At 39.5% G+C, this 144179-nt stretch overlaps 4 protein-coding genes and 1 long non-coding RNA gene across 8 annotated transcripts in view; 2 read left to right on the forward strand and 3 right to left on the reverse strand.

The window, feature by feature from the left end:
• Positions 1–8859: 8859 nt before the first annotated feature.
• VRTN (vertebrae development associated) lies at positions 8860–27362 on the reverse strand (the record flags this gene model as incomplete). Its single annotated transcript, XM_081314781.1, has 2 exons — positions 27127–27362; positions 8860–10885 (listed from the first exon to the last, which is right to left on the reverse strand). The coding sequence occupies exons 1-2, from the start codon at positions 27255–27257 to the stop codon at positions 8860–8862; spliced, it is 2157 nt and encodes a 718-aa protein (XP_081170907.1). The 5' UTR covers positions 27258–27362.
• Positions 27363–52070: 24708 nt separating this feature from the next.
• On the forward strand, positions 52071–87988 carry ABCD4 (ATP binding cassette subfamily D member 4). 3 transcript variants are annotated; one of them, XR_014024563.1, is made up of 19 exons: positions 52071–52478; positions 55031–55149; positions 55279–55406; positions 58100–58239; positions 61326–61442; positions 64543–64668; positions 65158–65208; positions 66965–67059; positions 68786–68907; positions 71161–71252; positions 72132–72215; positions 74214–74416; positions 76571–76662; positions 76876–76912; positions 80875–80924; positions 81342–81394; positions 81534–81590; positions 83826–83941; positions 84029–84077. XR_014024563.1 is itself a non-coding variant. In XM_081313333.1 (19 exons), exons 1-19 carry the CDS (start codon positions 52444–52446, stop codon positions 84095–84097), a joined length of 1806 nt encoding a protein of 601 aa, XP_081169459.1. In that variant the 5' UTR covers positions 52071–52443; the 3' UTR covers positions 84098–87988. The 3 variants fall into 3 exon arrangements, 2 of the variants coding, with proteins under 2 accessions (XP_081169459.1, XP_081169460.1); XM_081313333.1 differs by having other exon boundaries at positions 81514–81590; positions 84029–87988; XM_081313334.1 differs by lacking the exons at positions 80875–80924; positions 81342–81394; positions 81534–81590; positions 83826–83941; positions 84029–84077 and adding an exon at positions 79330–79955.
• Positions 87989–87998: 10 nt separating this feature from the next.
• On the reverse strand, positions 87999–112874 carry LOC308659581 (acetyl-coenzyme A synthetase 2-like, mitochondrial). 2 transcript variants are annotated; one of them, XM_081313330.1, is made up of 14 exons: positions 112411–112873; positions 108668–108764; positions 108056–108255; positions 107104–107279; positions 105913–106065; positions 97695–97842; positions 96194–96331; positions 95297–95389; positions 94759–94871; positions 93078–93204; positions 91260–91387; positions 90263–90326; positions 89615–89736; positions 87999–88805 (listed from the first exon to the last, which is right to left on the reverse strand). In XM_081313330.1, exons 1-14 carry the CDS (start codon positions 112709–112711, stop codon positions 88629–88631), a joined length of 2037 nt encoding a protein of 678 aa, XP_081169456.1. In that variant the 5' UTR covers positions 112712–112873; the 3' UTR covers positions 87999–88628. The 2 variants fall into 2 exon arrangements, with proteins under 2 accessions (XP_081169456.1, XP_081169457.1); XM_081313331.1 differs by lacking the exons at positions 87999–88805; positions 89615–89736 and having other exon boundaries at positions 90262–90399; positions 112411–112874.
• On the forward strand, positions 90948–94393 carry LOC308659584. Its single transcript, XR_014024564.1, has 4 exons — positions 90948–91198; positions 91280–91337; positions 92795–92924; positions 93070–94393. It is a non-coding gene; the product is annotated as an uncharacterized lncRNA (long non-coding RNA).
• Positions 112875–124326: 11452 nt separating the features above from the next.
• The window catches only part of VSX2 (visual system homeobox 2), a gene marked incomplete at both ends in the record, with an annotated part of 24964 nt that continues 5111 nt past the window's right edge, over positions 124327–144179 (reverse strand). The window contains 3 exons of the mRNA XM_081314176.1: positions 124327–124721; positions 127039–127219; positions 143480–143603. Coding sequence (XP_081170302.1) covers positions 124327–124721; positions 127039–127219; positions 143480–143603 — 700 coding nt within the window. The remainder of the gene's footprint in view (positions 124722–127038; positions 127220–143479; positions 143604–144179) is intronic.

The raw sequence follows: 144179 nt of genomic DNA on the forward strand, positions 1-144179 counted from the left end.
CTTATCCCAGAAATCGTTTTTAAAAGTTGTATGTATTTCCAAAAAATCCAGCCCTCTGAGAAACTCAGTTTTTGTTCAAGCTACCAAGTCGTTCAGGCTGACGGCCTCAAACCAAGCTAGGAACTAAAGAGAAAAGTGATCAAAGGAAGAGGCCAAAGTGGGGTTTTTTTCTTTTCTCTTTTTCGTAAGAAATAGGAAAAGCCATATATTTGCTATCAACATTTCTATACCACTTGATTCCAGCTGGTTCAGAGCATAGTCAAAAATATTAAAATTCTTTAAATGTTATAGCATTTTTTGGGGAAGTCACTGAATTAAGCTGAATCTTAGGCACATTTCTTGCATGATTTGATTAGAGTGACTCTAACCCTGATGCCCTTTAAGGCATAACTGTCACAAGAGATCTGATTGTGTGTCATAGCCTGTACTGTAGCTGTTTTGTTTTTTTACTATGGCTGCCATTATGTATATTTTTATTGTTATGGTGTTTTCAATTGTTGTTAGCTGCCCTTATAACAAATGTGAGATGAACAGCCATGTACACTGAATGAATAAACACTCCCTTGATGCAGCACTCGGGCAAAGAAAACACAATAAAAAATAATGTCATAGACCTAATCATATGTCTTACAAGATTCTTTCTTTGTCTGATATAATTTCTGTGATATTTGAATTCTCTTGGACATACAAGGTTTAATGGACAGACCATGATCTGGCTCCTAAAGGATGTTATTTATTTATTTATTTATTTATTTATTTATTTATTTATTTATTTATTTATTTATTTATTTATTTATTTAACAGAATGCAGGAAAGTAGCAGCTTCCTGCACTCTATGAGCTCCAATAAAACAATAATCATGAAGAATATACTGGATTAGGGCAAGGGTGACAAATAAGAGATCCTTTCCAGAAGAACAATAACCAAGCTACTAAGAGAAACTAGCTATGTGGTTTGCACAACATAGCCTATATAGCACAACCCCCTATTCATTGTGGAAAAGCAGTAGAGATCACTGCTGATATGGAATGCGGGTGTGAGAAGTGCTAAATGCAGGATTGACAGCCACTTGGAAATCTCTAGAGAGATAAAGTTTGAGATGTCCAGTATCTTTTTCTTATGAACATTGTCTTCTGGAAATGGAAATAAGACTGGTAGGGATTGGTAAGAAAACCAAGATCATGGCATCTGGCCCTCTCAATTCCTGGCAAATAGATGGGGAAGAAATGGAGGTAGTGACAGATTTTATTTTCCTGGGCTCCAAGATCACTGCAGATGGAGACTGTAGCCAAGAAATTAAAAGACGCTTGCTCCTGGGGAGGAAAGCCATGACAAATCTAGACAGCACACTAAAAAGCAGAGACATCACCCTGTCAACAAAAGTGCGTATAGTCAAGGCTATGGTCTTCCCAGTTGCAATGTATGGCAGTGAAAGTTGGACCATAAAAAAGGCTGAGCACCAAAGAATTGAGGCCTTTGAACTATGGTGCTGGAGAAGACTCCTGCGAGTCCCTTGGACTGCCAGGCGATCAAACCGGTCAGTCCTAGAGGAGATCAACCCTGACTGCTCTTTAGAAGGCCAGATCCTGAAGCTAAAACTCAAATACTTTGGCCACCTAATGAGAAGGAAGGACTCACTGGAGAAGAGCCTAATGCTGGGAAAGGTTGAGGGCAAGAGAAGAAGGGGACGACAGAGAATGAGGTGGCTGGATGGAGTCACTGAAGCAGTAGGCGTGAGCTTAAATGGACTCGAGAAGATGGTAGAGGACAGGAAGGCCTGGAGGAACGTTGTCCATAGGGTCGCGATGGGTCGGACACAACTTCGCAGCTAACAACAGGGATTGTTGGAAACAGGAAAAAGCCAACTGCTACCATTGTTTTCTTTTTTTTATTTTTTGGCATCCTGAGTGTCAAAAATATATTTTCCTGAGTCTGCAAAGCTACTCTGTAACCTTAGGAAAAGGCACACTTTTTAAAGAAGCAGCGAGCAGGAAGAGTGAAGCTGTGCATACTTGATCTGAAGCACCTTTGCTCCCTTCAGATCCAAATATGCCATATGCTAGCACAGCCTTTCTCAACTTGGCTTTCATGACGGGTTGCTTAGAGATGTGTTCTTAATTAACACGAACTTTTTTTTTAACTTTGCCCTCTGTGCTGTGCAATGACAGCACTTGCACTAATGGGAATTCCTGTGCACCTTGACTCAGCTGCCAGCCTGCCTCTTGGTTAATATTATTATTTATTAAATTTAGACAGTATGCTGCCTGATTCATGGCAATTTGGAATGGTTTAGATTTCAAATAAATAAATATAAGGAACAATACAAAAGCAACACAAAATGAACAGAGGTGGCAGAGAAAACAAACCCAAATAAGAACAAGGAAAAGGAACGAAGGGCTGTCGTCTGTCTTTTGGGCAAAGCCCAGGGCAAAAAGCTACATCTTCAGGTCCCTTTGGAATACTAGTAGGTGGAGGCCATTCAAATCTTTGGCGTAGCCTCATTCCACAAGGCAAGAGCTGCTACAGAGAAAACATGCTTTCAGTATTTCCATAGGTGCGTTGTTTAATCAATGGAGCCTGGAGGGCACCAAACCTGCCAGACAGAATTAGCTAGGCTAATAATATGAGAGATTGGCAGTCCCTTCAGTAACCTTAGGTCAGTCACTCTCTCTCAGCCCAACTCATCTCACAGGATTGTTGTTGTGGGGTAAAAAAGAGTAAGTAGTGTTGGATATGTTTGCAGCCTTGCGTTATTTGTAAAAAATAATAAAAATGTGGGATAAAAATAAATAAGTAAAAATAAATAGAATAATCAGGCCCTATGCCATGTAGGGCTTCATAGGTAGCAACCAGCACCTTTAATTGCACCAGAAGCAAACTGACAACTAGTGCAACTTCGAAAGCTGTTACGTTGGCATACCAAGGTATGTCTGTCACTTGCCCATGCCACTGCATTCTGAACCAGCTGAACTTTCTGGATGGTGTGCAAAGGCAACCCCACATAAAGCACATTGCAGTAGACAAGCCGTGAGGTGACCAGGACATGAGTGGCTGTCTGAAATGCCCATAATCTAGGAAACATCTGCACCAGATGAAGCCAGCAAAGGCATTTCTGGTCACAGCTGTGCGAGGGATTGCCTGAGACCTAAAAATTATTTCAAGGGTAAAAATGTTGAGAAAAGTTGCTGTAACATGTCATTATACTTCATACACCTCGTTTATGGGATGTGGCTAACAATAAGTTGATAAATAAAATAATCTCTAGATTAGAGAGCCTAGCAAAATTGGCTAGAAATGCCTTTTGCTATTGGCAGGTAAAGATGAGGCATTGGTGATAGCCTAGTCTACACCTTCTCTTCATAATAAACCATTGTATGAGCCTCAGTTGATCAAACTCATAATGGCTGGAGAAATTGAATATCTATGGGGCTAGTTAATTGCCTATAGCAAACGGAACATTGCAAATTGGAATATAAATGTAGTAAACTATAATAATTAATAAACTATGGGAAAGTGCCTGAATCCAAGAAGAATGTAATAAATCTGAATGAATTTATATGATCTTGTGGAGTGAAAGTAATATATACATGCATTAAAATTAAGTGCTTTGAATCAAAGATCAAAATGTATAGAAGAAATATAAACTGACGTTTGCTGTGGCTGCCTATGAAGCTATGAATGCTCAAGTTGGTGACATTTGCAATTTATGTTCCATTGACTGGCAATAATAGGAAATATTGTGCTACATCCCCAATGAACGAGTTTCAGGAGAATAAATATTTACTTACATGTCATGTATATATAAATTGAGGGAATGAAGTGAAAGTGTCTGGGCTATTTGAAAACCCCAAAGTGAATGAGACTAATGATTGTTTACTGAACCAATTGCTTAGAAAAAGTTCTGCTAAATGCAGAAACATCTGCAATAAGAGAAAGTATGAATCATGTGGCAAAACATTAGAAGGAAATTGCTCTCCCAACAGAATGAATGGAAAAAGGATGTGAGGAAAGAGAATCTGGAAATAGCTTAGAACAAAGTGAAAACACTTATGTTACAAAGTGCCATTAAGTTACCTTAATGTGAAGTATGAAAAGTACATTTAATTAAATTATGAAAGAGATTGTAAATGAGGGAAAATGTATGTAAGACAGTGAAATGCAAAGAATGTAGACAAAGAGAACAAGGAATAGTAAAGATGAAGAGACAAAGAAAATGCAATTTTTGTAGAAATAAAAATCCTGTTTTGTAAGTGGGTGAAGAGGACTAAACAAGAAACCTCTGAATGAAATTAAAAATAAAAGTGGCAATACGCTTTTAGGAATTTGCATGAAAATGTATTTTTAATACATTTAAGATTAAAAATGTTAGAAAATGTTGACAAAAAGCAAATCATAAAAGTTATAAGAATGTTGAAAAAGAGATTACATGCATAGATGGGGTAAGCAGAGAAATATTTAAAAACTGAGTGGCTGTGTGATTTAACATATGTGTGAAGGCTATTTTCCTAATTATTGAAATAGTGCTGCTATTGTTCCCATACATTAAAGGGAAAGAAGCAGGGTTTAATGCAAAAACTATTTGACTACATCTTAGAAAATGTTTTGACAGAATTCTGATTTAAAGAGTGTAATAAAAATCAATAAACAAAATTTGATAAGTTTGGTTCATCTATAGACTAGTCAGTGTGTGCATGGACTATATTTTTACTCTTTAGGAGGTTATTGAAAAATAAAATGAGATTTAAGAAACTATGATAAAATTATTAGGCTTGAATTGTGGAATTATAGATTTTCATAAAGCATGTAGAACCCAAGTACTAAACATGTATAGCAAACCTGAGCTATCTTTATTCCAAGAAATCCATAATGGAATGTTTTGTGTGATTATGGATTTGAAGAATGGTTGCTGAATGCAAAAAAAACACCTGTATATAATGGAAGTAATGCATGTTTGGAAACAAGCAGAATGCTTAGTAAATGGTTCAATACTGAGCAGGCACTAAGACAAAGATATGTGATATCCACTTAATTCTTTAATATATTTATGGATTAATAAGCTTATGATGATGTATATCAAGGACATGAATACACAGGGGTTTTTAATCAGATGATGCCATGTTGTTTGAAAACACAAATTATTTGCAAGAAATATAAGATTGCATAATGCAACGTTAAGAGTTATGAATCTAAAAATCTAGGTATCGAACTCCAATTGGCAATTGGTCTCAACAAACAGAAATGGTGAAAAACTAGAGCTAGTAAATGAATCTATGTTCCTTGATATATTTATTAAAGATAGGAAACTGGATGGATGAATTTTAAAACATGCAAATAAAGCTAAATATAGCAAGAATGAGATACTTAAGAAGTTGTTTGGTAAACAATGTAGTAAAAGAATGGGTGCTGAGGAATTTGATCTCAATATGAGAATAAGTCTCTGTTCAGAGGTGTGGAGTTAGTCTTGAAAAAGGTTTTCAACCACCCTTAACCACCATTAAGCCCATCTTACTTCATGGTTTAGCCCTGGAAGGAGGGAAAGAGAACGAAAGTTAAGATTGATCCCTTTTCATTCTCTTAGTGTAAGAGAAGGGAGGAAAAAATTTTCTCAGACTTTCAAAATTCTGTTGTTATACCCTGCAATAATAGTTACAATAGTCCTTGTGGAGTGCCTATCTAAAGGGCTGGCAGTCTAGTACAGAAGAAATAAGCTGAGGCAGTTTATAAAGAATAAATGAGAAGTGAATTACAAAACACAATATGAATGGGTCAGGAAGAAAACTAGGAAAGTTACAGGTGGTGCAGTTGATGAAATCCTCAGAATGAGATAAGAAAAAAAAGATAGTGTATGTCTTTTGAAGAAGCAAGAATGGTAAGGACTGAAAGTTAGAGAAGTACAGTATAGTGAATGGTGAACGGTGGTGATGTAAACTGGGAATGTACAGCATTTCAGATCCAAAAGTTCTTCGTCAGAGCAGCCCCTCTTTAAAGAAGCTTCATCTTTTCTCAGGCACATACAATAGCCATGCAATCCTAGGAAAATACATGTTTTAATTAAACAACATGCCCACATCAGTTCTAAAACATGATTTTGGCTGTAGACCACATATGCAGTACAGCTTTAATGTAAATAGATTGGTGTATATCCTCCTCTACCTCATTTTTTAAAGCTATTTGGCTAACTATTTATCCCTTTCTGTGGAAATAGTTATTTGGTTTATTATTTCTTAGCATTTTATGCAGAGAATGGAAATAACAGATGGGTGGATGTATGTATATGTGCGTATATATATGTGCTACCATTTCTCAATTTCACAATACAAGATTGCCACCTGCTGAGTCTGTCAGTTTGTAAAATCACACTTTTATTCTGACTATGACAATATAGGAAATGTAATCTATCTTTCCATACTGCAAATAGGTAATCAAATATAGGTACCATATGGAAATTACATATTTCAAGAATATCTAAATGATACATAAGCTTATCAGTTATCCATTCATTCTTATCATATCTATAAATTATAAAAGTTAAGGGTAATGTAGATTTTAAGAGTCATTTTGTTAGATATGCCATCTTGAGTTTGATAAATATAAAGCAAAATTGTCTCTGAAAGTCATCACAGAAAGCCTTTTTCAGAAGAGAAATGACAGTTCAATATACTGGTTGACCTATAGTATACTGAGTTATTAACATTTGTTGAAAGAGAATCTATCTTAAAAACAAGTGAAAACCTGGAGGAAGGTTTTACCTGTCAATGGTTACATATGACCAACTGTTTGAAAAATTTAAATTGGACAAGAATAACTCCACTTTTACAGATTTTGAAAAGGATGTATGTACCAATAATGAATATCTTATTGCTAAAGTGTATAAATTGTTATCAGGAAGGTGAATATATTAAATACTGTATGATTAAATGAACAAAACATTTGGGGGTATAACATCAAACAGATTTTGGAAATGTGACCAACATGAGGGATATCTATTTAGAGTAATAAATTATGATATATATTGCTGTTATTTCATTATTAGACTTTGTGACCTACAGTCTTAGCTTGATATATATTGCTGTTATTATTTCATTATTAGGCTGTGGGGCGTAGTCTTAACTTCTAAAAAGTGCCTTTTTTGGAGCGGAAATGAATTTCTGCGTTGCCAATGTGTTCAAGAACTTTGCACAAAGATAGTGCAGGATTCCACATATACTGTATTTTTCGGACCATAAGACGCACTTTTTTCCCCAAAAGTGGGGGGGAAAACGAGGGTGCGTCTTATGGTCCGAAGGTGATCCGTATGGCGAGCCCCAACCTCCGCAAGTGGAGCACGAATCGGCACGTGCTGAGAAACGCCGATCTCACGCTCCTGCACTCTCCCTCGCTCAGCTTCAGCTTCCCTTGCTACAAGAGAAAGCAGGCTGAAACGGAGTGAGGGAGATTGCCAGGAATGCGAATCGGCTGATCTCGCGCTGCTGCAATCTGCCTCGTTTCAGCCTGCTTTCTCTTGTAGCAAGGGAAGCTGAAACCAAGCGAGGGAGTTTGCAGGAGCGCGAGATCAGCCGATTCGCATTTCTGGCAATCTCCATCACTCCGTTTCAGCTTGCTTTCTCTTGTAGCAAGGGAAGCTGAAACCGAGCGAGGGAGTTTGCAGGATCGCGAGATCGGCCAATTCGCATTTCTGGCAATCTCCCTCACTCCGTTTCAGCTTGCTTTCTGCAAGAGAAAGCGGGGCTGCAGGGCCGCCTCCGCGGGTACTGCTCTAATGCAGAGAGGGAAGGACAAAGAGGGAGGGAAGGAAGGAAGGAAGGAAGGAAGGAAGGAAGGAAGGAAGGAAGGAAGGAAGGAAGGAAGGAAGGAGACGATGGTAGAGGGAGGGAGAGAAAGAGAGAGAGAGAAAGAGAGGGAGAGAGAGAGAAGGAGAATGAATTTTTTTTCTTGTTTTCCTGCTCTAAAAACTGGGTGCGTCTTATGGTCCGGTGCGTCTTATGGTCCGAAAAATACAGTAATTTTGGAGTAGAATATGAGAACTGTCCAAGGGAAATATCTGTGTACCTCTCTTTTCAAGTTGAGCTAAGCTGGGTTAGTCTTTCTTCCATCATTTTAAACCAAGCTCAAAAAGTAGGCCAAGAGGAAAATGCTTATCTGGATGATGGTGTCCATTGAATAGTATTCCCTATAGTATACTAGATTGTATCACAGAAAGTTTTCTCAAATATCTTCTGAAAAAGACAGCAATATTTTCTGTCTCCTCTCTATCAGCTCCCTCTCAAGACTCAAAGAAAAGTTATAATCTCTCCTTCACAGTTACCAAGACCAACTTGAAGGTACCTCCACTTTCTTTCAGAAAACACTTAAGACAACTTAATTCTATTTTTCATTTGTTTTTAATGCATCTCTCTTTCTATAACATGCATTTACACAACGCATATTATATATATACTGGAAGAAGCCACAATATGTATTTTATGTACGTATCAGTTGGGTCAGTAAAACTAATAATTTGTCTTGTGAAAAGAATACATACAGTATCCAAAGAATTTCATATCAAATAAAACATAGTTCAAATTCAGTGAAAAGTTGAGCAGCAGAATACAAACTTAAGAACAGACCCAAGAATTCTTCACATATAGCTTGCCAGTCTATTCAGTTAAAAAAAAACTTTAAACAAAAAGCTGTATTTCTTTATGATACAAAAAGAATATCTCATTCCCAGTATTCTTTCTTGGGAATATATTTCTATATTTCCCTAAGCTTAGGAAAAAATGGGTGTACACCTCTGGAAACTAAAGTAACAAATCCACAAAGACCAAAATAGTCGCTTGTAGAATGTTTCATTGATGAGGTAGCATATCTTAACTATCCCTAGGCATCCACTAGAGTAAGTCCATCATGAAGTGCACGTTTCCACATGTAATAAGTGGAGCGTGCCGTTAAGGGAAAGTGGGCTCTGAACTCCTTGTATGTTGGAAAGGTCTTTGATTCAAAACGTTGCTGAAGAAACAGCTTGGCCTGGGCTTTGAACTGACCTGTGGCAATCACATCCATCACAAACATGCTACTGTTAACTTTTTCAGACATTTGATAACCTGGAATTGTAGTGCTGTAGGGTTTTGGTATCTGCTTGTCCACAAGCACTGGAGCAAACTCTTTTGGCTGAGTGGAATGGAATTTAGGTTCTGCCTTTCTATTAATCTCAGAACATGTAGAAGTCTGTTGCAAATTTTGAGATGCCATTGTTGAGGGAAGGCAATGCTTTTTGGCCTCCCTGATACTTTTTTTCCTCCAAAACCAATACGTTGTAGAAGAAACACTAGGATAACGCAAGCGAAACTTACAGAAAGGCATTTTCCATTGGCAAACACGTTTCCTGGCCAACTCACGAACTTGCTTTTGCCAACTGTATAGAGATTGCTTAATACGCATGAGAATTCGGTGTTCTGGATGTTGCCCATTGACCATTTTCATATTAGGCAATTTTCCTGACTTTAGTGACAGATACAGATTCCTGGTCGGTTTCTGGGTTACATAAAGAGGTTGTGGAGGCTTGAAATTTGGATTCCCTTTGATGGCTTTTCTTCTCCAGTTATAATACGTTGACCTGGAGATTCCAGGAAAACTACGTTTAAAGTTTCTGTATGGCACAGGACTATTCATGGAAATGCATTTTTCTAGATAAGACTTGGCTCCTTGCATGGAAGTTCCATTTTTGGAGTGATTCAAGAGATTTTTTGAGCTCTGGCCTCCTTCAGATTTTGCTGCAACGTCTGGATTAGTGTGAAGCTTGAGGATATGAGGATCCTTAGACATGGCAACATCAGAAGAGGAAGAAACCTCACGGTTGATCACACTTTGCATCTCATGCTTCCAGGCATAGTAGGTGGAGCGAGAAATTTCTGGGAACAACTGTCGGAAGTGTTGAAGAGGAACAGTGGTACCTTCTTGAAAACAGGACTGCAAGAAATGCTTGGCTGCAAATCTGGCAGCTGCTTTCAGTCTGTGCTCTCGTGACTGGCGCTTCCATCGATAGAAGGTGCTTTTGGTAATGCTGTATCTTTCACGCAGGTTAGAGTAAGTCACCTGGGGATCCTTGTTCAGCAACTCCAGTGTCTTCACAGGCTGAGCCTGAGGTTCTGGAATGGATGTTGTGGGTTCCAGCTCTTCCAGACCCATGACAGGTACAAAGTATTGAGCTTTGAAAACCTGGGAAGAAAGCTGTTGACCCGACCACATGATGTGAAGTGTGGAGGTCTGCAGGTTACACTTTCTAGGTCGGATGAGTCGGTTGAAGTATGGCCGTATCTTAAGGTTGCTCATTGGATAGATGGAATAAATGTTGCATTGTAGTACAGATGCCAGAGCGTACACATGCCACATGTTGGCATAGGTGCCAGGAAAGCAAGTGGCTTTAATGTCAGCATCAAAGATAGCCTCTAGGATAGCCAAAGGTAAATTAGTCATCTCAGGAGATTCCTCTGTACAAAGAGAATAGCGAGCAGCTTGCAGCATCACCTTAGAATCAATCATGCCATTGAAATAGTACTGCTTGTGAAGCAACATCTCCACAGCTGTGCGGACCTGTAACTCCAGATTTAAGCTAGTGTTACCCCACAACAACACACTTGCTGCCTCAAACAAGTGGTTCCCATCACCTTTACAAACTAAAGGTAACATATTACGAGGGGCATCTTCTGGGTAGAGACTTTTTGCCACACGGTCAACTTCCAGCTCTTCCTGGAACTGCCTCCCACAATAGCTGGGTAGTGAAAAAGAGGACAACGTCCTCTCAGATTCCAAAGCTGCACTAGTTAATCCCTCTAGCCCAAAGCATTCAGTTGCCTCCTGTAGCTCCTGGAGCACGGACTGCACTAGTTGGTGGCGCTGGATCATTCTGAAATATAGAAAAGTTTGAAGAATTAGAATGTCATGTTTTGCACAGATTTTCTCTTCATGGCTTTGTGAATTACTTAGAGAGGCACAGTTGTGCTGTTTTATCTTGGCAAATAACTGTACTTCTAGAGCAGGGGTAGGCAACCTCGGCTCTTTTATAAGTCATGGACTTCAACTCCCAGAATTCCTGAGTCAGCTGACTCAGGAATTCTGGAAGTTGAAGTCCATGAGTCATAAGAGAGCCGAGGTTGCCTACCCCTGCTCTAGAGCATATCAAAAACATGGATCCATATACAATTAAAGAACAAAGTCCAAGCTAAGAGCTGTTTTTGTGGAAACTGGTACACAATCCTCTGGGTTAGAATACTGAATTAGAGCTTATTCTCTAGTAAATACTCATAACACTGCACCATGGTTAATTTTGCATTGGACTGCACAATTTATAAAATCAAATTTAATGAAGTATGTAGATTATCCCAGTCCCCATTGTCTTACCCATTGTTAACGTATACTAAATTAAGATCTAGTACTATCCACCTGAACCTGCTTAGCAGATTTTGCTATTAAACAGAAGGATTAACACTTGAAAATATGATCAGTGTAACTTGCTAAAATTCACTGAAGAGCACAGCAATGCTTTCTAAATGAAGATATACTCACACTGAAGTTTACTTTTCATCATTTTAATGCTGCCCTTCAGTAACCTTTGCTATTTAAAGGACAGCTTTTTCATACGTTGTACTAATAAAGGAGAATACACTGTACTCTAGTCTATCCAACAAAATCTCTCATCCTCTATTTGTCTATTTTTTTCATTTGTCAAATATTTGCCTATGTCCTTTAAAAAAAGAATCAGGTTTTTTTTAAAAAATCTCTGTTGGACTACTGTAGTTTTTATTCCTTCCAGCCACCCAAATGCAGAGCAAGCATTGCAACTGCTGATTCAAGTGCCCATATCTAAAAGACTGAGGAAAGCTGAATTAATGCAGTAACAAGTTGTTTTGCTTTGTCATAAATAATTCAGCACAATAGTTCACTTGTGTTTACATTTTACAGATTTATTTTCCAAATGTAACAGTACCTGGACTATGAGAACTAGCTGTTGTACAATTTGGTTGGCTTTGCAAAGTCAAAAAAAAGGCACTATAATACAAAACTTAAGAGACCTCTTCTGGTGATTAGGCAACATTGCATTTCTATACTGGCATTTAGATACTTCACGAAGTAGTTTATAAAGTAAAGAATAAATAAATACACAGCAAGATGAGAACATTGTGGATATCAAAAACACCTTGCAAAATTAGGAAATAAATATTCCCTTTCACCAAGGAGGAGGGTTTCATTGAAAGCTCAGCAAACTGAAGATAGGAATATGAAGTAAAATTGTGCTTGTTTTTTTCTAGCTGAGATAGGATTAAAAAAAGAATCCACACAAGAAATTAACAGTATTTTGCAATAATCTGAAACAATAACAACATGGTTTCATTCAGAGCCACCACGGGGTCATATAACATTGCTTGCAAAATACAGCACTTGTATTTTCAGTTCTGAAAACAAATAACATTCTTCATAAACACTGCAAATTATAAGACTTTTCTCATAAAGTTTACAGAATGTAGCACTGAGTCATAAGGTATAGTATGCCTCAGACTTCCAGTTTTGCGCTGTAGCACACAGCTGTGGGATAAGCAAAGCTCCGCTCCCCGCAGCCAGTTTTGTCCTGCCAGAGAGACCCTAAATGGGTCTGAAGTTGCCCCAAAGAGGTGACCGTGAAGGAGGGAGGCACTCTGTTAATCACGAAATGATGGAGGTCATTTCGTTTGATCCGGGGAAAATCCTCCGACCCAACAGGAGAAAGGCTAGTGTGGCATCAGCATCTAGCTCAAGCTACCAGCAGCCAAAGTCCAAGAGCATGAACAAGAACATCGGTGAACAGCATGCTTGGAACTGGTGAGAGTATCGATCTTCTGTCTTCTATCTACTAATTGAATGCTTGGGAAAGACCCCCAAAGCAAGAAAACCTCCAAAAGTGAAGGCAGGGGACTGTATCCACATTCCCTCATAGATGGAAGTGGCAAATTAATACTAAGGGGGAAAGAAATAGACTGAAATTAAATTTAAAATACTACAGTCTGGACAAATCTAGAAACTAAAAAAAGACTACACCTAAAAGGGTTTTAATGAAATTATAAATATATATATAACAATATAATTTTTTGTCTGAAAAAAACTAGAAAATGAACAACTACTGATACCTAGTGGAGAATCAGAGCACAGAACACTGACAATAAAGACTCAGAAACTGGCAGGATGCCTAGAAACAAAGAATAATCTGTTCCCTGTTGGAGAGGTTTCCAAGCTGAGCCATGCTGGCTCAGGAATTCTGGCAGTTGAAGTCCTTGAGTCATAAAAGAGCCTGCACTAGAGGAGGACATTAGAATTATTTACAGGGTTACTTCTTTAGGAACTAAACTTTTAGAATATAAACAAGCTAATTCAAAAAAGCCAATAGGAAAGAACCTCACATTTTTCATCTGCTTCTGTCTTTTGGAAGGTAAAATTAGATAACAAAATAATCTATTTCCTATGTTAACATCTCTGCAATGAAATCAATAAAGGTAACAGGAAAGAAATGAGAAACATTTTTCTCAATGTATCTAATTTAGCTGATGCTAGAAAAAAATAGTATCTTTTGTACATACTCTTGAAAACTATTTTGAATCTAACCATCTATTATAACTAAACCACTTTAAATTAAACAATTCTTAAGAATGAAATATTCTTAATTTGGACTTTACTTTTACTGTTTGGACTGTTGTGTGTTTTGAAAAATAGGATTATTTAGAATCTAGTTATGTTGCACTTCAGTCTTTAAATAATTAACCTAGTATATACATAACAATATATGATGTTTTCCATGATGAGCTTAACATCAATAACAACATTTATTAAAAAGGCTAAAATCATTTCTAGTGGTATTATCTGTACATTAATATTTTGTTTAGTCACAATCTTTCACTTTTCACATTCTGGAAAAGCAGTGATCATGTATTCTAGCAAAAGATGTTACATATGTGCATGAGCATAGTCAGTAGCATATGCCTTTTTACAAATATCAAACATGCAAAGAAACAAAATAAGTCCAAAATATCTGTATTACATCCAGAAATGCCACCTTTGCAACCAATATTTCTCATCCATAACTATGGCACCCTAAGGATACCTGCATACATGCAAATGCTTCTCTGGGATCAGTAACTCAGCAGATTTTGCTTTTTCCTTCCAGTAACAGATTGCTGGGAAATACCAAACATGGCTTTAAGAATTCCAATGTTTGTTACAAATTTTTCTGGATGTGGTTGGAAAGAGGCCTAGAAATGCCAGCACAAATATATCACACTTGCTGAACGTGCACATGCAACTAATTACAATCTTCAATTATATGTGATATATCTAGGGCTTTTTTCCCCATAGAACAATCAGAACAGTGTTCCAGCACCTTTTTTTGCACAAATAAAAAAAAAAGCTGAAGGAAACTGTTCCGGAGAGCCAAATTCTTCTCATGCAGCCAGGTTGCAGAGCAGCAAAATGCATCGCAGCAACAGGCCTTCAGATGGCTCAAATCGAAGGAAATGTGTGTTCTGTACCAGCCTACTACCGGCCCTGCACATAAGGTAGGGACAACCCCTTTACAAGAAGGCAAGAGGCTGGAACTAAGCCTGCCAAATTTATGGACACAAAAGCAAACAGAGCAAAAACAAGACATGAACCATGAAACAGGAGCTATTCAAACGGTTGCCTTCAGCAAACCAGCCCTCCCACGCATTCCCCTTTTAAACAGTTCAGGGCGTGGCTTCTCTCTGCCTCCTTCCGAGGTGCCCCATTGCCTTCCTCTGTTTACTCCTGATTGACTGCCTCCTGCGTCAGGCGTCCTTGAACAGGGCCAGCTGTGGGTCATCTTCATCCACGCTGTCAGGCTCACACAGCTGGATCTGCGTCGTAACCAGGTGGGAGGGGCCTGGCTGAGGGCTCTCATCAGCAAGCTCTCCAACACCCTCAGCAACCTCTCCAACACCCCCCTCCTCCTCCTCTGAATCGTCCGACCCAACTGCCGAACCCACAGGCTGACCCTGAATAACAACACTATCCCGCACCGCAGGGCCCTTCCCCCGGGTCTGCCGATCCGGATGCGGTCGGGATGGAAATTGTTCATGAAAAGCGGTCACCAAAGCAGGGGCATGAACGGCGGTCGTGTCTTCCCACGTAAACTCCTCTGGCCCGTAGCCTTTCCATTCAATCAGGTACTGGAAACGACCTTTCAGCCAACGGGAGTCCCTGATGCTGGCGACCTCGTAATCGGGGGTGCTGTCTCCATCACGAGGTCCTGATGGGGGAGGTTCCGCTCGGTGGAGTGGACAGGCCGGTTGCTCGGGGACCAACAGAGACCGATGAAAAACTGGGTGCACGCGCAGGGAACGTGGCAGAGTTAAGCGCTAGGCAACCGGATTGATGACAGCCTCGACTGGGAACGGTCCTAAATATCGGTGATCTAACTTTCTCACCGGCCGTGTTGACGGTAGGTTCCTGGTGGACAACCAGACCCGATCTCCCACCGATAGTGGAGGCGTATCCCGCCTTGACCGGTCAGCAAACCTTTTGTAATCGGCCTTCGCCTTCTCTAACTGACGTCGCACCAATCGATGGATCGCCTGTAAGTCTGCCATGAAGTCGTTCGCTGCCAGCTCCGGTGAGTCCACGGGAGAAAGGGGGAAAAACCGGGGGTGATATCCCACATTGGCCAAGAACGGTGTCATCTGTGTGGAGGTGTGCTGCGAATTGTTAAATGCAAACTCAGGTATGGCCAGATAGTCCACCCAATTGTTTTGCTGCAGATTGACGTAGCAGCGCAGATATTGTTCCAGGATACCGATGACCTTCTCGGTTCCCCCGTCAGTTTGAGGATGATGCGCGGACAAGAGGCAAATCTTGATATCCAATGCATGCATCAACTCCTGCCAGAAGCGGGCTGTAAACTGGGGCCCCCTATCAGAAACAACTCTATCAGGGAGGCCATGCAGCCGAAACACCTGCTGAATGAACATACGACTAGTGGCGCGGGCTGATGGTAAGCTGCGACAGGGGATGAAGTGCGCCCTCTTGGTCAGCATGTCCACCACCACATACACTGTCGTAAAACCAGAGGATGGGGGTAAATCCGTCAAGAAGTCCATGGACACAGCCCCCCAGGGTCTTTTGGGTGTCGGCAAGGGCTGCAATAATCCAGGCGGGGCCCGTCGCTGACTTGGCCTGCCTGCATGGGATGCAGGAGGTGACATACGACTGGACGTCGTGTCGGACTCGGGGACACCAGAAGGTATGGGAGACCAAGTTCAGGGTCTTGAACAGGCCAAAATGCCCCGCCGCCGGGTTATCGTGACACTGGCTGAGGATGAGTCCCCTGAGTGGCCCTCCCGGAACGTAGAGACGGTCATGATAATACAAGAGTCCATCCGTGACCGTCCAAGGAGAATCTGGCCCCACCTCCGCCTTCCGCTGAGCCACCCACACCTCTTGCTGCTGTGCCTCCCGGATCCGAGCTTGTCTTCCACTCGGGAATATTCGGGCTTCCTGGACAGAGCATCTGCTCTTTGATTGTGCCCGCTAGGTATGTACCGAAATCAGAAGTCGAATCTCGCAAAGAAAAGAGACCACCGGATCTGGCGTTGGTTCAAATTCCGAGTGGTCTGCAGGCTTTCCAAATTCTTATGGTCCGTCCGGGCCTCGATTTGATGCCGCGCTCCCTCCAGATGATGCCTCCAGGCCTCGAATGCCACTTTGATGGCCAGCAGCTCCTTCTCCCAGATTGTATAATTGCGCTCCGAAGGGTAGCATTCTGCGTCTTTATAGGGTCCTCATACATCAGACGCATATGATCACAAAACCCCACAAAGTTGTCCAACAATGGGCTAGGTTGAGCCAGCAGAGGCGTGCCCCAACGAGCTGCATCACCCAAAAGAAGGGTTAACACAAACCCCACCTTATCCCGGTCAGTGGGGAAATCAGCTGCTCTCACGCTGATAAAGAGCTGGCATTGTCCCAGGAAAGCAGGAAACAGTTCTGGATTGCCAGTAAATTTATCCGGCATCGCAACTTGGCATTTTCTCCTGGGTGGGGGTGATGGTGGGGGTGCAGCATGGACCTGAGCTTGCAGTTGAGCCACCTGAGCTGCCAGCAAAGTGAGTTGCTGGGTGAGCTGGGCATTCTCAGCACGTAGCTGCTCCATAATAATAGTAAGGGGTGGGAGGCTGAAGGCAAACTGTTCTGTACCAGCCTACTACCAGCCCTACAGATAAGGCAGGGACAACCCCTTTACAAGAAGGCAAGAGGCTGGAACTAAGCCTGCCAAATTTATGGACACAAAAGCAAACAGAGCAAAAACAAGACACAAACCATGAAACAGGAGCTATTCGAACAGTTGCCTTCAGCAAACCAGCCCTCCCACGCATTCCCCTTTTAAACAGTTCAGGGTGTGGCTTCCCTCTGCCTCCTTCCGAGGTGCCCCATTGCCTTCCTCTGTTTACTCCTGATTGACTGCCTCCTGTGTCGGGCGTCCTTGAACAGGGCCAGCTGTGGGTCATCTTCATCCACACTGTCAGGCTCACACAGCTGGGTCTGCGTCATAACCAGGTGGGAGGGGCCTGGCTGAGGGCTCTCATCAGCAAGCTCTCCAACACCCTCAGCAACCTCTCCAACACCCCCCTCCTCCTCCTCTGAATCGTCCGACCCAACTGCCGAACCCACAGGCTGACCCTGAATCACAACGTGATCCGTACAGGCTAATTTAAAAGTGGGAGGGTAAGAAGGACCAAGTGTGAACAGGTTGCTTAGCAACCTGCTTAAACAGTCTCTGTAAATTTCAGCTCCTGGTGCCTTGCCTTTTTTAAGCTGGGAAGTTGAAAAAAGGCTAAAAAGAAGGCAATAGAGTGCTATCAAGGAAAATGTACAGATATAGCCAGCAGACATTTAGGGAACCTTTATTTTTCATACACTGTTCAAATTTTGTTTTAATGCCATGGTGATACACAATCAAATGTAGTCAGTCTTTTTTTTTTAATCCCAAAGCATCTGTTTGTTAAATACGGTATAACAAAGTTTTGGATGATAGAATTTTTTTTAATCTAAGGATAACTAATGATAACAGCTCTTAAATCTGTTATTTTGTTTTATTTTTGCACAAAAAATTGTATAATTTGCATTTGCATTCATTTACAAATAGAATATGTTGTTAAAATGTATTGGTGTTGAAATAATTAGTGCACACATATACCTAAAACCAGTTTATTGCATTTGGCAATTGTACTAAAAAAAAAATCATTGTCAACCACTATAATTAATTTTTAAGGACGTGGTGGCTCAGTGGGTTATGACGCTGAGCTTGTCAATCAGAAGGTCGGCAGTTTGGCGGGTAAAATCCCGAGTGCTGCGTAACAGAGTGAGCGCCTGTTACTCGTCCCAGCTTCTGCCAACCTAGCAGTTCGAAAGCACATAAAAATGCAAGTAGAAAAATAGGGACCACTACGGTGGGAAGGTAACAGCGATTCATGCGCCTTTGGCGTCTAGTCATGCCAGCCACATGACCACGGAGACGTCCTCGGACAAGCGCTGGCTCTTCGGCTTTGAAACGGAGATGAGCACCGGCCCCTACAGTCGGAAACGACTAGCATGCATGTGCGGGGGAACCTTTACCTTTTATAATTCATTTAATTTGAAATCAAGTGAAAAATTGGTTTAAATTATTTTATTAAAACAAATTAATGGCAATTCTTTTATAAGAAGTTACCTCAAACAAAATGAGTTTGAAATGCCTGCTCTAGATAGTTGAATGCTCCAAAATAAATTCTAGATCAGGCCTGTACATGCAGCCTACCAAGCACCCTTGGACAGAGCACTTAAAAAAAAGTAATAAAATCACCACCACTGCCCTGAAAGTCATGTTGCCTAGTGCCTCCATGGCTTACCATGACCACGAACTCCAACACTGTAGATGCTCCTGTTGTCACCAAATCATTGATTAGCCCACCAGCATTCCTTTGCAGACCACAAAGATTTTTAATTGACCAGTGTGGGCCTTTCCCTTCTACAAGTTGCACAGATCTCTTCTAGATTTTCCTCTTGCCTTTCCGAGCTAACTCCTTGGTCTGTCATTGAGCAAGAATTGACTTTGTAGGGAAGCATATTATCATTTGATGTATATTTAACATATGTTCTACCTTTATTTACCGATTATATAATATTTGCATGCAATCCACATGACGAGGTTTGGGGCAACTTACAATATTCTTAAAATCATAAGATTAAAACATAAAAGCAGGGCTTTTTTCTCATAGAATGCTCAGAATGGCGTTCCAGCACCCTTTTTTGCACACACACACAAAAAAAAAGCTTTTGCACAAACTATGCTACTCCCTCTATTAGGAATTGCTGCTGAGCATGCCAAAAGACCTGGCCGGCAAACGTTGCACCGGCAAGTTGTCTGCAGTGAAGGCGAGTTGGCAGGAACTTTGCATCCCCTCTCTGCTGCCCAACTACACCAATTCAACTTGGTAAGTAAGAGAGGACAAGGAGTGGGAGGTGGGTTCTGCGGAGTCCATGTGCACTCCTTCCTTGTGCTCACCTGTGTCAGCCAGGCTGGTGGCCTACCTGTTGCTGGACCTGTGCCACCGTCGCCTCGCCCTGCACGCCTAAGTGGCCGCCCTGCATCGCCTGGCCCGCACCACCTCCGCCGCCTGCCCCGCGCAGCCCCACCATATAGAGCGGGCCGCGCTGGCTCCGGCCCTGGGGGGCAGCCCACCACCAACACCCCTCGTACCCGTGACCACAGCAGTGCCGCCGCCCCAACCCCCCCGCCTCCTGCGCCCCCCAAGATGAGTGTTCCGGCACCTTTTTTTTTTTTTTTTTTAGAAAAAAAGCACTGGTTACAACAGATACAAATGTCAATAGATTTAAACTATGAGGAAATCCAGAACATCTCCAATCTAAATCTACAATCAAAAAACACCCAGAAAATGATGGTAAAAGAACAAAAAAATCAGATAACAGAACACAAATTAGAAGAACATGATCTTATTGACAAAGCTACAAATGAAAAGAATTACAATCCAACAGAAACAGGAAAAAATCTACAAGACTTTGATATAACAATAAAAATGGAATGGACTATAGAATTTCCAGGAGAATCATCTATCTTATATATTATCAACAATACTTGCAAAAACACAGGAACTGATGGGTAAGCAGAATATATCAACCTGGAAAGCAACTCAACAAAAGGCTAGAGACAGATTTAAGAGATTTGATTCACCCTACCAGATGGAGTATTACATGAGTAAACACTTGTTTGAATATGGTTAAAAGAATAGAAAACTTTGAACATAAAGGGGCCCTATAACAAGAGGGATAAGAGATTTAAGTAATATAGTATGTTTTACAATATATGAAATGTAAAAATATTGGGAATGATGTAACTATTATAAATATAAGTGAAATATAAGCTGATCAGAAAAGATGTTATACCCAGATGTTATAAGATAGATAAGAAGCACAGTATTTTTATAATACATGAAATATGAAAATATTGGGATGGTGTACCTAACTGGAAAAATTTGTATATCTAGATGACTAACACTGAGAAAATCATGGCTGATAAGAATGGATTGAATAAAAGGGGAAATTAAGCTTAAACAAAAATTACGAAAATAGGATGCGTGGTGAACTAAAGAGATGATGGTTATAAGAATAATATAAGCTGATAAAAAATGTTATACATAGATGTTATCACTATCTGCATAAATATGAAAAAATGTATATATTTAATCATTTATATATTGAAAATATTAGAATTATATTTGTTTAAGGTTGAAAAAGGAGAATACAAATGGGAGAAGGAGAGATCAAAGAAATATATTATTAATTAATATTCTAATTATGGAATTATCTAATTTAATCATTATTCACTGTTAATTATTATTGGGGGGGGTTTCTCAAATATATAAACGAAGACAACATGCTATACACCAGGCACTGGAGATTGTTATTGTTAAAAAGACAGTAAAATATATGTTTTTAAAAAGGCATAGTATGCCTCATATTCAATGTAATATATGTCCTTTACCATTCTTGTCACAGGACTTGTTTTTCTATTCACATCCCTGTAAGTGGGCAAACAGGAATAGCTTAATGTGAGGATGGAAAACAGAAACACGTTCTCTCCCTTAAATACCAATTTTAAAAGGCATAAATGGTTGCAAATCTGTCAGGGAAGCTCTTCTGAGTAGAAAAGAACCTGTCATATCTTATTCAGTTCTGTCTCCTTTCCCGTGTATGAAATTCAGCTTTCCACATCTAGTCTCCCAAAGTTCTGCCATCCTAATTATATTTATCCAAAAATGCTTGTTTGAAAGTTGTTTTACATGGTATATTTTATTACTGTACACTTTGCACATTGTACAGACCTTTTGTTTAATAGTAGTAGTATTTAGCTGAGCTTCAGCACTCGTTTTCTAATAACTTAATCCTCCAGTAGACCTTAAAAATTGCTGATCTTAAAAACTGCTGATCTGATTAGAAAAGTCAAAAAAAGGGATCTTAGTATTGACATACATTTTCCTGACTTTTCACAAAAAGTGCAAGTCTTAACCTGCTATATTTTGCCATTCCAATCATTTGTATAACAATATATGTTAAGCCTTACTGTAGAGATAAAAAATATAGAAGAACAGAAGAACACTAAGATTCCATAGCTTCTGTTTTCTTCTTCAGGAAAGTACTTTCTAAGAACTTTATTTTAGGATGTCCAAGACCATCACTAACACAGTGACAGAACCCTTCTCAAAAACGTTGGCAAATATTTAGCTCAAAGGGAAAAAATCTTGTGAAAACAAACTTGTGAGATAGACATAGACAATATGGTGTCTTCATAATTTTGGGAATATAGTTTATACAATCCATTTTGTGAGTTAATAATGGAAAAGCATCTTTGGGCTTAGTCTAAACAATGTAGGCTTTAAAGGTTGATACTAATACCAGTGTTTGCTCCAGTTGATGGGAGATGAAGTTGACTTCAGAACAAAAGGCACAGTGAAATCTAACACCATTCCTAACTTCACCATGTGGTACTGGACAACAGGGTGCTGCAAAATATTCAAAAGAGATGCTTCACAAAGCATAGAAGTGTAAATGAATCATCCTTCCCTGAAGTAGGAATGTAGCCATGTCCTATGGCAAGCTTACATGGCTGCGCTGCGTCCACATGGATGTGCATCCACAGCTATTTTGCACTCAGTCTAAGTATTATCTCTGTAGGACACACAGACAGCTTGAGGTGAGTTAAGCTTACAGGTTTATGTATATCAATGAATCCCTCAAATTTTCCATCACAGAAAAGAACAAGTTACTTGTTCAAGGTTCAGTTTGCTCACACTTTGCACTAAATCATAATGTGGTTTGTTTTGACCTGATACAATGTGTGAAACTTGCCAATTGTGGAATATTCAAAAACCTCTATTACATAAACCACCCATTCTTTTTCCAGCCAGTCAAAACTTTCGAGTCTGTTTACAATTTCTTTTTCCTTCTCAGCCATGTTAAACACCATTCCCATCGCAGAATTTAAAATTGTATTTCAATTATCGAGTCTTCTTTCCAATGAGTGTCATTTTAATTTATATAGTAGCATAATAAAATAAATAGTTGTCTTCCAGAGATAAATGTTACGTTGTGAATGTTTCATCTTTGGGAACTTAGGCAAGAGTACCTTTTAGCGAAGGCAGAAACTTTATCTAAACTATCCTTCTGTAATTAAAAGTGCTACCATATTTCTCAAAAGCACAACTATGTTTCTAGTTCCATATACTAAGATCACCAAGCTGAGGAGAATTGCTAACATTTTGAAAGATAGGCTCAAGATCCAGAAAGACCTTGCCCTTGACACTGGGCCCCAAGTATTAGGATGCAATTCAGTGGTGAAAAAAGTAAGGTCCTGCACTTAGGCACAAAAAAACTAATGCATGAGTACAGAATAGATGAACTTATGGCACTCGTGCCACAGGTGGCACTCAGAGCCCTCTCTGTGGGCACATACACTGTCGCCCCAGTCCTAGCCCTTCAGTCCCATCCATGAGCAACCTGTATCAAAATCTCCCTGGGCAAGTGGCTTTTTAAGCTGGGTTTATAAAACCTTTTTGCTTTAGGCCTCCACCGCCGTGTGCAAAACCAAAAAAGATCAATCAACCAATTCCAAATTCTCACGGGGAAAAAAAGATCTCGCAAAATTGGAATTGATTGAGCTTTATTTTTAATCCCAGTGGCGGAGAAAGTGATGCATTGGGAGCTGGAAAGGTGCCACGTGGAGGCGGGGGAGAGCGGCAGGAGCAGGGTGCTCCGTGTGGGGGTGGGGGCGGGCACAGCAACCTTATTCTGCATGGTGGCAGGAGGGTGGGGCGCATGCCCTTCCCATGCCAGGCCAGCCCCTGCAGCCCCAGGGTGGCCATGCTGGGCAGCAGTGGGCAGGGTGTTGAGGTGGGGGCTGGCAGGCCGACTAAAGCAGCAGATGGAGCACTGGAGGCTCGGGAAGGGAGGGTGCTGAAGTGGTCGTTGGCAAAAGCAATGCAGTTGAGCGGCCACTGGCAAGAGCAACGCGGTCATTGGCAAGAGCAATGCGGTTGAGCGGAAAGCAGCCTCAGAACAAGAAATCTTCACTCCCCCCCAAAATTGCCTTTCTTTTTTTACCTGACTCCCAGCCCGTGCCATTTCTCGTTTGCGATCCACCGTTCCCGCATGCAAGGAAACAAAGGAAGATTTTTTTGGGGGGGGGAAGTCAATCAATCAGTTCCAACTTCTCGTGAAAGATCGTGAAGTTGGGATTGACTGCGAATACCGGATTCCCCCCCCCTCCCCTACTCTGCCTGCTGCTGGAGGGCTGGCCCAATATTCGCAGCCGGCTGCGGAGCCCGAGTGCACTGATCGAGGGACCAGCAGGCTGTGGCTGCTGATGGACACAACTGACCCCCATGCGCTCGCTGTGTGCGGGGGCTAATGGTGTCAGGCAGCTGCCACCCCGGCCCCTGCCTCGCCTTGCCTTGCCCTGCGGCAATGGCACCCCTGCCCTGCCCCCTGCCTTGACTCACCTCACCCCGCAGGACGAGCCTCCTGCCCACCATCCCACCCACCAGAGACTCCCTGGATCTCCAACTCTGCCCAGCCCCCACAGGTGTCCCTCACCACGAGCAACATCAAGGTGGCCACACCCACGCCAGCCACATCCACCCAGTCTGCCATGACCACTGCAGCCACATCCACCCAGTGTGCCACACCCACCCAGCACCCGACGATAAATAAGTGGGGCTTGGATTGCAGATTGGGCCCTCAGTCTCTAAAAGGTTCGCCTTCACTGGAATAGATGGCACCAGGCTCAACAATATTAACTCTGAGAGAGAGATCAAGGTATCCTAGTGGAACACCACTTAAGCATGAGCCAGCAATGTGCTGCAGCTGACAAAAAAGCCAATGCACTCCTATGTTCCATCAACAGATGGCATCAAGACGAGAAGTAATGTATTGCTTTACACTGCACTGTGAGACCACACATAGAATACTGCATCCAGTTCTGATCACTTCAATTAAAAAAAGATATTGAGACCTGTAAAGTGTGCAGAGAAAAGCAATAAAGATGATAAAAGTGTCTGAAAACTAAATTATATGATGAACGATTGAGGAAGCCAGGTATGTCTACTGAAGGGAAGGATTGGGGGGACATGATAATTATCTTCCAGTTCTTGAGGGGCTGTCGTAAAGAAGAGGAGATTGACTTATTCTCTAAGGCACCAAAGGACAGAACAAGAAATAATGGATGGAAGCTTATTGAAGAAAGATCCAACCTAGAATTAAGGAGAAATTATCTGATTGTGAGAATCAATGCAACCTGAGCTTGCATTCTGGGATTATGGATGCTCCATCACTGGAGGTTTTCAAAAACAGACTGGACAATCACTTGACTGGTAAGGTGTAAGGTTCCTATCTTCAGCAGAAGGTTGGAGCCAAGGTCCCTTCCAGCCTTATGATTCTATGAAAAGGATCCATATATCTTGACTATATAGTAAAGGAAACCCCTTTGCTTGAAAAATAATGATATTATTTAAAGTATATTAACATTATTGTGGCTATTCTGAGTTTGGATTGGAACTGTGATCTATTGACCAGACATGGATACTATAGTGCAATAATAGTTAAGTATGCAATGAAGTTTCAATCAGCTCAAGTTGTTTTATTTTTTAAATAATTTCTAGTGTGATGGCAGCAATATCACTTGCTGCAAAGAAACAAAGCATCCGGAAGCATGTAAAAGTTTATCATAATAACTTTATAAGTCTTAAAGTTACAAGTAAGCTCTTCATTGCATTTGAATAGCTTTTGTTCCTTAGCCTGAAGACAAATTAGATAGTGGTATTGTGAAATAAAGACCAAGGAGAATAGTTTGAATAAAGTACATCTTAACTTGTAATAATTATCATCTTTCTAAATGTAAACCATTTAACTTATTGTCTAAGTATTAATGCTACAGATAAATGACTGTTCTAGAATACCTGACATAAGTTATATACTTGAAAACTCTATATAGGCTATTTTTTGCAGATTAATCTTATATATATTATACAAACATTCAGGCTTGTGCTAATTACTAGTGAAATGGCATCCAGCATCAGTCAATATTGAATTATGGAATAAAGCAACTTTCTATTTATATTACCTAATTTTTCAAGATACCCTAAAACATTTCTTAGAAATTCTATATTATTAATTCTATAATACTTCATTGAAATACAGGACATGGATAGTCTTTAGGAAAACTATATATCCACACCCATATCCTATGAAGCACTACCGCCATGGACAAACTATTTTATTATTTTCAATAAGAGTTTATGCATATAATACTTCGTACATGGCGGCAGTACTTTATAGGATATGGATGTGGATATATACTTTTCCTAAAATATCCATGTCTTGTATTTCAATCCTAAACTCAACACTCTAGTTTCATTATTAGTATAAAAGGACCACAGTACTGTGTAGCACCAACTTTGCTTAAAAAAAATTATAACTACAATACTGCATTCATCTGTTTTCTCAAACTTTGAAATTACTACATCAAACTTGCTTGCAGACCAATCAAGTGCAGAAAATAAAAAGTTATCTCGGAGGGGGGCGTTATCCCGGAGTCAGTCGAATTATAAGGTTTTTTTCGCGTTGCTGCGAGGCCAGGTTTGGAATTGAAAGTAAGAGAAAACATTCCGCCAACACCACAAAGCCACAAAAAACAAATCCCAGCCAAGGCCTTGGAAATGGCACTTTCTATGCCGCCCTCCTCGCAGTCCAAGAGCAACGCTTAAATGTCACGAACGACGGCCCAGGTATGAAATAAAGCCGGGTTCCCTCTGCCGGCAACGCTCCTTCGCTCCGATTTAGAGCAAGGCGGGGAAACCCGAAGCGGGATCTTTTAAAAAAAGATGGAGGGGGAGTAACAGAAACTAACCTGAGAATGAATTTGATGAGCTCCTGATCAGCCCAATCTAAAACAGAGGTGGTGGGGAGGGGAAGGGAAGGGAAGGGATCCTCCACGCTTGAAACCAGCGCCTTTTCCAAAATTACAAAACGCCCATGGAAATGAATTAATTGCTCAACGTTCTTACGAAAAGGGGCCTCGTTCAAGAGACAGCGAAGCAGGCTAACTCCATCCCACAAGAGGGCAGCCAGAAGCCCCATGAAATTGCTTTAAGACATTCTCTTGAAACAAAGACTGCTGCTGCACATGGAGGGAGAACTTAAAAAGGAAAAAAAAATGACGGCTGGACTAGAAAACCAACCCCATGGAGGCCAATTTGAAGGAAAGCTTCCTTGGTGTGGCTTTCCTTTCCAATTAATGTGGCAATGCACAATCTTTTTACTCAACTAAATCCCAAGGACTTCAAGTTACAACTCTACTACTTGCTTTACTAACGAGCATAGAGTTGCAACTTGAAACCACATAATCCCCATTTTTTCCCCATTTTCCTTGGCTTTGGCTTGAGTTTGTACTGGTCTAGTTGTAGAGTCCTCAACTCAACTCAGTTTTTATAGGGGTTTAAGCCACATTCCCTCAAGAAATTGGTTTGTAAATGTTAGAAGTTTCTTCCAACTCACCTTTACTTGTTGGGCAAACCAACCAGTTCTAAACCGCTCCCTCCTTGCCTTGGTCTCGCTGCAAGGCTGTTTCCTGGACATTTAAATTCTGAATCAGGAAGCACAGCAATCTCCACTTTCACAGCTGTGTCCCACATCCAGACTGGAACTGGTTTCAGATCTGGAGTGAACCAATTGGAGTAGCTGCTTTAGGTGTGTAAAAAGGGCTCGGCTCCACCCCCTCCCCCAAGGAAATAGTTCATTCCCAAGTACTCTTGCATCCAACATGAAAGGAACAGGGCAAATTCTGGGGTCATTTCCAAAGCTAAAGTGATCATTGCTGTTGTCTAAGACTCTCTTCTTAAAGAGACAAGCACCTTTAATGTCAAAGAATTATCATACTTTCGGAACTTGATTAAGAAAACAGTAAGGCTAGGGGGAGAAAGCCAAAATATACAGCAGGAAATTAACTCAGATAAAAATGAATTATGGCAGTTGGAGGAATCATTTAGAGGCAAATTGATGAAGACTTGATATGGTTTCTATAATTGCCTAGAAAAAGAAAAAAAAACAAATAACTAGAATCCTTCTCTATGGATTTTAGTTTAGCCCACATAGGTACTAGAAATGCTGAACAAACACAAATGCTAAAACTTTATTTTGAACTACACAAGGAAAAATTAGTGGCATTTCCCCCCCCCCCTTCAATTAATCAAAAAATTAAATCAATTAATCCTGGTTTTAAAAAGGTGCATGTTTGCAGATTTTTTACATAGAAAGAAAATGGGGAGCAAATGTAACTTGAACTGCATTCCATAACTTTGGCAGCAATGCAGGAGATATTTTTGTGCTAAAGAGGTGACCTGATTAATAGTGGGAGAAGATCACTTTTACACCACCCCCACCACCAATGTTTTGCCTTATAAAGATCAGTATCAGTAGCTTAAATTATGCCAGGTAAACAATTGGAAACTGGAGTATATCTTTCAGTACAGGCATCATAGAGTCCCTATTCCTCCTACAAGATATTAGTCTAGTGCTGTTGCTTTTTGCACTGATTGCAGTTTCTGGATAGTTTTCAGTGTTGGCCTAAATAGAGCCCATTGTAAGTATCAAGATAGGATGTAATCAGAGCTTCGATAACTACTGCCAAATCTGACTGGCTCAGAAGATTTGCAGCTGGCATAGTAGCTTTAATTGTGCAAAAGCCACTCTGTGCCACTGTAAATCCAATGAAAGCTGAGCTTCAAAGAGCACTCCTAAACTGCAGGGTGCTCTTTCAGGGGAATGCATGTGCATTTCAACCTTAACCTCCAAGTCTTGTTTTCCAATTCCCTCTACTTGTCTGGATTTGATTTGTTTGTTCTCCATAAATAAGATGAGTGTTGAAAACATTGTTGAACATTCAACATCATTCAAGAATATGATTGATTTCTTGGGGTAAGAAGGTAAGGAACAGTAGAATTGTGTATCGTGATTATTTTGATGGCAACTAATTCCAAAACTCTGGAGGATCCACTCTAGAGATTTCACATGGATGTTGAATGAGGATGTGAAAAATGTACATGTTGTAATTTTCCAATTCTGTTAAAGGAATAGGCATATAGAGGCACTTACCTAAGATACATTTAGGAAAGGACATATAATAAGATGAAGAAATAGAGAAATATATATACTGACTTAAAGGATACTTTTAGAATAGTGCACACTATTGTAGAATAACATATAGCTTATGAATTCATTTTATATAAGGCTTATTCTTTATAAAAACTGCTTAGAGTTAGTATCTTAAAGTATAACTAAGAACCAAAGTGCAGCCATGTTTAACCGAAGCATGAACTCTGTTACACACATAGCTTCTAGATACAAAGCAGGCATTCTTATAGAAAAACAAGGGAAGACATAAATCTTTTATAATTGCAATTATCCAGCTTGGGTAACAGTTCACCTTGTAGGCAAGTCTATACCCCAAGTTAGCAGGATGTTACAGAAAAGGGAGTGAAGATAAGATAAAAACAAAAGGACATTTGATCTAATAATTGGAGGGTTTGGTAATTGTAATGGTTGCTAGGCGGTCAGAAAGCATGTGACCAGTTGGGCCTATCAACTGGACTCACTTTGGAAGGATGTGGCGTGATGTACGGGACAGGGTATAAAAACCTATGCAAAAATTGCTTCAGGTGTGGACTCTGGGATTTGCCATTACAAGAGTTCCACCGCTTTTGCAAAAGCTTTAATAAAACTTGTTTTGTTTTCCAACATCCTCACAAGGACAAGGCATAACTCTTGGGAGCACAGAACTAGTTACACAACAGTACCCAAACATTGTCTTCTAGGCACAGCCAGACAGTTGCCAAAACTCTCAGGACCTAGTTCCATGAGATTGTGCAGAAAGATAGTGTGAATGGTGTCAACTGAAACCCACCAGGAACTCTAGGAAAATCATCAGCCTCCCTGTCTGTCACAGAATCCCAAAGGTGCTTTTCCAAAAAGCAACTGGGGAAAAACTGGGTTTTTTATATAAGCCAAGAAAGTCCAGTTGCCTTTTGGAAAAAGCACCACTGGGACGACCATGACCTGGATGATTGAGAATATCCATAGAGGTCCATCATCAAGATAATCAAAGCAGTCGTAGTGCTATATTCTGACCAAAAGCCTGACTGAAATTTGTTCAAATAATTCATATCCTTCATCTGTGTCTAAACCTGGAAGGACATCACATTCTCTTTTTTAAAAAAATATTTTATTGTTTTTTTACAATAACAATCTCCAGTGCCTGGTGTACAGCATGTTGTCTTGGTTTATATATTTGAAAAAAAAATAATTGTCAATAATGATTTTGATAATTCCATAATTAGTATATTAATTAATATATTTCTTTGATCTTCCCTTCTCCCAATTGTATTCTCCTTCTTCAACCTTCAACAAATATAATTCTTAATATTTTCAATGTATAAATGTAAAATATAGATATTTTTTCATATTTGTACAGATAATGATAACATCTATGTATAACTTTTTTATCAGCTTATATTACTCTTATAAAAATCATCTCATTAGTTCACCATGCATCCTATTTTTGTGGTTTTTGTTTAAGTTTATATTCTCCTTTATATTCAATCCATTCTTATCAGTCATGATTTTTCTCAATGCTAGTCATCTAAATATCCAAATTTTTCCATTTCAGTACACAATCCCAATATTTTCATATTTCATGTGTTATAAAAATACTTATCTTCTTATCTATCTTATAGCATCTGCGTATAACATTCTTTCTGATCAGCTTATTTCACTTATGTTTATAAAAGTGCATCATCAATATTTTTACATTTCATATATTGTAAAACATACTTATACTACCTAAATCTCTTATCCCTCTTGTTATAGAGCCCCTTTATGTTCAAAGTTCTCTATTCTTTTAACCATATTGCTAAGCACATTGATTTGTGCTTTAAATTGTAAGCCGCCCTGAGTCTTTGGAGAAGGGCGGGATATAAATGGGATTAAAAAAATATATATTCAAACAAGTGTTTACTCATGCAATACTCCAACTGGTAGGGTGAGTCAAGTCTCTTGAATCTGTCTCTAGCCTTCTTCTTTTGTCAAGTTGTCTTCCAAGTTAATATATTCCGCTTGCCCAGCAGTTCCTGTGTTTTTGTTGGGAATAAAGAAGATAAAATAGGTAAAATATATACTTTCTGTCTCCCAAAGTCTGATGATTCTCCTGGGAATACTATAGTCCATTCCATTTTATATCAAAGTCTTGTAGATTTTTTCCTCTTTGTATTAAATTGTAGTTCTTTTCATCTGTAGTTTTATTGTAGTTTTATTGATTTGATCATGTTCTTCTAATTGGTGTTCTGTTATCTGATTTTTTTGTTCCTTTGCCATCATTTTCTGGGTGTTTTTTGATTGTAGATTTAGGTTAGAAATGTGCTTATTTATGTCATCAAAGTTGGTTTTGATTTCCTCGTGGTTTAAACCTATTGTCATTTGTATCTGTCATAACATTGTGTACATTTCCTCTTGGAAAGTATTTGTCTTGCCTTGAAATATTGCTTCTGGAGGTCTTTGATGTTCCATGCTAAATCCTTCAGAGGTAACTATAGAATGTGGTGGTCTGTCATTTTTTGATAGGTATACGATATCAGTGTTGTCTCCCCCCTTCAAATAATCTTTCATCAATATTTTAATCTCTATAATTAGTACAGGCAATAATTTGTAAGGTTTTTTTTATTCAGGGGTCAATTATTAATAAGTCAAAGTTGCAATTCAGTACGTTAAGCCACCTTAAGTCCTTCCTGTAGATTAGCAATGAGCCAAAGTTTTTCTTTTTCTGTAAACAATTCTTAAATTTAGTTAACAGTCCAGGTATTTTTCTTTCAGACACTTTTTAATCTTATGGCTGGACCAGTTCTTTCTTTGTTCCTAGCTGTCTTCAAGGTTATTTAAAATTTAAGGGAACAGATTATTCTTTGTTTCTAGGCATCCTGCCAGTTTCTGAGTCTTTATTGTCAGTGTTCTGTGCTCTGATTCTCCACTAGGTATCAGTAGTTGTTCATTTTCTAGTTTGTTTCAGACAAAAAATTATATTGTTATATATTTTTTATAATTTCATTTAAACCCTTTTAGGTGTAGTCTTTTTTTAGTTTCTAGATTTGTCCAGACTGTAGTATTTTAAATTTAATTTCAGTCTATTTCTTTCCCCCTTAGTATTAATTTGCCACTTCCATCTATGAGGGAATGTGGATACAGTCCCCTCCCTTCACTTTTGGAGGTTTTCTTGCTTTGGGGGTCTTTCCCAAGGATTCAATTAGTAGATAGAAGACAGAAGATCGATACTCTCACCAGTTCCAAGCATGCTGTTCACCGATGTTCTTGTTCGTGCTCTTGGACTTCGGCTGCTGGTAACTTGAGCTAGATGCTGATGCCACACTAGCCTTTCTCCTGTTGGATCAGAGGGTTTCCCCCGGATTGAACGAAAAGACCTCCGTCGTTTCGTGATTAACAGAGTGCCCCCCTCCTTCACGGTCACCTCTTTGGGGCAACTTCAGACCCATTTAGGGTCTCTCTGGCAGGACAAAACTGGCCGCAGGGTGCGGAGCTTTGCTATCCTGCGGTCATGCACTATGGCGCAAAACCAGAAGTCTAGGACATCACATTCTCAATTACCTTTATTGAAGAAGAAACATTTGAAATTGGCCTATAATTGTACATATTTTCAATAAAAATTTTACTATAGCCTTCTTGGGGGAGGGGTCACTTCTCACTATAAGAAAACTCTGATCTGTTCCCTTAACAATGAAGTAAATCCACAGGGGTTTATTTGCTATCATGTCTTTATACATTTATAGGATGAAACCCTAGCAGGAGAGAACAGCTAAGCTATACTGGGTACTGATATTCAGGTTCAATTCTTTGGAAATGAGATTTAGGCTTCTGACAGGGCACTGATAAAGGAAGCATCTGTTGTGATTCAGGGTCAGCCTGTGGGTTCGGCAGTTGGGTCGGATGACTCAGAGGAGGAGAAGGGGGGTGTTGAAGACCTTGCTGAGGGGGTTGAAGATCTTGCTGATGAGAGCCCTCAGCCAGGCCCCTCCCACTTGGTCACCACGGAGACCCAGCTGTGTGAGCCTGACAGCGTGGATGAAGATGACCCACAGCTGGCCCTGTTCAAGGACGCCCGATGCAGGAGGCAGTCAATTAGGAGTAAACAGAGGAAGGCAATGGGGCTTCTCGGAAGGAGGCAGAGAGAAGCCACGCCCTGAACTCTATATAAGGGGAATGTGTGGGGAGGTCTGGTTTGCTGAAGGCAACCGCTTGTATAGTTCGTGTTTCTTAAAGCTCCTGTTTCTTGGTTCGTGTCTTGTTTGTTTTTGTAGCTATAAATTTGGCAGGCGTAATTCCAGCCTCTTGCCATTTGTAAAGGGGTTGACCCTGCCTTTTCTGCAGGGCCGGTAGCAGGCTGGTACAGAACAGCATCAACTCAATGTCCAATTACAATAGAAAGCAGCAAAAAAGGGAAAATTTTAAAAAAGAATCATATAATATTCCTCCTTTCCTGTGTTGGATACTTACTTTTTCAGATCTTTACCCTTGAGTATCAAGAAATGCATCTTTGTCTTAGAAAATGTTTGAATTCACAAATTTAAACACAAGCAATGAAGTATTGTGTATTATTCTCAGCGAATGTCGATGTACCTGTCTGGCAGCAGTAATAACTTAAATAATTTTGTCATGCATGTACTTTTTAGTACAGCAGCTGGGAAGGTCCAACAATATATGTTGAAAACATCCACAGATGAAAGGTATCACTGACTTAATCTCTTCTATGTAGCCATTGAGACCAAGCTGATCTACATCTGCTTAGGCATAGTCTCATAACAGGAGACCTTCTTGATTTCCCTACGCTGTTGCCAGCATCTCTGGCCACTCTTGAAATGATTGAGATCAGGTATATAAATGAAACAATTGCTGAAGTGCAAGGTCTGACCAAGAGAATCCCTGAAAGTATTTTCTGAACAGACAGATCTTTTCTAATCAGACTACATATATTTAATAACAACTTCAGATAAAAAAAATCATTGCAGTAATATCAAACATGATTTGGGAAATCAAAGTGTACTTTAATAAACTATTGCTTATTGCTGTGTTTCTCAACCTTGTGAACTGTAAGATGTATGGACTTCAAGTCATGTTCATTCATTTAGCATATCTGGCTGGGGAATTCTGTGAGTTGAGATCCACACATCTTAAAGTTCACAAGGTTGAAAAATACTGGTTTATTGGATAGAAGGTAGTTCCTAGCTGAACTTGGTTGATTCTGAAAGTCAGGTGAGCAGGTCATATCTGACAGCACTTGGTTGGGAATCCACTGATTAATTGAACTGGATTTTTAAAAAATGGGAAAAGGCAACAGCAAGGCTCTTTGTGTTTTTGCCCAGAAGAATGTAATCATCACTATCATATATATGAAATATGATACTTTTTATTTGTTATTTTAGATTTTTCATCCTGTCTTTATTATTTGTATAAAAAACTCAAAGCGATAAACATACCTCTTTTCTCCTCTTATTTTCCCACAACAACCCAGTGAGATGAACTGGGCTGAGAGACAATGATTGGTCCAAAGTATCCCAGGCAGCTTTCATGCCTAAACCAGAACTAGAACTCACAGTCTCCTGATTTCTAACCAGATGCCTTAACCATTAGACCAAATAGAATATATTACAACTGAAATGTTTGTACACAAAAACTCAAAGCCTGCATTAGTGAGCTTTTGAAAGTAAGATCGCTTGACAGCTATTTTTGTATGAAATGTTAATTTGTAAAGTTCAGCTAATGAATGTTAATACATTGTAGTATTACTCCAGTTCAAATCTCACACCCAACTACATGCAGTTCTTTAAGGATTACATTATGGCTGTTTAGATTCAAGATTTTGTACTCAAGTTCTGCATTAATTGCAAAGGCCAGTTTCTGGTCATCCAATATTATGGCTGTTTCAGGTCCATATAACACAGTAAGCTAAAAACATGGGTGTTAGGGGAACATACAAAACAGTTTTTAATTTTTACAGCCTCAGGTGCCATGAAAAACACCACCAATCTCATATATGTTTCTCAGTAGTAAAGTCTCATGATGCTCAGTTAAGTTCATTCCCACATCAATAGTATAAAAGCACTTCCTGATACTACTTTATATATGTTTTCATGTATTTATGGACAATCTCCATAAATTCAAATAATAAACTTATTTTCCAGCACAGTCTTTGGAGAAAGAAATCCATTTCAGTGAAACTATAATTTTCTTTCAGTGTCAGATAGATTATGGGTTAGTCAATATCCATACAGCAGATCAAGCCTTAAATAGAATTAATGCTCCAGTTTAAGCAACCTTGTTTTCTTATGTCTGGACAATTAAATCAGTCAATTATTTACTTTGATATGATAGAAACAAGTAGATTACCAGGACAGTCAGTTTTTCAGTTTATGAAGCAGAAGGTTGCTGATAGATAAACTATAAACTATACATTCTATTCCTAACAGATCACTGATAAACCATCTGCTGAGAGCATCTTCATATATTTTAGGCTTTTGCAACTGAAAATAACTTTCAGCCTATGGGCAGATTATCTGCATCTTGTATGAAAACATACAAAGAACAGATTCTTCAGAAAAGTGCAATTTAATTTCGTTGTTCTTGAGCTATTTTAAGTAGAAGTTGTAGAATGATTAGTGGGTCCTGAATATCATCAAGTTGTTGATAGTAATGCATCTACATTTCATAACTATTTGTAGTTTAGGATCTATTTTGGACCTATGGTATCTTTGGATCCCTCACTGAGCATAAACATTTTTCAGTTGTGAAGTGTATAGAGAAGTAGGCACACCAAATGGATACTTGCAAATTGAAGCATCAGTGTTGTGTCAATAATTAAACCGAAGCACTAGAAAGAGGAGTAAATATAGTACACCAACTCCTCATAGTATAGTATTGCATTGCAATAGGAAGAGCCCTGGAATCCAGAAACTTATAAAGTTGGTCAGATTTTTTTATAAGTATTATTGATGTTATTTGTTGTCTTATATCAACTGCATTGCCAATTGATGACATTTATGCGGTAATGAGTAAAATGAGTGGAATGTAGGAATAAAGTACTATTAGATTTTCAGGGTAAAATGCAAAATAGCATAGCAGACTAAAGATCATGATAACCTATTTTTCACAAAATGTTATATCAACTCTTTATTTTCATCTTCACTTAGCTCATTAAAGGATCAATTATTCCCTATAATATATGGATCCTGCTCAATAACTTGCCAAATTGAGCATGCAAATTTCTGCCAGGCTATAGAATTTTTCTTTTGTTTACTATATGGAGGAAAAAATGGATTGAGAAATGGGGGAGGAAGTAACATGTTGTATCATATGTATTTTATGGACTTAAACATGTGTCATTGCAGTGGCCCTTGGTTAAAGAAAAACAAAGCAGCTTTTCTAAGAGTAGGGAAGTGCTATTTATTCCAATCTATTGTTACCTAAGGAGATATGGACAAGTTGGAGAGGTCAAAGTCTGGCTTAAACTGCTCCAGCTATGTATGGCTAAAGATTAAATTAGTGTATCCAGCTTATCTGTCCTTAAATGATGACTAAAAAAGAAGAATAAACTGATTTCTGGAAGGGGTAAATCTTGGAAAGTATGTATATCTTATGAAATATAATAAAGAAGTAAAAATATAACTGAATTTCAGTAAACTTTTCCTGACCGCAAAGTTAATTTGAGTTTTGGAAAGATTGATTATTCCAAGAGAAGCAGGGGGTTAGCAGCAGAACTCTACTGTGTTTATAGTGAAACAATACATTTGCACAGACACTCCACACACCAGATTATTTCTGAATTGAAAGTTAACTCATATGGGAATCCTGGGGATTCCATAGTCCATTCTTAAAATTCTAGTTCTCATATTGCAAAGAAATATTTGAAAGTGGAATGGTGAAAGCTGTGAAGCATGTAAACTAAAAGGTAAAGGTAATGATTGGCTTGATTTAATAGTCCTTGACTTACAACTGTGAACTGAGCCCAGAATTGCTGTTGCTAAATGTTTATTTGTTAAGTGAATTTTGCCCCATTTTGCCACCTTTCTTGCCACCGTTGTTAAGTGAATCACTGCAGTTGTTAATCACACATTTGTAAAGTGAACTTGACTTCCTCATTGACTTTGCTTGTCAGAATGTCCCAAAAGGTGATCACATGACCCCGGGACACTGCAACCATCATAAGTATGAACCAGTTACCAAGCGTCTGAATGTTGATCAAGTGACCATGGGGATGCTGCAATGGTCGTAAATGTGAACTATGGTTATAAGTCACTTTTTTCAGTGCCATTGTAACTTTGAATGGTCACTAAACGAACTGTTATAAGTCAAGAACTACCTGTAAATCTGTGTATCAGAATTTTCTAGAGAGTTAAATCTCTAATGATAGCTAGGAGGACAAAATATGGGAATGAAAATGCACAGAATTATAACTGAATATATAAATAAAATGATTATTTCTAAATATTATTTCCAACCTGCCCCCTGATTAAAATAAATGCTTCTGCATTTCAGCCATCTCCATTATTGATGGCCATATTGTGTTTCTTATGAATAGAAACATTTGGTATAGAACACAGAGCTGCTGGCTTAAGCCAGAAACCTCTGATAAGGTCATATACTGCACTAAGCTATATCTTCCTTAAATATGGTTGATTGAATAAGCCCTAATTGGATTGCTTTATAGAATATACTAATTACATAAGCAATAAGCCAACATCAAAGGATTTACAATGTAGTTAGTGCTACGAATGAACTCGCCATGTATTACATCCGCTTTCTATTTTCCAGAACATAGAAGCACACCATTTCATGTTTGACTCAGCTTCATCATGTTGTCAATCCATGATTGATTATGGTACAGCACTATGTCTAAATTAACAAATCATGACTAATCAAATTCAGACGTTCATAATTGATGGACCATAGTTCTAGCTCTTGCTCTGCCTCCAGATCGTTGAATATGATTAATGACTGAATCAGACAATTAATTCTAAACCACAATTTGCCTCCACATTTGGGTTTTAAACTATGGTTACAGATATTCTATATTTTGAGGACATCAACAGATGGTATTTAAAGTATCATAATAAATAAATCTAGTGTATCCATTCACATCCCAATGTGATGTTTTTTGCTTAATAACTTGTATGAATACAGTGCTGAAGCATAATTTATAGTTTATACAATGTGCTGTTCAATTAAAATTTATTCAACCAATAATCATTAAACAAATTATGGATAATAGTGCTTCCTATAAGTCCAACCTCTATGGTAAATATTCCCATACTGTTCAGATATAGTTCCAGTGTCATGCTGTGTATTTTGCTCTGTATCATGACATTTTGCAAAATAATATGCTAAAAATATTGCCATACAATACATTCACATCCCCATTTCTTCCTCCATATCTATTGTACACAAAAAACTAATAAGTATTTCCTTCCAGAGAATTAAATGTCTAAATGTTAAGACAAATCATTGTTACAATTAGTTTGGTCCGAGTATCTCCAGTGGATATCAGTGCAGATCAAGCTATTGCAGAGCAATTAATCTACAATGCTGAAAATAAACTTGCATGTTTTTACTTTCAACAACAATGTGGTTACTTTAATTTTGGCCTATTGCAATATATGAACCTCACCAGTTTGGTCCATAAATCATTATGATTTAAAACAGTATGTGGGCAAGACCGCAAAGTATATTAAGTTGACACACTGAAGTACAAACTAATGAACATACTTTACCCTAATATGCTGTGTGAATTCAATCTTGGTTAATTACTTGGTTTATGTACTGAGCGACCACAAAAAATAATTTAGCCAACCATTATTAGGTTAACCATGGGCAAAAAGGCTATTTAAATACATAATTAAAATACCATATTGCTTAATAAGAGAGTTACAAAGCCAAATACAGAAGGTAGAGGTGAAGCAATGCATGTTGTTTTGAGAATATCAACATAAAGTTGTTGAGTCAGGCAGCTTAGGCTGTAATTAAATTTGAAAAATAAAAGATTATGCAAAAAACACACCCCACAAGTGTACAGTAGAAGAAAGTGTTTTCCAAACTGTTAGCTGATTGTATGCTAATACAACAGAACGTACATGATTACAATATGCAGCTCGCTTTGAACTTAGCAGCAATAGCAAAATGGTAGGATCAGTTCTGCCTTTGCCCACCTGAAATCTTATCCTAGCAGTTTTTCTTTCACTGCAGGCAAAGTCCTATGAGCATATTGGAAACACAAGCAATTGGTGAGTTCACAGTCAAGATCAAAGTGCTTTCCTTCTGAATGGTCCTGCTGCTTTGCCCTCCCACTTGCCTATAAAAGTTGACAATGCTCAGCAGGTTCCTAGCTCTGGAATAATCTGGATGCTCATTTTCCTCCTTTGCCTTTCCTGTGTTATCAACAACTCTGTTCAAAGGTGCTTCAGAAGTCTGGGAACATTCTTTCCTCACAGCTCTTACTTGAGAAAACATGGATTTATCAGATAGGTATCAAAATGATAGAAGAGATTCTTTTACTGGACTCAGAGTATCATCAAAACATCTGTTGAATATAGGAGTTTGCCTAGTAAACCTTATCATTATAAAGTAATTATGTTTTTTTATTTCTTTTATTATATTGTTTGGAGACTGTCTTTCTCTGCAGAAAGGTTGATAACCTGTAGCAATCCATGTATGACTAAACTAAAGCTACCCATGATGTGTAAAGAATATAGCCAGTGAAGTCTATGGAGATTCTCAGTCGTCCAGATCATGGTTGTCCCAAAGGTGCTTTTTCAAGAGGCAACTGGACTTTCTTGTTTTTCTTTGAAGAAGCTTCTTCAGCTCTGAAGGAGAAAGTCCAGTTGCCAGTTGCACCTTTGGGATAGCCAGTGAAGGAGTTGCAGTTCATCAACACGTGGAGTAAACAGAGCTTCCAACTAGAAACTCAAGATAACATACATGTGGAAATTTGTCCTTATTTACTGTCACATAAAATAATCTTGTGAAATAGATTGGGCTGACAAATAGTATCTAGCCCAAGTTATGCATAGAGCTTTGTTGTTGGGCTCCTTATCCTCCTATGACTCCTATGTGTGCGGCTTCTTTATCTCCAATAACAACAGTACTTCATTGCCAGAGAGATCTTAGATACCATACTTGGAAGTCACAATTACTTGTACATATTGCCAAACTGAAAAACCTAAGCACAATGTTTCTGTCTCAGACCCTGCCCTTTTTCACTGAGTTTTAATATTTTGGATTTTTAGTATTTAGGGAAAACTCTTTCAAGACAATTGTACTTTCTTTTTACCTTTCCTAACATCAGGTAGCATTGTCTAGCAGGAGAGGGCGAAAGATAAATATACCTTCTAACAAATGGTTGCATGCAGTGAATCAATAATAATCCCTCATAACTGTATAACAATACCAATAATAAAACCTTTCTCCCCATAATTATAATGGTGAAATAAAAGAAGTTCAGATCAGTTTTGGAAATCAAAGTAAATTCCTGGATGGTAAATCTACATAACTGTTAGTCTGCATCTGAAACCAGGAATAAATGTCAACCAACTTCCATTGACGGAGCTTAAACTTATAATAAAAATAAATACACACATACACACTCATCTGAAACCTCCTTATCCTGGTGATATAGTAAAATATCTTAGAATAGGACTATTTACTCTCAAGCCTCTCTATAGCAGAGGTCTCCAACCTTTCTTGGTTGGTGGACCAGAAGGAAAGGGAGGGGGAAGAACACAAACGGGGCCACGAGCACGCATGATGCAAACAGGGTGATGCTAGTGCCTGTGTGATACTTGCTAGCACCGTCCCATTTTTGCCATGCAGGTGCTAGCACTGCCCTGTTTTTGCCACATGGTGCTGCATTTTCACCACACAGTGTCCCGTTTTCAATACATGGTGCCCCGTTTGTGTAACAGTGGCACTAGCGCAAGTGTGGGTGAGTGTGTGCACGTGTGCGCACACTGGCCATCCTGTTCTGCGGCCCAGTGGCCAGCAGGCCATGGCCCAGTAGTGGGCTGCAGCCCACAGGTTGGGGACCCCGCTCTATAGCATTATTGTAAGGGGATACATATATACTGCGGGGAGTGAGGGGAAGATGAATTAAAACAAATAAATTCAAGGATTTGTTTGTTTGTTTGTTTAAGAATTTAAAAAGGAAATAATTCTGTATAGCCGAAAAGAAGTCCAGTTCAAGATCATTATTTTTAATACAAAACAATCAGGTTTTAATCCAATGATAAGGAGTTCAAATGTCTTTAAAAAACATAGCTTTTCACCATATATAATCAGAGACAGCAATGTACTTCTACCATTTGAAATGCAGTACTCATGTTTTGGTTGGTTATGAGCTTCCTCAGAATACTAATATATGTTCCTGTTTTCTGCAGTCTTTTCTGCAATTTTCTGCTATTCCTGTTAAATAGGAAAGCATGTACTTTTTTTGTCTCAATAGAAGAGAATATTTGTAGTTCAGGGTTGATCTGTGAAGTCGTTGGTGCTCTTTTAGTTTTGTTATTTTCTTCCAGTCTGAGCTACAAATATTCTTTTCTATTGAAACAAAAGATTAATACATGCTTTCCTATTAAACAGGAATCTACCATTTGACATATATTTATGTATAAACCATTTTTTTATTCTTCCAGTGGGATATGGAAGATATTTTTCCTCACAATATGGTTAATTACAATCTAGTATTTATAAAACAAAATGGATATATCAAAGCCAACAGCAGACTAAGCTGTTTCACAAAGAAATTATTGCTATAGGAAGGAAGCTGAGAAACATTAAAATGGCAGAGTCTGAAGGAGGAAATCTGTTAATGTTTAAGTCATGGTAGGAAAGCCAGCTGTGTTGCACTATGATGAAGTCTCTGATAGCTGTAAATTATGGGATATTATGTCCCACCATCTGTAGTGTACAACATTGGGACTATATTATGGGCTTGAATGGATGGTGTTTCAATAAACAGATTCATTTGTGGTCAGTGCAAAGGTTATCAGATTGCATCAAGACATTTTGGATCAAAAAAGAAAGAAAAGAAAAACACAATAGTAGTCTCTATTTGAAAATAAAAATACCATACATTTATTTCTACCATTATGTTTAAGTTACTTTTGCAAAATGGTTAAGATTTAAACATGCTGTTATATAATTATATAATTATCTGAATCCCTCTCTAAATGAATAAAATGCATTTAAAGTAATATTTATCTATTAAATGTTTATGCCACTCATTTCCCCTACCTGGTTACTCTGGGCAGCTTACAAATTATAAAACAAATTAAAAAATAGTTAAAAGATTAAAATATTAAAATGTTTATACATTGAGGCTGTTACATGATTGTAATACACAGCAATGTATAAATATGAATAACTGCTCTGATATGGGACCAAAGCAACAGACCAAATCACTCAGAGATGGAAAGTTTTTTCATTATTGCCTCTGTAGCAGCTGTCCTACAAAGGACACTTTCATTACTGATAGTGAAGTGTGAGGTGGGTGGGAATATTTCTGTTGTAAAATATGCAAATGTTTTGGTAATGTGTTTGGCTCCAAAGGGCTACCTACACCAACTCTTGGAGGAGGGGAAAAGCTGATAGAGAGGCCCAGAAAATGCTCACTTTCTTTGTTCTTGGATCTGGATGCGTCAAAAGGGGCCATGGAAATTTTTTGGAACTTACACACTAAATGGAGCTCACAGCAGGTGTTTTATCTGGCACCAAAAAGACAAAAAGGCTGGTGGGGAAGTGTTTGGAATGGACAATTGTAGCTCAGCATGTACTGTGTGTGACAAACTCCTCCATTCCAAGGAGTTGATGCCTCTTCCAAGTGGTTCAGTTTTTTCACATCTAGGCTGTGCATATCAAAGGAACCTGGTTTCCTAAAGAAATGAAGGACACAAAAGAACTGGAGTAGACTTGGAAGCTTAAGCAGAAGTCAGTGCAATCAAGGGAATTTAATGACAAGAAATAACAGAAATTCTGCCATCGGCTAATGCCAGAGCCATCAACAGAATGCAACTCACAGAACTGCCTCAATATTGTTATTCTACAGTATGCATTCATAATATACAGTACCTTCTGCAATAAGTCAAGAAGTTGGTTGAATTGTGCATATCATAGGAAATCTTACAAGGTTTCAAATCTTTCCTGGTTTCAGATTGCCACTTTAATACGAATGTGGTGATTGAATACAAATCAATTGGTACGTGATTGTTTTGGATATGGACTCCTGGCTGAAGAAAGCAAATTTATATAATTATGTTTCATATAAAAGCAAGGGTTTTGTAAGCGTATTTACTTTCTATTCTAGTTCATTTTTACTTAATATCTTCCAAATTATAAGTCCATTTTTCTAGTTTTGCAAACCTTTCTTCAGCTGGTGAGCAAGACAAAGCTTGTTTAAGTAACCAAATAAAGTGTTTGGAGCACTAAAGAACATTGGGAAGTGAGTTAATAATATTACCCCATATTGGATTTTTAAACAGTGAATTATCTAAGGATGTTTCCTCATTACTGAGATAGCTGTCCCCCCATTCTTCAGTTAACAGAAAATTATACTAATCTAAAATTAGATACAGGTAGTCCTAAATGTATGACCACAACTGAGCCCAAAATTTCTGTTGCTAAGTGAAGCATTTGTTAAGTGAGTTTTGCCCCATTTTATGACTTTTCTTGCCACTGTTGTTAGGTGAATCATTGCAGCAGTTAAGTTAGTTGTTAGTTGTTAAGTGAATATGGCTTTCCCATTGACTTTGCTTGTCAGAAGATTGCAAAAGCAGATCACATGACCCCAGGACACTGCAGCCGTCATAAATGTGAGTCAGTTGCCAACCATCTGAATTGTGATCATGGGGATGCTGCAATGGTTGTAAGTGTGAAAAACGGTCATAAGTCACTTTTTTCAGTGTCATTGTAACTTTGAACAGTCACCAAATGAACTGCTGTAAGTCAAGGACTACCTGTATTTTCCTGAGTGATCTCTATCTTGCCTCTATGGCCTTCATTCAGACTCATTGCTGGATGATCCTGTCCTGATAATGCATGTATAGTGCATGATAGGCAAAGCTATTAGTTGAGTTCTCCATCTCTCTTAGTAGGTCACCAGCCAGTGGGAAAAAGATGCACTAATCACAGCAGCAGAATAGTAGAGGTCTGGCTGAAGGATTCGGCCCCTCAACTGTCAGCTCTTTCTCATGTGCTTTTTCCTATATCCCACTCTATCATAATCCAGACTGAATAAAACCAAACAACATACACAGAGACAGAGATCAAAAACACAAAGCAGCACATTTATTAGGATTTATCTTTCCTTCCTTTCTTTTCAGGATATAGACAACAAATGCCAACTTCCCACTTCCTTGGTGCTCTCTTCTAGAGAGAGTACCCAGTGGGGAGGGATGGACATTCTTGGTCCCATAATTCCAGTTACAGTACGATTTCAAGTTTGAGCTTTCCGAGTAAATTAAAGTGATTACAGTATGCCAGCTGAGTTGTTGTTGTTGTTAGCTGCGAAGTCGTGTCCGACCCATCGCGACCCTATGGACAATGTTCCTCCAGGCCTTCCTGTCCTCTACCATCTTCTGGAGTCCATTTAAGCTCACGCCTACTGCTTCAGTGACTCCATTCAGCCACCTCATTCTCTGTCGTCCCCTTCTTCTATTGCCCTCAATCTTTCCCAGCATTAGGCTCTTCTCCAGTGAGTCCTTCCTTCTCATTAGGTGGCCAAAGTATTTGAGTTTTAGCTTCAGGATCTGGCCTTCTAAAGAGCAGTCAGGGTTGATCTCCTCTAGGACTGACCGGTTTGATCGCCTTGCAGTCCAAGGGACTCGCAGGAGTCTTCTCCAGCACCATAGTTCAAAGGCTTCAATTCTTTGGCGCTCAGCCTTTCTTATGGTTTAGCTTTCACTGCCATACATTGCAACTGGGAAGACCATAGCCTTGACTATACGCACTTTTGTTGACAGGGTGATGTCTCTGCTTTTTAGTGTGCTGTCTAGATTTGCCATTGCTTTCCTCCCCAGGAGCAAGCGTCTTTTAATTTCTTGGCTACAGTCCCCATCTGCAGTGATCTTGGAGCCCAGGAAAATAAAATCTGTCACTACCTCCATTTCTTCCCCATCTATTTGCCACGAATTGAGAGGGCCAGATGCCATGATCTTGGTTTTCTTAATGTTTAGTTTCAACCCAACTTTTGCACTCTCCTTCTTCACTCGCAACAAGAGGCTCTTTAGTTCCTTTTCACTTTCTGCCATTAGAGTGGTATCATCTGCATATCTTAGGTGGTTGATGTTTCTTCCGGCAATCTTAATTCCAACTTTTGATTCATCTAGCCCTGCCTTTCTCATGATGTGCTCTGCCAGCTGAGTAGTCTAGCACTATTCTTCAATTCCTCCCCCTTCCAGTGGGGAGGGATGGACATTCTTGGTCCCATAATTCCCATACAGTACGATTTCAAGTTTGAGCTCTCCAAGTAAATTAAAGTGATTACAGTATGCGAGCTGAGTAGTCTAGCACTATTCTTCAATTCTGATAGACCACTATTTAAATTTATTGGCCACTATCCATCAGCAGAGGGTTGTAAAATGGTTCCCATCCTTTTATCCTACTGTTATACAGGTAGACATGGACTTGTGACAGGAAACCATTCTGTTCTTTAAATGAAACACAAATGCAAGAGACCTCTGGCACTGGGTCCAGCTCTTTAGCAAGATCATAGCAGAGTGGTGGCAGACAAGACTATCCAGGGACCAAGAAGACAGAAGGCATGCTCCCATCAGCCTGAAAAGCCCATAATTGCTCTTTGGTTTTACCTTCTAAGGGTCACTTAGCTTTATTACCAAGATAATGGGCAGCAAAAGATAATAGTTGTCTTTGGATGCTCTCACAAATTATTACATCAATATTACTTGCCTCAGTACTTGCCTAATTAAAAGTCATATTACTGGAAATAGTCCAAAGCCAAAGTGGATGTTCATTCATTTGTTCCTTAAATGATGACATGTAGAGTAACAGCATATGGAAGGAGCAAGGTCAGAAGAGAGATCAGATGTGATGAAATGGCTATGCATGTGAGAAAAAAAGATTTACTGCCTGCACAGGTAAAGAGCAGCAGAAGCAAAGGAAATGTTATCTATGTGAAAAGTCTAATGTCTAGTTTATGTGATTCCTATAAATTCTTGCTTTCTATTATCCACAAGGAGAGGACTTCATATTGTGTTTTGTTCCCAGCACACAGAATTCCAGCCAGCTAGTTATGTTGGGATTTTATTTTTATTCCCATCTTTACTATTTTTATATGTAACTCAAGGCAGTAATCATACCTCATACTCCTTCCTCCTCCTATTTTTTCCCCACAAATCTACAAAGTGAGTTGGGCTGAGAGAAACTGATTGGCCCAGTGTCACCCAACTGGCTTTCATGTCCAAAGTGGAATTAGAACTCATAGTCTCCTGGTTTTTAGCTTGATGCCTTAATCCAGGGGTGTCAAACTCAATTTCATTGAGAGCCACATCAGCATTGCGGTTGCCCTCAAGGGGCTGGGTGGGTATGGCCAGGGTGGGCATGGCCTACTGGGTGGGCGTGGCTAGAGTGCATATGGCCTACTGGGTGGGCATGGCCAGCTCTACATTGTTCGCATCAAGGGCTAAAAGCCCTAATAAGCAGGCATATACATAGAATGAAGGCTATTGCTAAGCACATTGTGCTTTAGATTGTAAGCCGCCCTGAGTCTTCGGAGAAGGGCGGGATATAAATGGGATTTTTAAAAAAGGGTACCTATGGGGGCCTGGGCAGGAGTGGGACAGATCTGAGAGTCTCTGGCAGAAGGAGGGTCTCTGGGCCATGGCCAAGGCAGTGGGGGCCGTTCCCTCACTGTTTCCAGGATGGCTTCGCGGGCCACATGAAACCACTTCGCGGGCCGGATCTGGCCCCCGGGCCTTGTGTTTGACATGTCTGCCTTAATCACTATACCAAACTGGTTCTTTGCAGATGGTTCAAGTAGCTGTCCTAGGAAAATTAGTTACTGTTACTGTATGGAAGACAATTGTTCTCCTTTAAAATATTTCACGTTTCAAAATTAGTAACTGCCTTGCACTCATTCTTCTCTAACTATGATTTCTTTTCAGAGTGAAGAAAGAAAAACATAACCCATCACTGGCCTTTCTGTGGGAGAAACGGCAATGTCACGCTTGGGTGCAACTGTGAAGGGCAGGAGAAAATGTGATGGTGAAGCATTGCAGTCCACTGCTATGTGGCAGGAGAGATAGGATCCGGGAGGAGGCAGGTGTTCCAAGAATAGGAGACATCCTGCCCGTTGCTTCAAAAGAGACACAACAAAGGTGAATGTGGCATTTCTTCTGGAGCAGAAACAGAAGCCAAGCTCAGCATCCCAAAATTCACAACATCTTGGGATCTTAGGGGACTGTCCCAGTGTAGGAGGGGCCCTACCCAGCATTGAGTTTTTTCTTAAGATACGAGTGAAGAAAATAAATGATTCTTAATGTTTTTGTGGGTGGCATGAAATGTTATAAATAAATAAATGTGTTAATTATATAAATCCATTTTAGGAAAATTGTTGAAGAATAATTAAGCACTAATCTTTTGATGATAGTCTCATCTCTCACAACTTAAAATAGGGAACCGCAGCTAAAAAAAACATAAGCAAATTTGAAGTAAAATTTAACGACTAGAGGAATTGTGTAGAGCTACAATGGTTAGGTTTTTGGTCTAGCCTCACTGTTTTAGAATTATTTGCAATTCAGATCAAGACAAATAAGTCTAGTTTGTTAAAAGTGTGCTAAGTATTATTTACTAGAACAGGCATGAGCAACTTACATTTCTTTGGGTGTGCTGAAGGTTTTTTTTGTTATTTTGACAGGCATACTTTAAAAGTGTCTGAGACAGAACTCAGTTTTAGACAGTTTCAGGAATTTTAAGAAGCTCAATTGCCTCCAGAACTCAAAACAAAATTTAAAACAAGCCAAAAACAAACAAAAAATGTTTCACTCTGGTTATCATACAAATGATGCTGGTAGGCTGCACTTTTTGTAATTCTGAAGTACAACTTTTCACACCTCTTGTTCCAGATGTGCTAATGCAGCTTCAGAGCCTAAATACATGGACAGTATTTAACAATTTTGTTCTTAGATTGTTTGCTGGAATAAATAGATATGTCAGCTTCCCCCAGCAGGAAAAGTCCTTCATTGTTTGTGTGATCCAATACAGCATGTAGCCCAAAGTATGCAGCTCTGCATTAGAAAAGAACAGAAGTGTTCATTGGCATAGTTGTGTCAAAAGAAGTATGGACAGGGTGAGAGCAGCAGAGCCTCAGGGAGGAAAACGTGCCAAGAGGTGAGGAAATCACTCAATCCTGCATATTGCTGGGAATTTACTTTCAACTGAATACTTTTAGTAGGTGTTTATCAGTATGCCATGGACTCATAATGTGCTAATAACTATTAAATACAAAACCCAATTCTCAGAGAATATAAGAGACCGTGTTTTTGTTTTGACAAAACACTAGTGCTGTTACACTGGAGCCACTTGGAGAATTTACTTCTAAACACTAGAAGAGGTAGTGGGGCAGAGAAGGCTGGAGGGCCTAGACACTAAAGTAAAATGATACGTAAGTAGTGGTTTGTTATAATCCTTTTCTCTTCAAAATACTCCACATGTTATATAGAGAAAATAAAGCAGACATCAACTATGCACATTTTTCTTTAATGGTACTATTATTCTCCTTGTGAAATGATCCTTATCTAATATGAGCAAGGATAAACTATTTCAGGCTGTATTGTGGTCTTGATGGCTAGAGTACTACCTCTAGAGCAGGGGTGTCAAACTGCTGGCCAGCTGGCCGGATGCATCACATGGAAGCCGCATTCACCCCAGCTCCGGCAAGAGGAAAAAAGTCATGATATGTCGCAACACGTCATGTGATGCGGCGAGTTTGACACCCCTGCTCTAGAGTTACTGATTTAAATAACGTAAACAGCAGCTGATATTGTTGGCCAGAAAGCTGGCTAAGTACAGGAACCCAGTCTGAGGAAGCCAATGTCTATGCAGGATCAATGAAAGACAAAACCTTTATTTCTGTACAGAAGAGGATGCCTCTGGCTTTCATATCACAGTAGAGCACTGAAATCAGACACCGTCATTTTTATACAATTTATTACAGGAAAGAAGAGAATTGCTGATTAATTACAAAGTTACACAATTGTTACACATGCACACAAAGCAAAGCCATCCATAATACTTCATTATTTAATATTGCTTCATCATATAAATTGATTAGCTCTATGTTAATGATAAACTTTGCTTACCTCTAAGACCCTTGTCCAGACACCCCTAACTACTGCTTAAGCTAAATATCATGTCACCTTCCTTGGCAGTTCAAGATATCCTAGCCAAGCATCAAAGCCACAACCTGTTAGCTAGGCTATATAAGAAATGTTTGTGGTCTGCCTGTGGAGTGTTTGTAGTCAAGCATTCTAGCTTTTTTTTTTAATCCCATTTATATCCCGCCCTTCTCCGAAGACTCAGGGCAGCTTACAATCTAAGAAGCACAAATCAATGTGCTTAGCAATGTGCCCTCCCCCTCTCCCCTCCTTAAAGAAGTATCACTTCCATCAGGTAAAGGCACAACTTATTGTTGTTGTTAGTTGCGAAGTTGTATCCAACCCATTGTGATCCCATGGACAATGTTCCTCCAGGCCTTCCTGTCCTCTATCATGTTCTGGAGTCCATTTAAGCTCACACCTACTGCGTCAATGACTCCATCCAGCCACCTCATTCTCTGTCGTCCCCTTCTTCTATTGCCCTCAATCTTTCCTAGCATTAGGCTCTTCTCCAGTGAGTCCTTCCTTCTCATTAGGTGGCCAAAGTATTTGAGTTTCAACTTCAGGATCTGGCCTTCTAAAGAGCAGTCAGGGTTGATCTCCTCTAGGACTGACCAGTTTGATCACCTTGCAGTCCAAGGGACTCGCAGGAGTCTTCTCCAGCACCAAAGTTCAAAGGCCTCAATTCTTTGGCGCTCAGCTTTTCATATGGTCCAGCTTTCACAGCCATACATTGCAACTGGGAAAACCACAGCCTTGACTATACACACTTTTGTTGCTATTTGCCATAGCTTTCCTCCCCAGGAGCAAGCGTCTTTTAATTTCTTGGCTGCAGTCCCCATCTGCGGTGATCTTGGAGCCCAGGAAAATAAAATCTGTCACTACCTCCATTTCTTCCCCATCTATTTGCCAGGAATTGAGAGGGCCAGATGCCATGATCTTTTGCCTTTTGGCACTGTCCATGGGGTTTTCATGGCAAAGATACTGGAGTGGGTTGCCATTTCCTTCTCCAGTGGATCACATTTTATCAGAACTCTCTGCTATGACCTGTCCGTCTTGGGTGGCCCTGCACGGCATAGCTCATAACTTTGGCTAAAGTTAATTCATAAATTACAAAAGCTTCTAATTACTTATTAATAAGTTAATAAGCCACCAGACCCTCAAACTGGAGGGTTCACATAGGTATAAGTTAAAGCTAGGCTAATTTCCACTCATCTGAATCTATTGTGTTATTATATCCAGGGCTTTTTTTGTTATAGAACGCTCAGAATGGAGTTCCGGCACCTTTTTTGGATGGAACCTTGTAGCGTAGGCAAGGCAGGTTGTATGACATGTGTGAGTTCCAGCACCTTTTTCTTTTACAAAAAAAGCACTGATTATATCTATGGAAGTAGTTAGCATTGCCCTCCTGTCCAAGAATCTGTTGTTGTTAGTTGCGAAGTCGTGTCCGACCCATCGCGACCCTATGGACAATGTTCCTCCAGGCTTTCCTGTCCTCTACCATCTTCTGGAGTCCATTTAAGCTCACGCCTACTGCTTCAGTGACTCCATCCAGCCACCTCATTCTCTGTCGTCCCTTTCTTCTATTGCCCTCAATCTTTCCCAGCATTAGGCTCTTCTCCAGTGAGTCCTTCCTCCTCATTAGGTGGCCAAAGTATTTGAGTTTTAGCTTCAGGATCTGGCCTTCTAAAGAGCAGTCAGGGTTGATCTCCTCTAGGACTGACCAGTTTGATCGCATTGCAGTCCAAGGGACTCGCAGGAGTCTTCTCCAGCACCAGAGTTCAAAGGCCTCAATTCTTTTGCGCTCAGCCTTTCTTATGGTCCAACTTTCACTGCCATACATTGCAACTGGGAAGACCATAGCCTTGACTATACGCACTTTTGTTGACAGGGTGATGTCTCTGCTTTTTAGTGTGCTGTCTAGATTTGCCATGGCTTTCCTCCCCAGGAGCAAGCGTCTTTTAATTTCTTGACTACAGTCCCCATCTGCAGTGATCTTGGAGCCCAGGAAAATAAAATCTGTCACTACCTCCATTTCTTCCCCATCTATTTGCCAGGAATTGAATCCAAGAATCTAGCTGGCCACTAAGAGCCATAGAACAGGGGTTTAATCTTATTCAACAGGGTTATTAAGTTCTTATGTAAGAAAACATGACACCATTAAACGTCTACAAAATAAATGAAAAAGGTTGGATCTTGGATTTTGTATTTTACACTGTCCTTACACAATTAGTCCGGTAGAAGGAGCTCTATCTTCCTTCCCTCTCAAAACAGACCTATGTATGTATGACTTGCAGGAGTCTAATTTCCGGTTCCCTTTAGGATGAAAAACATCTTCCATATGAGGGGCAAGAGAGGCACAAATACATGAGACCATGGACTTCAACTCCCAGAATTCCTGAGCCAGCTTGGCTGGCTCAGGAATTCTGGGAGTTGAAGTCCATGAGTCATAAAAGAGCCGAGGTTGCCTACCCCTGGACTAGGTGAAAGAACACTAAAAGTTTGCTATTTATATCTTTTCTAACTGTATAATTTCTAACTTATGTAAAAAAAAATCAATAGTAGTTTGGCCTTTATCAAACAACAACAAACAAAAAGACACCGCTGCAAAAAATCTGCTTCTTCGTTGATTTCGGTTAGTGGGATTAAGGATGATCTGGGAACATTTGGTCATAATCGTGCGGAAAAGGAGAAGAAAATCACGAAATTAAAGCAACGATGGTTTGTTTCTTTCTTTGTTCATTAATGAACATTTATTTTGAAAACTCGGTTCTAGTTTTTCCTGACGCGAATTTTCGGAGGAAGTAACTGTACTAATCTGTTGCAGTAAAGAAAAGAAAAAGAGAAATATTTGTGTTTACATAGGTTTTTGTGGACTACACTTCACTCAAGCACTGTGTTTCTCCATTCAAGCACTGCTAACTGAAGCATTTCCGCCACTCCAACTCTCGGAGAACTCGCAACTGTAATCCGGGACCGGAAGTATATATTAAATCCATGAAGACGGTCGTAAATTGTTGCTTTTAGCGATACAGATAGAAAATGAGAGTTGCATCGGTAGAATGCTGTAGTTTCTCTGGTTATTCCCACTAAAATGACGCGGATTCGGATACTTGGCCATCGCCGCCGTCTTTTTCTGTAGCTGTTAGTAGCCGCGTGCTCACAACTCATTTTCTCAATGATGGACCCTCTATAGTCGCTATTTCTGACTCGCTAATGAATACTCTAAAGAAATAATGAATATTCATCAAAATCCCTGTTTGGGGTGGGACTAGAATCAAGAGCCTTGAAGGGACGGAAGACTTGCAAGTCTTCCACTAGCGCGATCCCGAGTGGACTCTGGGAAGCTTTTTTTTTTCTTTTTCTTTTTTCAAGGAAGGGCAGTTCATTCATGGCTCCAGGGAAAACAACTAGGAAAACTATCCGGTAAGTGCTTTAAATAGTCCGCAATCGAGTACGGAAAAGGGAGCCAGTGTGTAGGAACTCCTTATGAACGGAGACGGCTATTGTCAGGGTTCCAGGGCCGAGCAAGGTGGGTAAGAAGCAATGCTGGATTTCAATACTAGGCACTACGGTTCAGAAAAAGCAAAGAAAATAGTAGGGTTAGGGTTAGCCTTAAGAAACACTGTACTCTTTTTTCTGAGTTTCATATAACACTACATACTTCAAAATTGAATGTCGTGATAGGTATATATAAGTTGTTACAAGCTGCCTATTCATATAATTCAGTGTTTTTCAAACTTGGCAACTTTTAAGTTGCCTTCTTTGATAAAGTGACTAAATTGGTGGATCAGGGAAGTGCTATTGATATAGTTTACTTGGACTAAACCAAGGCATTTGAAAAAGTAGATCACAGCCTACTTCTTGGTAAGATAAAACAATGTGGGATAGACAGCATTACCATCAGATGAATTCACAGTTGGTATGACCGCTTGCACTCAGCATGCAGTTCTCAACAGAACTGCATCTACATGGAGGGAAAGTAAGCAGTGGGATACCTCAAAGTTTTGTCTTGGGTCAGTTCTCTTCAACATCTTCATAAATGATCTAGATGAGGAGATAGAAGGTGAACCTATCAAATTTGCAAATCAGCACTTTGGAACACAGACTCAAGATTCAGAAGGATCTTGAAAGACTCGAGCATTGGGTCCTATCTAACAAGATGCAGTTCTGTGGTGAGAAAAACCAGGTCCTGCACCTAGGCAGGAAAAACCAAATGTGCAGATATAGGATAGGCAGTATATGGCTTAACTGTAGTAACTGTGAGAGGAATCTTAGTGTCATGGTGGGCTATCACTTAAGTAGGAGCCAACAGTGTGCTGCAGCTGTCACAGAGCGTTCTCTGTGGGCGCACCAGACCTTTGGAACCGCTTACCGGTTGAGCTCAGGATGGCCCCCGACCTTTGCTCCTTCCGGCGCGATCTCAAAACCTTCTTTTTTGAACAAACTGGCCTGGTCTGATGGAATGGGGTTGGGTTTTTTATAATTAGTTTTAATTTTAATATGTATTAATTATTACGGGCATAATGGTTTAATTACTTTTTAATTTTTGTATTTTGCTTTTTATTATATATCGCCCTGTTCACCGCCCTGAGTCCTTCGGGAGAAGGGCGGTATACAAATTAAATAATAATAATAATAATAATAATAATAATAATAATAATAATAATTATTATTATTATTATTATTATTATTATTATTATTATTATTATTATTATTATTATTATTATTATTATTATTATTATTATTATTATTATTATTAAAAGAGCCAATGCAGTCCTAGGCTGCATCAACAGAAGAATAGCATCAAGATCATGAAAAGTAATAATACAGCTCTATAATGTATTAGTGAGGCCACACTTGGAATAATGTATCCAGTTCTGGTTGCCATGTACAAAAAACACCTTGAGACTCTCAAAAGAGTGCAGAGAAGAGCAACAAAGATAATGAGGGGTCTAGAGGCAGGGGGTTGGACTAGGAGACCTCCAAGGTCCCTTCTAGCCCTGTGATTCTAAGATGTGCAGACTTCCAACTCCCAGAATTCCCCAGCCAGCATGCTAAGTGGGGAATTCTGAAAATTGAATCTTAGAAGTTGCCAAGTTTGAAAATCATTGATATAGGTGATCTATAATTAATATAATACAGATTAGGAACATCGTCTCATGCCTGGACAACCAGCCTTCATTCATGAGCTGTTGTTCCAGAAAGATTATAGGAAAGGGTCAGCCTGACCTGCAGAGAGGCAGGCTATTGCAGAAGCCAAGAGCTGTGACTGAGAATGCCTGTTTCCAGTTTCCACTTCATATTCCAAAATTAAGTAATGGAGGTGGAGAGATCCACAGAGTGCCCCGTTCTGTCCAAAACGAATTGCAAAAGGAGATTCTGCCTGGAGCAGAAAGTCTCAAACACAACAAGGGGCCAAGCCATCAAGACCTTCATAAGTAATAATCAACATGAAGTGGATTTGGAAGTCCACTGCCAGGTGGAAATTGGTGTTATTCTTCTACAAGCAGTTGTTGGTGGTGTTCTTTTTCAGGCTGCAGGGAAAAAAAATCACCAATCCTTTATAATCAACAGGCAAAACTTACAACTTATAACCACAACTGAGCACACAATTTTCATTGCTAAGCAAGGCAGTTAAGTCACTTTTTCCCAGGATGGCCAATGTTTGGTCTTTGTGACAGCTGTTTGGTTTGCAGATAGTGTTCTGTATAATGTTCATCTGAAACAAAAGTGCAGCTATTCTACATATCCTGTGCCCAGTGTTGAAATAAACTTTAGACACTAGTCCCATTGGCCTCATAGCTGCCAAAATATCTGGGACCCTTCTGTTGTTGTTCTAGTGAGACTTTTTTTTTCCAAATTTCAGTCAGCTTAATCATAAGCTGAGTGGAATGGAGGGCTTAGCAGTGTGGCAGTGACATTTCCATGCTAGCAGTTCAGCTTTATCTTTTCTTGTCTTTTTATCTTTCTCATAGGCCCCAGCTGGATCGTCAATTTCTCCACAGATTCCTAAAGATCCAAACAATTTTATTTCCTGCCTTCACCTCGAAGAATGTGCTGATGTTTCTAACCTTACTTGTAGTTGCTTTGTTGAGTAAGCAAACAATTTTCTAAGACAAATCATTTTGTATGTTTCTTTTTGCCATAATGCAGGATTATTCTCTTTTTATTGATAAACCTTTGGAGCTTATGCTTTTAAAAATGTTTCTCCTATCTCTCCTAGCTCAACTGATCATTTACCAGGTGGGACTGATTCCCAGTCAATATTTCTCAGTTCTGGGAAAGAAAGATCTTTATGAGTTCAATAAGGTGACAGCAGTTGCTCTGATTCTCATAGTACTCAACTCTTTGGTAAGATAATTTTTTTATAAGGGTAGGGAAAGATTGGGAAGTCTTATTTTAGATGTTAAAAAATGGTTTCAAGAGATGAGTGCTTTGTCAGTCTTTGAAATGTCTATACAGTATATTGCAAGAATGAGAAAATGGAATATTTATGCTTTTATGTAATTAAATTCAATGACAAGTTAAAAAATTCAGTTTGGTATATATTAATATTTTTCATTGGAACATTACATGGATCTTCCGTTTCTTTGGCAGTTTACTACTTTTTATTATCGTTGCTATAGGAGTGGGGGGGGTCTGTTAATTTCATCTATAAAATAATAAAATTTACTAAAAAAAGAAACGAACACACATAAGGCCTAACACATCCATAGGCTACAGAAAGCCAGATGACCACTAGATAGCAGCAGAGAAACAGAGGCTTTATGTATCCTTACTGCCCAGATTTTTGCAGCTCAGATATGTTGGTCCTTTGCATCTTCCTTCTCATATAGGCTTATTCTCCAAATGTTCATCCTAAATCTCAAACAGCATAACACAGTTGATTATTTCAATATGTGGATAGATGAAAGGTCACTACAAAATATATCATTTTTCCATATTAATATCTACTTAATCTAGACCACTAGCGATAATGGAAATTGCTCTGCTGTACAAGCAACGTACGTATTGCAAATCAGTTGCCTTGTGCATAACTCAGAACTCCTCCCATGACAGTCAGGCTCTCTTGTTGTGATCTGTCATATAGCGCACTTATATTTTGTACTGTTGGATCACTTGAATGATGTGTGAAAGGTACATATCTATGGTCAGAGTAACATGAATTGTTAGTATAGAGTCTAGTGAGTAGGTGGCATGCAAACTGGTATAAATATTTTTTTAAAAAAAATCGCAGCCCTGCACTCTAATAAGTTATATTGCAGTGGCCAACCTACCAAAAGGGGAAGAGAATGAGAATAGTGTGCCTGAACAGGAGCAGACATAGATATGTACAGATCCAAACTGTTATCAGTTTCTCCTGGGTTGTGTTGTTTTCAGCTTTATATAACTCCTTACATACATTAACCTGAAAGTGAGACTATATGAAAAAGTTCCTTGGCTGCATTTGTTCTGTAATATGCAGCAGATTGAATCTGACATGTTGCGAGTTGACCAGAAAAACCAGTTGCTTCTCCATTAAGAAATTAAAAAATATTCCTTATGTTATTTGTCCTTTGTCCAGGAAAAAAAAGATGGATCAACAACAATGTTCAAATCGATTTTAGATTTTACCAGTTTCTCCCTGTATCCCAAATTTGCTCCTGTCTATTCATTTTTAGAAGTGTGCTAATCAACAGACAGCTCAAATGAATGAACCTTTATTGTCAAAGTACAACCATGTATACGTTGAGATTGGCTGAGCCTCCCTTCGTGCCCCCACCACCACAACTCACAGTGACAACAAACCCACCATCTTGTAACACCATGTGAGCTAATTGCACAACACACCAGCCTCACAAGTCAGTCATACATAAAATTATAAAATTATTTCCCTTTCAAGAGCCTAGCAGCCCATGGATAAAAGCTGTTCTTCAGCCTGTTGGTACGACTGGCTATACTGCTATATCTCCTACCCAATGGTAGGAGAGTAAAGAGATACCAACCAGGGTGTGAGTCGTCGCTGAGAATTTTCCTCACTCTTCCAAGGTAGCAAGCCCTGGCGATGTCATCCAGTAGTGTCAAGGGACAGCCCACAATGTCTTGTGCTGTGCTCACCACCCTCTGTAATACTTTCCTATCCGCGGCTGTCAGGCCAACATACCAAACCACAATACAGTGCGAGAGGACGCTGTCTATAGTAGACCGGTAAAAGAGGGTCATTAGCCGTTTTTCTACCCTGTTCTTCCTCAAGACCCTGAGGAAGTGGAGTCTCTGTTGGGCCTTTCTGGCCACCTGGGTTGTATTGACTTTCCAGGTAAGATCTTCACAGAGGTAGACTCCCAGGAATTTAAAGGAGGAAACTCTCTCCACACAGCCCCCCCCCCCGATGTAAAGTGGGGCAGGTTCCTCTCTTTTTTCCTCTGGAAGTCTAGCACCATCTCTTTCGTCTTGCTGATGTTCAGGTGCAAGTTGTTCTTGGAACACCATATGGATAGTTTTTGTACCTCCCCCCTGTATGCTGTTTCACCTCCACCTGTAATAAGATCCACTACGGTGGTATCATCTGCGAACTTAATTATCACAGTAGATGGGTAGGACGATACACAGTCATATGTGTACAATGAGTACAGGTGGGGGCTAAGCATGCAGCCCTGTGGCAAGCCAGTTCAAAGCTTCAGGGGGGTGGGATAAAACAGACCCAACCCTCACTGTTTGTAGCCGGTCCCTGAGAAAGTCTTTAATCCAATCGCAGATGGAGGGGAAAAATTCAAGTCAGTCAGCTTTTCAATGAGAGTGCTTGGCAAAATGGTGTTGAAAGCTGAGGTGTAATCAGTGAAAAGCATCCTGTCGACCTGTTCCCAACTCCTTTACATAATCCCAACTCCTTTACATAATTTCTTTCCAACGGTCCATTGGATTGGAAATAACAAAAATAATCTTGAGTCTGCTTCAAAAAATGTGGCTATTTGCTCACCAAACGTCTGAAATGTTCCTTTTGAATGTTGTATCTCCCCATGTTTGATTTTCAGCGCTCTCTTTCTCTCTGTCTGTCTCTCTGTTAGCTGAAGAGTTTAGACCAGTTTATCTGCAATCTAATGTATGTCAGCTGGAGAAAGACTCTCACTGAATACCTCCATGGCTACTACTTTCAGGGCCAGGAGTATTATACTCTGAATGTTCTACATGAGGAAATTGATAATCCGTAAGTGGCTGATCATTTTCAGTGTGGTTCTATCTATTGTTGTAGCATGTTTGTACATCTAGTCTTTATTTCAGGTCATCTCAGTGTCCATAGACACTTATTCATAGTGACAGGGAGTTTGTTTAATTTTAATTCACCCACTAGGGGTTGCTGTATACTAGTACTACAGTACATTTCAATCTGAAATGCACCAGTCAAATTGCCGTTTTGCTCAAATGAAAATTTTATTAATGGGAGTCATATTGCACATTTTGGAAGTTTTGCCTTCAGACAGTAATTTCTATGTACTTCCTTGATAGAATGTTTGAGCTATTATATAATAACTATATTAACACTGAGGTAATTGCATTCAGAATTAAAGCATTCTGCGTTAAGCTAGGTTTCTGATTTTAAAAATATATGATATTAAATAAAACAAAAAGTTCTATGGACCTTAAATATTAACTCAGAGTAGCATATGTGTTAAAATTTTGTGGACTATAGTCTAGTTTACCAGCTAAAGGGAATACACCCTTGGAGAGAAATTGTGTGGGTATAGTCTCCAGCCTGATGCCCAGAAGTACCAGTACCAGCACACCCATTACCAGTAGGGTCTCTGCAGATCTTCTTTTTTCCTTTTTAAATTTTCTTTTAACTCAAACAAAATGGGAAGTTAGAATACTATAAAGCAACACTTATTAGCATATTTTATTTCCAAGACCGCCTCTCCACTCCTTGATAAATACAGGTTCTCAACTTACAACCACAGTTAATTGGAATTTTGATGATAAGTTGTTGCGGTCATAAAGCAAGACTGCAGAATAGATTTAGTTTCTGGCATTTATTTATTTACCGTATTTATTAACTGTTCCCTTACTTTGAACTGGGTGGTGTAGAACAAAGAAAAGCCTGAGAAAAAATAATATAACAGCAACAAAAAATACAGTATTACATGTCACAAAATATAAAAACAACTGTACAGATAGACATCCATAACCAATCAACTAGAGCTGAAAGCCTGATGGAATAGGAAGTTCTTGATCTTCTAGAATGGAAGGAAGGAACTGCTTGAATCTCCATGGAATCTGGTCCCATCAGGAAAAGGGATTTTCAACAGGTCCCCACAGGATGAAAAGACCAGCCGAGTGGAGTCAGTTTGGGAAGCAGTGCCACATGGAATGGTGCAGGAGCATGAGTGATCACTACCACTTTGAACTGGACGCAGAAACTAAGAGAATAATATATATATGTTGATATATAACTTAAAAAGAGTAACTTTGGGTGTACATTTCTATTTTAATCTAAAACATGTCTGTTCAGAAGTATGTTTCATCACAGATAAATGGGCATAAATCTAGCTGAATACATACTTTGTGAACAAGACTTGACTACAATATTGGAATTGGATAGCACAGAGCAACTAAACATGTAGTTAGGTAATTTTGTGAATGACATCTAAGACATCTTTAATGGTAAGGTCTCAAAGGGGATACTACAACTATACCAGGGCTTTATCTGAAATAGCTAAACCAGATTTATCAAACAAATCAAATTTCTCTTAATTAAAGGAATATTAGAAGAGAATATAGCTCAAGACTCAGCAAAAATAGTTTAAAACATTGTTTTTTTTATAAAATAAGAATAGAAAATAGTTTATAATAGGAAAAAATGGGAAGCTGTTGAAAAGTCTTACAAGAATAACATAAGATAATTTTTTTAATTATGCTTGTGTACTATTCATATAAATGTTCCGTTAGTTAATTGCTGTTTTTTTTTAAAAAAAACTGATATTTATAACTGCAATTATGTAAGAAGAGTTTGTTGTGAAAATCCATTACCAATTTATCATGCCAAATCTAATTTTGCTGTGGATGCATTTCTAAAACAGTACAAATGAAACGATGAATACCCAGATTTTTGTTTCACTTCCTAGAAATAATACTGACTGCAATAAACTGGTTAGAATTTAGGACATTTTTTTAACCTTCTTAAAACTTCTTATATATGTTTCTGTATTCAAAACCCTTTCCATTATACATGATTTGGAGCTTCATCAGTTCATTTTTGATATACGTTATCTGAACAGTTGATCAGAAGTTAAAAGGATAAACACTAAAACAATAGAAATAGGGGGGGAAAACCTATTTTCTTTATAACTGGCTTCTGCCAAGGAAGATTGCTTTCTGCCCCAAATCCTGCTCATGAAGCTATAAAAATAATTTATTGGAAGACTACGCAATATCTGAGAAAAGAGAATTTTCTAAAAGGTATCATTTGCTGAAGTGGTGCTCTTGCCATGAGATAGTTATGACCCTCCGAGTCACTATTTCCAGCCATTCAAAGCCATGGTTTGTAGAATCAGCTTTAGTGGCTGGGTTTTCACAGCACAATAAGCCATAAACCAAAGATTGCAAACTACGAAGTTGAATTCTTATAGAACAAACCAAATCAGAAAAAAAAACCTTGGTTTTTTTGCAATAGTTGATCCTACCACATAAACATCTATGATGGGGCAGTTGATGCCATTCCAGCTTTTAACAGACACCAGCATGTTCCTACTCAACAAGATAGTCCTCAACTTACGACCACAACCGAGTCCAAAATTTCCATTGCTAAATCAAGACAGTTGTTAAGTGAATTTTGCCCCATTTTTTTACCCTTTTTCCATTAAGCAAATCACCACAGTGTTAAGTAAATCATGAGGGCGTTAAGAGAATCTGGCTTCCCCCATTGACTGTACTTGTCAGAAGCTGGCTGTGAAGGTTACAAATGGTGATCACACGTGATCCTGGGACACTGCAATTGTCATAAATACATGCCTGTTGCCAAGTGCCCGAATTATGATCATCTAACCATGGGATGCTGCGATAGTCGTATATGTGAAAACTGATCTTAAGTCACTTTTATCAGTGCCACTTTAATGGTCACTAATCAAATGGTTGTAAATCAAGGACTACCTGTACTGGTTTGCCTGGTGCAAATATTTAAAGCACCTGGAATAGTGAATGAACCATTTTGTTCATAAGACATTAACTTTTCTTCTTTGCTGTTCTTATCATGGTGGTACTTATCAAGGTAATATCTCTCTGTATTGCACAATTTTTTAGAGACCAGAGAATCAGTCAAGATGTAGAAAGATTCTGCAAACAGCTGAGCTCCATGGCCAGTAAGCTGATCATCTCGCCCTTCACCCTTGCTTATTACACCTATCAATGTTTTTACAGGTAGGAAAGTGATTCCTGTAATGAAGAGTGTGCTTGTAGTGAGTCCTGTCATGCTGGGATTTCTCCCCCCCCCCCCACTAGACACCCCATGATAGTTGCAGGATCCTGACTGCAGTCCAGGATTGACTCATTGCAAGCAGCAAAGTGAGCAAACAAGTTCATCTACAATCTTGTGGCTGTTCTGCAATCTCAGATAACTATCTTTTCTCCCCTTTTACCATGTGTCTCCTTGATTGAAACATGCATTCTAGTATGTTTTTCCTCTGGTTCATTACAGATATATGGGCCTTGCATATCAGCTCACAGTTCACAGTCGTTCAACAGTGATAGATTGCACCTGAAAGTCATTGCAATCTTCATTTGGTCAAGATAAAGCAGAGAAAAGCAAGGCTATGATTACAGTGGCTTGGGAATGGCTTGTAAATCAAACTGGTCATGTTCAACTAGCTTATAATATTGTCCACTCACCTAGTGATAGTAGCATGGAGGGGATGAAAATGCTCTAAAACTAAATAATCCCTCCCAGCTTGCATGTCCTTGAAATAAAGGGATTTAAACTCTGATAAAGGGACTATGCTGATTGGAAATTTTGGGGTCACACATCTGGACAGTACCCAGAATGGGGAACCCTGGGATCTCAGGAAAAAACAGCAATAGCACTTAGACTTGTATAATGCTTCACAGTGCTTTACAGCCCTCTATAAATGGTTTACAGTGTCAGCATATTGCCCCCAACAATCTGAGTCCTCATTTTACCGACCCCGGAAGGATGGAAGACTGAGTCAACCCTGAGCCAGTAAGGATTGAACTCCCGACAGTCGGCAGAATTAGCCCGCAATACTGCATTCTAACCACTGCACCACCACAGCTCTTACCTTAAACTCCTAATGTACCAGACCAACCTTTTCCAGTAGAGTTTTGATAGTCTCCAACTCTATCTTGTAACCATCAGGGTTACAAGGAAAGGGAAAACAGAGAAGATGGCTACAAGATAGAGCTTGTAAAACTCTACTGGAAAAGGTTAGTCTGGTAGATAAGGAGTTTAAGGTACAAATATAAATTATGTGGGAAGGATAGATTTAAAGACAGTTATTTATACATGGGAAACGAGATTGCGTGGGAGGAAAGGAGAAGGACTGGAAAGAGCAAGTAGTGTATGTTTCTTGTCAATTTAAAAGACTTACGTTGTTTCCAGGACTGTTGTGTTTATGATATTCTGCCTGGTTCTCTGCTTAATTCCAACAACTTTTCAAAATGCTATTTTTGCCTACAGCATGTCTTCAGATAGGATATGTTTACAACTCAGTGAATAACAAATTGCAGGATTAGAAGGGAATGAGAAAGAGTGGAATGGAAGCTCTCATTTGGTGCTTCTAGCTTAGGGACAAAGTGAGCATCAAAAAATGAATTGGCAATTGTACAAAATGCCTTGCAAAGAGCATTTGTCAACATCCGCTAACCCAGAGAGCCACTCATCTTGGATAGTTGAAACTACATTGCAGTAATGCTCAAGTGTTGCAGTGTTTCCAAATACAGGACCATCTGCTGCCGGGAACAAATTCCCATCGCCCAGTACGCTCACACAGAGAAGGCCTCCTCAGGGTACCGTCGGGTAGACAATGTCGGCTTGCGACCCCCAGGGGAAGAGCCTTCTCTGTGGGAGCACCAGCCCTGTGGAACCAGCTCCCCCCTGAGCTTCGGATGGCCCAAGATCTCCAGTCCTTTCGCCGCGGCCTCAAAACACTCCTTTTCCACCTGGCTGACCTAGACTGACAAGGATTTTAATTATATTTACAATTCTAACTTTATTCTTTAATTTATTTTAATTTATTTCAAATTTTATTTTTTAATTTACTGTACAGAGACCTTTAAGTTTTGATGTTGTTAGCCGCCCTGAGTCCCTCGGGAGATAGGGCGGGATATAAATCCTATTAATAAATAAATAAAATAAATACAGTTGAAAGGGATGAATTTGGGTAAGCATCCCACAGGTTCAGGTGATATTAGAGTTTTTCACACAATAGATTTATATGATGCTATGAAAAGTCAGCAAAGTGCTATTTTATTTAATATTATTGTATTTTTAATGCCATGGAGGGAGATGACTTTAATTAATTTTCAGCACCGGATACTAAAATATTCTGACCACCATTTGCTTCTTTTGGACAAATGGGATGAGAAAAGAATAGAAAGTTTTCAAAATAATACAATTGTATACTCTTGGTTTGGTAGAACTCCATAAAGTAATATTTCAACTTTACTTAATGCCATTTAATCTATTTAATATTGCCAGCTCAAGATCAATCTTCTACTTTTGAAAGGAGAATTACCACTAGCAAACCTCAATTAGGTCTTAAGGCAGGGAGTGTAGCAAGTAATTAACTATGCTTCAAATTGGCACAGATTCCATGAATTCATTAGGAATTATCCTAATTTAAAATGCGGGGGGGGGAGCATTTGCTATGCCATATATTGATGTTTGGAAGACTGTTGTTGCTGAACATCCAGTTTCTCTTCAGTGACCACGTTAGCCATGAATCGTAATTCATTTGGACAGCCACTACCCTACCATACAGTATTTATAATGCTCTTTGGGACCAGAATTTTCATTGCTGAGCCATGTAGTCATAAATTTTGATGTCACATGATTGCACTGCTTAGCAACAGCTGTTCTGGTGATTCCTGTTTATCATTAAGCAAATCACTGAAATCATTAATTGAGGACTTGGTGCGATTGCCACTTCTAACTTCCTGCATTCTTTCCCATGGACTTTGTTGAGGAAACTGACAGGGAATGTTGCAAATTGCAGTTACATGACTACAGGACACTGATGATTGGAAATCTGAACTGGTTACCAAGCACTAGGATCGTGATCATGGGACCACGGCTGCTTTAATGGCCCAATCTTTGAGGATCAGTTACAACCACCACATGTTCAGGACTGTTGCAAGTTTGAACAGTCAATGAACAAGTAATCATTAACTGAAGACCACCTGTAAATGGTTAATGTAACAACTGTGACACTAACAACTGCTGCCCATTTAAAAATAACCCTCCTACCAATAGATTTGCTAACCTCTCTGCCTTTTTCTCTTTTAGCACTGGTTGGCTGGGTCCTCTAAGCATCTTTGGCTATTTTATCATTGGGACAATTGTTAACAAGTTCCTAATGAGTCCCATTATTTCAAAACTGGTGCACCAGGAAAAGCTTGAAGGTGATTTCAGGTGAATATATTGAGCAGATCTTATTAATTGGTTCACATCTAAAATGACCTGTGATGTTGTTTGCATATATATTAATATGTTGAACAGTTCTTGAAATAAGACTGTTTGATGGTGAGGTACCAATTCAAGTGGCTAAGAAATAGAAGAGAGGTCAGAGATTTTATTAATATTTTCATGCCTCTTGCTAAGATGCTGCACAATCCTTATACACCTATCCCTATCCTCCTGACAGCATCTGTAAAATTATGTTGTAGGATAATTATGAAGGGGGCTTTTCTGAAATTCTGATTGCTTCATCTAAGCCAGGGGTCTTCAAACTTGGCCCTTTTATGACTTGTGGACTTCAACTCCCAGAATTCCTCAGCCAGCATGCCTGGCTGAGGAATTCTGGGAGTTGAAGTCCACAAGTCATAAAAGGGCCAAGTTTGAAGACCCCTGATCTAAGCAATTGCCACCCAGAGAAGAAAATGTTTTCCTTCTTTCCAACAGGTTTAAGCATATGCAACTGCGGGTGAATGCTGAATCTGTTGCTTTCTACAGGTAAGATATCTTTCCCTTTTTTTAAGTATCTCCTTTCAGTCTTCAAAAGCATGTATATTTCATTTTTATGGATAATACATACTCCATAGACAGTAAATGGAATTTCATGTACTTGTCATTTTCCCCCAAATTATTTTCTTCATGTCTCTTCATGCTGTTGACTTATTTTCTCCCACTTTTTTAAAATTTAAGCTCCTTTTTCTTAAGTTTTTTTTAAATTCCATTTATATCCCGCCCTTCTCCGAAGACTCAGGGCGGCTTACAAGCTTAGCAGTAGCCTTCATTCTATGTATATGCCTGCTTGTTAGGGCTTTCACACACACCCCAAGCGGCATTATTACAAAGTCAGCTTAATTGCCCCCAACAATCTGGGTCCTCATTTTACCTACCTCGGAAGGATGGAAGGCTGAGTCAACCTTGAGCCTGGTGGGACTCGAACCTGCACTAATTGCAGGCAGCTGGTGTTACTTAAGGAGGCATTAGCCCAGTTATACATGCATGCGTAGATAACCATCAATGTATTCTTTTTTGGGTGAGCAGTATTGTACCAAATGCAGTTATACATGCATGCGTAGATAACCATCAATGTATTCTTTTTTGGGTGAGCAGTATTGTACCAAATGCAGGAAAAGGATAAAAAAAATAGTAAACCAAGGTAATTAAAGCCACGTGATAAGGAAAGGAAAAATATGTCTAACATTAGTTTATACCAATTCCATATCTTTTTATATCTTTCTGTCCTTGCTTCCACCATATATGAATTCATGTATTACTTCTACTTCTTAAATGTGTCATCTCTTTCTTTTTGAGGATCATATCAATTTTATCCAACCGTGACGGACAGGTTATTTGTCAATCAATAACTTTCAGACAAATCTTAACAAAAACTGTTGAATTTCCTTTTCCTCCATTTGGTAGTCATCAGCTCCCTGTCTTGACTTAATTAGGGTTTCTAATTATGGGCAGTTTTCTAAATATATTCAGTCCAACTATTATCCTTTCAAAACTCAGTGACAAAAGATCTACAGGGAACTAGTCAGGCTGAGACTTTGTGAATGAGACTTGCTTATGTGCTTCCTGTAGCATGTACACAGAGGCTGAAAACGCGTAGTGCTTCCTGTCATTTGTTTTGAATTTTTTCCTCAAAAGAACAGAAGCAAATGTTATATGTCTCCTCTTGCATCACAGCAAATTAATTCAAGACACAATGGAGAATCAAGGTTTTTCCACGTTCAATTTCGGTTACTCAATTCATAGGGCGGGTTGAAGTTTTTAAAGCAAAAAGTGCTTCTGCATAAGAAGTATGTGTAAATTACACTAAAGGGACATTTGGGTGGAAGGACAAGGAAAAGGACTGCAGATCAAAACAGGCATGGCCCATCTGGCTTTCTGCTTTTTGCCACATGAGGTCACTAGTGGCAGTGTTTCAATACGGTTTGGGTATAAAGGCTCCTTGGGGATGATGGAAGCTGAAACTGAAATAGTTTAGTGATACCCTAAATTACAGCAGCAAACAGGACTCTTTTTTATGGCATTGCCTGCATGCTGGCTGGCTGGGGAATTCTGAGTCCACATATATTAAAATTTCCATGCTGCCGTTAACAGCTTTGTGAACTCAGTTCATGAAAATATATGGAGAGTTGCCCTGTGTTTTTTCTAATGCTACATTTGGTTTCCTGGCCCACAAAACTCTTGAGTTTGCAGAAAGGATCACTATACCTGACTGATCGGGTCCTTTTGTTCTGTTGTTTTGTAGAGCTGGGGAAGTTGAACACGTGCGAACCAACTACAAGCTTCAAAATCTTTTAAAGACGCAAAGGGAACTGATGGGAAAGGAACTGTGGCTATACAGTAAGGAGAAGCATTTTATCGTCTTAACTTGTACATTGATTAAGGTAGCTTCCCTAGGGAGAAACTTTAAATCTTGCATGTGGGAAATATTTTGAGGACAAAATATTTCAAACAGTAAAGTACGGTAGTCAAGCATCAGCTAACTCTGAAACAGAAGATGAATTCCATGGCTGTCCAGATGCAAATGGAAACATTTGGATTCTGTACTTCTGTTCCTGAAAGGTGACAGACTTTAGGATACAGCTTTAACATTTTTGAAGAAAGTAATCTTCACTTGGGTTTTTATGGGATTTTCTGTCTCTATTAAAAGGACTTTCCCAGTGTTTTGCTATTCAGAATAATGGACAGATGTTTCTGTACTGTTGACATGTATTTTCCTAATTATCAAAATCTAGTTTGGATCAGGGATATTTCTTCCAGGTAAACAAGCACAATGTCTCACACATACACACACACACATATACATATACATACATACATACATACATACATACATACATACATACATACATATATATATACATATATATATATATATATATATATATATATATATATATATATATAAAATGCTTAACTATTTAGATTACCTTGCTAGGCCCCAAACATGGGACAAATCTTTATTTCCTGTTTCAGCCTAACCGAAAGCCATCGACAGGCAGTAGTCACAACAGTGACAGCTCATATTTGTGTAATTTTTTTTTAAGATTGCTAACAAAGAATTAAAGGGAGACTGATATGCATATATTGTTGTTGTTAGCTGCAAAGTCGTGTCCGACCCATCGCGACCCTATGGACATCGTTCCTCCAGGCCTTCCTGTCCTCTACCATCTTCTGGGGTCCATTTAAGCTCACGCCTACTGCTTCAGTGACTCCATCCAGCCACCTCATTCTCTGTCGTCCCCTTCTTCTCTTGCCCTCAATCTTTCCCAGCATTAGGCTCTTCTTCAGTGAGTCCTTCCTTCTCATTAGGTGGCCAAAGTATTTGAGTTTTAGCTTCAGGATCTGGCCTTCTAAAGAGCACTCAGGGTTGATCTCCTCTAGGACTGACCGGTTTGATCACCTTGCAGTCCAGGGGACTCGCAGGAGTCTTCTCCAGCACCACATTTCAAAGGCCTCAATTCTTTGGCGCTCAGCCTTTTTTATGGTCCAACTTTCACTGCCATACATTGCAACTGGGAAGACCATAGCCTTGACTATATGCACTTTTGTTGACAGGGTGATGTCTCTGCTTTTTAGTGTGCTGTCTAGATTTGCCATGGCTTTCCTCCCCAGGAGCAAGCGTCTTTTAATTTCTTGGCTACAGTCTCCATCTGCAGTGATCTTGGAGCCCAGGAAAATAAAATCTGTCACTACCTCCATTTCTTCCCCATCTATTTGCCAGGAATTGAGAGGGCCGGATGCCATTATCTTGGTTTTCTTAATGTACATACGTACATATATATATATATATATATATATAGCCTTTGACTATACACCCCCCCTGAGTCATTCTATTTCTTCAACAACTGCAAATACGCTGCATGATTTGTGCAACATGTAACGTGCTATTTTAAAAAAGACAGTAAGGACTAGACCCTTGCTCTACAATAAAGTTTGTGCCCATGTGAAGGAAAAAAATTGTATCTTTCTGCACTTGAGCCTAGTATGGCAAGATCTGGATCCTATTACCTGTTCAAAAGCTCCCTTCTACTGACGATATCATGTTGATATGTTTTTGTTCCAGTTGGGATCAATACCTTTGACTATTTGGGCAGCATCCTGAGCTACGTGATGATTGCCATTCCTATATTTAGTGGAGTATACGATGATCTGAATCCCACAGAATTGAGCTCCTTAGTTAGCAAGGTGAGTTTTTGCAATTTTTATAGGGTGAAAGATCCTGCATTTTTATTAATTAAAGGTTTGCTCTCAGTTTATATTCTATGGCTTGCCCTGGGGTGGTCTTAGAAATTCTTTGGTTGGGCTGTTTACTGTTGTCTTATTTGGCAATTCCTTGATTGGGGTATTGTTTACTTGATTGTTGATCTGATATTAATCTTGGAGTTAATCTATGCTCATCTGGGTGCTGATTGCTGGTGGGGAGGTGTTCACCATAATAAAAAGGGACCAATTAGAGAACACCAACAACAGGACCAACAACAACATATTCAAGAAATCCAGCTTACCAGAGAAAAAGAAAACAACTCACTACCTTATTTTGGACCTAATGCAAAGACCCTGCTCCTTTGAGAAGTTCATAATGTTAAAAAAATGGAAGAAAGAAGAGGACAACTTGGCAGCAAAGTGGATGAAATTGATAGCAGCAGCAATGGGTGCACCATTGGAAGACCTGGCAGAGGACAGATCATCCTGAAGAAAGTCTATGTGATTACTAAGAGTTGACATCAATTTGATGACACATAATCAGTGTCATAATCAGTAGTGACCGATTTTATTTTCCTGGGCTCCAAGATCACCGCAGATGGGGACTGCAGCCATGAAATTAAAAGATGCTTGCTTCTGGGGAGGAAAGCCATGGCAAATCTAGACAGTAATAATAATAAACCTTTATTGTCAAAGTACAATATGAGATTAGCTGAGCCTCCCCCCCCCCCGTGCTCTCTCCCCCCAACACACAGTGACAACAAACCCTCCATCCCACCACACTATGTGAACCAGCTACACCACACACCGGCCTCCCAAGTCAATTCTGCATAAGATTATGTCCCATTTAAAAGCCTAACAGCCCACGGATAAAAGCTATTTTTCAGCCTGTTGGTACGGCTGGCTATATTCCTATATCTCCTACCGGATGGTAGGAGAGTAAAGAGATACCGTCCAGGGTGTGAGTCATCCCTGAGAATCTTCCTCACTCTTCCAAGGCAACGAGCCCTGGCGATGTCATCCAGTGGTGTCAGGGAACAGCCCACAATGTCTTGTGCTGTGCTCACTACCCTCTGTAATACTTTCCTATCCGCGGCTGTCAGACCAGCATACCAAACCACAATACCATACGAGAGGACGCTCTCGTACAGAAATGAATACAAGTATTAGATGGAAGAATCCAGTAGTCCTGTGTTAGGGATGTTATTGCCTATTAATCAAGGAGAAGCCTAGAATGTACTCATAAGAACCCCAAGTCTTTCCTGCCATTGGATACTTGTTTCTACATGCTGCTGACTGTTAGGATCTAACAGCATTCATGTAGGCATATTTATTGCTTCACCTGTCATGGGATGAATGCCCTCTTTCTGAAAAGGAGGGATTACGGAAATCACTCTTTCAAGGCAAGTTGCCAGAACTAAATTCCTGCTTGATACAAATCAATCTAAAAATAATTGGGCTTATATTCCTTACTATATAATGAAACATTTTTGGAAGAGGAAGGAGCAGCCTGCTAATGAGAGGAAAGGTTTGTTAATATGACCTGATCAGCTGGGGGGGGGGGGGGAAGGGGGTACAGATATGTTGGTATGTCAGCCTTTTTTTCTTTCACCAATTTTAATTATCTTTTCATCTTATTCCTAATTGTTCTTAGTTATTTCTGCTTTTTGGAATCAGATTAGTGCAGGGCTGAGTATTTTAAGGGACAGAAGCCAGGAAACATCATGGTTCAAAGTAACTTTGTACTTGGCAGAGATTCCTGGATAATTGATGTCCCAGTGTTGCATTTTTTTAATGTTCCAGCAAGTAGAGCATTATCTTTAATGTGTTGGTCTAAGGAAGTACCAAAAAGTAATTTTCTCAATTATCAGATGTGGTAATAAAAGACTTGATAAAATTTCACTGTAGTATGGAAACACTTGGGCTGATGTCTTTGTTTGCTTGATGGAGCTTTTAGAAGCAAAGAGAGGTTTTTGGTAGATAGTCTGAGGAGCTCTTAGTTCATACAACCCTAGTTTCACAAGATTTTCAAGGCAACCCAGATATGGCAAAATGCATTTCTATTTTTCTCTCTCGAGATGTAATGTATGACAAATTCTGTGAGCAGCAGAAGAGTCGGAAATTATCCAGGTACAATTTCTTAGCATCAGGGTAATGTAATTAGAGTTGCCTTTCTCTTGTGGAGCATTTCCCCATCTTGACCTAGCTCTATTCTCATGTGATTTTGCTTTGCAGAATGCCTTTGTCTCCATTTACTTGATTCACTGTTTCAGTCTCCTAATTGATCTCTCTACCACATTGTCCGACGTAGCTGGCTACACGCACAGGTATGTTGTTCTCTGGGTTTGGGAAGCCATCAGATAGCATGGAAACTTCTGGATCTCTCAAGCTCTGGAGGACAAAGGAATCCACCACTGTTTGTTCCAGAAGTCTGTGATTTTTATCAGTTCAAGGGCTACACCAGGGTTTGAGGACCTCATTTCAAAGATGGACAGGACCAGATCTCCTTTTGGAATGAGAGTTTAATAGTTTGAAGAGATGAAATGGGTGTCTTAGATATCTGCAAGGCTGATTTTGCCACATAGGCTTTGCTATAAAAAGTGGGGGAGGGCAGAATTTTCACTCTTGTCACTTTGAGGCCACAAAAGTGGGCCTGTCATAGAATCTCTTCTAAGATGCATTTTTAAAGAGGAAAAAATATAAGATAACCTCTTTCTTTTCTCTTCAGACCTAAGATGCTGGCCATCCAATTCAGTGGTACCCAATCTTTTGGGCACCAGGGACCGGTTCTGTGAAGAGAGGTTTTTCCACAGACCGGAGGGGATGTGGTTTTGTGTGCATCCCATGGATGGGGCTTCGCTTGTTTGTGCAGCCCAGTTTCTGACATGCCGCAGCCCATTGCCGGTCCATGGACTAGGGGCTGGGGAGCCCTGATCTAATTAGAAGTGGTAGAGATACAGCAGAGTAAAGAAACTTAATAACTTCTAAAGTGGTTAATTTCAACTTGTCACCTCTTAGGCAACAGGGCATTCATATTTGAAGAGCATTTAAGGTGGACCCTGAAACTCTACAAACATTAACCACTCTGGTATATCTAAACATATATAACCTCTTCCTCTTTTCAGTAAATATTTTCTTAACCTTTGGGAAAATTGTATAATGTAAGCATTTTTTTCATCTCCGTCCCTAATCACTGGCTTTTGTAGAATTGGGGAGTTGCAGGAAGTATTGCTGAACCTTTCCAAGAAGCAAAGTCATAGTGAATCACAAGACAAGTGGGACTTTGACAGGTATGTAGCTACAGGATGTGGGATGGGAATTTGGTGTTTGTGCCATGGTGCTCCTTGGTTGTTTGGGTTATCATACAAATTATAGCTAAATATCTTGGGCATATCTGTGGAAGGATATTCCAGTTTATCCTTCTGTGATTGTTTGTCAGGGAAATAATTCTGGAAAATTCTAAGGATGATATAGGAAGTCAGGGTTGTAGGAAGCTGCAGTATACCAGATCAGACTGTAAGAACTTAGTATCAAGCTGAGGCCTTCTTTCACCTGCTGTAGCAGTGCATTTCAACCAATGGTACGGGTACCACCTGTGGTACATTGGCACCTGGCAGGTGGTACGCGACCATCCTAGAAAAGTGGTAGTGGGGGAGGGGAATGACCTGAACCGGTGGCAGCACCACACAAGCCTGAGCAAGAGATGGCTGGAGCTGCAGGGCTGTCAGGGCTCAGTGAAAGCGGCACGATCAGCACCAGGCTCCAGCTGGAGCTTGGCACTGATCCTGGTGCTTCTGCTGAGCCCAGAAGAAGCCCCGATCAGCTGGAATGTTGCAGCATCTCCAGGGTCTTGTGATTTACATTCAGATGCTTGGCAACTGATTCATATTTATGACGGTCACAGTGTCCCAGGGTCATGTGAAGTGACCCAAACCTGCTGCAACCACCCAGCAGACGGGGGGGGGAATAAAAACCAAATACCCCCCACCCCATCCCTGCTGCCAATCCTCAACAGAAATGCTCACAACAATGAAAACCTCGGACAGGAGGAAGAACGCCGCCAGGCAGGCAGGCGTCTTGCTCGGCTGTGGCTTGGGGGGCACTTTTTTCAGGGCCATTGTAACTTCGAACAGTCATTAAGCAAACTGTTGTAAGTCGAGGATTACCTGTAATTCATCACTTTTTTCCTTTTTTGGGGGGGGTCATCAGGTTTTGACACCTTGCTAGGCGACTGGTGGTACTCGTGTGTTGCCATATCCTAAAAATGGTACAATGGGTGAAAAGGTTGAAAAGCCCTGTGCTATAGAGTTCTTTTTATGAATTTGAGATGACAAGAGATACCTACTTCATGCCAGATGCCTAAAAATGCTTGTTGGCTCCCAATCATGTTTCTGGGTCAAAAATAAACTTGGGGGGAGGGGGGTTTGGATAATTAGTGGTAAAGGAGACAGGGAAGTCTTTTTTCTATCCCCCTTTCTTTTAAATGTAGGAATGCTTGTAAGAATAGAAAGAGGGGATATGGCATCCCATTTGTCGAATTTCTCCCCTAAGAGACTTGATTGGTATCCATACTGGCATTATTTCAGCACCAGGTGAAATCCATTCTATATTTCTAGACTTTTAGACTGGCAATTAATTTTATTTTAATTCATATTGGGGTTGGTTTGTTTTTTGAATGACCTAATTTACTGCTTATGAAGTTTTTGTTTGACCTTTTATACATTAACTATCTTTATTCAAACTGTAGTTCTTTTAGTGTTTTATCATAAACCATCAGAGACCTGAGCTATTGGGCAGTTTAAACATTTAAAATAATAAATAAATCAGGGCACACACAAACATGCCAAGTGGAACCTGATTGCTGTAGCAGTTGGTGCTGACTAGGATTGGGACAAGAATTATAGGGACTGAAAAAGAGATGGGATAGCATACTTTGACCTTTATAAAGAGGCTGCCAGGCCCTGATCTAATTCCCAAAGGTTTCTTAGGCCTCTCAGTGGGTTGGGGGAACATATGGGCACTTGAAGACTTTTATGAATTCCTATACCAAGAAGTTTTAAAAGCTCTGCAGATTTTAGCAGCAACAGCAGACACCCAAAATGTTGAGAAGAGTCTCTATAATAAAATATTTGGAGTGGGGCTGTCCTTGTTTCTTTGATGCTACACAAGATTGTACCATTAAAGTACTAAAAGATACATAGACTGCACTCTATTTCTATGAACCATGCTCATACTATCTGTTCTAAACTCATTTTTCCTCTCTTTTTATGGGGGCTTGATGTCTTCAGCATTTCTAAAGAGAAGAGGACCTCAAAAGACACTGCTTTTGTTCTGGAGCACGTTTCCCTTGCTGCTCCTTCAAGGAACCTGCTTGTCAAGGACCTAAATCTGAGAGTCACACAAGGGAACAATCTCCTGATTACTGGGAATACAGGCACAGGAAAGACATCTTTGTTGCGTATACTCGGAGGCCTGTGGAAGTGCGAGCAGGGTGAGTGCCCCAATGTCCCAGAAATGGTGCACTGGTACATTAAGGCCTTTCATCAAGTTGGTCCTTCACAACCTGGCTTATGGAATAAAAGTTGAATTTATTAGTCCCAACCTTCCTCAACTTAAGGGTGCCAAGGTTGTTTATAGGGAGTGCAGATTTCACTGAATCAGGAAGACCATTCAGATCTTGCCCACGTCATGGAGTCCTTGATGCTCTCTGATCTTGGTTGTTTGCTTACAGACCTTTCCTTACCCATTTCTTTATCATTAGTGCTAGTGAGTGTGGGGTTTGCTCCCTGTGTACGTACAGTCAGTGGCGTAGCGTGGGGGGTGCAAGGGGGGCCGGCCGCACCGGGCGCAACATCTGGGGGGGCGCGCTCGCACTCGGGAGGGATGGAAGACGCGCCGAAGCGCCCTTCGCGTGGCTGGAGTCCCGCGGGGGGGATCCAGGGCTGAGGCGCACTCGGGGAAGCAGCAACTCACAACCAGCTACTCTTGGGGGACGGAGGCACAAAGCCGGCCAGACAGGGCTCGGAGCCATCCCAGACCACAGCTGCACTTCCACCTTTCCCAGGGCGGCCCCCGCAGACGGAGCGCAGTGCAGGGCACCAGCATGCCCCACTGCCAGAGAAGCGCCCCCGGTGCGGCCCCGACTCCCTCACCCCGCGGCAGGTGGCGGCGGCATAGCGGGGCTTGCGAACAGCGGGGCGGTCGGCGGCGGCTGCTCCCGGCGCCGGGCAAGGGCAAGCAGGGCAAGGTCGCTCCTGCTCAAAAGCCAGAGTTCAGCGGCTGGCGAGGCGCTCGCGCGGGGCTCTCCCGGGGCTGGCGGGCCGAACGGGGACCGGCCTCCCCCTCTCCGCGCTAGAGCGGCCCCCGCGGTGGCGGCCCGGCGCACATGGCTGAGGGGGCGGTGGCGGGAGGGGGGTCAGAGGAGCGAGCCGAGCTCTCCCGGGGCAGCAGGTGCGGGCTGGTGCGGCTCCAGGCTCAGCCGCAGCTCCGGCCAAGGGCTGCCAAGCTCACAGGGCGTCGTGCCGGCCCCCTCCCTCGCTCCCCGCGCCCGGATGCGCCCCCGGCAGAAGCCCCGGCCAGCCGCGGTGCATGCCTGAGCGAGACGGGCAGCTGCGCTGGCGGGTCCCGCTCTCTTCCAGGCATCAGAGGTAAGAAAGGGACGGCGGCGCCCCCAGCCGCCCCCCCCGCCGCCCCCCCCGCCGGCTCCGAAGCGGAGGCTCCGCTGCGCCGCCCGCCTCCTGGCACGGCCTCGGTCCTGGCGCTTCTGCCGCACGTGAGGGAGGGGATGCCGGACCTTCCCCCTTTTCCCGGGGGAGGCGTGGGTGGGGGGTGCGGCGGACGCCCAGGATGCGGGGCTCCCTGCGGCAGACTCGAGTGCTAAAATCCACGGGTTAGGGGGCGCAAATTACTTGCCTTGCCCCGGGTGCTGACAACCCACGCTACGCCACTGCGTACAGTAGCTTTTCCTTCCAGTGTTGGTGAGGGTGTCGTTTTCTCCTTTATAGCTCCTTGATTAGGGTGTTGTTTTCTGCTTGTTATCTGCTTATCTGAGTGTAGGCTACTGGAAAAGACATATTCTAGTGTTTCCCCATTAGCTTTTTTATTGCTTTTTTATTAGTGTGTAAATGTGATTTATATCTGTCTGTTATTAATATTGTTTTGTGTGTGTGTGTTAAAAGAGTGTTTTGATTTATTGCATTTATAAAATTTGCTTATTTTTCATTATGAATGCAATAATCTCAAAAGAGGAGAAACTGAACAGGCTTGAAGGCACAGGTCTCCCACATCTTAAAACCAAAAATAGAACAAAGCAACAAAAAACACAACAGTACACATTTTGTTAAAATCCTGAGTGAACCAATATATTTCCAGTTGACACTGAAAGTTTACAATGCTTTATGTCAGCTGGAGCAGAAGTATTGCACATCCAGAGATCCTATATCAAAAATTCCCTTCCTAAAATTGCCACGATGAAGCCCTGGCAAATGTGACAAAATAAAGTTCCATTTGCTGCAGTTGCTTAAAAAACAGTCAAATACATAAGATGTAGGGTAGGTCTTTTGATTAAATGATTTTGATTATTGACAGTTGGAAGTGTGGGCTCATAGCTTTGCATTTTTTTACTTTTTCTGCTGGATTTGTGCAGGGGAAGTCCACATGCTGACTTCCTTTGGTCCTCATGGAGTGGTGATCATACCTCAGCGTCCTTTTTTCACAGATGGAACACTGCGGGAACAGGTGAGTCATGTTAGTATCAGATTGTCAGAGTGGTTAGATTTCCTGCATGCTCCAGAATTACTTTATAGTTTATACTCAATGCATAGTTTTAGGAACCCTGCTTGGTTTACTTACTAAAGGTTCCTTAAGGGAGGGGAATTGCTGCTTATCTCTGGTTCCTTTATGTTTGTGAAGTGTCTCATTTGGAATTTGTGTCTGCTCTATTTGATTTAGATTATATACCCTCTAAAGGAAATCTGTCCAGATTCTGGTGAGTGGGAATTGCATTGGAGACTACCACCACGTATAACTTTTCTTAATTATATATGCCTTCATTGCATGAATTAGCAGTATATATAGGTAGACTAATTCTTTGTAGCTTTACTACTTCTTTTGCAAAACATAATTGACTAGGATGTTCATTGAAAGGTATTTAATATGTTTAGGGCTAAGAGGTGTCTCTTCATATGCATGTTTGGCCTTGTGTTGTATAGCCAAAGGAAACTTTCAATGGATTATATGTGAATTGTGGTCAGATCTTGATCAAACAAGTCAGCACAAATTTATTCCATGGATATGCAGCTTGATGCCCTTCAAAATGTTCTGAATGATTATGTGTTGAAAACCCTTCTTGCTGTTTATAGTGGTTAGAGTTGATGGAAGTCTCATTCCAAATCATCTGCAGGGCTAGTATTTGTTACACATGTAGGTATCTGTTGTAGATATTCTGAACATACCATTCTAATTTAATTTTTAAAAATTTAATATTTTTTAAATGTGTGAAGGGAACCGTCTAAACTTTATAGTCTAAAATAAACTATAGAGGAGATAATTGAATTTGGGCAGAAAGAGCAAAATTGATAAAAGTACATATAAACTTCTAAACTGAGCTGCAGTTGGAAAGAAAGATCGAGAGGTAAAATGAAAGGCCTTCTTAATAGAACAGAATAGAATTCTTTATTGGTCAAGTGTGATTGGACACACAAGGAATTTGACTCCAGTGTATAGCTCTCATGTATATACAAGCTATAAGTGATATATCTTGGTCATAGTCATCATAAAAATACATTCATCATAAATCATAAGATACAACACTTAGTGATAGTCATAGGTTACTAAAATAAGCAATCAACATAAATCATACTAGGATACTAAAGAAAATAATATAAATTGTAAGATACAAGCAAATGAGTTATAGTCATAAGTAAATTAAGAGATAAGTATTAGGAAAGATGAGAAGAAGAATAGTAATATAGCCTTGCTATATAGTTTGACAGTGTTGTGGGAATTAGTTGTTTAGCAGAGTGATGGCATGGGGGAAAAACTGTCCTTGTGTCTAGTTGTTTTGGCATGCAATGCCCTATAGTGTTGTTTTGAGGGTAGAAGTTGAAACAGTTTATGTCCAGGATGTGAGGGGTCTGTAGTTATTTTCACAGCCCTCTTTCTGGCTCATGTAGTATACAGGTCCTCAGTGGAAGGCAGGCTGCTTGCAATTATTTTTTCTGCAGTCCTAACTATCCATTGCAGTCTGAATCCATCTTGTTTGGTTGCAGTGCCAAACCAGAGAGTTGTAGAAGTACACAAAACAGACTCAATAATTCCTCTGTAGAACTCTATTAGGAGAAATAAATTTAATTTGTGTGTGTGGTGCACGTGTTCGTCATAAAGCCAGAAAAGAAGTTTTTATTTGAAGTTTGGATAAAGAGGATGGTGATGGTAGAGGCCTCTTACCAAAATAATATATTGTGAGTCTTAACGAATGGCCTCTGGGCAATTTAACTCCCCCTAAGTCACTTATTCACCCTTTCCTGCTCCTCCCTCATTTTATTGGGTACCTCTGATATGTTTTTGGTAACGTGTGTAACCGCATGGTTTTATTTGGCAACTAAATGTGGGATGTGATCTCACTGAAAACCCTTCCACCCTGAGGTAATACGAGGTGATGTGAAAGTTCTGTTGGTGGCCAACCATCTCACATTATTCACTGTTTTATGCAGGATATCATTGTCGAGTACGATTATAAATCCAAAGGGTAGAGTAGCATGTTTATAAAAGCCATGAGAATAATCAAACAGTTCTGATTTTATGATGATAGATAACAACTTCTGGGTTCTCAGCAAATTAAGTTGGATTTATCAGTGAAAAGGGTTATTTAAAATCAATCTCTAAAGTCCTTGGTGAAAGGTCATCTAAATAAAAATGATGCTTGATTAATAAACAGCTGTACTTTACTTTCAGATAGTTTGGAAAGTCCTCTTAATGTAAATCTAATAAAAACTGGAGGTTACTTAATGGGACTGGAAGTTATTTTGCTTGGCTTCTGTCTCAGTAACGACTAGCTCTCATGTCTATTTTGAGTGGTTCCTTAAATACTGGGATCTCTCTGATGCGGGGAAGTGCATTTTTTTCTGGGCTGGAGCCAAACATAGAATGTCAGGATCTACATTTTAAAAAGTAATAGCTGGAACCAGGACAGGAAAATAGAATTCGTTTACATTTAAATTTGATTGAAAATAAATATAGTAAATTTGATTATTTTTATGTTATGCATTTAATCATTTTCTTCATTAATAACTTTTGGGAGTTCTCAGGAGGCTGCTCCCAAGCATTTGAGAGCTTCAGACTTGTACACCTTGGCCTTAATTCATAATGGAGTAATCAGATTTTTCTCAATCTTGCATTCACCAGATGTGTTGGGGTTGCAAATTCTACAATTCCCAGGTTGTATGTTCTTATTTAATTATAGGACAGCCAGTGCTGGAAACTGATATGCTAGAATATAAGAGAAATAAAAAAGGAATTTGTAGTCCAATAATATGATGCCAGTTCATAGGATTATATCTATTCCAGCTCCAAAGACCTCTGTGTTCTCAGAATCGCTCAAGCAATACTTGTTCAGTGTCAGAAATCATGATATCACTCTACTTATCCTAAGCATCTTTCCTATGGATGAAAGAATCAGTCCATTCAATTCTGAGCAACATTTCTAAATTTTAAATTATTTCCAAACGGAGTTGGCTTCTGGTTCAGAAGATAACTACAGGAAATTAAAATCCATAATAATTAACAGCTCGTAGAATCATTCTGTTGTCACCAGATACCAGAACAGATATTCACATCATGCCCTTTCTATTGTATTGTTACTTTTTCAGATCTTCTAAAAATATACTCACTCTGTTTTCTCAAACTTTGGGTCACGATCTCCAGGACAAGATGAACAAATTTAAGGGGGCTGCACATTTTTTAGCCATGTTCATTCAGGCACTCTTACAAGCAGAGTAGGCATATACTTTAATAGGTTTCCAGCTACACCTGATCCACTGGAGTTTCCACCGGTAACTGCAAATACATAGGAGGCTTGGCAGATTGCCCGTCTTTTGCTAAACTGGCTGAATTGTGAAAGAAAAATAGGAGTAGGGAATCTCGGGCAATTAAAATAATCAACAGCTGTTGGCAGTAGGCGCTTATATGATATGTAAGAGCCTCCTCAATCGCTATGCTCAATCTTTTCAGTCCACTCCACATCTTCCCCAACTCCAGATAAGCATGTAGATCCCCTGGGCCTTGTTTGCAGCTTTTCCCCGCCAAGAAAGTTTTTAGGTTATCTTTGAAAAGTGTATCATGTTGACAGGGATCATAAGCACAAAGTCAGGCAAGTGCCCACACCCCACTTGGTTGTTGGGTATTCCCACGTGGTAGATATGAGTCTTATAGGGATCCTTCTCCATGTTGAAGAAGAGCTGGGAGGAGGTAAAAAGGATAATAATCTTTGGTTCCTGCCTTCAGAGGGGCATGAATAGAAATTAGAGGGCAGATGGACTATGCTACAACAACCCAGGCTGAGGTTCACATCAGAGGACTGGTGATGGAGCAATCCTGTGCTTATTTCACTTTTGCAACCAGTTGCAAAGACTTTGAAATGTGGCCAGAGGCAGGGGAGAAATAAAGGTATCTTTCTTGGGAACAGAACCTTCCTATTGAAAAATGTCTCTCCACTTAGCTACAGACAGACTGGGGTTCCTGGGAGTTGCAATTCAGCCACCTCTGGAAGATCACAAATTATAGATTAAACGTTATTAAAAAGTGGGGTGTATTTTTCCTTTTCTACCCTAATTTCAGTAAGTCATTAGGTTTATTATGTGAATGTCACACAAATTCCTGTCTTATTTTGGGAGCCACAGCACTGCAAAGTTTGTTTAGCGTGCTTCTGCCATTAATTTCTTGTACCCACAGGGTCTATAGATGATGACAGGATACTCAGGTTCCTGGAGCTGGCTGGACTGGTGAGTTACCTAGGACATAAAAGATATAAATTGCTTCATACCCCAGTTTTTGGAAGACAATGGATGAAAAGGTTCACCATGTTTAAGCCAATAATTAACCCTTAAAGAAAAGAGCTATTAATTTCAGCATGCTGGGTTTATTTGGAGAATACCAAGCATCAGCAGTTAGATTTATGACCAGTATCAAAGCTGAACCTTGGCTCACTTAATAAACCATACCAGTATAATAAATTCTAGCAACAACCTTCATGCCTTACAGACAAGGCATGATGCCAGAGAGCAGAGAGGAGTTTGCCGTGGGCTTATACTAAGAAAACAAGGTGATTCTGTGACGATAGGCCTGAGAAAGCATTTGGATGATAAGGAGGGACCACGATTTGGGTTTTAACCTGTTGCTGTTTTCTGTGCTTGATTCAGTCAGACTTGTTAGGGAGAACAGGAGGTTTGGACCAGCCTGTAGACTGGAACTGGTAAGGCTGCTTTCTGTTTACAGTGAAATGATGTTCATGGTGTGAGTAGATCCAAAGCTGCTAAAGGCTGTAATAGTGGTGCTTATTGCAGATTGTCCTGCTTCTTATCTTTGATGCAGGTATGACATTCTTTCACCAGGTGAGATGCAAAGGCTGTCTTTTGCTCGCTTGTTCTACTTACAGCCCCAGTACGCAGGTAAGAAAAGGAATACAGAATGGAAGGTAACAGGGTTAATGCTCTTGTTTAAGGATATGGGAAGGCATTGGGAGAAAGCGGTTTGCGACCCCCTTAGAAACTTAAGAAATTATGATTACATTGTTTTTGTGGATCACAATCCACCATTTAGTTCCTCTCGCTATAACAACAATTTTCTCATAGGACCACGTGGCTGGTGACATGGTCTGTAATCACAAAAGTTTAGACAATAATAGATACATCAGTCTTTGAGATATCACAAGGTTCTTCATTGCTTTTACTACAAAAAGCTAATAGGACCACCTGTTGGAAAGCTGGATAGTTATTCTCCTTAATATTTTCTATAAATCTCTTGGTTTCAGTATCTTCAGAAAGGCAGAGCTGAGGAAATAGGACCTTGATAAAATGTACTAGATCAAGAATATGCAGTCAGCCAAGGGACAGAGGATGCTTCAAGAGATCTAGGAAAGGAGGATTGGAACAGGGATCACTCTAGCACATTGAAGAGCCGAGCATGAAGGGGAAAGTAGACTAGAAAACAAATCTGGACAGAGAACAAAGTTGCTTCATGACCAAAACTGCAGTAGTAAAGACATTTGAAAATCATTATTTCAGCCTTAGCAAGTGACATGGTTGATTGTGATAATGAGAGTTTTATCGCAACAAGCTTGGAGAATGAATGCCAGGTTGGGAAAAGTTGAACTAGCTTAGAGGCTGCAAAAATCCAAAATGGCCACAGATGACAGCAAACCTCAGAGTGCTATTTAATGGGCATTGCAGATTTTTTACAACTCCGTTCTGGTAGCACTAAACCAGCTACATTGCTGGATATGAGCCTAGACATTCTATTTTGGCTGATGTACTGTACATTTCACTATGTGTTATCTTTAATTTGGAATGCTGTTAGAAAAACACTTGGAGATGTTTCAACATTAGCCCGTGATGACAACTTCATTATTGTTGAGGGTTATAGAATGAGTCTGGCATACTGTGCCTCTCCCAATGTTTTACTACAAATATCAATAACTCTAATTATAAGCCATGCTGTCTAGGATTGAGGAGAATTGGAACTGAATATTATTTACTTACCTAATTTCAAGGCTTCCCAATCCATGACAATATAAAGCAGATAAAAAGAACAAAAAAAACCCCACACAAACAAAACAGCCATAATAAATGTAACTAAACTAGGCTTTACAACCATCCTGTTCTGAGATCTCCGAGAACAACTTGGTTTTTAGTAGCTTCCTGAATATCATAAGGATGGGAGCTACATGAGTCTCTGGGGGAGCTCCTTCCAGAAGCCAGGTACCACAACAGAGTAGGTGTGTTTCCTAAGTCTTGTAAGATAACACTATTGCATACCTGAAACGTATCTGCCCTGCTTGATTGTACTAGATAGAAAATGGCCCCATAGAATACTTATTGTCCTGTGCATATGATCTACTTACCTTAATATGCATTTTTATCAATCTTAAGTTGAGAACTCTCCATAGTCCCATTCAATGTATAAATAAATGTTTAGGTAAATGGTATGTATGTATTTTAGTGTATTTATAAGCTACCCCAATCATCTAGGATTCTATGCATTGAACCATCCATCTGGTACATACAGCTAAAATCGTATTATAAAGTCCAAACAACTAAAAATTAAATATGTAAGAGGCAGTAGAACAAACTAGGGGCTGAATGCTGACTTCAGTGATGAGTTCTAGCTTCTTAAACACTGCATGGGAGGGGGCATTCTCACTTCCAGGGACAAGGCCTTCCAAAGATAGAGGCTACCATTATTGTCTGTCTCATGCCTCGTGGTCCTTGCAGAGTGAGGTGACTCAACAGGCTCTCTTTAGGTGTTTGTACTATCTTGGCTGGGCATTGTCTGATATAACCCAGTGCAGCAGTAGGCGGGCTTTAAAAGAGATGATTAGCATTCTCTGTTGCGCCTAAAAGGCAGCCAGTTGGCAATGCAATGAATCAGGATAGCTTGTGTAATGCTGTTCTGGTGGTGGTGTCCCATTTGCTCCCATATTTTGAACCAGCTGTAGTTCTCTAGTTGTCTCCAAAGACAGCCCCACATAAAGCACATTACAAATACTTGAGTGGTGATCAGGGCGTGCTAAAATTAGAGAAGTAACCAGGTTACATTTGCCAGGTTTTACTCAGCAATACAAGGAAAAGAAAAACGTTGGAATTTATAGTAGTGCCATATTAAAGGGCTCCCATTTAAACTTGCAGTGCTAGACGAAGCTACAAGTGCATTGACAGAAGATGTAGAGAATGAGATGTATAGAATCTGCATCCAACTGGGAATGACTCTGGTCAGTGTGGGACATCGTAAAAGTCTGGAAAAGGTAAGTGTGATGAGTACAAGGAAATAAGGGGAAAATATATTTTTTTAAAGTCATAGTTCTCAGATTGTGTTTACCATTTAATTTCAGTTCCATAGCTGGATTTTGAAACTATATGGCGAAGGAAAATGGGAGCTAACAAGAATTGAGAAACCCTGAACTATTCCCAAACCAATCCCAGAAAACATTGGAGTTAAAGCCTCAAGTTAAAGTGCCTTGGAACCAGCATGCTTTCATGGAGAAAGTATGGCTTGAAATTTCAAAATTACAAGTGCCAAGAAGTTTCCAATTAAGAAAAAAACATGGGGAGGAAAGTTTTTAACCTTTTCTTATCTTACACATTTGCTTCCAATCCATTGTTTTGTTTGCTGTACAACCTTCCATCCAGAAAGGAAAGAATAATTTTGCTTCACCTATGGAACTCATTTTTAAGTGTGACTGGCATTAAAGTTCTGCATAACTGGAATTATGCTGGCCTATCTACGTAAGGACAGTGAATGTAGCACAGCCTCTTTGACTGTAAAATAACCATGAGTTTTGTAAAATGTCAGCGCCACTTGGTTAAAAAAAAATAATAACCACTCTTGACAAGTTGTGAAGTACAAGATATAGCTTTGCAGCGGGTCGGGATGGGAGAGAGTTTTTTTCCAGTGGTTCTACTGCTTCCTCAGCGGATCATTCCAGTCTGTGAAAGTGGCCTCTGATGTGTGAAATGCCACAAGGGTTACTCCTCTCTTTCCTGCTCATGGCCTATATGAAGCTTCTAGGAAAAGCCACCTGACTTTGGGGAGGGGGCAGGGGCGTGTTTCAGTATTAACAGTATGCTAATAATAGTCAATTGTATCCCATTACTAGCCAGGCTTTGGGGGGGGGGGTTGCTATCAATGTCCTTTCCCAAAACCTGGATGGCAGAGAAAAGACTGAAAATGAAACTTAGTAAGTGGGAGTGCTGAATACTCAAAGTTCTCTGTTGCCACAAGACCCAGATTGTTGGGGGCAATAAGCTGACTTTGTAATAATGCTGCTTGGGGGGGGGGGGTGAAAGCCCTAATAAGCAGGCATATACATAGAATGAAGGCTACTGCTAAGCTTGTAAGCCACCCTGAGTCTTGGGAGAAGGGCGGGATATAAATGGAATTAAAATAAAAATAAATAATAAATATCAGAGTGGTTTCTGATGAGCATATACCCAGTTATCTGCAGGACCACATCCTCCAATCAGTCCTGGTCTGCCCAATCAGAGCAAGCACGAAGTATCACTCACCCTACATTTTCAAGAGGCTGAAGGGCCTGAAGCAAGAAGACCCTGGTTTTTCAGGGGCAGCACCAAGGCTGCAGGACAGCTTGCTGGTAGAGATCAGGCCCAGCCCCCTCCTTGTTGATGTTTCAGAAGCTACTAAAGATGACATTATTTTGGAAAGACTTCCCCTAATTTTACTCTGCCGCCTTTAGTTTGTTTTATTGTTTGTACTATTATATTTGAGGAGTGGCTTTTTTTTTACTGTTTTTTGTACTGCAGAAGTGGAACTGATGACTGTCACATGTAGGCCATTTTATCTGCCTAGAGAAATTACTGTGGTAATTATTGTAGCTGTTTATATTCCACCTGATGCCAAGGTCAGCACGGCGCTTTCCAAGCTGTATGACGTCGTCTCCAGGCAGCAGCAAACTCACCCAGCAGGCCTTCTTGTCATGGCTGGGGACTTCAATCAAGCTTGTCTAAAGACACTTCTCCCCAAGTTTGTACAGTATGTGCAATTTTCCACCAGAGGGAAGAACACTCTAGACCGTGTATACTCTGAAACAGGCATACAGAGCATTCCCCCTCCCCCCACCTGGGTACATCTGACCATCTCTCACTCCTCTTGTGCCCGAAGTATGTCCCTCTCAGGAAAAGAACTCAGGCAGTCATGAAAATGGTTAAAATCTGGCCAGAGGGTGCTCTCAGTCAGCTGCAGGACTGCTTTGAAACCATGGACTGGAATGTATTTGAACATCAAAACCTGAATGTATACACGGATGCTGTACGGTCTTATATCAAAGCATGCGCCGATAGTGTGACAACGGAAAAGTGCATTAGAGTTTACGTGAATTGCAAACCCTGGATGACTGCAGAGGTACGAATACTCCTGAGAGCCCGGGATTCTGCTTTTAAGGCAGGGAATAGGGAAACATATAGAGGGGGCAGGGCAAATCTCAGAAGAGGCATTAGGATGGCGAAACAACAATATAAACATAAGGTGAAGAACCACCTAGCAGACAACAACCCGAAGCAAGTGTGGCAGGGACTGCAGCACCTAACCAACCATAAAGGCAACACGAGGAACATGGTTAATACCGATGCCTCATTGGCAGAGGAGCTGAATATCTTCTTCACTCGCTAAGACCAGACCCCGTAGCCTCGGCTGGCCTTCTGATTCTCAGCTACTCACTCTGTATGAACATCAAGTGAAAGCTGTATTGAAGGCTGTGAATCCCAGCAAAGCTGCAGGCCCAGATGGGGTGCTGGGGATAGTGGTTAAGAATTGTGCCGATCAATTAGCAGGGATCCTGTCAAGGATCTTTAACAGCTCCTTGCAAACAGCCTCTGTACCATCATGCTTGAAAGCTGCCACCATTGTCCCAGTCCTGAAGAAAACAGCAATCGAGTACCTAAATGACTACAGACCTATTGTATTAACGTCTGTAGTGATGAAATGCTTCGAAAGACTGGTTCTCCAGCATTTTAGGACATGCCTCCCACTGGATTTCGACAAACATCAGTTTGCCTACAGGTGGAATAGGTCGACAGACGATGCCATAGCTACTGCCTTACATTCTGTAGCAAGCCATCTGGAGAAACCGGGAAGTTATGTCAGGATGCTTTTCATAGACTCAGCTTTCAACACTATTCTGCCGAGCATCCTTATTGAAAAGCTGACTGACTTGAATTTTGCCCCCTCCATCTGTGATTGGATTAAAGACTTTCTGAGGCACCAACTACAAACAGTGAGGGTCGGGTCTGTTTCATCCACCCCCCTGAAGCTTTGCACGGGCTCACCTCAGGGCTGCGTGCTTAGCCCCTACCTGTACTCACTGCATACATACGATTGTGTATCGTCCAACCCACCGCGATCATTAAGTTCGCAGATGATACCACCGTAGTGGGTCTTATTACAGGTGGAGATGAAACAGCATACAGGGGGGAGGTACAAAACTATCCTTATGGTGTTTAGAGAACAACTTGCACCTGAACATCAGCAAGACAAAGGAGATGGTGCTAGACTTTCAGAAGAAAAGAGAGGAACCTGCCCCACTTTACATCGGGTGGGGGCTGTGTGGAGAGTGTCTCCTTTAAATTCCTGGGAGTCTACCTCTGTGAAGATCTGACCTAGAAAGTTAATACAACCCAGGTGGCCAGAAAGGCCCAACAGAGACTCCACTTCCTCAGGGTCTTGCGGAAGAACAGGGTAGAACAACAGCTAATGACCTTCTTTTACCGGTCTACTATAGAGAGCGTCCTCTCGCACTGTATTGTGGTTTGGTATGCTGGCCTGACAGCCGCGGATAGGAAGATATGGAGGGTGGTGAGCACAGCATAAAACATTGTGGGCTGTCCCCTGAGACCACTGGATGACATCACCAGGGCCCACTGCCTTGGAAGAGTGAGGAAAATTCTCAGGGACAACTCACACCCTGGTCGGTACCTCTTTACTCTCCTTCATCAGGTAGCAGGTACAGAAGTATAGCCAGCCGTACCAACAGGCTGAAGAACAGGTTCTATTCATGGGCTGTCAGGCTCCTGAACAGGAAATAACTCTCTGTATGATTGACTTATGAGGCTGGTGTTTTGTGCAATTAGCTCACATGGTGTAACAAGATGGTGGGTTTGTTGTCACTGTGAGTTGGGGGTGCATGAGGGAGGCTCAGCCAATCTCACTGTACACATGTTGTACTTTGATAAAGGTTCACTCATTTTACTTGGTTTTTAAGGCCTATGTAAACCAGCAAGCATCTTTGGCTTGTGGCAAGATAGAAATGTGAAAAATAAATAAATACCTCTATCCATCTATTAAACTGTGGCAATGTTTTTCAACTACATGTTTAGCTTACAAGGAGGGGCAGAATTACAGCCTTCAGAACTGTTAAAAAATGCAAAATAATCAAGGTTGCTATAAGTATGGAAAGCATCCCTCCGTTCATTCCTGCAGACAGCTCTTACCAAAATGACCAAAGGTGGCTTTTCAAGACAGATGGATACACATTCCCGCTAGGAGGTCCTCCTTTTTCTTTTGAAAAACTCCCCAAAATCTTCTAATGAAATCCAAATCATTCTTTTATTCTCTAAAGTTTGATATTATGTAAAGATCCTCTATAAATGTATTTAAACATAGAAATTTTTCCTTAAAGTTTGAGGTTTTCCTCCCAGCAGACTTTAGTTGAGTCTTAATTTTCTGATAAATAAACCTTGGAGCAAATGGTGAATCATCCAGGAGTGGTTTGGATAAGTAGTGAATGTGGTGTAGAATATTAAACAGCATATTCTTCAGCTATTATTTAAGAGTTATATTCTTCCCATTTGTTAAGATAAGTTTTTGTCAGTAATGAATAAGCTTCCCTTTTGGTTCTGCAAGGGATTTTAGGAGTACAAAGACTGCTGTTGGCACAGTACTCTTCTCATTGTTGCTTCTTGAGAGCCAAGATATTTGGGCTACTGGACCTGGTCTTTCTGCAGAAGTTTCTTGTGTCCCTCAATTATCTCTTTCACTGTGTCATGATCATCCAGAGTTGTCAGATCTCCAAGTTCATCTGCTTTGTTTTCTACAATCTTCTTCAGAACCCTCCGCATAATTTTTCCCGAACGAGTCTTGGGCAGGTGTCGAGCTACCTGAACCAAAAAAAAATGAAAGATTACAGCACCATCAGGAAATTCATCCCATAAATATTAATTTGAGAAAAGATATACTTAAATCTTACGAAATCTCACTTCTGTACCTATTTTCTTTCCCTTGGAAGTAGATAGTTGAGCATGTCTTTTTCATTGCATGTGCAAATGTAGGAGGCTCTGTTCAATTCCCTTCCTTACCAACTTAACCGGCATACAATGGTAACAAAGATAAAGCTGTTTTGAGGCTATGCTGCTCTTTCTTTGGTGTCTTTTAGCACTTCATAATTGGTTGCCAAAAAAGGTAAAATCGGTATCTCAATTACATTGATGACTTGCTCAGTAAACTTTCCAATAAAAGGAAGACCAAACATGGATTTGTGTAAGGATCTCCTCTGACATAGTAATCTTCAGTGGGAAGCTTTGTGGAACGAGCAAACTAAACACAAGGAATTGGGGAAACTCAGGGGCTTGAGATGACGTAAAAGTTAAGATCTGGAGAAAATTTTAGTTAAAGCTTATAAAAAAGGGAAGTTCTATAGATTGATAGAAAGAATTATTCCCACAAGGGATTTCCTTGTAGTTACATTCTAAACCATAGTTTGCCTAATCATAGGTCGTTGAATGAGCCATAATTGGTTGGAAAAACACTACACATTAAGCCATAAACTCTGACTAGGTTCACACAGTACATAAACCACAACCAAAGCAACTAAAGAATGGATTGGCATTCTACCTTCTGTCAGACTACAAATATTTGTTAGGCAGAATGAAGATGTGTGTTAGGGAAAAAAAAGTTTGCCTGGTGTTACCTGAATATGGTCTGGTGCTGCATATTTTGCTATCTCTTTTGAAACAAGGCTCCCAAGTTCAGAGGTCAGGTTTTCTTGGGACAGTTTAAAACCTTTTTTCAGCACAATGAATGCATAGGCACCTGTTTAAAAAAAAGAGAAGAGCAAAATAAACCATCATCAAAACTAGACTTTCATACCAAAATAGTCCTTTTAGCTTGTAAGAAGCTGAATCCCCCTATCTATTGGCTCAGATTGAGTAGGAAGTAAGAGCTTTTATTAATTTTACTTTTGAGTTGCTGATTAACTCTTGAAACAATGCCCCACTCAAACAAATTCTAGAATAAGTCTATTGTAGGATTTATTGTTATTGGCCTGTGAGGTAAGACTCAGGGTATGCAACTTCATGCTTTTGCATTCTTCTTCCCTTTCTTACTATAAATTTTACTGCAGTTGAATTCTGTATCTCCTCTCAGCCAAGACTTGAGAAATTGATCTTCACTTCAGTCATTAAATTAACACATGAAGGCTCTGAATAGAGCCTATCGCAAGCGTGCAATAAATATGCATCATGTGAACAAATTCTGTGGGATATTCATTCCATATGCTAGTGAAGGCAGAGCCTATTACAGGAATAGCGGTCATTAGCAGCCAAATTGACTCACCCACCTTCGCCTTTGATTTTATGAGGATATCCAATCACAGCTGACTCTGCCACTGCCTCATGTTTATTCTGGAACATAAACAGGTCTATAATTTACTGCAAGGATCCTGACAGGCTGGTGGAAACATGTGGTTCACTAAGCCTGGTGTGGTCAAAACAAAAGGAATAGAATAGCAAGGCAAGGCTCTGAGGTAACAGGCCTTCTTCCCAGTGCAGGTTAAGTGATTATGTGATAGAATACCTCCCTTGCATGAAGAAATACCTCTAATGGGACTTTGAGCTGTAGAACAAGATAGAGTAAGCGTCCACTTCAAAGGCAATATGAGTCAGAAAGAGTAGTCTGCAGGAGATGCTTTAAAGCAGTAAATATCTCCAGTGCACAATGTATCACACAATGTAATGTTATTGGCAAATTAATGTCAGGAGGATTGGAGAAAGCATTGGTGTGTATTACTTGATTAACTTTTGTGGTGGCTTTTTTGAATAAGTAACTCAGGAATTTTATGTACGTATACAGATATGTACACCTCTACTTTTCATTGTAGTAGGCTACTGAAGATTCACTGAGAAAATTTCACTACATTTTTAAATTCCGGTATCCCCTTAAATACATTGTTTTCTGTATCATTCATTATTCTTATCATTTTTAAAGCCCTGTGTATTTTGGATAACAATATTAATTATGAAAATTACAATGCTGAGAGTAGAAACCACACACATGCAGCTATGATCTTCAGTTTTGGTTTCCAAAAGGAAAATGAGGAAGGCATCTGTTTATATTTTTCTGGCAATCAAATTTGTTTTTCATATTTTGTTGTTTCCCACGAATCCCATGTCGGTGTGGAAGGAGCTATAAAAGATGCAGAAGTCTAGAAAGCCGCAAGCAATTCAGCTAGAGGGCCAGCTCAAACAGCAGCAGCTGCCCATATCATTATATCCTGGTATGTTCTTAGGTGACTACTAAGATGTTGTAATAACTGCTAGTTTCTCCTTGTCTCTTACCACAACATCTTCTATTTCAGCAGTGCCTAGCCTGTGCCCACTGATGTTGATGACATCATCCAGGCGGCCTGTCAATTGGTAATATCCTTGACTTGTCCGGTAGGCCCCATCTCCAGTGAAGAAATATCCTAGGATGAAAAATAGGGCAAAAAATATAAGGCAGTTATTTTCCTTTCAAAAGTCCAAAATGTTCCCACACAGGATGAACATAGGAAAAGATTATTTCTTCTTCATAGCACATCTTCTTTTAAAATAAGCAATGCGGTTTGCTTATAAAATTTATTGACTGCCCATCTTAACCACAGGGTTTGCAATCATAAAAATCTATTTATATATATTAAAATATAAATAAGTCAAAATCAATCATTAAAATCCAATTACAAGTAGGGAGGATGGGGGTAGGGTGGGGATGAGACCTTTTGTTAATCCACCATCTCCACTGTGTCGTTCCCCCGTTGGGGGCCCAAGCCAACTGGCAGAGCCAGTTCTTTAGGCCCTTATGAAAGATAGGACGGTTAGGGCCAATCTCACATTGGGGGGGACAATATCTTCCAGAGGGCAGGTGCAATGGCAAAGGAGGTCCCTCTCCTGAAACCCACTATCTAGAATAATCAGGCCGAGAGGACCCACACCATGCCTCCTCTGCTGGCACGGGCAGGACGGACCAATCGCAGTGGGATGAGATGTCCCTCAGGTAGCCTGAACCCCTGCCACAAAGGGCTTTAAAGATGATCACCAACACCTTGAATTGCACCTGGAAGCAAACTGGCAGACAATGCAGCTCATGGAGCAGTGGTGTTGCATGGACCATTCTTGGGGCCCCAAGAACTGCCCATGCCGCCACACTTCGAACCACTCCGAATCAGCTGAATACAAAACTTTAGGCACCCCAAATAGCTTACTTGTTTCAATGAATCTCTTAATCTCTACATTCACTGAAACACACAATCTGATTGGGATGCCTAAACATTTGCACAGAACTGTATCTGTTGTATGTGTTCCATCAAAGGCCTGGGACGTCTCCCAGCCATTTTTCACAAACAGCTAAGCTGATAAACCTTTTCCTCTACTGTACCACTTCAAGGTATACAACCCAATATTTCTGTCCTCCAATTTAAAAAAAAACATATTGAAAGGTAGGGTTGTATTTTCCCTCCCTAACCTCGAATTCTTGTTATTTCAGGGTTCTGGACTTTAAAAAAATGCTTCAGCCCATTTTTTTCTAGATAATGGTTTCTGCATATCTTAGTCAAGGTCATTTTCCTTACTATATCACCAGATTATTTGAATTAGAAGGAAAGCATTCACCTTTACAATGCAAACAATAAGTGCAGAGGCCCAGTTTGCATTTGTTAATTTGTTAAAGTCTTTGTGGCCTTCTAAGAGCTGAATCCAAATCATAATCTTTGCTCCTACTACTTACATTTATAGGAAATATGCATATAATTGTCATAAATTGTAAATATATGAGTAAGGAGTCCTTGGTGCTCTCTGAATTTGGTTATTTGCTTACAGATATTTCATTACTCAACTAGGTAACATCGGTGCACGAGTTGGATCATGAAACACCTGCAAACAAACAGCAATGTTCAGATGGCACCGAGGATTCCATAGTTCAGCCCTGACCCACATTTTTGTTTTCTGTTGAACTATATGGATGGCATTGTGAGTTTGGCTCTGATAGTAACTTAAGAAGTCTTTTTCTGGTTCTACGTGCCATTGTACACAAGGATTCAGAAGAGGGAATTATAATTTCTAAACACTGTTGAGAACTGTATATTACTCTTATTGTCCCTTTCCATCTCCACAGATCTATACCTGGGTAAGGCATTAGGTAGGTTTCCAGAAAACGCTGGTGATCGTTGTAAATAGATCTTGCCATGCCTGGCCAAGCCTGAGAAATACAGAGGGCCCCAGAGACATCATTCTGTGTTAAGACATTTCCCTGGAGAGAGAGAAAAAAATAGTATAAACTTACTTAACTTCGGAAGTGGTCTGCATATTTATTCCTATTATTACTGAGGCTTAAAAAAGAATGCAGCTGAAGGCACGTACATCATTGTCAGTTAACTCATTTTACAAAATCATGCATTTCCTATCTTTGTTTAAAATTTCTTCTGCTAGATGTTCTGTATAAACTAGCAATAAATCCTTCACATTTTTTTATGTTCCATTGCCTTTGTGCTATTGTTGTTCAGAACTCTTATATGAATGCTGAAAAGCTGGCTTTTCTTTACTAAATAATCTAACCTTTGTAATGTTAGTTAACATTATAATCTTCATCTTTATATTTGTGCCTTTTAATCAATATCCTATAGAAAGACATTTCATTTATGTAGCCTATATATTTACCCAGTTCAGTTTCCCTACTATTTTAAAACTGTTGTTGTTTTTCATTGTCTAATTGGATTGGATCAAGATTGAGTTTGAGTTTCAAGTGGTTTATAGATCAAGCATTATGACTTAGTGATATATGTAAACCAGGTTCCTAGGACTTCTTCAACAAATCATTATTTTAAAAGTATAGTTTATTGTATAGGAATATACCACCCAGAGTTGTTTCAACAGTGCGATGAGTGGCATATAAATTTAATAAATAATAAAATATATGAATCCAGAAAAATTTACCCAGAACTAAAAATAAAACAAAGACTTCAGCTCTCACATTATGCTGACCTTACCAGGAAATCTTTATGCAAAGCCTTGTTTGAACATATTATACTGGTTAACTAATACATAACGTAATATTCAAAAAACACCACCCCTCTACATAATGCTTTACAAAGCACAGGTATACTAGATACCAATCCAGGACACTTGCAATCTCAAATAGACACTGAGTATAACTGGAAAGAGAATGGAATGGAAATGGGGGAAATATATAGGATGATTTCAATTATACATTGATTTAATGATAAAATGCAATACTGCCAGGAGACATAATCTAAACCCTTTTATTAAACAAGACTTTTGGGAAGAGATTTAAAGGCGTGAGGTAGGTAATCATGCTATTTCCGATCAAAGAATGTCGATTGGTGGCCCCCAGGGGGAGGGCGTTCTCTGTGGGCGCGCCAGACCTGTGGAACCGCTTGCCGGTTGAGCTCCGGATGGCCCCCGACCATCGCTCCTTCCGGCGCGATCTAAAAACTTATTTATTTGAGCAATCTGACCTGGTCTGATGGGTTAGGGTTGGGGTTTTAATATGTTTTAATTAATTACTGTTTTAAACTTGGGCACAATATTTAATCGTTTTTTAACTTTTGTATTTTGTTTTTATATTTATTGCCCTGTACACCGCCCTGAGTCCTTCGGGAGAAGGGCGGTATAAAAATATAATAAATAAATAAATATTTCAAGAAAGAACCAATTCAGGAAAGTAAAGGGAAAACACATAGTATACAATTGTTGCTTTGATACTTATTTCTTTTTTAAGAACTTGTGTGCATTGAAAAATGGACGATCCATTCTCCGATATACTTGATATGATTAAAAAATATACTTTATCATCTAGAAGAGAAGGTCTGATGCCAAAGAATGGCCTCATGGCCATAGCTGGAACAATCTCGTCTTCAGGGTTGGAAGGTCGAGGAGCAATACAGATGCCTCCTGTTTCTGAAATGAAGGAAAAGTAATGAGGGAATGCGAATAAGAAAATCTTTCTCATCTTTAATGATCACCACTTTGTAAATGAAAATTCCTTGTATTTGTTCATCATACAAGTTATGCTTCTGATCTTATAGTTCGTAGAAAAATAAAAGACACCTGGTTGTGTCCCTAGAACAGTTTTGCAAATATTCCTATGTATAGGACTCTATTCCCATACACTGTAATCTTAATGAATGCAGTCCAGCTGTTACCATCAAGTATCTTTAATTTGTTTTTGTTTTTTTCAAATCAAGTTTTGGGTCAGCATATTTAAATCCTTCATTTCTGTCTTGCTTGGCATATAAGACATGATGCATACTAATCTTTGCAAATAAATGCTTAACCAAGTGACAATTACTTCTCCAAAAATAGTGAATTTATATTCTTCCTACCAGTTTGCCACCATGTATCAACTACAGGACACTTTCTATCTCCAACCACATTGAAGTACCACTCCCAGGCTTCTGAATTGATAGGTTCTCCCACTGCAAGAAGAGGAAAAACAAAATAACTTGTAAAAAAAAAACAATGGTTTGGGTGCATTTTGTTAAACCATAACATATTTTGGCTTTAGCTTAGCATAATATGTGAATCCATCCATTATAGCTTAGTGTTATGTGCATACCATTCTCAATGGCATTTTAACAAATGATGATTAAAAAATACTGGAATAGCAAAATATGTGAATCCTACAAATATGACAAATTTAATACCTGACCTGCTAACCTAACTATCATACAAATTCCAATAAAAGAGAATAACTCAGGGTTGAACTGTGTAGTCCTTAAGATTCTCTGATTTTTGTTGTGTGCATGCAGAAGAGTGGGGAAATGAAACATCTGCAAGCAAACAACCAAGCTCAGAGAGCACAAGAACTATATACACCAGGGGTGTCAAATTCAATTTCATTGAGGGCCGCATCAGCATTGCAGTTGCCCTCAGGGGGCCAGGTGGGTGTGGCCTGAGTGGGTGTGGCCTACTGGGTGGGCGTGGCTAGAGTGCATATGGCCTACTGGGTGGGCGTGGCCAGCTCTACATCTTTCGCATCAAGGGTGCCTATGGGGGCCTGGGCAGGAGTGGGACAAATCTGAGGGTCTCTGGCAGGAGGAGGGTCTCTGGGCCAGGGCCAAGGCAGTGGGGGCCGTTCCCTCACTGTTTCCAGGATGGCTTCGTGGGCTGCATGAAACCACTTTGCGGGCCGGATCTGGTCCCCGGGCCTTGTGTTTGACATGTCTGATATACACATTCTTTGCTAGGATGAAAATGATATTGGTTGGCTTACAACTCACCTGATCCAAGAATTTTGAGGGAAGACCTGTCATATTTCTTTACCCAGTTATCTCCGTATTTAAGAAGAAGGCGAATTGCTGTTGGGGCTCCATAAAACTGATTTATCTTTAACCTCTCTACAGTTTCCCAATAACGCCCTGAAATGACAAACAAACTCTTTACCTGGTTCACATTTACAAATGTGTGCTTTTCAAATATATAAAGTCAAAATGCAAAGCTGAAGTAGGTCACATCCCATATTTTAATTCTGCATGAAGTACATGTAATAGTTATTAAATGTACATGCTGTATACATATACATTTATATGTAATCCTTATATAATATTTATATAAAACTTTTATGTTTTATATTTTACTTGTATACCACCCAGAATGACTCTGTGAGAGAGATGGGCAGTTTCTAAATTTCATATATAATTAAATGTATTAAAAAGTTCCATACAAAAAAGATAAAAATGTACTATATGTATGAACTTGTAAAGGAAATGCATATAAAGTCTTTAAAGAAGGAATATCGTTTTCATTGCCAATACTGACCTAGTGGTTAAGGCACCAGGCTAGAAAGCAGCAGACTATGAGTTCAAGTGCTGCCTAAGCCATGAAAGCCAGTTGGGAGACCTTGGGCCAGTCACTCTCTCTCAGCCCAACTTGCCTCACAGAGTTGTTCTTGTAGGGAAAATAGGAGGAGGAAGGTGTGTGGGATATATTCACTGCTTCAGTTAATAAATAATAAAGGTGAAATAAAATAAATAAATAAATAAATGATATTGTGTTAAAGAAGGCCTAAAGGTGAGAGAATGAATGAATGAATGAATGAATGAATGAATGAATGAATGAATGAATGAATGAATGAATGTTATTGTGGTGTTAATGAAGGCCTAATGCAATGAATGAATCCACCAGTGATTTCAGGACACTATGCCTTTAGAAAGCATAGTAATTATGTGTTTAGCTGCAGGCATTGCCACACCATTATCACTGTGTAGAAAGCTATTATTCAAAATGGGTCTACCCATAAAACACAGTTTCTGTTATGCTCCCATTTAATATCCCATATATTAAAAAATCCCATAGCTCCCATCACTCTTAACCTGCATGTTTGTGTAAGCTAACAGATATGAGGAGGCAATGGAAAAGAAGGGAAAAAGTTTTATCTTCTATTAATCCTAACTAATTAGTATACCACCTCCAGCGAATATATTATTTTGGAGAACAACCTTAACATATGTAGAGGAAGCCAATTAATGGAATATAGGAAAAGGAATGATAATGACCACAAGAGAAGAAAAGCAAAAGTATGTAATGAGGTAACAAATTCAATTATTGATGTTATCTTGAAGCCTTTGAAAATGGGCTGCATAAAAATAAAGTAAAATAAAAGATATATGAGCCACAATTTGGTCTACTGAATATACCTAAACGCTATAATGTTGTGCCTTTTTTTGTCTTGCACCAACACCCCATTCCCTAATCTCTTAAATATTTTATTTTGTTTTTTACCTGGATTAGGATATACTGGAGTACTCTCAAAAAGGACTGTAGTTCCTCCATTACATAAAGGTCCATATACCACATAACTGTGACCTGTGATCCAACCAATATCTGCAACACAGCTAAAAATATCTCCATCGTGGTAGTCAAACACATACTAAAGAAAAAGAGGCAACATGAGATAGAGGCAACTTTCTTCTGTCCCAATATGCTTATATAATTTTCTCCAATCAGGCGGCCTCCAGGTGTGGAGTTTTAATGTATAGCCCCCAGTTCCTTCAATAATTATGGTACTATCTATGGTCAGATACCTATTTAATTTTATTTATTTTTGCATAACCTCCCAGCTCAAACCAGTGACTCTGGTTGGTGAGCAATCGTATGTTCATTGACAAAAAAGAGCAGTGAAGAAACTATCACTTATGTTTGAGAATTAATGTGAGATTCTCTTATTATTAGCAATATTTTCATGATGCAGCCACCTATTTAAAAAAGGAACTGATTAGCCTATGAGTAAATTTTAGATTGTTATTATTATTAATAGTTTATTATAGTGGAATTTTTATTAGTTTTAAGTATATGGTATTATTACTATTTTTAGTATTAGTATGGTTTAATAATTTGGATATTGTATTGTTTAATAATTTGGATTTTAATTTATGTTTTTTATTATTATTATTATGTATACTTTTATTTTGCTTGTATTTATGTTAAAGGGGAGTTAAAGCGCATTGTGAACTTGGTTATTTATATAGTTGGTTAATGTTAGTTAGATTATGATTATTATATTTGTAACCCTGTACTCAGCTCTGGGAAGTGGGGGAGGGGGTGAGTTTGGGGTGGGTTGGTTTTGGGGAGTTTTTGTAATTTTTATAAAACTTTTCAATAAAAAAAAGAAAGGAATTGAGGCTTGCCTTCCTTTGCTCTTCCTATCAAATGACTTGCCATGAATACCAGCTTCCATCACACCATCTTCAGGATTCACCTGAACAAGGTGCGAGTGGACTTTTCCTAACCTTTGGTAACTTGACCTGATACTGCCAATATATTCAATGTTTCTTGAACTTTCATGAAAAATTAAATGTATAGATAGAATATCCTTAAATATCATATTGTACTTTAATATGATGTAAAGAATAGGACGCGGTGGCTCAGTGGGTTAGGATGCTGAGCCTGTAGATCAGAAGGTCGGCAGTTTGGCGGGTCGAATCCCAAGTGCCGCGTAACAGAATGAGCGCCTGTTACTCATCCCAGCTTCTGCCAACCTAGCAGTTCGAAAGCACGTAAAAATGCAAGTAGAAAAATAGGGACCACCACGGTGGGAAGGTAACAGCGTTCTGTGCGCCTTTGGCATCTAGTCATGCCGGCCACATGACCACGGAGACATCCTTGGACAAGCGCTGGCTCTTCGGCTTTGAAACGGAGATGAGCACCGGCCCCTAGAGTCAGAAACGACTAGCACACATGTGCAGGGGAACCTTTACCTTTACCTTTATGATGTAAAGAGGGAGATAAAAAAAGCATGAACATGCCTTATAATGAATGAAAGAAGTAGCAATTAAAAAAAACAAATGTGAAGGAGAAGGGCATATATAATCTTTGGAGTCAGGTGTTGTTTTCAAGGTAATTTTTAATCTCAATGATAATAAATGTCACATGGCCATCTGGACATGCATAAGAGAGTTAAATCAAAGAGAGTTAAATCAAACTCTTCCATTCCCTGCATTGCCTCTAACTACAATTAATCATTTCACAGACATTCTTCAAAAATCACATCACTGATTCTTCTGCTGAACTGGTTCTTTTTTTTTTTTTTTGCAGTCCCCCAAAACTTTCCAATCCAAATTTGCCTTAAAGATTAAAGATTAAGAAATCACTAAAAGTGACAGAAGGGAACTTGAAGTTTTCCATCAACAATTAGCAACACCTAGACAGCAAATGGCACTGTCAAAGAATGTTCAAACTATCGCACCATTGCAATCATTTCACATGCTAGTAAAGTTATGCTTAAAATCCTACAAGCTAGACTCCAGCAGTATGTGGATCGAGAACTACCAGAAGTACAGGCAGGATTTCGAAGTGGCAGAGGAACTAGAGATCAAGTTGCCAACATGCGCTGGATCATGGAGAAAGCTAGGGAGTTCCAGAAAAACATCTACTTCTGCTTCATTGACTATGCTAAAGCCTTTGATTGTGTGGATCACAACAAACTGTGGCAAGTTCTTAAAGAGATGGGAGTACCAGACCATCTTATTTGTCTCTTGAGAAATCTATATGTGGGTCAAGAAGCAACAGTGAGAACTGGAACAGAACCACTGATTGGTTCAAAATTGGGAAAGGAGTCCAGCAAGGCTGTATACTGTCACCCTGCCTATTTAACTTATATGCAGAGCACATCATGAGAAAGGCAGGGCTAGATGAATCAAAAGTTGGAATTAAGATTGCCGGAAGAAATATCAACAACCTAAGATATGCAGATGATACCACTCTAATGGCAGAAAGTGAAGAAGAACTAAAGAGCCTTTTGTTGCGGGTGAAGAAGGAGAGTGCAAAAGTTGGGTTGAAACTTAACATTAAGAAAACCAAGATCATGGCATCCGGCCCTCTCAATTCCTGGCAAATAGATGAGGAAGAAATGGAGGTAGTGACAGATTTTATTTTCCTGGGCTCCAAGATCACCGCAGATGGGGACTGTAGCCAAGAAATTAAAAGACACTTGCTCCAGGGGAGGAAAGCCATGGCATACCTAGACAGCACACTAAAAAGCAGAGACATCACCCTGTCAACAAAAGTGCATATAGTCAAGGCTATAGTCTTCCCCCCCCTTCATGGATTACTGCCTTGTCGTGGCGAAGGGGCTTGCGTAATTCAATGAAGCTATGAGCTATGCCGTGCAGGGCCACCCAAGACGGACAGGTCATAGCAGAGAGTTCTGACAAAATGTGATCCACTGGAGAAGGAAATGGCAACCCACTCCAGTATCTTTGCCATGAAAACCCTATGGACAGTACCAAAAGGCAAAACGATATGACGCTGGAAGATGAGCCCCTCAGGTCGGAAGGCGTCCAATATGCTACTGGGGAAGAGCAGAGGGCTAGTACTAGTAGCGCCAGAAAGAATGAAGCGACTGGGCCAAAGCCGAAAGGACGCTCAGCTGTGGATGTGTCTGGTGGTGAAAGGAAAGTCCGATGCTGTAAAGATTCTTTCTCCATAGGAACCTGGAATGTAAGATCCATGAATCAAGGCAAGCTGGACGTGGTCAAACAAGAGATGACAAGACTGAACATCGACATCTTAGGTATCAGCGAACTAAAATGGACAGGAATGGGTGAATTTAATTCAGATGACCATCAGGTATACTACTGCGGGCAAGAATCCCTCAGAAGAAATGGAGTAACCTTCATAGTCAATAAAAGAGTAGGAAAAGCAATACTGGGATACAATCCTCAAAATGACAGAATGATCTCAGTTCGAATCCAAGGCAAACCATTCAATATCACAGTAGTCCAAGTCTATGCCCCAACCACCGGTGCTGAAGAGGATGAAATTGACCGGTTCTATGAAGCCCTACAGCACCTTATAGAACTAACACCCAAAAATGATGTCCTTATCATCATGGGGGATTGGAATGCTAAAGTAGGAAGCCAAAAGATAACTGGAATAACAGGCAAGTTTGGCCTTGGAGTACAAAATGAAGCAGGGCACAGGCTGATAGAATTTTGTCAAGAGAATACGATGGTCATAGCAAACACCCTTTTCCAACAACCCAAGAGACGGCTCTACACATGGACATCACCAGACGGTCAACACAGAAATCAGATTGACTATGTACTCTGCAGCCAAAGATGGAGAAGCTCTATACAGTCGGTAAAAACAAGACCAGGAGCTGACTGTGGCTCAGACCATGAGCTTCTTGTTGCAAAGTTTAAGCTTAAACTGAAGAAAGTAGGGAAAAGCACTAGGCCAGTCAGGTATGAATTAAATCATATCCCTGTTGAATATACAGTAGAGGTGACAAATAGATTTAAGGAATTAGATCTGATAGACAGGGTGCCTGACGAACTATGGACAGAGGTTCGCAACATTGTACAAGAGGTAGCAACCAAAACCATCCCAAAGAAAAAGAAATGCAAGAAAGCAAAATGGCTGTCTGAGGAAGCTGTGCAAATAGCTGAGGAAAGGAGGGAAGCAAAAGGCAAGGGAGAAAAAGAAAGATACGCCCAATGGAATGCAGAATTCCAGAGAATAGCTAGAAGAGATAAGAATGACTTCTTAAATGAACAGTGCAAAGAAATTGAAGAAAACAATAGAATAGGGAGGACCAGAGATCTTTTCAAGAAAATTGGAGAGATGAAGGGAACGTTCAATGCAAAAATGGGCATGATAAAGGACCAAAATGGCAGGGACCTAACAGAGGCAGAAGAGATTAAGAAGAGATGGCAAAATTACACAGAAGAACTATACAAGAATGAGCTTAACGTCCCTGATAATCACAATGAGGTGGTCACTGACCTCGAGCCAGACATCCTAGAATGTGAAGTGAAGTGGGCCTTAGAAAAGCTGAGCAACAACAAAGCTAGTGGAGGTGACAGTATTCCAGCTGAGCTATTCAAAATCTTAAAAGACGATGCAGTAAAAGTGCTACACTCAATTTGCCAGCAAATTTGGAAAACTCAACAGTGGCCACAGGATTGGAAAAGATCAGTTTACATTCCAATTCCAAAGAAAGGCAGTGCCAAAGAATGTTCAAACTATCGCACCATTGCACTCATTTCTCATGCTAGTAAAGTCATGCTTAAAATCCTACAAGCTAGACTCCAGCAGTATGTGGATCGAGAACTACCAGAAGTACAGGCAGGATTTCGAAGAGGCAGAGGAACTAGAGATCAAATTGCCAACATACGCTGGATCATGGAAAAAGCTAGAGAGTTCCAGAAAAACATCTACTTCTGCTTCATTGACTATGCTAAAGCCTTTGATTGTGTGGATCATAACAAACTGTGGCAAGTTCTTAAAGAGATGGGAGTACCAGAACATCTTATTTGTCTCTTGAGAAACCTATATGCGGGCCAAGAAGCAACAGTGAGAACTGGACACGGATCCACTGATTGGTTCAAAATTGGGAAAGGAGTCCGGCAAGGCTGTATACTGTCGCCTTGCCTATTTAACTTATATGCAGAGCACATCATGAGAAAGGCAGGGCTAGATGAATCAAAAGTTGGAATTAAGATTGCTGGAAGAAATATCAACAACCTAAGATATGCAGATGACACCACTCTAATGGCAGAAAGTGAAGAGGAACTGAAGAGTCTCTTGTTGCGAGTGAAGAAGGAGAGTGCAAAAGTTGGGTTGAAACTAAACATTAAGAAAACTAAAATCATGGCATCCGGCCCTCTTAATTCCTGGCAAATAGATGGGGAAGAAATGGAGGTAGTGACAGATTTTATTTTCCTGGGCTCCAAGATCACTGCAGATGGGGACTGTAGTCAAGAAATTAAAAGACGCTTGCTCCTAGGGAGGAAAGCCATGGCAAATCTAGACAGCACACTAAAAAGCAGAGACATCACCCTGTCAACAAAAGTGCGTATAGTCAAGGCTATGGTCTTCCCAGTTGCAATGTATGGCAGTGAAAGTTGGACCATAAGAAAGGCTGAGCGCAAAAGAATTGAGGCCTTTGAACTCTGGTGCTGGAGAAGACTCCTGCGAGTCCCTTGGACTGCAAGGCGATCAAACCGGTCAGTCCTAGAGGAGATCAACCCCGACTGCTCTTTAGAAGGCCAAATCCTGAAGCTAAAACTCAAATACTTTGGCCACCTAATGAGGAGGAAGGACTCACTGGAGAAGAGCCTAATGCTGGGAAAGATTGAGGGCAATAGAAGAAGGGGACGACAGAGAATGAGGTGGCTGGATGGAGTCACTGAATCAGTAGGCGTGAGCTTAACTGGACTCCAGAAGATGGTAGAGGACAGGAAGGCCTGGAGGAACATTGTCCATAGGGTCGCGATGGGTCGGACACGACTTCGCAACTAACAACATAGTCTTCCCAGTTGCAATGTATGGCAGTGAAAGCTGGACCATAAAAAAGGCTGAGCGCCAAAGAATTGAGGCCTTTGAACTCTGGTGCTGGAGAAGACTCCTGCGAGTCCCTTGGACTGCAAGGCGATCAAACCGGTCAGTCCTAGAGGAGATAAACCCTGACTGCTCTTTAGAAGGCCAAATCCTGAAGCTGAAACTCAAATACTTTGGCCACCTAACGAGAAGGAAGGACTCACTGGAGAAGAGCCTAATGCTGGGAAAGATTGAGGGCAAGAGAAGAAGGGGACGACAGAGAATGAGGTGGCTGGATGGAGTCTCTGAAGCAGTAGGCGTGAGCTTAAATGGACTCCAGAAGATGGTAGAGGACAGGAAGGCCTGGAGAAACATTGTCCATGGGGTCGTGATGGGTCGGACATGACTTCGCAGCTAACAACAACAAGAAGAAGACAGCAAATGAAATAGCCTTGGTGGAGCAGTGGGCTAATGCCTCCTTAAGTAACACCAGCTGCCTGCAATTAGTGCAGGTTCGCATCCCACCAGGCTCAAGGTTGACTCAGCCTTCCATCCTTCCGAGGTAGGTAAAATGAGGACCCAGATTGTTGGGGGCAATAAGCTGACTTTGTAATAATGCCGCTTGGGGTGTGTGTGAAAGCCCTAACAAGCAGGCATATACATAGAATGAAGGCTACTGCTAAGCTTGTAAGCCGCCCTGAGTCTTCGGAGAAGGGCGGGATATAAATGTAATAAAAATAAAAAATAAAAATAAAATGTTCACTGTATCACAGGCTTCCCAACTATGATGAAACACACATTTCTAGATTTCTATCTTAATATATAAATCAACATTTGCAAATTGGAACCCTCTGTTGTCTTTTTCCTAGTATCAGTATGTGACTCTCCTCTAATTAACAATTACAGGCTCTGTGAGTACTGTTGTAGCAACTAGTTCTGTGAAACCTCTCGTTCAGCCTCCTCTTTCCAGAATGTAGTTGCTGGAATGTTAATATAGCTTTGGGGAAAAAATGGATTAGGTAACTTTGTCAACATCTACCTTGCAAAACTGACCCAAGAACTGTTTTTCGGCGGCCTGACACTGTATTATTTCACTTCCTGACTTCTTGCACAGCAGAACATTCTGTAATGCACTATCTTTAGTTTCTTGGCTGTTATTACTGCAGCTATTATTGAAAACAATGCTGCTCCACTCCCACCCCTCTCTTTGCTCCCCTTTCTTTCCAAATCCATTGTAACAGATGAGGATTCCAGAGAGGGATTGTGGGTGGAAGATCATTCTGTTTGCAATGGAAACTTGATATTCTCTGGGTTGGTTTTGGGATTTTTTTTTCAGTAGGAAGGCCCCACGGTGAGTGCTGTTTCCAGCTGAGAGAGAAGAATAAGAATTTGTTTCAGAGTTGTCTTGTGGTTCCCAATGGCACTTGAACTAAGGGCTGAACCACACATTAAAGTATTGTGACCAATATCCCAGGCTTTTTGTCCTTTGCTTTTACAAAAATACAAGTTTCAAACTGTGTTATTTGTGGTAACACAATTAACTCTATTTAATTAAATTCACAGCAATTTTTTTTCTTGCAAATAAACATATGAACCCTTACGTGCTGGAAAGGTAGAGATATCAAACTTCATCCCGTGGTGAAAGAAAATTTGTCTTATGCCAGTGTATCTTCTCCAAAGTACAATGGTGCTACATTCCACATTAATACAGGACCAATCTGCCAGACAAAGACTTCTAGCTACAAAGGCTATCATTTGGGAATAAGCCCCACAGAGCTTGATTTGGATATTCATGAACAGAGTATAGACATTTCATTGTGATTTTGTATATACTCCTTGGAAATAAATTCTGCTTCATATAATGGAGCTTCCGAATAAACATGTTAAGTATGAGAATAGTAATCTCCTAATGTTCATAAGGAATTTGCTTTCTAATTAATTTCATGGAGAATAAAAACATTTTACAATAAAAAGTGGTCATGTGAAAAAAACACTTTATAATAGCCTGCTGGATGCTTACTGCCTGGTTTGCTATCTGCACAGGATTGGCTTACTTTCAGTGCTTTGTGCGACCACCCAATCTATCCATGACAAATTACAGTCAACAGGTTAGCCAACAGATAAAATGCCACAGAATGTAATCGTACTTGTGGAATTGCAAGATACCACCATGTTGTACCTTATGTGTGAGGGCAGCATATAGCAAGTAGCCTGCCTGGGAATGGATCAGGCCTTTGGGTTTTCCAGTACTTCCTGAAGTGTAAAGGAGGAACAGTAAATCTTCGCTCTCCAAGGTAGCAGGTTGACAGGTTACATCCTCTTTCATCATTTCCTGTCACAGGAAGCAGATAATCTTTCAGAAATCTCTCCTCAAAGCTTCTGTGATCTTCTCTAGTTTCCTCTGTACCAATGACCAAACTAATAATGAAATTTAGCATGGAATACAGTCTCCATATGCTCACTTTTATGAAACAAACTTCTATTTTTCAAGAGTGTGCAAAGAATTTTGACCCCCTTATGGGCTATTTTTGATATACCTAGCATTGCTTATACTAACCCTTCTTCCTTCTTTCCTTGTGTCTCTAATGAAGGTTGTTTTCCTTCATAGTAACATGCACCTAGCTTCCAGGACAATACAATAACCATTATTTCATCATGAGGGACTCAAATCATGGAAGGAAACCAAGTTCAGATCTATTCTGCTTTCCTCTTCCCTGTGCAAGAGCAGTGCTTTCCAAACAGGGATAAATTACTCCCAAATTGAATAAAAGTGTTTTTTTTCTTTGGATAACAACACATGAAGATACTATCCAGTCATAGCAGCAACATTTAGGAGTTTCTCATAAGCAGTTTTGGGTGATGAAAGAAAAGTTTGAGAGGCACCGGCTTAAAGAAATAAAGTTCTTGGGCATTTGCTCTAAAGGCACCGAAACTTTCTTTAAGATTAAGAAGCAAAAAAGGATGACTGAACCAGTACCTAGTACAGAGGGAATGTAGAAAAAGAGTTAAAATTCATGGAGGAGAAGAGGTAAGGGAAAAGAAAGGAGACGAAAGGAGAAGGAAATGAGTCTCAGAGGCATCTTACTTAGTGCCTTCTCAGTCCTGGCATATCATTGCAAGCTGATTTGTTAACTGATATTACAATGTTAACACACAACTCTCTAGTTCATTTTCCATCTAAGAGGAAACTCTAGGTTAATAGAAACTAGGATCTTAAGACCAAGCATGATCTGAAGGAAGAGAAAACAAGGACTATAGTACTCATCCTCCATGAATTCAGAAACCATGGAAACAGGGGAGACCCAAATTTGTGTTGTGGTTTGGGTCTCTTCTTCAGTCAGTAAAAAAGAGTAAGAAGAGTATTACTCACCTGCTCTAGTGGTATGTCTAAATCAGACATGAGAACGTTCTCATCTGTTCTTTTTGAAACAAAAACTCGCTTCACTGTTGGACAAGACTTCACAGCCTGGTCTACTGTCTGCTTTAGTTCAACAATCTTGCCTCCTCTTAAACCTTGATTGACTGTGATCACTGTTTCAGACTGAGCTGAAAAAAGGCAATACACCCCCGCCCCGTGCAAAAAAAGTTAGTATGAAAAATGTATGTTTTTCATACTTTGTCCTGCTTTGTATTCTAAGGGAGAATTCATGTAGTAAATTCTTCCCTGATACACTACAGAGTATATTTTAACAAGTGCATTATTTGTTATAGGTTAGAAATAATCTCAGGATTATTTGGGAAACTCTTCTAGCTTGTCTCCTTAAGCGTTATTTCCAAAACAAATAATAGCAGCAATTGGAGTGGGAAGTAATCTGAACTCTCCTCTTCCCATTCCATGGTCCCAATCCAGTCCTTCACCCAGATCTAATTATTGCTATTTACCATCCCTATATACACATACAACAAACACACACTATTACATTAATGTCATTGTAAGTATCTTTATGTTGTAGCCTTGGCCACCATTCAAAAGCATATATGGAGGAGGGGAATAATCTGTTGGAGTCTGAAAATTTGAGAGCAAGAGATGGAGAAAGAAAGACCATTAGCTTTAAAAGACCATCTTCCCATGTTTAAAAGTCAAATTACAAAATAAAAATTCTTGGGTCTTCAATTTCTACTGCTTTACCAAGGTCAGAAGTCTTTTTAAGCTAAGATATATACTTCTCTTTCTGCCACCCCTGGAGGAATGAGGATCTCGATATGTTAAGAATATTGTTTGTGGTTAAAACCAAGTCATGCATATTCATACTTTTGGACATCATACTGGTCACTAAAAAGAAAAGTAAAATAAAACAGAGAAAGAAATGCAGCATTCTTACCATCTTGGATCCTGTCAGCTAATGCAACAGAACTGAATCCAGCAAATACTACTGTGTGTATTGCTCCAATCCTGGCACAAGCCAACATAGCCACCACAGCCATTGGACAAGAAGGCATGTAGATAGTGACTCTATCACCTTTCTTCACTCCCTGTCTCTTTAAGGTGTTCCCAAGTCGACATGTTAATTCTAGCAATTCTCTGCCCAAAGAAAATAAGTAGTTTTGATATACCCTGTTTTATTATTCCATTAGGCATCTCCAAATCTAGGTAACAGAGAACAATAACAGTGGAGAACTGTTTTTATGACCAATTACAAACTTTGGTCTTCATTACAGTACTGTATATCTCCTATTCAGATTAGGACAAACAGAAAGGTCTCTATTTCAGAAAACAAGCATGGTCTGTCTCTACTGTACTGGGTTCTATGAATCACTGGTCTGACTTTTAATAAAGTAATATTGACATTTCAGTTCAAATCTTTTCCATTCTCTAGAAACCTAGGACTTGATGTCCTTACACTGAGATCAAAAAAGCAAGCGTTAACCATTAAGAAGATTCACACCTCTTAGAAGACTAAAATAGATGGATAGAGAAAATGATAAGTCAGGACCTGTATGTAATTTGGTCTTCTTGCCCAGGCTCATCTTTCTCCCAGATTAACGCTACTTTATTTGGATTTTTGTGGACATGTCGATCCAGACAGTTAACTGAAAGAAAATACACCTCTCATTATTACACATTCAGCCATCTGCAGCTGCTGTTACTGTGCCCATCATAAAATTAATGTTGATGACTAAGCCATGTTTCCTCAATCAATTGTACTATGCTAAGAATCAAGAATTAACACCCTCTCTCGCTATATCTATATATCTATACCTATATACATATTGTGTATATGCATATATCAAAGGGACGCGGTGGCTCAGTGGGTTAGGACGCTGAGCTTGTCGATCAGAAGGTCGGCAGTTTGGCGGGTCGAATCCCGAGCGCCGCGTAGCAGAGTGAGCGCCTGTTACTCGTCCCAGCTTCTGCCAACCTAGCAGTTCGAAAGCACGTAAAAACGCAAGTAGAAAAATAGGGACCACTCCGGTGGGAAGGTAACAGCATTCCGTGCGCCTTTGGCGTCTAGTCATGCCGGCCACATGACCACGGAGACGTCCTCGGACAAGCGCTGGCTCTTCGGCTTTGAAACGGAGATGAGCACCGGCCCCTAGAGTCGGAAAACGACTAGCGCGCATGCGCGGGGGAACCTTTACCTTTACCTATATGCATATATACATGAACATAAACACACATACGTATATATGCTTGATTCAACATAAATATGTGTGTGTGAATATATATATATATATATATGAACAGACTTGTCATTATTTGCTTACAAGGTTCAGGTGCAAAATTAACAATTGATAAATGAATTGTACAACCTAAAGTCAAATTGTGCACGTTGCCCTGCTCAAGGTCATCTACGTAGCTCATGTCAATTATAAAATGTACTATTGATTTTCACAACTGAAGAGTTCTAGATTCTAAAGTTAATCATTTGCAATCTCAAACAAATGTTAGTAGATTAACTGCATAGCCCATAATACATTTCAGAATTTAAACCACGGATTCTTCCTTTTCTTGAAATAACAGCTTCTTGATTAACTGTGTTTTTAAATCTTGTTCATGTAACCCGTTCAGAACATAGTAATTATTGGTAGAATTAAGAAACATTCTAAATAGATAATTTGTTACATAGATACTTTCCACTTCTAAGCCATGAACATTTTCAGGGCTTCCAATCCTTAAGGTGGATTCATTGCAGAAAAAAGTACAATGTTTCTATAACACAAGTTTTAGAAAGTGTTGCTATAAATCTACTTTTTACATACAAGGTGTCATGTGAGTGAAGGACATCAAATTCTTCACCATGTTTACTTGGATTTTGCATCCCAATGCTTCACACGGGTTTTGATGTTTTTTTCCCTCTCAGGAAGACTCATTTCCACTACTGGAGCCAGACTGGGAGAAAAAAGCCAGCTTAACTGTTAATTCACACAGTGCTGTATCCTATCTCACTTGCTTACAGGCTTTCCATCTAAATCAGGGGTCATCAAACTTGGCCCTTTTATGACTTGTGGACTTCAACTCCCAGAATTCCACAAGTCATAAAAGGACCACGTTTGAAGACCCCTGATCTAAATGAAGCAAGTCAAAATGGCCACCTGTGTCAAATTTATTTTAATCTTTACAATAAATGTACGTTTTATTGCAGTACTTATTTTTCCTCCATTAATTGCACCTTTATTTATCCATTCATTGCATTATCGACAAAACTATAAGCCTTTCTTTCCACTCTACAATTTCCATCATCTGGGAGCACCTGACTTATATCAATCACATGTTATGTTTATTCAATAGACTATAGTTAAGGAAACCATAACCTATTGCAATGTGTAAAGTCAGGCACTGACCCAAAGCTCGGTCACACTGTGGTTTAGTGTGTTATGTGAACCCAGCTATTAAATTATAGGAGTGAGGTAGATAAAACACACAGGATTTTTTTAAAAAAATTGTAGATCTAGAAGGAATGGTAGAATCATAGTTGATTGCATTGGATATAGCAAATCCACTGCTGATGCCTCACTGCTGGGAGGTGGATGCCGGAACTCCTGGAGAACAAGTACTTGACAGCTGGAAGACAGCAGCAAATGTTCTTAATCTTCAGAAAGAAGGGAAAAGAGGATCCGGATAATTACCAATGGCAAGTCTCATATTGATACAGCTATCTCCTGTGGGTGATTTAATTTGGACAAGGTTGCTAAACAGTTTCTTCCGCTCTACAATTTTAAGAAAACTAATGTAGGTAGTGGAGGTAGAAATGGAGGTAGTGACAGATTTTATTTTCCTGGGCTCCAACTTCACCACAGACGGGGACTGCAGCCAAGAAATTAAAAGACGTTTAATGAGATGGCTGGATGGAGTCACTGAAGCAGTAGGTGTGAGCTTAAATGGACTCCAGAAGATGGTAGTGGACAGGAAGGCCTGGAGAAACATTGTCCAGGGGGTCGCGATGGGTCGGACATGACTTTGCAACTAACAACAACAATGTAGGTTAGCAGGTTTTTATATGTAAGAGTGATATTTAGCACAGGTGTGTGTTCTGGTTTGTTTTTCTAGTGTTAGGATTATGTCACATACATTATATTAAGATGTTATATTTTAAGAATATGTGCAGAAACACCAATTACTATGTTGATAGGAGAAAGGCCATAGTAGCTCATGTAAACGTCACTATGTTTTGTTCAGTTCAGTTGAAATGTGGCTTCTCAATGTCCATGGTTTACTTACTAATATTTCTATGTCATTTCTATGAATATGAGCAGGGTACAATCATCAAAAAAGAGATTAAAACTACCCCAAATCCAGTGGTGGGATTCAGCCAGTTTGCACCAGTTCAGCAGAACCGGTAGCTAATTTTTTGTTGCCCAGGCTCAGAATGGACTTCCGGAAGCAGCATCCACACAGAGAACCGGTTGTTCACATATCTGAATCCCACCACTGCCCAAATCTATCTGATAGGCTGGATAAAAAAAAAACATACACAGCATATACAACAGATGAGTGAAATGACATGAGCTATAACTCATGCTGAATAAATGATACTTTTTCACATTCACAGTTTGCATTCTGTGATCTGCACTTTTTTTCCCATTGTATTATCAACTATTTGATTCTATTGCCGATATTTTAGTTATTTTAAATCTGCCCAGACATAAACACTTTGTAAAGTATAAAAACTTGAGCTGATTTTTTTAAAACCAGTAAGATGCTTCTAAACAATAAGGTACTTCAGAAAGACATTTTGCAGAGAACATTTGTTCCAAAGTCAACTAGATCAATGTCTTCCTGAATCCAGTGCAAGAATGAACAACATATTACAGCTTATTCTGCTTTTCTGTATTTTGTGTTCCTTGTTTTGTGACCTTTTTCCAAAGATAGAAAAACAGGGATAATTCACATCACTGTAATCCTTCCAGTAAGTAGCTACAGAAGTCTGAAAAACAGAGAGCTTCATACTGTAGATAGGAAGAGCTTTAGATCCACACTACATATTTATGCAACGCTTATTCTCTCCCATCCTTTCTGATATTTTGCTACTTTTTAAAGCTACATTCAAAGTGTGTTTTAAAAGGATCAAGTACATTAATTCTCGTGGTATTCAAAAAGAAGGGGAAATGATCGGAATGTTGACTTTGGTAAAATTTAAAACAGGATTTTAAAAGACCCTGTACCAAAAGATCCTGGGCTGCAATATTTTTCTTTCACAGGTAGAAAGAGACAAAGAACAGTTGAATTTCTACTTACCTGCTACGTTGAGCTGTCCTCCTAGGAACCAGGACACCTTGCCCTGCTGAAAGTTACAGTCACTAACAGAATGAAAAGGATTGCTCCACATCAGCCGGCTTCTTGCTAGCGCTCCCCAGAACACATCTGCTTGCTCCACTGAGAGCTGGTATAGTTCTTGGTGATTCCTTGGTCCAGGAAAAGCTGTGGCTTCTGGCATGTATGCAGTCAAGGGACCTCTGCTCCATGCTCTGCTTTGATAAGAAAATTTCTTTCCAAAGGCAATTTTGGGGAAGCAAGTTCTAACCAGGAGCCAGGCCATAATTCTAGAGTATAAGAGTGTCCTTTATTTTTTTTCCCCAGATAAAATCTTCAAGGATAAAATGTTACTAGCAAAAGTTAAAAAAAATTGCTTCTGGCACTAAGAAATGTGGTCCCGTTAGGTTTTCCAGAATCAGATGGTAAATCTGTATTTAAACTGAGATTTCAAGAATGTCATATTCTCTTCCTGAAACATACAGTACACGTATACTACTCTACTTCTAGAGAAACATAAGCAAAGGAAATCCAATCCCCTTTAAGGGAGGAGTAGGGGGTGGGATTTAGTACTGCCTAACTGGGATAACCTTCAGGCTGATCTGAATATGCTCCTGTATTAAATCCAGCTTTGGCTGGTACTCACACACACAGTCACATTTTAGTCAAACTAGACCATGCTGGCTCAGAATCTTCCTGTAGAATCCTGTTTACATAGAAGGGCAGTATTTACGTCTGCTGCCTGCAAGCAAAAGAGCTACCAGGCATGTGAAAAACTAATCTAATCATAAAGAATGACATGCACTGGTGCATAGAATGTGTAAATCATAATAGGCCAATTTATGATAAAGAGAAAACTTTGATTAGCGTATCTTCATTACATTCAAACATCTCATTTTCCACAACAATTGACTCAGTCATTATACACCGAGTTTGCCAGGAGTTATAGTTCCTTGTTTCAAAGTGGGAAATTTTAGAGTTACTTAGAAGAAAGACATCTTTAAAATAATGGGATTGGTGAAAGCAACCAGGTTTTCCTGAAAGAAAATTGCCTTTTATCACTGAAAATGGTCAGCCATGTGTCAGGTGGCTGACCACAAAGGGGGGGGAATGTCAGAACTTTGAAATGTGGTCATGGTCATAGCTTTGGGGGGGAGAGGTCTGTCAAAGCTTTGAACAGTCACTAAGCAACCAATAGTAAATTGAAAACTACTTGTATACTTTTACTTCTCTCTGCTATTTCTGTGTCATAAGCTGAATATTTTATGGTGTTCTATCTATGCCCTTTAATTTTGAACAGCGGTGTCTGAAATGGTATAGGGCAGTGATGGCAAACCTTTTACAGACCGAGTGCCCAAACCGCAACCCAAAACCCACTTATTTATCGCAAAGTGCCAGGGCTGCATCAGCATTGTGGTGCCCTGGGAGGCGGGCAGGGAGGCACCTCTGAGTGCCGCCTCTGGCATGCAAAAACTAGGGGCGCAAAAATGGCCTACCATGCTGCAAGATGCAAAAACGGCCGCCGCCACACTGTGGGGTGCAGATACAAGGCACTGCACCACGCAAGAATGGGGCAGGGCTAGTGAGTATCAGGCAGACACTCACCCTGCCCCATTTGCAGCGCATGCGTGCTCGTGGTCCCGTGCTTCCCCCTCCCTTTTCTTCCAATGGTTGGTGACCTCTGCTCTACCACCTCTACTCGAGCTTGCTAGTTGGCTGCTTCATCTCTTTTGTGCTGGGCGGGGCTCCTGCTCCAGGCGGCGGTGGCGGCCTGATGGACCTGCTGCTGCTGGCGGGTTGCGTTTGTGCCAACAGAGAGGGCTCTGAGTGCCGCCTCTGGCACGCGCGCCATAGGTTCGCCACCACTGGTATAGGGTTTCCTGCCTGAGCAGGGGGTTGGACTAGAAGACCTCCGAGGTCCCTTCCATCATCATCATCATCATCATCATTAGTCAAATTGTGAAAGAATGAGGAAATAAATATTTTTTAAAAGTTTGACACAAGGACTCATGACACTTCTTTACAGATCTCACTTCTCAACATGGCATTGTGACTCTGCGGTCCTATGTAACAGTCTCTGTTGGACAGCTGAGCTCACTTATTTGCAAGGTACAGTTCAATAAGAAACAAACTCTGTATTAGAGTATAAATGGTGGATTTTTGTGAATTTTAGGGATAGGCTGGAATTAATTTTCCTCTTGGTGAGATTTGTTGGTTGGTTGGTTTGTCTAATGTATATAGCTGCTTATCTCACAGAACAAGCCACTCTAATAATCTGTCAGATTCTATAACACTGAATGACTTTCTAACATAGCTAATTTTAACTGACCAAGAAGAGATTAGTTGGTTCAGCAATCCTCTTTCATAGCACATGTGAATGCTTCATACATACAAAGATTTTTGTCTTTCAGATAAGTAACATGATGCATGGTGCAGAAATAGAACAAGAGGGAGTAAGCAAAGGAACAAAAAAAAGATAAACATAGCTATAATTAGTTTGTACCAGCACCATTTATCCTGTGCATTCGTTTCTGTTCTTACAAACCATTCTCAATGTCCATACAATAATTCATGCATTTGTTATTTAAACTTCTCACCTTTTTAGGATCTCATCAGTGCCATCCAGCCATCAATTTTTCAGTCTTCCATTTTCTCTGTTTCTGAGCCAGGGATACTATTGTGTGCGAGTGGTTTTTGGGATTCTATGGTTGGGCCGTTTACTGTTAGCTTGTTTGGGAATTCCTTGATTGTGATATTGTTTTCTTCTTGATTGTTGGTCTAATGTTAATCTTAATGTCAATCCAATCCTTTATTTGCTTACACAGTCAGTTTTGGCACATTTTGCCAGAAACCACTTTTATCCCAAAATGTCCATCCTGCTTCTACCCAAGCTAGAAACTATTTATTAAATCTATATGTCACCCATCTCACTGTCAAGCAACTGGATGACTTGCAACATCATAAAGCAACAATATAAATTAGCACATTACAAACATTTACATGTTAAATCTTAAAAATTAAAACATAAAAAAGTAAGGAAAAACTGGATAAGAAAAGAAGCAATACATAAATGGTATGGACGTGGGATCTTAGTCTATTAACCACCTCCAGAGTGAAATGCTCCTGGCAAAACCCCAAGCCAATTGGCAGAGCCAAGTTTTCAGGCCCTTTCGGAAGGCCAAAAAGGTATGGCAGATCTCACCTCAAGGGGTAGGAGGTTCCAAAGGATGGGAGCCACTGCAAAAAAAGATCTTCTCCTAGTCCCAGTCAGCCGAAATTCCCATTGTCCAATGGGATTTGCAGCATGCCCTTTCTGTCAGAGCAGCAGGGGTGAGCCAATCCCATTGGTTAGAAGCAGTTCCTAAGGCAGCCTGGACCCATGCCATAAAAGAGCTTGAACTGGACACAGAAGCAAACTGGCCACAAGTGCAGTTACGGTATATCCAACGAATATCCAAAAATGTAAGACAAATATGCCTAGACAGTGTACTGGCATATAGCCTGGATATTTTATCATATTCTGATATTGTTTCTCTGTAAGATTTATGCACCAAATTTAACTCATGCACATTTCTTTATGGCTGGGATAAGGCCCCTATTACACTTATAATAGTGTATAAGTGGTCCTATAAAACTGATTTTTTTTAAAAAAAATCACAGATTTTAAAACCAATCACATTAAAAGTAGTTAATTAATATAACAGGGTCCAATTAAATGTTTGTCCTCACTGTACTGCTTCTTCATCCTGGCCCTGTCCATTTTGGGAAAACAATCTTCACAACACCACATTAAGGACAGCCAGTTCTTTAGCACCAGAGACACTGAGCATCCTGCGTTGAGAACAACGCCTTTAGCATCCATAGACTACAGAGTGGCAGTTGTTCTGCCTCTCTCACAGACACCTGATCCTAGCATTTTCAGAGAAAGAGAATAAATTCTTTGCTCACCTTCTCCATGCCAATCATGTCTATCTTTAGTCATCCTTTTTCTCATGTAAAATGTCCCAAATGTTCCAATTTTTCTCATAAGAAATGTGTTCAACCTGATCATTAGTTCCCTCCTCTGCATGTTTTCCAGGTTTTATATTCCTTTTCAGTTGTGTTCAGAACTGCATACAGTTGTCTAGGTATGGCTAACTTGCTAGCTAAAGATAAATTGTTGATACGCAATGACAAATTAATCTTGGGTTATTTCAGTATCAGCAGTTTCAGTCCCTTTTCTAATGACCCCTAACATGGAATCTGTTTAACAGCTACCACACCTTGCTTTGATACCTTCACTGAGTTGTCTAATATAACCCAAAATCCTTCTCATGATTTGTTTAAAGACAATGCAAGACTATATCAGAAATCTAATTATGTCAAAAGAGCCATCTTCATTCACATGCCTGTTGACAATGTAAAAAAACCTTCAGCAGCAATAAATATATTTAAGGAAAATAAAAATAATTAAACCAATCTAAATAATTTTAATGTGTTTATGCATATAAATGTATTCTGTGTTTGTATATGCATGGTGTGTGTGTGTGTGAGTGTGTATTTTTCTTTCTCCATCTATAACAATAGCTGATGAATAAAACTTGGCAACCCTTACAAAGATTTCTGGATATAATCCTCACCTTACTTACCAATGCAATTGAACAAGGAACATTATTAAATTTGTGCATATAGAATGGGCAACACTGTAACACATGCATAGCTTCTCATTTTTTCCCTCTGGCCATGGGCATAAATATTCATGCCTTTTTTATGTCACATCTACCTTCCATTAACATGAGTGGCTAAAAATTAATCTGGCCCAAGAGAAGATTCTCAGTGAATGAAATACAATATATTATCAGAAGTGAAAGATCTTACAGTGGCTGAGGGTTGTATTCAGTTCTTTCTGATGATTACTGTCAAACACACATTGCCTTGACTTCCTTTGCTTTCTTAAAGTCCATAGTACCTTAACATCAAATTCAATCCCTTTCTTCCAAGAAATAAAAAACCACTCCAAAATCTCAAAGAATAAAGGGATAAATCAATAGAAATCAATTTTAGCCAAAATCTTAGTTGACAAAGCTGAGCCTCTAAAGAAGTTACTCCAGATTCCTTGTACAATAATGGGATGGACATGTTCCAAGAAACCTGCCATACAGCTCTTAGACATTTAGACCACATTGCTTTTAGAAGCCTTAGGTCCGTGGTGGCGAACCTGTGGTACGTGTGCCACAGGTGGCACACAGAGCCCTCTCTGTGGGCACGTGCACCGTCGCCCCAGTTCTAGGCCTTCAGCTGGGTTTTATAAAACCTTTTCGCTTTAGGCCTCCGCCGTGTGCAAAAAAAAAGGTTCAATCAATCAATTTCAACTTCTCGCGGTAAAAAAAAATCTCACAAAGTTGGAATTGATTGATTGAACTTTTTAGTCCCACCCAGTCTGCCGTTACCACCGCAGCCACACCCACCCAATCGGCCACGCCCACCCAGCACCCGATGATACATAAGTGGGTTTTGGTTGCAGTTTGGGCACTCGGTCTCTAAAAGGTTCGCCATCACTGCCTTAGGTCTTTATAATTGCAAATCAGCAAGCGAAACAGCATGTGACTAATCAATCAGCTTAACTTTAAAAAAAGCTGCAGTGATGTAATTATTGTTTTTGGTACTAGCAAAAAATAAGGAATAGCATGAACATTGATATGCCCTGCTATAAAAGCTCTTACTTGTCCTGTGCAAACAGCAAGATTGAAAAGTAACTCACAAATATTAAATGTCTTAATTTACTCCATTCAGATGTCATTATTATTCCAACAATGTTTATGACTTAAAACCTCTTAGTAAAGATTATGCACCATCCTTGATGTAGCATAACCAACTGTGAGTCTTTTTTCCCCACAATTTAACAGAAGGGTTAAAGGGTTTCTCCCGAAATCTGTGGTAGGATGACTGCACCATCAGTGTGTGGAAGAATGGAAAGAGATTTGTCAGCTCTGGGGAAATGTTTTTTTTTTGTCAAATTTGACATAAAAAGGGAATTTTGAAACTGTGGGTCATGAAATCCCCAGGGAATTGTCTGCAGAGTAGAGGGAAGGTTGCAAAAAAATTATTAAAGTCCTATCAGGCTTGCATAGGCAGAGCAGAAGCTTTGCCACAAATTGTCCTTGTTTTTTGTGGGCAATCCTACAACAGGCCTATGCAAGTAGCCCAGAGCAAGTTCTGAGAGGTGGCTAAACGGTGGGTTTAACCATCTAGTCACATGTTTTATTATTAATTTATTTGGTTTTATAAATTATTTATTAATTTATTCATGAGGAATGGTCATACAAATTTAATTTATAATTTTAGGAGACCTTGATATTGCAAATTTTCAGAACTTTGGCCCTATTGTAAAGATTTTAAGTTGAACTTTACAGGTTAGCTTATGTGGCTATCGTCCAAGTACCCTGCTCTCCTTTTTTTGAGATCAGACAAGGTTAAGTAGATGCTGCCATCTTTGGTGACTTCTGCCTTAAGACTGTATGGGATTTAGGGTTAGAGATGATTGGACTGAGTTGAGTTATCAGATCTGAAGTGAATAAAAAAATAAACGATGCAGGCTACTCAAAGAAAACCGTAAGCCCAGAGAAAACATGTAACTCTACTGAAAAGGAAAAGAGCAAAACAGGGGTAAGTACTGTAATATATTTCTTTTGTGGCAGGAAAACCTTAATGTTATTTGAATTCTTAATTGTGGCATAAATGATGTACCATAGCTGACAAAAAGTATATTTTCTAAATTGAAGGAATATGATGTTCAAATGTCTGATTTCTTGTTTCTTATCATTAAGATAATCAGTGAAGTTTGCTCAATATTAATCGAAACAGTCCTGGCATAATGGCTGCAGAAAGCCTGGAGCACAGTCTGACAGGGCTCCAGCTTTGCGACCAAACCTAATGTAATTTATGTGCACTCAGCATCATATTGGTACTTTGACTGTCCCAGGCCAGCAGCTACACCAACAAAGACATATTAATATTGGGCCTTTTTTTGCAAGCTGAAGCCATTTCAGCACATGTAATTTATAGTGTCTTATAGCATCTCCTAGTCGTTGCATGGAAGAAATAAAGTCTATTTTCACTCTTGATTTAGAGGCACAAGGGTGGCTAAATGATGCTAGGAAAAATTAGTGAGGAAATGATCTTATTCATTTCAGGAAAGGCTCAGGTAAGCGTTTTAAAATGTCCCATTTAATGCAAGATATTTTTTTTCTAGCAAACCCAGTGAGATTTCCAGTTCTACCCGTCTTCAAAGATAAATATGAGGTCTGCTTGGATGATACCTTTTAAGATTAGCAAGGAAGCCTAAAAGCCCTCTGTCCACAGAAATACTCTCCCTCTAATGCAGGGGTATGTGCAATGCAACAAGGAATGGGCATGGGAGACCCAAACCTTGGCCAAGGTTTCCAGGCCCTTCAAACATAACCAGAGGCAGGGGCAGGGGCAGCACAGTGTCCTTCTAGCTGGCAAGTCAGGTATCTTTTCTATCTGGGAAGCTGCCCTAATGGATTTTACACAGAAAGATGGGGATGATGTTCTTTTCCTGCAGGGCCATAGACCCAGGGCCTCAAGGAAGAAGCAGCAGCAAGCCAATCAGACCTCCAACGCTGATGTTATCATCCAGCAGCAGCTCTTTTTACAATTCAGAGAACTTATGGTAGACGTGCCTGCAACCTGTTCCGTTCCACTTTCCTTTACCTCACAGGTGTCCACATCCAGGGTGAAGCAGTAATAAGAGTGCAGCCAGCATTGCTTCCCTCTGGACTGGCTTCTGCCACTTTCACCCTAACATAACACCAAGAGAGCAGCAGGCAAGTATCCCACATCTCCCCACCAAGCTCCATCTAGGCAGCTTTCCATCTACTGAGAGCAGTCCATCCTAGCTATGCTTCCAGTGAAAACATGCAAGTCTGGAGGAGCCCTGTCAGACTGTGTGTACTTACTAGAGGCTCTGCTATGGCAAGGGCTGTTTTCACCAGGGCTGCTTTTGCTAGGCCTAGGTCCAGCTATGTTGGCTCAGGAATTCTGGGAGTTGAAGTCCATGAGTCATAAAAGAGCCAAGGTTGCCTACCCCTGGCCTAGGTGGCCATTTGTAACTCCTCCGGCATCTATGGATCACCAGTGGGTGTACACCCTGCAAAGCTAACTGGACAAGAGGGAGGTTTCAATTGGGTCTGCAACCTCATGACCCTCCTCTCCCAGATTTGCTCCACAGTTTGGGAACCCCCACATTAAGGTCAAAAGCATACAATAGGAGAACCAGACAATAATTTTAACAATATTCTTTTTTAGCTGAGTACTACCATGAGAGGAGCAGAGCCAGAAAAAAGGCAGAATGAAGGTATTTTAAGGTTTGAGCCCAGGTTATGGAAGGGCGAGGTCATCATTTTATCTCCCTATTTCATGTATCAAAATACTGTTAAACTTCTGACAGCTGAATACTGAGATTTAATGTTTCTTGTTTTAAAAATGCCTTATTTATGTAGCAGCAACACACTTATAAATAAAAAAGGCAAAATCATTTTGTTCTTTAGCATCTGCACATCTATTTCTAAACAATCCTAATCTAAGGTAGTTAAATAACGGTGTTCATATAACATATGGCCTTCTTTTAATTTTCAATAACTCCAGTGATTTAACCTAACAGAGCAAATATATAGAATAATTGATCCAGAGAAATGCTCAAATTCTTTTATACATACTTACATATATTTCTTTATGTATTTTGCATAACCAACTTGAACAAAAATCCAAAAAGGTTAATTAAAAAAGCAAACTATGTGCATTAAAAATGTGAAACAATGGAACTTATATGGAATATGTAGCATTTTGTGGAATATAAATTTGTAACTTTTTAATGCACTTGTAAATTCTTAATATCAACAAGGAAAGTATTCATGGATGGTTCTGGAATATGTAATGCTTCAACATGTTAACAAATCTAGATGGCATTAGTAACTAGTAGGAACTCAATATTTATAATAATAAATAAATATTCAAAACTCATGTATAAAGCTTTTGAGCAGAAAAAATATTCATTATGTAATGCAAACATAGACACAGAAAATATCAAAACACAATAAGGAACAAATAATCAGTGACTCCGTATCTATCCTCTCATCCATTAGCAAGAAAGATGGAGGGAGTAACATTAGAATTCCGTAGTCCATTTTCAAAACATTAGCAGATTATTATCGGTCCTCCTTCAATCAGATTTTCCTTTAAATCTAAGTGATGAAGAGGCTATTGGAGAAAGAGGCAGCTTGCAATATGATGGCAAAATATTAAAAGTCAGCCGTTCTCTGGCATCTTTATATTTAATCTTATTTCTGGTACTGAAGTAATGGTGACTGATGAATTTGTCTCCAATGGCTTTCTCTCCCAATATTAATAAGGATAGTAAAGTTTAACAAATTCATAGGCTGTTTTGAGAAATAATGTTGGGTTTTTGTTTTGGGGGTTTTCCCCCCTGCCTGATATAATTATAAGAATCCAGAATGGACACAACAGGACACAATGTGTCATGGCATTTTGATTCAAGTGTTGGAAACAATGCAGTCTTCCTCAGTGCTCAAAGAGAGGCATTGGAGGCGATATATGTCATTTAGCATTAAGTCAGAGAAGATAAGAGTGGATTCATCTAAACTGGTGGTTTCTCTTAAAAGCGTCAGTGTTTTAAGCTTTTTTTTTTACGCACAGGCGGCCAGAAAAATAGCAATAATAATCAGATACCTTGATGAAGGTTTCTACAGCTACTAATATGCTGTTTCTAAATGTCCCTTTTGTATCAGTAGTTTTCATCTCACGCTGAGATACAGCCCTCTGTGGCCGAAAGGCCATAAAAAGGATTTTATTTGATTCAGATACTGCCTATGTCGCAATATCTAAACAGCACTTATTAGTTATACTGCAGCATCCTTCTTGTTCATCTTCAGTTTGGATTTATTCTGATTTATATCTTTACAGAAAAATGGCACAAAATCACAAGTTTCAAAGACTAGTTGTTACAACTTTTATCTTAAACACCTCAAATACCAACTTTTTCTTACCATATATACAATATTTACATACCATGGGTTATTATCTAAAACACCAGATAACTGGAGGACATAGAAAGGGATTATATCAGCAAGGAAAATCAATCATAAATTAAACAGCTCTTGTTAAAAATAAAGCCAGGGGAAAAAATGGGAACTTGCTATCCTGGGCCTTCACTGGAAAAGAAAAGAGCCGTGTTTTTATGAAACGGAGTTTCTTGGGCAATAATGTGTACATGACTTTGATATATTATGATTACTTAAATGACCATAAACTGACTATATGTATTTGCTAATACAGTGATTCTATCTTTGCCATTTGCTGACTGCAACACCAAGCAAAGATAGTTAATGATCACTAATGGTGAAACACTTCTGATAGAATTATCATATTAATGTAAACACAATGCAGTAGTAATAGGTTTCTAAAACTCAAGTGAAGATTTCTTTCTGAAGAAACATCACTACTAGAGGTAAGTCTTACTCTCCACTTCTTGACTTGAATTTGTGAACCATAAGGAAGCCATCCAGGCTCAAGAGCAGATGAAATCAGACTCTTGCTTAATTAAGTCATTGTTCACAGTCCCTTAAGGATGTTGAATATCAAGTATAATAACTGGAATTTATCTCTTAGATGCATTTCTCACATCATCAACTACCATATCTAAAGCTAAACATACAAGATTGGGGAAAGTGGCTGGAATCTGAGTTACACAAAATGGCATCCAGATAGTCTTGGTACCCTGAGTGCTCCATTCCCAACCATAGCAATTCACGATTACTTTACAATATATGGAATATAATCTTCACTGGAATTAACTCTGTGTTGTACAAGTATATTTTATTTTATTGATATGATTTCTCCTGAAATGCTCTAAGGAAAAAATGGCATTACCTATTTCAAGATGGTAAGCAAAGGCAAACTGTGACAAGCTACATCTGGATACCTTAAACAGTCCAAAATTAGGTATTATTAGGCAAAGTTCACATTGTGTTAGCAGAGTAGGGCAGCTGAACCTCTTAAATCAATGATGCTGATACTGTAATCAGGAACACTCTCAGCATGAGGTAGGGTTGCCACCTGATCATTGTTTAATTTTGGGTTGATTTTTGGAAAATAATGGTTCCTATATAGCCTTAATGCCAGGCAACGGACAGGTTTGAATGAAAATATAAATATGCATAATTAAGCCTTTTAATTCTCTTCTGAGAAAGGTAACAACCTGATCAAGTCAAGCAGAATGATACTTATTTTGATCACTGAATACAATGATTGAGCACAGACAGCATGGTAAGCCATTGTATCATTTGTTTGCTTTGGCTTAGTATGTTGTCTGTACCAAACATTGTGATTTGTAAACTAAGGTATATGGATTAAATGTGACAGCAAAACTAAACATTGAAGCTTACTCAAAAAAAAACCATGGTTAAAATAAAGCACGGCTTGTCACAAATGTGTGGATCTAGATAATGAGATGACTATTTTTGAAGATGAAGTGATAATGGAATAATGGAGGCTGTGGGGGAGGGCAATAATGATTTAATAAATTGTGAAAGTATTCAATGCCCACATCCCTCTCCCTGCTTGAAATGGAGGGAGGCAGAGCCCAAAGGCTCCTGAGCACAAAGATTGCAGGGGCAATATGCTCCTGAAGGGAACCAGTCTCTGAACACACCCAACACAACATGGCCTTAGCCTGTGATTTCCTGAAATGTATAGAGACCAAGTGGATCCACCCTCCAGGTGAGTAGGGACTACAGGGAGGACCCCATTAGTCTGAGAGGAGGCTGAAGCTACTAGATGAGTCAGTCTTCAAGAAGATGGCTGATTTCCCATCATCCCTTCCTTCTAAACCAGTTTTTCATCCTCTTGTAATAAATCTGATTTTTCCATTTGCCGATCATCCTCTGCCGTGGCTGCCTCTTCCTCTTTTTCTGGCTTCCTGACTGGGGTAGGAGGATCTCCAGGGATGGTCCCCAGGACTTTGGTGCTATGCTCCTGAGCTTTGGCCCTGAGGGCAGCAATGCTGTTCTCTCTGAGTTCCTCCTGGGAAATGGTAGTTTTGGAATCTGGCCCCCTTTCTTCCTTGTCACTCTTGTCAAGCTTGGGCAGGGCCTGGCGTTCCATCTCCGGCTTCCTTCCTGCCTCAGCCGCTGCCTCCAGAGACTTTTTGTGCATCCCTAAAAAGAATTGTTGGTATTCGGGTTTAGAAAAGCGCCTGGGCATGGGAAAGCCATCTTGAACTGAAAACAGTAAAGATAAAGAAAGGCCAGAATTAAGGAAAAGCAGAAAGCCTTGCTTCAAACAGCAGTCACACAGAGAGCCCAATGAAGGGGCCCTGCATGAGGAAGATCTCCAGCCAATTCTCTGATAAGAAGAGCCAGGCTTGAGGAGAAACTTATACCAGTGTTCCACCTACATGTATTTATCTTTCTGTCTGAACCCTGATGTCAAATCTGCATATTTTAGATTGGAGGAGGAAGAAACATCCTGTGTGGGGATGAATTGTCCTAAGCAGAGTTACAAAAGAAATCTATGTTTATAAAGAAACACAAAGATTTCTAAGGCAGCAAAATGACAAAACCTGTTATCCCTGCAGTTTAGTGGACTAGGGCAGAGGTCCCCAACCTTTTGGGCACCAGAGACCAGTTCCGTGGAGAAAGGTTTTTCCTTGGACCGAAGCATGCATGGTTTTGTGTGCTGCCTGCATCCCGTGGATGAGGCTTTGCTTATTTGTGCGGACCGGTTGCTGGCATGCCACAGCCTGTTACTGGTCCATGGACCGGGGTTTGGGGACCCCTGGACTAGGGCAGAGGACCTTAAAGACACAGCACTCCCTAATTCCATTAGGCTGCAGAATTACACCAAATACAGAAGTGAATCTGTATGTGAAACAAAGCCTTGATGAGGAAAATGCTAAACCCCTACACGCTGCTTTTCCCCCCTAACATATACCATCCATCCACGTCCTTTCAATTTTCATTTTCTAGTAGACTGAAGTATGAAGCAGTACATTTGTAAGAAGCCAGGTGTTAAATTTAAAGAATTAGTCTGGAAAAGCAGAAAAGAAAAGCTAAGGAAGAAGCAGAAGTGCATGAGAAAATTGGCTACTATATTTAAATAGCTTTAAACTATCAGGCAAATTTGTTATAGTTAAATTATTTGTACATAGGATTTGTTTACTGCTAAGCCTTCACAGTGCTTGGCACATGGAAGGGGAGAAGGGAAAAATTTATGCACAATCAACATTGTGAGAATGGACTTTTCATCTGATTACCATTCTAACCGATCAAATTGTACTCCAGCCACTAATCTGCCATGCCAGGGTGCTCCTGAAAGGAATGCCTAAGAGTAGAGATGAATAAAAGTTTGTTCTCTGGTCTTTTAAATAATACCAAGGCTGGCCAAGAATTTTGGAATTTTTAGAAGGCAATTGTTTTCAAGATTTGTTTGCAAACTACCAAAGACATCAAAAAGAATGCTGGACTAGGAAGACTCTTGGTCTGATCTAGCAGAGGTCTTCTTACACTGGTAGTTCTCAACTTATGACTGGAACCATTGCTAAACAAGGCAGTTGTTAGGTGAGTCACACCAATTTTACAAGCTTTTTTGCCAAAGTTGATAAGCAAATCACTGTTGTTAAGTGAATCCCACACTTGTTAAGCAAATCTAGCTTCCCCCATTGACTTTGTTTGTTGGAAGCCACTAGAAAGATTGGAAATGGCAATTGCATGAACCCAGGATGCTGCAACCGTCGTAAATACATGCTGGTTGTGACACACCCAAATTTTGATCATTTGACTGTGGGAACATCTGATAGTCATAAGTGTGAGGACCAGTCTTTTTTCAGTGCTGTGGTAACTTTGAATAGTCGCTAAACAAATGGTTGTAAGTCAAGATCACCTTTTATGTATAAATCTACCCAAACCCTTAAACATATTTATTATGCCATGATCTGTGATTACTGTTTCCTGAATTAAAAGCCTCTAAAAACTTTTAAAGGATTTCCAAATTTTTTGTCGAAAGTTATCAAAAGTTTATGTTCTCAGCCAGCATCAACATCTGGCAAGGGATTCTCACCATAACAGTTTTCCATGTGGTAAACTGCTGAGAAAATATGAAGAATGTTTTTGGCAAAAACCTTGTGGGAGCATAATATAAAACACAGACTATTAGCATTAGACATAAAGGTTTTATATTCCATAAGGTTTAATAAAACCTTCCATTAAAAAGCACTACTGGTAGCCATACTTGCTGATCTGTGCAACCTCTAGATTCAGTAGAGGGGCCATAGTCGAGTTTTATGCCTATAACTAATCCATATTCAGATATTCCTTTCCTATCCTACCTATTTTACACGATACAAGCTTTCTGAACAGGTGAAAGGGGTCTTTCAGGTGTGTTAGCCTAAAGACCCATTATCTACCTTCCAGCATGGCTAGTAACCCAAATCACATAACGGGCACATAGGAAATGCTGCTTTAATTCCCTTCCACTCTGTCAGAACCCTGGCACTGGCTATAACAAAATGTAGATCTGTTCTCAAGACTGAGCGCTTACCCAACAACCAAGGAGCACAAGATTCCATTATGCCATCCTTGGCTGATTTCAGAATGGATTCTGGCAGTGGGATGGAGTGACGCACCATTGCACCATATAGGCCGTATTCCGCCATTACACTGCTTCTTCCCCAGCATTTTTCTCTCTTTCGCCATTTGGCCCGTCGATTCTGAAACCAAACCTGCAATAAAGAAGATTGTTTAATAAAAAAAGTATATTTTTTATTTGCCATGTGATTGCTGCACCCTAATGAGTCCAATTTAAATAAATGAATAGGTAAAACAGAATAAAAGGCACTGACTAGTCCAGTGAAGGGTTGTTTGTATTTTAAAACTAGTATGCCTAAAGATGATTTAAAGCTATTTCATTCTTTGACTGGGAATGAGATGAAACTAATGTTTGTAGGGCCAAGGGGGAAGATTGGTGTTGTTTGAACCTGACTCTGTCATGGTGAAGTACAAGTGAGAATAGTCTTTAATGCTAATAAATCATTACTTGTCCACATTAACTAAAACAGAATTTAATTAACTTTCCCCACTGTCAAGTATTATTTTGAACGTTTACCCCTTTATATGCCAATTATATCATTCACTAGAACAGTGATGGCAAACCTTTTAGAGACCGAGTGCCCTAACTGCAACCCAAAACCCACTTATGTATCATCAGGTGCCGGATGGGCGTGGCCCATTGGGTGGATGTGGCCCATTGGGTGGGCGTGGCTGCAGTGGTAACGGCAGACTGGGTAGGACTAAAAAGTTCAATCAATCAATTCCAACTTTGCAAGATTTTTTTTTCCTGCGAGAAGTTGAAATTGATTGATTGAACCTTTTTTTGCACACGGAGGTGGAGGCCTAAAGCAAAAAGATTTTATAAAACCCAGCTGAAGGCCTAGGACTGGGGCGACGGCGCACGTGCCCACAGAGAGGGCTCTGCGTGCCACCACGGCACTAGAACATTAATTTGGTAGGTGTGAAAGGAGAAGATCCAGATAAACTGAACAGCTGTTTAAAGGGGGGAAACTAAGTAGTCCTTCAAAAAGTAATTTTATATGCAAACCATTTAAGTATGATTGATAATTATAATTATTGAAATGTTTTAAAATGTTTAATATTGTTGGTGTTTTAATGGTAGTAAAGATTTGAATTTTAATTAGGTAAAAATAATGTATGTAAGATGATAGTACTATGCATACATATATACATACAATCCTCTCTCAAAAAACATTAAAATGTAACTAACTACTACATAGGCTATATAGAGAACATTTAAAATTGTCTTAAAATTGCATCTACTTAAAGAGGGGTGCACAACTTTTTAATGAATCAGAGCCACATTTAATATTTTTTTAGGGTTGATGACCACATGGTGCAGGACAATTATTAGGACTATACAGGACAAAGACTTTCTAAGAGCTTGTGGAAGAGTCTCAAGCATTTTTCTCTCTTTTTTCAAGCAGTCTTAAGCCCAATTTAGGACATGTACCACATTTTTAGGTTTTCTGTTCTACGTGGTAAGAAAGGGTGCCACTGAATTTCAGCAATTGCAATCAGAGGAACTCTGTGGGCTGCATGTGGCAAGTTATCTACTCTGAGGTAGAAAAAATCTGTTTTATGACAACTGCAAGATGTATTCATTCTCCTTAAAATACTGCAGCTGGAATTTTGTGGAAAAAATAGAAGACATAGTGAAGGCAGGAATAGATACATTCCCTCACAGAAACAGATAATACAAAAGTGAATGAACAAACTCTGGTATCTCATACTAAAAAAACAAGTGCAAGTAATCTGAGCATACTTGTGCTACCCAAAAATCAGGTTGAGCGTAACATTATAATGTGCTAATAAATGGTGTAGTGAATGTTGCCCTGACCATACTATTCAACTTTATCTTACCATGCCTGTCCACCTGACATTTATATATACAGTACAGTAGGTAGGATAAAAAGGCAAACCTAAAATGACTTATTATAGAACTTCTTTCCACTTTGCATCAAGGGCATACAAAGGATGGCTGCTTTTCATGTACTGTCTGATCATATTCATATACTGTCTGAGCTTCGTGTATTGTGAGTTTTCTTCCACTTGGCTTGATTGAGAATGGAGCCAATACACAAAACTGTTTCTTTTTCTGAGCCTGAACCCTTTCCCTCCCTCCGTTCACTTCCCAGTTATGGCACAATTTTTCACTCTTCCTGCCATCACCAAATACAGCTAGATATAGCTTTTATTTTCATTACATTTATATGAAAACCAACTTGCCATAATCTCAGTTTTCACTGAACAGGGTAAAAGCTGCATATGGGGGCATGGTATTTTGATGGGAAGTTAGACACAATTAACCGAAGCATGGTTTGCTCAACTCAATTTGCAGAATACTTTGGATGAGAAAGTAAAATGTAACAGCTGAGTTCACATAATAGTCTAATATAAAATTAAAAAAAGGTAAAGGTAAAGGTTCCCCCGCACATGCGTGCTAGTCGTTTTCAACTCTAGGGGCCGGTGCTCATCTCCGTTTCAAAGCCGAAGAGCCAGCGCTTGTCCAAGGACGTCTCCGTGGTCATGTGGCTGGCATGACTAGACGCCAAAGGCACACAGAATGCTGTTACCTTCCCACCGTAGTGGTCCCTATTTTTCTACTTGCATTTTTACGTGCTTTCGAACTGCTAGGTTGGCAGAAGCTGGGATGAGTAACAGGCGCTCACTCTGCTACGCGGCACTCGGGATTCGACCCGCCAAACTGCCGATCTTCTGATCGACAAGCTCAGCGTCCTAACCCACTGAGCCACCGCGTCCCTTAGGGTAATATAAAATAAAGGTAAAGGTAAAGGTTCCCCCGCACATGCGTGCTAGTCGTTTCCGACTCTAGGGGCCGGTGCTCATCTCCGTTTCAAAGCCGAAGAGCCAGCGCTTGTCCGAGGACATCTCCGTGGTCATGTGGCTGGCATGACTAGACGCCAAAGGCGCACGGAACGCTGTTACCTTCCCACCGTAGTGGTCCCTATTTTTCTACTTGCATTTTTACGTGCTTTCGAACTGCTAGGTTGGCAGAAGCTGGGACGAGTAACAGGCGCTCACTCTGTTACGCGGCACTCGGGATTCGATCCGCCAAACTGCCGACCTTCCGATCGACAAGCTCAGCGTCCTAACCCACTGAGCCACCGCGTCCCTTTAAAATACAGATGGTTAATTCAGGATCAAGCAAGCATAATTTCACTGTTCTCCCTGACTCTGACTTATTGCCATTCACATACCCTCCCCAACTAGCAAAGCATCGTAGTTTGTTGCAGGTTGCCAAAATCTGATTTTTTTCGCAAAATTAGGTAAAAGAATGCCATTGGACAAATAACTTCCCCTAATATCACTTTGTTCTTTTCCAAAGGATAATGCCAAGATTATAACACCGCACAATATGAATCCTCTGTCCTGGTTCATACTGAATTGTTTTATGTTTAAATAATCACTTCATACGACAGCCCCACGATGGAACTGAATATGATTTGCAAATTCCAATGGACCCTTAGTACAATCCGTCTTCACTTCACACAAGGTCTAAGTAAAATTGTGCATACTTTTCCATCTGAACAGTATAATAATCAGAGTCTGATGGCTCACTGCAGGACTGTAATTAATTCTCATTATACCTTTTGTGCAAGTGGCCTGGATTTTGCCTCTATTTAACGGAGGTCAGAAAGAGAGAAAGGAAAAGCGAGGAATGTTCGACTATATAGGGAATGCAAGAAAAACTTCTAGAGAACACCAGGTGATGGAGAGAGAGACGGGGGTACTATGTCGGCTGCTTTTTAACCCTCTTGGGTGGTGCAGTCATGTCCCGTTGGTGGCACCAGCTTCCACCATTCAGGCCGCGAGCCTACCGCTAGCAGAAATCTATTATCGCCCCGGGGGCGCGCGCACTTTCTCTCTCCTCGCCTTTTTCCCGCCTCAGAGAGAAGCATCAGCTTTGAGATGAAAAATTGCTCGCGATCTATTCAGGAGGAGGTAAAGGAAGAGTCAGCTCCAGGGGCAGCCCAGGCCTGATTGAAAAATAAGTTAATTTCAGTTTGAATCGATGGGCCTCAGGCACTGAAATACCACGGGAAATTAAAGCGGCTGCTCCCTGGGGATCGGCGCCATTGACCCGCGCTAATTAATGCCGTGGCGGTGGTGAAGTTCTCGCTCGCTTCTCCACGAGACAGCCGCCCCTCCCTTCAGTGGTAAGCATAGCCCCACACTGCAGCCACCAGCTTTTTCTCATTTAACTAATTAAGCTAGAAAATTGGGTGTTAATTTGTTTAGGGTTTGGTTTTTTTTTAAGGCCCCCCCTCCTGTTCTTTCCCTCCCTTTCCTTCCTCTCCTTTCCAGGGAAGGCACGCGCCGTCCCCGGTGGAATGAAAATGAATGGTGGGGACTCGCTGGCAGATGGATGCTCGGGGGGTCATTCGGCAATCTTCTCCGACTTGATTGCTTGATTAGGTCGTTAGCACATTAAAAAAATGCTCTCCGTCTGCCGCTGTCCTGATGAGTGGGCTGAGGCGGGAATCGCCTGGGTAATTTATCTTTTTATACAGCAAAGAATTTGATTTCAATCTGCAGATATATCGAAGCGCCTTTGACACCTGTTTAACATTGCAGCGCTGACAGCTTAACCCTGCGATGACTCCGTTGGGCGGCAGCGGAATCGGGCAGGGTGGAGCAGGACGAGTCCCCGAAAGGGGAGGTTGTAGCTGGAGGAGACTTCAAAGGGGATTCTCGTAAGAGAGATTTTGAGTAGAACCACCTACAGAGGAACACCCTCCCCATTGAAAGCCTCCTGAGATTAACAGAATACATAACTATACACATACATTATTGGATTGCACTGCCGATTGGATATTAAAATAAGGTTGCAAACCTAATTGTACTTACATGAAAGTTACAGATAACACAGATCAAAAACCCTTTATGACTTTTTTCTTTGGGGTCTTTTTTTATCACCCGTGCCTCACATGCTGATATTTAAACACGTGTTTCCTTTCTTACAGCAATGAGCACAGGAAAAATGTATACACTTGGGTTAAATAACGATAGGAAGGATATTTGCAACACTAATCGTATAATCAATTTGATATTAATTTGATGAGACCTATTCCTAAATAAGCATTCTGATAAATCCAATATTAAAAAGTAGTGAATTGCATAAATAATCTATGTCCAATTAGAACAGAAATATTTTAGAATTGTCAATAAAATAGCAAAGGACTGAGTGAATTGTAGGAATTAATGTTACTTGTCTTGGATCATGACAGTGATCTAACTAGGGTAAGATATCTGAGGCAGAATATCCTTACTAATAAATTATTTTACAGTTTTTGCTGCCTTTTAATGAAGTCCCAAAAATGTACTATTGGAAATGAGCTATATCACACCTTTTCCTATTGTGGAGAGCGAGATCAGTTATTAAAATATTTTATGGGGGATATTGCCTTGATTGAGAACTCATGTTTGCAATTAATTATTGCTGTTATACTATAGTTCTCGATTTAAGTATTGTGAGCAATCTTGAACTCATGTAAAAAAGGTAACAAACTTTAAGGTAAAGCTGATTAGGCTTTCTTAATAGGTAGATAGACATCACAGGTAGTAATAACAATTTCCAAGAGAGCTTGGGTAGGGTAACATCTAGTTAAAATGAGGCTTGGAGACAACCCAAAAACCTACCCGCCTCACTCATATATACAGCAAAAATAGGAACAATCAGTGAGCAAGTGGTAATTTACTACTATTGTTTATGTGTAATCATACTGTGATAAGACATTTGTGAACTAAGTAGGGAGGAACTGTCTGTTATGCACCTCTGCATTTAACAAGAAATCTTATGGATACAATTTACCATGTGGCTTAACAAACTATTACAAATGAACAGTTTGAAGAAATTAAATGCAACTGTAGTAAGTTTCATTTGATATATATTTTTAATGCGTATCAAGTACAGTGAAATAAATATGAGTATATAAGCAGGCTTATATGCACATTGTATCTACATTGTTCCATATAATGTGTGTATTTAAATGGATTTATTTTTAATATAACTGAAAATGCCAATCTAGATGTATTTGTTGCATGGACCTATATTGAATGTTTCTGTGTTCTCATCAGAGTGTAGGGTGATAAAAAATAAATATGTTATAAGAGCATTACAAAACAGTTCATATAAAAATGCTTTCTCATCTAGATATATCCACACAGAAATCTTCACTCAGTCCTTCCTGATCAGATTCACATATGGAATATTTCTCCTTGTCTTTGTCTTGTCCGCTAGATGGCTCCATGCAATGAGGTTTTACATTATGCAGTACTACCAGTATATGTTTTCTTTCCTGTCTCATCGGTGTACAAATTCAAATGTGAGAAGTTCTCTGTATTAAGGGACAAATTGATGGAATGAATCAGGTACACTTTCCTGCTGATTTCAGAACAAAAGGTGATTGATTCCAAAGCTTGTCAGGATGATGAAATGTTTCCCCCAATTCCAAGCATTTGTCATATCCTTTACAAATATTTAGAAGAGCTCCTACTGATAGCTATTGTTTTTAAATCTAGCCTCATTTTTATGACCCCAGAACTTGAATGTCTATAATGTTAACGGTAAGTCTTATTTATGAACTGAGATTCAGTGGTCATGATTACACATCAGTAGGCTATGTTGCATATTTAGGGTTATGTGGTAATGTTCTAAAGTATAGAAAATACCACTGCATTCCTGGGAATAGGAATTATTCTAGAGTACTGCCTTGCTTAGTACAGGAAGCCAACTTTTATGTATACATACGGATTTCATAACTTGCATGACCAATCTGTTGTCACAGATTGCAGTGTATGAAAAGGAAATTAAAAATTTAATACTAAAGTCAGCATATACAGATAAACATACATATAGCATGCAGATAGACACCCATTCAAAAACTATTTAAAGTAATATGAATATAACTGGTATGATGTCTGGTTTAAAATCAGTATGCAGCGGAAACTAAATAATTAACATTATTTAGCATTAACCTTGTGAATTCTCAAGCTTCCTCCTTCCATTATATATTCAAGATGGACAGTATTTAATATTCATTTGTTATGTATATGTAGGGGTGTGGGTCTATACATATGTTGTATATAGTATGTTTAGGTGTGGGTCATGTATGTGTTTCACTTTGAGAGCGGGCAACTAAATTTCATTTTTGATGTGTGCCGTTGTGCCCACAGTTAAAAAAAATGACAGTAAAGGTTATCTTATCTTACCTTAATTATATTGCTTTTTTTAAAAAAAAATCCAGCAAGTAAGCAAGTCTATAGGTTAGAAGGATAAATGTCTGTTGCAAGATGTTCTGTTGAATTGGGGTTAATTAATACTTGTATACTGTTTAAAAAGTGACACCTTTTTGCCATTTTGACAAGCTTAAGTCTATCTTGGATAAAATTAGTCTTGAAAATGACAATTTCTTTTTAAAAAAAATACCCACTGCACTATTTTGTGGTACCACTTGTCAATGTAAACAATGTCCAAAATATAAATATGTGTGGTTAATATCTCCTTCCAAAATTAGGCCGACCCAATCTACCAAACTCTCCTCCAAAAGGGAAGTCCTAGTAAGACATCTTAGGAAATAGATCTAATCTAGAGAAAATGCTATATGGAGTTTCTGCATTATTTACAAATCCTTTGTTACCGCAAACTATATCAGACGTTCATTCATCACAGCAATCCAGTTTATCACTGCTATAATCAAAAATACAAGATATCTCTTGTAAGAAAAAGATATTACACATACATTAATCCTCGTTTTGCTTACTCCTGAAATTTAAATAGGCATTTCATTCTATAAAGACAAATGGAGGCTATTCCCGGATGAAGTGAAGACTGCTAGTACCATTTTTCTAATTATATTTATTTAATATATAGTTGGAGGTATAGGATCTTATATTTTTTTCAGGTTATAATACTAGTTGCTTTTTATGTGTTCTGCCCATAAAGGAATCTTACTCCCGGGTTAATATATATTCTGTACTGCAGCTTCCAGCTTCTGCTTTTTACTAACTCAGAGGCTTGCCTTTATTCCTGTGATTTCTGTATTTTGGAATGATTTCTCCTCTGCAATACTGTACGCCAGCTTCTAATGTGATGTGTTTTGTGTGTTCTTTTAATAAATTTTACATTTACTGTCTCCTGATATAATTTTATTTTTGTTCTATGTTTAATATTTGTTATACTGTTTCATATTATAGCCTTGGTGGAGCAGTGGGCTAATGCCTCCTTAAGTAACACCAGCTGCCTGCAATTAGTGCAGGTTCGAGTCCCACCAGGCTCAAGGTTGACTCAGCCTTCCATCCTTCCGAGGTAGGTAAAATGAGGACCCAGATTGTTGGGGGCAATAAGCTGACTTTGTAATAATGCCGCTTTGGGGGGGGGGGAAAGCCCTAATAAGCAGGCATTTGCATAGAATGAAGGCTACTGCTAAGTTTGTAAGCCGCCCTGAGTCTTCAGAGAAGGGTGGGATATAAATGGAATTAAAATAAAAAAATAAATAAAAAAATATTGTTTCTAGCTTGCTTATTTTAGATTAGTTTTACAGTGTTTATAAACAGATTTAAGATGTCTTTAATGCATCAGTGGTCCAATTTTTAAAAAGAATTCATTAATTAACTGCAGCTTTCTTGGCTTATAAGTAGAAGAGTACATTCAGTGTCCTTGGAACATTTAAGCAGAAGAATTAATAGGACTTTGACATGTGTTTACTTAATTTGTCCACCAGAGGACCAAATTGATAGCCAGTGATCTCAGATCCACCACCAGGGATTCTCAGGTTGTTCTTTAACATATAATAAAATCCATAGATTTCGGGAGTTTGAATATTCAGTTAATGCATAATTTTTCCTTCATTACACAGTATATACTTTTCCTTTGCGTGTATAAATTAGGAAAGTCCATGTGCTTCCTAGTAGTTCCCTCAATAAGCTTTGAAGATCAGTAGTAGACAGCAACAGCTTAAGAAAATTAAACGCTGTGTTATGTAATATCAGACTAATTATCCATTTGGCTCATATTCTTTTCTTAAGGATGGAATAGGAAAACTTTTTCCTTGAGCTTCTGACATGTTCTAATCTCTTTACATTTATTTTTGAAACTTACCTCTTCCTTTCCTGCATTGAAATCTATGCAATATCTCTTATTCGAACAAGTTCCTATAAGCCTTATCCTGTAAATAACAGAGAATAAAAGAGTTGGAAGGGACCTTGGAGGCCTTCTAGTCCAACCCCCTGCTCAAGCAGAAAAAGCCCTATAGCATTTCAGACAAATGGTTGTCCAGCCTCTTCTTAAATATATAAAGCCTTGGTGGAGCAGTGGGCTAATGCCTCCTTAAGTAACACCAGCTGCCTGCAATTAGTGCAGGTTCGCATCCCACCAGGCTCAAGGTTGACTCAGCCTTCCATCCTTCCGAGGTAGGTAAAATGAGGACCCAGATTGTTGGGGGCAATTAAGCCGACTTTATAATAATGCCGCTTGGGGGTGTGTGTGAAAGCCCTAATAAGCAGGCATATACATAGAATGAAGGCTACTGCTAAGCTTGTAAGCCGCCCTGAGTCTTCGGAGAAGGGTGGGATATAAATGGAATTAAAATAAAAAAAATAAAAAATAAAAGCCACTGTCCTTCACTGGTCTGAACACCTTTACATCCTTTTGTACATGTAGTCTTCAACTTAATGACCACAATGGAGCCTGGAATTTCAGCCATAAGTTATTGCAGTCACAAGTCAAGGGACCACATGCCCAAATTCAATTTTATTATTGTTTTTACAACTAACATAAAAAGTCACCATGATTTTTAAATGAATGACATGGTTGTTTACTGAATCATATGGTCATTACGTGAATCCAGCATTTTCAATGGGCAGAGTTTTTTTGCCATCTATCATAAAAAATTGTGGTCAGGATGCTGCAACCAATCATAAAGGCGAGCCAATTGCCAAGTGCCCAAAATGTGATCACGTGACTGCGGGCTGTGTGTGTGTGTGTATCAGTTGTAACTTACAGGACAGTTCATAAGGAGCTTTTTTGAAATCTGATCTAACCTGAAACTATTGTTAAGTAACTGGTCATTAAACAAGGACTAACTAATAAATATGTCAGATCTTTTCCTTGCTTTACAAGAACGACTGTATTTTTGCTTTAATTGTTTGTTTACTTGCATCTGCTAGAACCAGAAGAGTTTCTCATGACATCCATCTACAGAAGATGAATGGATTAAAGGAGGTCATAAAAGGCAAATGCTGTGCAAATACTCCACTGCCAAATCACATAAAGCTTTAAATATCAAAAAGATAAATTTTCAACAGGCTGGTGGAGACAAGCCTCAGAGCACTGGTGAAATGTACTTGTGTTGATGAGGACCCTCAAACAACTGCTGAATCCAGCTAAAGCTTCCTGGTGGACTTCACAGGTGTTCTCACATACTGATTATTGTGTAGCTTAAATGAGAGGTGATGAAGGTATGAGCTATCCCAGCAAGGCCCTCATGCTTCAGGTAAGGCCACAACTAGTGCACCCGCTGAAGCAGGACAAAGACATCCTTGATGACAGCCAGGAGGACTATCCAAGTCATGGAAACTATTCCTTCAGGGGCAATCAAAAGGCAAGGAACCTTGAATGGGCAAACAGCACTTTCATCTTTTTTTGCTTCAGCCATTTTATTGCAAGACTTTGCCCTTCTCGCCAGAACAGAGTCCATTAGCAGCAAAGATTCTCAAATCTGAACAATGTTATGGGCAAAATACCACGTGAAACAGTCACAGTACCCAGGCAGGAGTTTTAAAAGGGTGTTGGACACTCTCAGACAAAGTCACCTAAGCAATAAAGGAGTAAAAATAGAAACACTTCTATTACTGTATGGGACTGAGCTTGAGTTTGTAACTGCTCAGCCAAGTTTGCTTTTCTTTTCCACCAGCACTCAAGGCATCTCTTCTATCATTTCAATTCCTGGGGATTCTTGGTTAATAAAGGAGCCAATCAAAATCAGTGAAAGAGGAGCTTATGCTCATCCTGGAGTCCATAAATCCTCTGCTTAAAACCATCTTCCCATATAGAAATTGAAGAAATTCAGCAGCTCCAAGGTTACACTGGCGGAAAACCTGCCAAGCAACAGGGTAACTGATACATAAGATGGATTTCCAGCTTAACCCTTTGGCTCAGTACCTTCATATTCTGATTCTTCAGAAACAAAGTCCTTTTATAATTTCCTCTTATAGCTGTTGTAGTACATAGTTTAAAACTCTTCTCATAATTAGCCAGCTGGCCTTTCTCTTATGATTTGATCTTTTTATCTTCAGTTTATGGTGTGACTGTATATGTGTATACAAATATGTAGATTTTTTTAGACTGAAACATTTTGGGCCAGATTTCATTTGTTTCTTTCTGGAAATTGTAATGCAATGATAATGATATTCAAATCTTAATTCAATAGGTCTAGTTTTGCCTAATCTGTTGTCAAATACACATAAACACACACATTGCAGAGACTATGCTTTTTAAAAGTAACATCTCAGCACTTTGGGAGAGTTTCGACAAGTTATTATTGGATTTCCACAGAAGCAACCTACTTATTCAGAATTATCTTGCTCAGTAAAAGGTATCCAGTTATTTTCATTTCTCATTTAAGAAAACACATCAGTTTAAATGAGACATTTTTCAGATGTGTGGTTTCCAAACCTTCCCATCTGCTCAGATTTAGATTTGTTTAGAAAATATGCAGTTTGAGGTGTTATTTCAGAGATCTGAAAAAAGTGTAATAAACCAGGAAATACATTGTGTCTCCCTATTCATATGCTGCATCAAGGTTATTTACAATATTTACTGTGCTATCATTTTCTATGGCCCTTTAAAAAGATATGAAGTTAAATGAGTATAGGAAAAGAGGCACATTGGTCTGCGTGGCTGATCACAAAGCAGATAGCTGCTCTCATTCCTGGTGCTTTGCAGAAACACAGGGAAGTTAGTATTAGTACAGCTTTATGCACTATGGTTTAAACCTTTCCTGCCAGTTATGCCTCTGGGTATAAACCCAGAAAGTATCATTTAATTTAAACTGGTATATCCAAAATTCACTTGTTGCAATTCTAGTTAGCATTTGACATCAGAACAGTAATTTACACAGATTCATTTATTACAAATGATATCACCGAAATATTAGATAAATTGTAACATAATTCTTGATTTTTTTGAGGTGGATTGGTAATATTGGTACCTTGCTTTGATAATGAAAGAAACCTGGGTGAGAAATACCAAAGTTTGATATCAGGCCTAGAATAATGGAAGAAATTACCTAATGAAGAAAAAAGTGAGTTTGGGTGTAAAACCTTAAAATATGATTCACTTACTAACATGAAGATGGATTTATTATTAAGCAAATCAGATGAATACAAGTAGTATCCTGAAGAATAATAGATGAAAGAAAACACATATTTGAAGAAAACAAGAGGTTATAGTAGGTGGGGGGGGGAAAGTAACAGTGACGAACAAAAACATCCAGTTGTAAAAGTCCAAGTACTGTATTTTTCCTAAAGTTAAATATGTATTTCTTCTTGATATGGTGTTGCAATGAAATCAGAATATTTGGATTAGTGGATAAAGAGATCCATCATTGCCCAAAGCCAATCAGGTCATTTTAGCAAAAGTAGAAAATTCTCCAAATATTATGTTTTACCTTAGCCTTAAAATAAAATATGAATAATTTAAAAACTAATAATTTGCACTCCTGCCTAACAATCTAACATTCGTGTCTGAGTTCTAAAGATTAGATTATATTTGCTCCTCAGGCAGTCAAACATACATGAACTGTATCAAGGGGGAAATGCTAACAAATCAATTCAGGGAATTACTTGTAAAGATGCCATCTTTTCTGCCAATTATTACTCACCCCAGTCTTTCTGAATCAGTAATGAGAATCAGGTATGAGAATTAGTAAAACCTGATTTACAAGTAATTCCCTGAATTGATTTTCAGTCTAAAGAAATTTATTTGGGGCTAATCTATGATTCACACATAGACATGCCCATGACTATAATCCAAGAGGTACCTTTTTGCTTGTTCTAATTTCTGAAGTAATATTCCATCCATAATATTGACTATCAACCATAGTACTGCAAAATTAAAAAATACAGTATGAAATTAAATATCATTGTCAATTAAAATATCTCAGAAAGAATAAAACAAATGTATCATACATAGAGTCTAGCATCCACATTGTCCATATTTCATTGGACTCATTAAAAATAATCTCACCTGACAACAGAGTTCAGATAGGTCTTCCTTGAGAGGTAGATCCTAGAAAAATCACCAATAGGGAGGCCTAATTATGTATCCTATGTATCTTGTGATACAAGACTGTTTGCTCAGCACCAAGATTGTTAAATTAGTGTCTACAAGGAAGGACCTTACAGTTACCTAAAGCATATTGGGGCTAAAAATACTGCAAAGCTAGCTCAGATAAAATGTATTTTTCTCCAACACTGCAACTTAACAATTGAGTATTGGGTAAAAGTAATTTCCTCCCAGTAATTTACAACGTTATCACGAAATAAAGCATTAACTTGAAAGCCTCTCAGAAGCCAATACAAAAGTTCTGGGATTACTGCTTATCTTCTGGATCACAGTCCCCATAGCTGTAAATCTACAATCTTCACTGAGGTGACAAAAACGTGACCATTGCAGACCTATGCCCTGCTCCATGTCCCATGATTGGGCAAGCAACCTCGCTATGCCCTAGAGGCACAGCAACCCACACTAGTCTCTCAAGATTCCAAATATGCCCATTGGCCAAAAACGTTAAAGAGTCCTATCATGAATCATCAGAAATAACCAAAAACAGCAAGTGTTAATGCTGTGTAAAGAGCATAAACCAAAATCTAATTTCTGATATTAGAATGTGAACTGATGTAAGCCAATAATAGTATCAATAATATCAATGGCCTTCAATGATAGAGTTCTTCCCTCCCCTTCCATTTTCCATTCTTGTTATGTTGCATTGCACACTTGATGTCTTGTTACCAGGTAGATTGACAAACGGAAGGAAGTTCAGTAAAGAGCAATCAAATGATTATAAAGAGCTGGAGAAGGGATGATTTATCTTGCATAATTTAAGTAAATAGTTTTATAGCTTGGTTACACATTGAATTGGGGGATGCTATAGGAAAATGAGATCCCAAAACATAATGGGCAGAAGGGTGGCAGAATATATGCAAATAGATGAAGAATGGAATTGTAAAGAACAGGAAATTGTTGTAGTCTTCACATAGTTATTCTAATAAAAAGGCCAACGCTATACCAATACTTAATGGGGGAAACCCTCATGAAATAATGTCTAGAAGATGTCTAGAACATAACTTTTAGTCTTGCTTAGCCAGTTATGGTTCAGACCATAAGGTATAGTTGTCCAACTTTTTGGCTTGCCTGGGCCACAATGGATGAAGAGGAATCGTCTTGGGCTGCATATAAAATATATAATTTTGTTAACGTACTGTATATAAATAACAAATTTCCTTTATTTTTTTATTAAAAAATCTGTGGGGCTGTCCAGGGCCATGTTATTCATTTTTTAAATAATTTCTTGATGAAGTAATTCCTTTGCAAAGAACAAGGTAGAAGGAATCATAACTCAATAACAGAGAATTGACTTTTGCATGCAGAAGATCACAGGTTTACCTATATTTCAATTCTATTGATGCCTGAAAGCTCTATCTATCCCATTGCTATAACTGCATTGAAAGATGGAGTAAGATATGCTAGCAAAGTTATGTATTTTTACATAAAATAATTTCTTGATGAAGTAATTCCTTTGCAAAGAACAAGGTAGAAGGAATCATAACTCAATAACAGAGAATTGACTTTTGCATGCAGAAGATCACAGGTTTACCTATATTTCAATTCTATTGATGCCTGAAAGCTCTATCTATCCCATTGCTATAACTGCATTGAAAGATGGAGTAAGATATGCTAGCAAAGTTATGTATTTTTACATAAAATTTAAGTAGGGCAGATCCATCCCATTACACAACTGCACCACAAGACTTTCCCACAATATATCAGCTTCATTTTATACAATATTTATAACATCGAGCTGTGTGGTGTAATATTTATAGTTTAAATAATTTACATTGTTAGTGAAACAAAATAGAAGTCAAGTGTTGAATATTGTTATAACATGATGACATCTGAAACCTGGTTAAAAATGTAATGGAGCTGGGCCTTTTTGTTCATCAACCATTATTTCATAAAGCAACTACACTGCTATATGAAAACTGTAATCTCTGACTATTCTAAGTTATTTGATGTTCGGCTGTTTATGAACACCTCTAAAACATACAAAATCTGAATGAATCGTTTCCATCATAAATAATTATGATAAATTCATATGTTTATGAACATTTATGTTATTTTTTTAACATAATATGTCTCTCCAGAGGAAATTAAGAAGTAAACTTAGTAGTTTGGAAATAATGAATTCTACTCTTCAGTAAACTTTTCTACAAAAATAATTAAAAATACAGTATTTAAAAGGGGGAATTTAGTGAAGATCCATAGTATTAACCAATTCTTTGCTCCTAAGGTCACTTTAGGCATGATTTCCTATCATAGCCAGTAATTCTCACTTCTCTTAGGTGTTCTTTCATATGTGGGCCTAGAAAGATTCTGAGTTCTAAGACTTCACTACATTATTTCCAGCATCATCAACATTCTATTCCCATTGCAACTGTGTGTATCAGCTCTGGATGTGAAAAGTGCCATCTAGTTGCAGTACTAACTTTTCTCAAGGTCAAGACAGCTAACATGAAGGACCACAGTCCCAACTCTCCATTTTATGAAGGTCTATTTTCCAAGCTGATCCAACTATACTAAGTGCTACTACACCTTGAATATTCCTTAGTTTTCCTGATTGTTTATTACTCTCTTGATCCTGATTTATAACCGTTTTGGACAACTTTTATTCCATTTGGATTAAAAGCCTTGCAATTACAGAAGTCATGCATCCTGAATCCTGATGAAGTCTTAAAGAAAACTACACTTCTTTCAACATTTTTTAATCTTCAGCATGCAAAAACAATTGCATCCTCTTATATAAAATATCTAACTAATAAAAGCTAGAACAATTAGTGCAGGCTTAGGCACACAAGAAAGCACACCAATTCAACATTATCTTTGAGATTTGGGATGAATCAGTTACAAGACAGTCCTTTAAAACAACCTTTCCAAATGTGTTGGATTATAATAATCCAGCAGCCCACATTATCAAATTCAGTGGCATCAAATGAAAGAAGACTTGTCTTACAGAGTATATCACTCTTTTCAAAGAAAGCAAAGTATGTTGGGGAAAAAATAGTGAGTAGTCATGACATGGAATGACTGAATTTCATAGCAATATGATTACCTGTATCCTATCTTCAGGAAGTTCTGTTTTCATAGCCAGCATTTCTCTTGCATAAACGTCAGGATAATGGGCTTCGTTGAATGCTTTTTCCAGTTCCTCCAGCTGGTAGGATGTGAAGATTGTCCTAAATGGAATAAAATTCACTGATGAAAAAAGTTAAAAGAAAAAAAAACCTTAAAAAGCACAGCAGCAAAGGAAAAATTAAGAACATGAATACATTATACAAAAGAGTTATTCTTAGGACGAAAAATGCCAAGGAAAGTAGATTGGGTCTTCCTATTTACTGTAAAGGAGAAACTGAAGATGTAAAAGATTACTATTGAAACAAATGGACTTAGATTGCACTCTTTTCATAAAGTACATTAAAGTGGAGAGGGTAGCAAAGCCATAACTATTGTGGAAACAGAATTATAAGGCTGAAAGGGACCTTGGAGGTCCTCTAGTCCAAACCCTTGCCCAAGGCAGGAGTCCTTATTCTGTCTCAGACAATTGGCTGTCCAGTCTTTTCTTCAAAACCTCCAGCAATGAAGCACCCACAACTCCAGGAAGCAAGCTGTTCCATTAACTAATTGTTTTCACTATTAAGACATTTCTCCTTAGTTCCAGGTTGGGTCTCTCTCTAACAAGCTTCTACCCATTGCTTCTTGCCCTGCCCTCTAAGAGGAATTAATCTAATGTTTATATGAAAACAAAGACGTTA

Source organism: Vipera berus (genome assembly GCF_964194415.1).
Source record: "Vipera berus genome assembly, chromosome: 1".
In the NCBI taxonomy this organism is placed as follows: domain Eukaryota; kingdom Metazoa; phylum Chordata; class Lepidosauria; order Squamata; family Viperidae; genus Vipera; species Vipera berus.

What these genes read in the sequence shown, in the direction of transcription:
- ABCD4 (XM_081313333.1), top strand. Translation starts at nt 52,444, where the DNA reads ATGGCTCCAGGGAAAACAACTAGGAAAACTATCCG. An exon ending in AAGCTTGAAGGTGATTTCAG is followed by an intron (nt 64,669 to 65,157) that starts GTGAATATATTG and finishes TCTTTCCAACAG; the next exon opens with GTTTAAGCATATGCAACTGC. An exon ending in ATCGTAAAAGTCTGGAAAAG is followed by an intron (nt 83,942 to 84,028) that starts GTAAGTGTGATG and finishes ATTTAATTTCAG; the next exon opens with TTCCATAGCTGGATTTTGAA.
- LOC308659581 (XM_081313330.1), bottom strand. Translation starts at nt 112,711, where the DNA reads ATGGCCTGGCTCCTGGTTAGAACTTGCTTCCCCAAAATTGCCTTTGGA. An exon ending in AGGACAGCTCAACGTAGCAG is followed by an intron (nt 108,765 to 112,410) that starts GTAAGTAGAAAT and finishes ATTTTCTTTCAG; the next exon opens with TTAACTGTCTGGATCGACAT. An exon ending in ATGCTGCCCTCACACATAAG is followed by an intron (nt 97,843 to 105,912) that starts GTACAACATGGT and finishes CTTTTTCTTTAG; the next exon opens with TATGTGTTTGACTACCACGA.